The sequence below is a fragment of the Tubulanus polymorphus genome, chromosome 5 (assembly GCF_964204645.1).
Source record: "Tubulanus polymorphus chromosome 5, tnTubPoly1.2, whole genome shotgun sequence".
NCBI classification, from domain to species: Eukaryota; Metazoa; Nemertea; class Palaeonemertea; order Tubulaniformes; family Tubulanidae; genus Tubulanus; species Tubulanus polymorphus.
In genome coordinates this window covers 2,630,794-2,748,280 of record NC_134029.1, presented here as the reverse complement: position 1 = coordinate 2,748,280, position 117,487 = coordinate 2,630,794, and the positions used below count along the sequence as shown (strand labels likewise).

The window sequence follows — 117,487 nt, the reverse complement described above, 5'->3', positions numbered from 1 at the left end:
AACTATTTTGACTAGACGCAGTAGCGAATGCGAACCGACTTCAATGGGTAAACTAATGCCAACATCCCTGAGGCAGAAAACATCTACGACAATCGTATGTATAATAGATAGACATGATAGACAAGGCACTTTAAAAAGTGATAAATACATAAGGATTGATCTAATAATACCAATACTCAGGGGGAGAAAAGCGCCATGTTTGTTTGAATAATAGTTCTAATGGTCTGGCTAAATTCCATTCACACATTTCAGGCTATGTTTAATTGATCGCTGAAAAAATATCTTAATTCAATAAAGTTTGCACCCAACTGCGCTATCATCGCGCGGTTGGAAGTTTCCCAAACGGAGAATATTTAATTAGACCGAACTACGAGTTGTAGTGTTTCATGGTGTGCGGAAACAGCCTGTGGCTTTTCTTGATTTCCACGAACCCATCGAAAAAGCCCAGAAAGCTACTAAAACGTGTACTCTTCGCTGAGAAGTAACCACATTTGGTTTAAAGTACTTTGATAGTGGCAGGCATCGTCTCGGTATTACGATAGCGATCATTGTTTTAGATGCTGACCAGGACCACCACAACACATAAATCTTTCCGAAATAGTTGCATTAAGTAGCCGGGCGACTGATGCGATATCCGTGGGTGAAATGTGAATTAAGCCAACACTGAAACAGAGGGGAAGAGACGAGTTGTGTAGGGGGTGGCGAGTGAGACTATTTGCGCTCGAGCTTAAATTGACAGATTTATTGTAACTGATTACATCCTATCGGAAATGAAGCCATTCACAAGTTCAAACCGTACGCAATGCAACCCACACCACCCCTACTAAATTAGCACCGACAAGAACCGATTTATTATACATCCTAAACTACACCGATTGAGTCATTCCGATCGCCCAAACTCGGCAGCTTTTCTTTCACATGTTTATATGATGAAATCGACAAAAGTCGGCCTAATTCAGCCTTCCGTCTGCGGAGTCATTCCACGTTGAAAGACTTTCTTCTCATGGTTTTTCAATCAGTGACGATAGGAATCAACTTTCATCCGATGATGAGACGCTTTTAACCCGGCGCTTCTTACATTCAGTTATACGCATATCCCGAGGTTAATCGTCATTGATATCGCATTCATTAAAGCGACCCCCGGGTTGAGTAGGGTTCTAACCTCAGGGGTGAATGCAGTGTACGGATAGCAGTCAACGTCTGGACACTTCGCTTCCGATCGATTTGTCTCCTGTGTGAGTTATGCGTGTGGTGTATAATAAAAGCAAAATGAAATCAACGCCTGAAAGACATGTCTATATACATATATATATAAATCGAAACGGACGCACGTCACCGAGGTCTCGTGATTGCCTATCGATTCATTAAGCGTTCGGGATGTTTCGAGCGTTTATCGAAAATCTCTTAACAGCTTAAGAACCGGGAGAGAGGAGTTACGGGAGTTTGCCGGATTCAGTGTGGGAATATCGGCTGTTCGACTTGAGAACGAGTAGCGATTGATTGTCGTCAATGTGAAGTGTTTCGGCTTGATTTACCGCCGGATTAGAATCAATGACTATCACTTTCATACTGATTATACTTTGTTCTGTGATTCACACGGTGATGAAACCACTTTTCAACGATTTGATGTTGGCGTTCACGCCTCGATGGCTAAATAGCTGCTGTATCTTATTGTAATATCAATATAACCACAATCATCCATATAATCTCCAAGCCCCGATGCCTTTCTCAACAAATGGCCAACCTGTCAGGATTCCTCGGCTTGCTTCGATGATGTTTCTTCTTAAAGACAAGAACTTGAATAGTTGAGTCTCGAAACCGGGTGCTTGGACATGATAATGACATTGAAGCGGATGTTTCTAATTCTATTATCAAGAGGATATTCACGACTATTAAAGTTGTTGCTCTGCTCAAAATTGCACATTACACCATTCCAATATGTCAGACATCGAACCTATTCAATTCGACCAAAATCATTGCTCTCGTCCGAAACCGCGATTCTGAAGTGGCCGACAAGTTCTCGCATCGTCTCGTCACTTGAACTGGCATAACTGGTCGCCGAACTCGGGATCCATTAGAATAAAAAACCGACGCAACAAAGCTACAGTTTTCCGATATGTCAACTGAGAGAACGTTATTAGCGCGTTGTTGAGGTGTGGTATTTTTTTCACATATACACATGAGAGACTCGCAGACGATCTGATTTATAACCTGGGTGGATCTTGTGACTTGTTGCTGCTAGCTTTTTTATTTTCGGATGCATTATTTAGATTGATGTTGATTGATGTTGTATTCAGGATAGAGATGCTGCGGTGGGTAAACGATTCCTCCTTCTCATTCTCATCATCAACTACTGCTGCTGCTGCTGCTGCGGCTGCAGTTTATTCGCTTTCCTTTATTCAATGCGGGACACACAATCACTGGTTCCAGTTCACCCGATATTTGATCCTGCGAAGCAACATAACCGGTACAATGAACGCGACCGAGGCAAAAGAAGTAATTAGTCCCCGTTAGACGAGACTCCTATAGAAATATTTTTATCAATCTGGATTAATTATTAACCATCGAATGAATGGATAGGTTATCATTTTTTCATCAACGAAATAAGATTGAATACGCGCCTTTCTTTAATCTAATGAACGCGTCATATCAGATATCTTCTAAAAATACACCTTACAGCAACATGATGTTATCAACAAGTCGACGACCTGTACTTTAAGACAGACCAGACAATGATAAAAGAAAAGTCATTGGGATTATCATCGTGGATACGATTACGTATTGTTATCAACATTAATATTTCCTGATATGAAACATTTTGCGTAGGTTGATCTATGAATACAATTGATCACAAATGATAATTTTCAGTGTGATGTTAATATGAACATCAGTCAGGGTTTGGCTTTGCACCTAGCCCATCCGGGATGGCCGTTAGAAATCTTTGTTACACAATTGTCATAAAGTAACGATAGCTACTTTCAATAATCTGGTTCCTTTGTAGAAAAATTTCTTATTTGCTTATCATGCTTATTTTTGAAAAAAAAGGTAAAATACCCATTAGCGATATTACGTATTTCAAGGCCGCACCAGTCACGTGCTTTAGACATGATACAACGCCGTGTTTGCGGTCGATTTCAACACAGATGCAAAAATGATTTGCAGAACGGTTCCGCAAACTTTCAAAATCTACATTTATATGCTTTGTTCCTGGGTTTAGACAAGTCACAACAGCTCTGGACCCAGTTCCACAGTTGTGAGTTAGAGTTAACTCTGAGTTAAAATTAGTTCATTTTCAATGAGTTAACTCAGGGTCAAATCTTAACCCCGAACTGTGGAACTGGACCCTGGTGGTCAAATGAACGATGACGTCACATGTACGACCTCTGAAGACCTGACGATTGTTTTTCATGTTATGATGCAATAAACGAAAGAACCTGGGATGTGGTATTCCTCTCGCCTGACCGCTCTCTGTGTTATCCCTTCGCATTACTAATAATTACTGTGATATGTCATTAGTAGTCGGACTCGGTAATCAGATATAATAATCATTATAGTTTATGACACTAGATGTTCATTTGATTACAGCGCGTCTGTGCCGAACCTGTGTATATACGTACCGTGATAATATTGGCAACTACGGTATCTATAGCAGGGTTTAGATGAAAATAATTTTTTGACGCCGTGAAAACCGTCATAAAAACAGTTGTATATATTGATAGATACTTTGAGTTATTTAAGGGATGTGTGTGAGCACTACGTCATCAATATTTGCGTTTCAACATAACAATTATAATCATGAAAACTGGCGTTTGTTTTGTTATTGTTTCGTAACTCATTATTTTCTAATCTAATCTATTATCTAATGATTTTTAATTTCTTTTTAAATGATTTAATGAATTTTAATTGTATTTAGGATACTTTGTGAGTGGATGTGCAGTGCGTCATCAATATTGCTGGTTGGTGATCAATTCAAATCTTCAATTGTCGATATATTTGCACAGTTGTGAGCAAAGGGATAGAGCTAGATTATTTGCGAATATTCAACTCCTCAAAGTCAAATACGACTTTTAAACTCGATCTGTCGAAGAAGATCCAGTTGTTTTTATCAGACTTGTTAAAAGCGTTTGATATCTAACTGTAGATAATGTGAATGAAGATAGATCGAATATATGAATCTGATAGCTGTGAATCGATTAGCTGATGAGGAGATTTTTCAAAACATCTCCGGCGCGACAACGACAGTAGCAGCAGCAGCAGCAGCAGCAGCAGCAACGACAGCAGCAGCCAGAGGCCAATTATATGTACGCTAATTAATTTCCGGTTTTACTCGATGGTTTTGGCCTCTAGTCAGCGGCATGTTAAACGCTAATCTCTTCAATTCTATTTATACCTTCCAAACGGATCTCGCATAATTGAAAGATGGTCCGTAAAAGTGCTTATGGTTTTCTAAACCAATTTTCGTTCAGGTCAGTGTGTTTTGGTGCGTTTGGTGCGAAGCGAAAATTATGGTACAAGTAGTTCGCAATGTGGAGACTGTACCAAAATGAAAATATGATTTGGTCACAGTAAGTAATGATATACTTTAAGGGCTGCTTTTCAGCCAGTCTACAGCCAGTGATTTCCTAGCTCTTGACGCTGCAGGAAACTACTCGTATAAAAACCAGCGGAATTAAGTGACATTCACGCGAAAATCATGGCCCAATGGATTCGGGTTGCATTTCCTCGATATAGAACGCCGTCGTTGGTTTTACTTACCGCCCAGGCGCGGAATGCTCCACCAGAAATTTATACTTTCCAAAATCTTTGATACAAGTCCGATTATAAAGATGAAACACTTTGTAACAAGCTTCCACTTGTTCTACGCACGGTCTCTCGTGAATATGATAGGTTAAAATGTTTTTGTTTACTAGAACTGTCGTCTGTTCCTTCCAGTAATCGCCGCTGTTTATGTAGTATTCTCTTTTTGTCACCCACCGGTCATCTTTACGTTTATTCTGAGCAAATTGTGGAAATGCGCATTGGCCATCGCTACCTAAAATAAAGTGAAAAACGAATTCAGTTCATATATTTGTAGATGCCAAACTCTAAAGCATGGAAATACGTGTTTCCCTGCGTCGAGGGAAATACATGTTTCCCTGCGTCGCGGTCGCTGGGCTTAGTAAAAACAAACCCGACGAGGAGTCAGATTATATCAACGTAAAAACATCGCGATTATATTAGCTGTTTCATATCGGGTATATATCCGATCTAAAGATTGTAACCCCATTATCTTGTTGAGAAATATTCAAGCTTCAAATTTGTTCAGAACTAATATTATCTAAATAGTTTTCTGGTTTGCTAGAAACCACTTCATCATAGATTCCTGATCTCAAAATTACATTTCAATGAATGCCTCCCTGGGCAAATTTGCTTTATAGTTTTAACATTGTCGAGGGTCCAGTTCCACAGTTGCGAGTTAAGATTTGACCCTGAGTTAACTCATTGAAAATGAACTAACTTTAACTCAGAGTTAACTCTTACTCAGAACTGTGGAACTGGGTCCAGCATTTCCGCTTTTGAAATAGTCGAAGCTATGGCTCCGTGGTGAAAATTATTTCATCGAATTCTAATATAACAAAGATAAAAACGTGAAATGCATTCACAAATAATGATTATATTTGAAAACCCCAACTCTTTCTAGACAATTCTTTCCGATACAGAAATAAAAATAATCAGTCGATAGAAATGAAAGATTATTCTAATTCTAATTATAGAATGTCCAGTAGATATTCTGAATTACACAATACTAATCGATATTACTCCACCGACCTTGTCTGTAATCAAAATTTCTCTCGAAATTTCTCAACCGTATTTCGCCTGCGTGTATTCAGTAATTTACATGATACGAGGCTTTGAAGATACGTTTGTAACTGATGGTGGTTTTAGATACCCAGAGGGTTTATTACTCAAAGCTTAGATTTACTTTCTGAAATTGTTCCCTTCACCTCAAAAGCTACATAGGTTTCGTGTATCTGTAACTGATGATAATTTCAGATACCGTAGTTTTGGCAGCGGAACAGATTCGAATTCGTATCATATGTTCAGTGTTTGTGACAGTTACACAATAAGTGGTCCACTATGTACATAGATTTTTGGTCAATATATTCAGCACACACGACCGGGTTCGACTTGAAAAGCTACCAGTTTTACTGCCAGTAACTCAATAACCACAGGAATACCAAATGAGTAATCGTTTACAAACAAACACATCGAAATGACTTCTGAAATACGGTCAGTGTCTACTATATATTATGATATAGGTTCTTAGAAGATATAACACCGAATTTGAATGATCGGACAAAATTACGACCTTTATCAGCCTGAGAGGGTGTGTTAATGAAGAGTTGTCTGTCATTGAGATGCTCGGAGATCTGTGTCTAACGCTAGTGGCTAAAACACTCGCCGTTAATGGTCTGTCGTGAAAGTAGGTATCACAGGAAATAACGTGTGATTATCTCTCAATTCTGTCTCTGATTTCATTGTCAATCTGCAGACAAACCAGACACCGTCGAATCTGATAATACCCTCTGTACTTCACTGATAGAAATCGTTCTAAATATCACGGCCGCAACCCGGTGTCGTGTTACTGGTGCACACTTTTTCGTGTCTTTCCAGTAATGTAAAAATACGTGCTGTATATCGTTTCAGAGTCGCAGCGAAAAAGAACGGCAAAGGGAAGGCTGCACATTCACTTACTCAAAACATCATGCAACTTCGGGTTGTTATTTCAGGTTTTACGTTGTTGCGGTTAAACAAAATATCCTCAAGTTGTGTTAAAAATGAGCGGCAGAATTACGTAAAGACACGGAAATCATAGGAAATCTATGAAGAGATTTTTGTAAGCTCAGTCGGGTCTGACTGAGTGTAAACAATATTACAACATTCGTACTGAGATCGATCTGCCAACAGCCAATTTTTGTCATTCTTACATATATAACCGCAAACACGAAACGACGACGACGACAGAGACAAGAATTCATTTAATTTACATGTTACGCCGTCGGCAGCGAGCAACTTCATCAGGTTCCAAATTCGATTGTGATTAACCGTTCGTGGGGGGTGAAGGTCACGAGAATTCAAACAGAATTCTAACGAAGAACCGATGAGGTCTACCCGCTAATAAAAACAATCATTCTATTAGCGATGATTGAATAACTTGATTCTCTTACACTTTTTTCTCGTTGGATCTATAACTGGAAAGTTACTGTAATTCGGTAATTATAGTTCACCTCTGGTACTACTGACTAGTTCGATCGGACCAACATGCCACACCTATATGTTTCGAAATTGTCTTCACACCTGACGTACGAATCTTTTTGTATTCAAATCGTACGAGGTGAATTTTATAGACATGAAATATTACTTAAAGAACGATAGCAAAAAATAGAAAATTAAAAAGAGTAGTTGAATAATGATAAACGAAAATGGAAATTTTGATAAAATCATTGATACATGCGTTGAACCTATCGATAACATATTCAACCGACATCTGATATTTTTCTGGCGTTGCTAGCCACACCTAAATTGATCGAACCCTTCCCCCATAAAGACTCAATCATAGATCAATTATTGTTCATTTAATTCGATTTCGTGCGGTTTCGCTCAAGGGGCACTTCACCCATCAGGGCCATGCCAGAACTTTTTGAATTATAGAAATTTTGAAAAAAAAACCAACAAAAAGAGCTTCAAAAGATAATTTTAAAAAAAGTAATATCGAATGATGATTTGCAATGTCTCAACAATAAGGGCTAGAGTGTGAAACTCACAATGAAAAAGCCCGAAATTTGAAGCACGAGAAATGAAAAGATAGTTTCAAATGTTAAAAATTTTTTATTAAGATCTCCAAATTTTCGGTAATATATTACGTCACCAATATATCTAGTAAAGTTCAAGGTCACGGGTGAATGTAACGAAACCGTAAACCAATAAATGATTGGATCTTGTTTTAGATTGATTTAAATGTGAATAAACGCAGGCACCAGTGAAATGTTGTTTGTATTTATTGCCAGGTTTCATTGATTGCTGAATCCTTAGAATAACGAAAAATCCATTTATGATTCAACATTACAGGTAATTTCGAAGAGAGAACATCGAACGAAATTATGACTGATTCAAAACAGTCGTCGTTTTAACTCGAGAGATACGAGTGATTTACGATCAGTCAGTCAGTAAAAAGCGGTTTTTATGAGTTGACGAGTGCCAGGGGTGCACGTGACTCCATTCTACTGGAGCCAGTCAACCGACCGGGGTCCATCCCCTCTTCCGGAATGACTACTTTCAATCTATGATTCCCTCTTTAAAATTGATTTCGATGATATACGCCTTGCATTTTTGACCCCGTAAAAACCGTCACAATAACGTTTATATACATCGATACACAGTAGGCGTTATTTAAGGGGCGCTGTACGAGTCGATGTGCATTACGTCATCAATATTGGCGTTTCAAAATGACGATCACAATTATGATTTTAAGCGTTTATTTTGTAACTAAATATCTTATATAAATAACTCTTATATCACTTTTGATAAATTTCAATAATTATAATTATATTCAAATCCAAAATCTGATCCCTTATATTGCATGATTTATGTTATCCATTGTCGATGATATTAACCAATATATACGTTATTTTCCAAGGCGCCAAGTTAGTTTTATCTGCTTATTGTTGAATTGATGAGTAATTTACCTTTACAGATCATTTCTTTCACATTGTCCAAGTTTTTTTGCCTCCGATTTATCTTGTATCTTAATGACGTGTTTTGTATCTGATATAATTCTATTTAGAAATAAGATTACGTCTTAATGATGATGATGCCGTATGACGTATCTTTGCAGATTTGTGACTGTTCTCGTCTGGATTGTCGTGATTCGACTTTAACCCATCTAGCACCGAAACCAAACAGTAACAACCGCTGCAACGGGTTAACTATCGAAAACCGAGAAAAAAGGGGTCGATCAGTAAAAAAAATATCACCCGGGGCTTCTGTAAAAAATATACTGACGTATATGTATATCATTTGAGACAGAAAATGGCCACGATGTCACGATCAAGATTCGATTTCCTATAACCCCGATGACGTGGCGAGTTATACTAGTAAGAATATAACATAATAGCTAAATACCTCGCCTTTAGTAGTAAATTGATACACGTAGTTTCTATTTGCCCCCTGCACGCGCTCCATCGGATGCTCCTCGGAATCAAATTTCTTTTGATACTTCGAAATGAACCACCAAACAATATCGTAACGATTCTTCTATAGTGAAAGCGGATACAAAAAGTGTGCACATCGATCAGTAAAAATGTTAGCAATTTAAAAAAAAGGCTGAAATAAACTCAATATTTCAGAAAATTCAGCTTTATTTTTCGCTAGTGTTTACATCGACAGTAAATGTTGTGTATACCCATCATCACGACTGCCAAGCGACGTCTTAGGCATGACCAATCACTAGGTTTTTTGTCGTTAATAATAGTCCATATTTATTGTTAAGAGGCAAAATCATCCCTGAATATTTTCTGTATTACACCCGCAATTTCTATACCTTAATACGAATCATCAAAACCATTTCTGTTAATGCCTGATTCGTCCTTCTATCTATTATTCATGAATACATCCGACCAGATATTTGGAAACGACGTGCAACTATTTTTATGATACGATTGTGTTATCTGTTCGCGCATATATAATATATATAACTATAGTTTGATACAAAGACTACCGGAAAAAACCGTACCAATTCTGATACTTTTCGCTCCAATTCCACAGTCATCTCTTCTTCGTTATGCTGCATTTAAAAACGACATTACGTCTCAGTGAGTAAAACTAGCGAACGAGAAGAACTCATCGAGCTGTGATTCGCGTCCCGAGTTAAATCTGATTTTCTACGGCGGCAGACCAGCGACACACTGTGTTTAGATGCGCCGGCATAAATTGCAATCGAAACCAAATTAAGTTTACGTTTTGTCGTGTGAAGATGTTTCTATTGGTTTGCTATAACACAGGCGAAATGAACTCGTGGTAATTTTGACATTGGCACAAAAAAGCGTCCACATCCGTAGCAACAACACTGCCGTTAACGCGACGGAACAGCGGGACATTATTCCCCGCCCCTGCTCATCGAAATAATTCGGACCAAATTCCGAGAATCACCCTGTATGGGCCAATATCATACAACATACACAGTTTCCATTCACAAATACAGAGTGAGATTTCATTCTGATTTCACCGTTATCAGCGCCCACACCGCTATCAACAAGTGATTGGTCATCATCCCCCCTTCTCTCTTCCTTACCGAGCACAATCGACAAACATTGCCCTTAGCGTGAACTGAACCAATATACCAGGTTTATCCATCCCACAACTTGTGTGTGAATATATATGTAAGCGTATTGTTTTTGTGAGTAGATTTAATGGAAGAAGACGGTTAGAGTTAGATGACTAGAAGGATGGCCGATGGTTTATTCATGTTCGCGTTCACCTTGTGCGCGCATTTTACCTGCCGTTGAATAAGTTACCGTTGATTTCCTCTGGGTCTAGTGCACCGGCAGCTAAACCGTGAACACAGAAATGCCAGTGATTTTTGCGATAGAATTGATGAGCTCGATCATCAGCAAAGAAAACTGGATTATGCCCGGACGGCTCCGAGTGACGCTGCTCTCCCCTGCGACATCTTCTTAAAAACAGGTGTTCATGTTTCCCTGCTTGTTTAGAGCCGTTGTCTTTCGAATTTATCTTTGATATAAACAAGCAGAAATAGAGTAAAGTTCGCGTCGCCTGTAGCTTGGGTTGAATTGTTATTGAAATAAGAATCGTTTACACTTTGTCCAGGAACGTTTTAGAAATGAAAACGCCGACGGCTTTATTGAAAATTTGCCTTCGATTTACGAGGCCTGGATGATTTTCTTTAAGTGATATATCGCTTGAAATCGCGTACGCACCCATCAACATTTTGCAGCATATGCCTATGAAAGCATATGCGTAAAGATTTTTTAATATGGCGCATCCGTGAATATTTTGGAGGAGAATGCGAAAGACTTGAATTGATGTAAATACGATAACTCAGTTCCACAGTCGACTATGAATCTAAAAGTTAACATTAATTCATATTCAATGTTTGCATCTAGAGTCAAATACTAACCGACAACTATGTACCTGGATGCCATCTGTAAATACACACACGAAAAAGAGAATTCAAAAAAGCTAGTCCAACCTAAAAGGTGCCGTGTACATCATCTCCCATTTTAGCGTGACCCAAGCTAGACATATCCACTCATCGTGAGGAGACTACCCTACTTTCTCAAAGGTATATATTCTAAACGGTAACATCACAAATAGTATAAGATTATTATGACTGCCACGAGACAAGACTATTTCATCTGATTATCGGAAAATTCTAGTAGCTCCTCCGAGGTACGAACCGAACAAAATCAGATTACACACATCGGGTTTGAACGAGACGTCGGCTCCGGGGAACTCTGGCTAGTGTGTATTTTTGAAAGAGATCCACGCTCTAGGGGAACTCTGGTTTACATAGTCTGACCAAAGAATGATAAGCGACTGTAAAAGGCAATATCAGTACAGTAAGCAACCACGACGATATTCACTTATTCCCAGTCGGTTGGCGTTATTTTAACGAAAATGAAAACGTCCCAGTTTATTCTCAGAGGAAAATAAGCAATTAGTTCAATTTGTTTAGAATGAATCTCGATAAATATAGATTTTCTGCGCGTGTGTATTTAATGTAACAACCGCGCTAGCGCCAAAATGAGGCAATTGGATGTTTTCTTTCGGGGTTGCACAGACCCAAGTTTCAATCATAAAAAAAACCTCTATTCCTAGCTTCGAGAAACTGGTTCACGTATATATTTACGCGAATGCTGATCGTTTTACGTGTTATCTAAACATGACACGTCCTTTCCACTCGCATGTCTCCCGGTCCGCGATAATTGACTTATATGGTCTTTCTCTAATGACACTGACTATGCACTCTCAGTAACGTATGTTTAAATGCTCGATTACGGGTCATAACTTCTCATTCACCACACGTCTCAGTAATGGCGATATCATATTTATTTCATAAAGGTACAACTCGATTTAAGAGTTACTTTATGGTTTCTGTTGATGCGCATTTTCAATTTCGTCGGCCCTGGTAAACCTAGTTTTACGAGGCGCTCTTCGCCACTTTAGATGCAGTTTTAATGGTTTATTGTGCTGAAACTAAGGGGACGCGGTAATAACACGATATCTCCGATGAAGTTGAGATTGCGTTACTCGCAAATGATTTCTGACAGCTTTATATCGTTATAAAGTGACAAATATAATTTTATTTGAAAAAAAAACAACCATCATAAAGCTGTCAGGTGAAACCATTGTGGAAGTTTCGAAAATACTTTTAGCGATATTTTTAGTTCAAGTTGACTGTAAAAAATCGATGAGATTTTTAAAACGCTTGAGAGTCGAAGCAGAACCAGAGCATTGTGAAACTAAATCCAGATGTTTATATATCACTTTTCGTTGACTACATTAATGCGATATTCCTCACAAGCTCTGCCGCCAGGCATAACAAAATATTCGAATACTGGATCCAGTTCAACAATTGTCGGTTTAAACGAGACTCTTGCGTTAAATCATTGGAAATAAACTAATTTAGACTTTGGAACCAAAACCTTTTAGAACCGGGTCTGGGAAATATGTTCGCTGTAATATCACCCTATTGATATTCATAAAAGTTTCACATCTTGTCGAATCGATCGCTTTCTTAATTTGCGTCCAGAAATCTGATATAGAAAATGTCGTTTTTCGTTTCAGAAACTGAACAGCTGTGGTTATTGAGGAAGGTAAACACACAGTCACACATCAAAAGCTATCTGGAGATCAACGTATGAAAAATCCTATTTGAAATTGAAACCTCAGAAGATGTTAAAAAAACATCAAACGCCCTTCTACTTCTGTCCTATTCCCAAACTATAAATAATTCGCTTTAGCTGGAAAATTCCTGGCCGGAGGGAAATGTTTCCTTGAGCAAAACCTGAATATATCAACTATGAGCTTGAAATAGAAACCCATCACGGTCAGTTTCCATACTGAAAGAGAGGTCAGATCGGTACAGTTTTGCTGTTATTTTCGTCGATTCTATACGGCGAAAGAGACCTCGTGTGCTATCTGCAGTAATTTGGCCTGTATACACAACGTCCATTATTGTTCATTAATACCTCACTGGCCAGAACAAATACTTGTTAATTTGGGCTTGACGGTAATTTTCTGACAGCAAATCGACCGTCGATGATGCACTTACTGTCTTATTAGAGACCATTTAATTATAGATCTGTCGATGGTAATGATTTGCACATTATATAAACCAGTATATCATATATGCCGGTTATATAAGGTTATATCAGGTAATAGCTTTAGGCTTGTAGCCTAGGAAAAATCTTCAATGGTAGTTCTCCGAAAAAGAGAAACCAGACAGGCATCTTTGATAGGCAAAAATATTAGCAGTTGAAAACCCCGGCCCTCAAACCCTGAGCCGCAGCACGCTAGACCAGTCAGATGTGGTGACTGGTTGAAATGCACTTTTTACGTCATTGTTTTCTTATCACTGGGTCCATTACAAGCAAGATCTTTATACGAAATTCATTAATTTTATACCAACAAGGAATCTTTAAGGGTTAACTGAGAACATTTTCTGAGAAGAGATGGTTTCTATCATTATTTGAAAATCATTAAACATCAGCGTTATTCGGATTTTTCTTAAAACGATTGTGTTTGGAATCTAATTAGCCTCCCTGCGGACCATCCATCAAGTTAGTCTCGTGAAGTTTCTTTACTCGAGATCTGCGTTCATAATCTATTTGAAATTTAGTAACTTCGATAAAATGGCAATTCGCGACCGTATTCACTTTCGACCACTCGAAAGCCATTAACTGCACGAACACACTTCAGAAAGAAGCGTTTTAATCCCTGCAGCGAATTTTAGTTGAATGAATCCAACTCCAGTTTGCTGCGAAATGTCATCGATTTCAAGTACCTTTAAGTGCAGAATAGATACAATTTTCACTAAGAAGTTAAATTGAATAAGGATTACATACAGAATACTAATGTATCAAAACTCAGAAATCTCAAAATCAGATCAATTCTAATAATTTGATAAAGTCTGATAATCATAAACACTCAGAGATAATATTAACTGTTTATTTGATTGAGACGTTGAAATAGCAAATCTTACCTTGAAAATGTATGAGCAAAATAAAAGCCGAAATCAACGTAGCAAGAATCGTTGGATTTCTCGTTAAATTCATTGTCTTCGGGTGACGATCCCAAGTTTCAACCAGCAGCAATCAACAGACGTGAAGAATTCGACTCTCGTGAACGCGTAACATGTTCATCGCTGTTTTTTCTGTAAATTTCAAAATAGGAATTCAATAAGATGATGTGGCGGGACACCCGAGGCTACGTGTTGAGTCGTTTTGCAGCTAATCGGCATTTATTTTATGAATATGAATTTGATCACTAGATCAGTTCATTCATGTATGCGATTCCGCCGCGAAAAATACCGTTTTTCTTCGCGTACAAATATTAACGGCCGAACATAATCAATACTAACAGAGAGTAAAGAAACATTGATCCAGTTTTTCAATATAGATTTGAATCAATGAAATTGAAGTCCTTTTTTGTTATTTTTCCGATGCAATATCAATAACTGATCGAATAAGCTTCAAAAAGCTTTCGTTCCTTTTTCTCTATGAACAAAACAGCTCGTATCTCTTCATTTATCAGCGTGAAACCAACGAAGGGTTGGAGGGAAATATCATTTACAAAATGCATAAGCTGGAAATTTATAACGATATAAACGGTGATATTGAAATTTATATATAAAAGAATGGCTTTTGATAATTCTAAGTTAAGCATTCATTCATTTTTCCAATCATGAGTTTGTCAGGTAAGAAGGACAACGACTGAAAAACAATATATTCTACCTGGTTTATGAATATTGATATTTTGGGTTCGCGCTGATTGATCAACCATGAAAAGCTACTCATTAATAATAATAATGTTCTCTTTATTACTGACAATCTTTCCAGAAAATAGAATCTTTTCATATCGCTGCCAATCGCCGTTAGATTCTACGTCAATTTCTTATCGGTTTGGTGAAAATCGTTTTCCCAATAAAACTATAGCGCGGTATGTTTCGACCGATGTTACACTCATAATTACCGTCGTTCTTACTTTGACTATGTTCTACACACGTTCGCTATCCTGTTACTCGTACTTATAACAGACTTCGATTAGAAAACCTGCTTGTATATTTTTCGAGTCGGTCTATTATTCTGGGTGTGTCTTGGCTGAAGTTTCGACTATTTGCGTACTCATTCAACTTCAGTCGTTGCATATTTCCCTCCTTGTCTCGGAGAGGAATATATATATATATATATATATATATATATATATATATATATATATATATATATATATATATATATATATATATATATATATATATATATATATATATATATATATATATATATATATATATATATATATATATATATATATATATATATATATATATATATATATATATATATATATATATATTTATATATATATTTATATATATATATATATATATATATATTATATATATATATATATATATATATATATATATATATATATATATATATATTTATATATACATATATATATTTTTTTCGACTTAATTAATTCGACTTTTTTCGAGTTAATTCGGAATAAACCTCGGATCTTCTTTTAAAAGATGCATATTACATTTATTTTAAAGGTAAAAAATTCGAAAAGAATAGCAAAAAATCTCCACGAAGAAACACTGGAAAAGCTTTGCTACTGGCAGTTTAGCTTCTTCACAAGAGCGTTTGGTCGGTGTGACATTGAAGTGAAACTCAACAATCATAATATCAATCTGAATGACAATGCGGTAAATAAAAGGATCTTTTAACGTGGGAACAACACGTACAATGTAAGTTTAAACCACTGAAGTTAATTTCCTCCTGAAAAGAAATATAAGAACAGCAGAAATACGATAGGAATTTTGGTATTAAATTCCAGTGTAGATGTTTTGATGTTCAGATGTTGTTTGTTTAAAATTTTATTGAACAGCCTTGGGTCGTATAGAGTCGTATAGAGTGTTAAGAAGATGCCACAGCAAACAGAAGATAAGAGTGGAAAATGTTGCGAAAGATATCATTTTACTTGTCAAATCAACGCTTCGGTTGCAAACAAGACATGCCCGTCATCAGTGATTCAATTCATTTTGTTTATATATAAATATTTCAAACTCAGCGTCGAAATCTACCGAGGGTGAAATCCATTAATTAGTTGCCCGCAGCACGAGTCAAGCGAAATATCGAAAAACAGAAATTCATCGAACTGCATAAAGTCTATAATTATTATTACATGAAGTGTTCAATTATCTTTTTACGATAGAGAATCTTTAAGACGTTGTCAAACTGCATCAGCAGCAGCAGCAGCAGCAGCAGCAGCAGCAGCAGCAGCAGCAGCAGCAGCAGCAGCAGCAGCAGCAGCAGCAGCAGCAGCAGCAGCAGCAGCAGCAGCAGCAGCAGCAGCAGCAGCAGCAGCAGCAGCAGCAGCAGCAGCAGCAGCAGCAGCAGCAGCAGCAGCCGCGGAAAAGGAGAAACAATAATTTCACTGAAGAAAAAGCTATCGATTTTCCTTGCATTATCGATCTCTTCATTGCTTGAACAAATCATTTTCCGATACCAGATGAAAACCTCATTAAGATCAGTTGAATACGTACGAGAATTGATTTAATCACTTAATAACAGCGGCTGAATAAACTCTTAACCTCAACTGTTCACGATCACCAAGTGTTTGAATTGAATTCATTTTAAAATCTGCCCGCAGTTTCTTCACCGGATACAATAATTAGATAATGATGATAATTCTCTCTGACCTTTCGATTGGAAGTTGTGATTTGAAGTGACGTAACACTCTGAGTCCGTGTTGCAGAGATGATTTTAAATCCCAAACAAGGATGAAAAAGTCCGAAAAGCTCTTTGAGCTACGTGGTAGTTTGTTCAATATTTCGATGACTAAATTGAAGAGGATTGCACGAGTGTATCTGGATATATGGTCGAACTACTAGCTCAATGACACTTTTTCATTCTTAGTGTGAGGTTTCTATAGTGATTTGAATGTTCATGATACTTATCAATACAATCGAACGCAACAATCGTCTTCCTGTGGACAACTGGATTTTGTGGAGATTTATTCTATTGTCAGAACCCGAGAAGCGCCGTCGCTTTCAGATCAATACCACTTTGTTGAGCCTATCATCCTGCTGTGTTAGATACCTTGTTCGTCATCACTTTTAGCGTTCATTTTCTACCTATTTTTGTCCAGTATTTGTCTGTGGTATTCTCGTTATCGATACGCTATTTTTAGATGCCGAGTTACGGCCGCAAAATACAATGAATATAAAACGAGACGCCACGAGATCAAAAACTCATCATTCAACTCGCTGTATATGAAGATTTCAGGTTACAAATATTCAGTGACTAGTTGTCGATTCCATCCTACTGCATATCCTTCTCTATGGCAACTTTCCTCAGAAAAAAAAACGCAGCAACGAAGCCAAGTCTCAGGAAAGGTAAATTATACATATTTTGCAAGGATTACAAATTTCTACTCGATTTACGACTCTTGCCCGCACATACCGTGGTGATTGAACGTAGAAATTAAATCATAAATCGAATTTCCTTTTATCATGTATTATTTATTATCATATTTTAGGTGAATATCGTGCGCGCGAGTCGTTAAAATCGTGTGAATACAAAACACGAAAGAAATATCTAGAAAGTGAAGAAAGTAGCGCATTAATTGCGTGATCGAGGTGTAGTTTGAGCAGGCGGGAGAAGGGTATTCATATTAGATGTTTTTAACGAGACTAATTGGTAGTGGATAGATCAGTATAAGCCCAGGTTAAAGAAGTATTGAATTATAGGTTCGCTTTCGGCAAATAGTGAATATTGATCAGCCGTTAGCTAGCAGTATTTACACGCTAATTCTCTTTTCTAAGCTCCACTTAGATGACAATCTCAATGTTTTTCGTCGCCAGTGGGAAAATTCTTTACGCAAACCATCGATTTAAAGATTTTTTTCACGACCTCAAGTAAAACGATTTCTAAATATCTAATGTCAAATAGTTACCGGCATCGTGACAATTCCGAGCCTCGTCTATATAGGTAACGAATATGTAGATTATTTTCGTCACGAAGCCGTTTCGATACATTTTCACTAAAAGCCTAACTGTTTTAGGGGAAATTGTTAGCATTTCGAGAGATTGTAGAAAATACAATAACGGGCTCTTCTCTATTACTGATACTAGAAAGACTATACACATATAGAACCTTGAAAATCATTTTTTGCTGTTCTCGCGGATGACAATAGAAGCTACTCTAACATCAGGCAATTAAATACTCTTCCGTTTCCGTTTTCTATATTACGCGTATCTATTGAAACTGACAGTTTTCAATAAAAGCCTTCACCGTCGATTCTGGTCGCACCCGTCGCCGCCGCCGCCGCCGCCGCCGCCGCCGCCGCCGCCGCCGCCGCCGCCGCCGCCGCCGCCGCCGCCGCCGCCGCCGCCGCGTATAAGCGTCTTTAGCACGGTTCTTGCTGTTTATTACATGTTATAAAGGTTGACAGGTGCTGTCGAGTAGGATATCGTCACGATGGTACCTACCTCATTTATCATTGTTACGGCACTGACCGAGCATGAATGAATGATGATGGTCGACCCTTTACTGCCAATACTGCCCAATACACCAGCAGTAATTATAAATCACTGATAGATTTTTTGGTTCTCTATGACGCGGCTGTATTAATGGCACTGAATTGTATTATATCCCGTGGATAGACCGTAAAGCGAATCTTGATATTGGTCTCTCTCGGCTTCTTGAATCTCTCGTATTGTCATCAACGGAACTCGTACAAACAGCGATAGTATTATTGTAAAATCCGAAAGTTTTATTGAGCTAGTAGTTCTTCACCGTCTCGCCGATCCGAATAGTTATCTTCAGAATTACTAATAGGAATACTTTATCAAATCGTCGTTAAAACACAGTGTTTCGTCAACGGATCGAGGAACTATAAGTTTTAGTAATGGGTCAACTGGATTGCTCGGCCAGATAGTAAAACATGCGTATTTCTCAATTCATAGGAGACACTAAAGCAAATAAACGCCATCGCAATAAGCATTTCGTAAGACACAATTAAACATTATTGTATAGAAGATTGTAATAGTTTTAATTATATTCATATCTCACAGTTTAGTCACAGGTCGGCGACGCCCGTAAGATGAGGTGCGCGGACCTTTGAATCTAAGGCGAAGTTAGAGCTGCAGTATTGGATCAGCATACTGATGTGATGATGTAATGATGAAGAAAAGCTGATTTTAGAATCATCGGTTTATTTCAATAAATCAACATAATTACAACAAACTGTTATGCGTTAGATTGTGTATAAGTTTTTGCAATGAACAATTCATCGGTGCCTAATTCGGTGAAGACACGTAGCGAACAGAGATGATTTATTTCTATGTGTGGACTTTCATTGTTATAAGAGCTGATCACTTTTATACCGCACTGTTAATCAGTAATACATCAAGTTAAGCACTACACATGTAAATTAACGCCAGTCGTGCAACATTTTATTACGGGTATTTTTCATTACAGCGACGACAATGATTATATGAAAGTGGATCATTGGTAACTCGTAAGAGTTATAGTGACAATTTGCTACTCTGCGACTCAGAGATATGTTTTCCATTTTACAGCTATAGTGACAATTCAGTGAGTGATGCAGTTCCATAGCTTTAAAGCCTAACTCACAATTGTTGAACTGGGTGCTGTTGTTTTGCGGTGTTAGCTAGAACTTTTTAAGTGAATTACGGATTGATCTGCTATGTTTTACTAATATTTCCATGATAACCTTCTTCATTCTAGATTTCGTTGACATTCAGACAATGTGTAATTATAAGGATAAAGCGATGCCGCATTCTCAAACAAATCTGGTTCGAATTTTTCTCTCAGATTTTCTTCTTGTAGCCGGGTGATCATCAAGTGAGCAGCGCAGCGCAATTTTCTTGCTAAACGCGACACGCAAACACTTCAGAACCGACGCAGGAAGGAGCTGGGTATTTCTATTCGTTAAACATCGTCGGGTCTGAACGATCGAAGCCGTGGTAACTTCGTGACTACCGTATAAAAATCGAATGAGGAAAATATCACCTCGACACGCGATAGTAAAACCAATTCGATTTACGGCCACCGCGAGAAAGACAAAATATTACGCTTTAGGGACGCGATATTGAGAGTTGTATATATTTTCATTAGATATAAATCGACGACCTATCCCTGGTAATCAGTGACCGGTTATCATATAGAAACCGGGAATTTGAAAGTAATCGATTCTGTATCGGTATATTTCATATGACGCCGGATATGACGTATTGGTTCAATTAATTTTCTGACGGTATCCATTATGTTCGTCGGCGTACCTGGTTGATGAAGTTTTCGTTGCTAATTAATCATATTTAATTAGTCGGGACATGGAAACGAAGGCATGAATTGCATAACGCGACTCTCGCTTCTGAAGTGATCGAAAAGGTTACGTTTCCGATGACACGTGACACAGAATGAATTACAATAGCGCTCATTCGTTTAGATTCGTTTACTACAAGAATTCCGTTGACTATACAGCCACTGTGGCTTTGGTAGATATTTGTAAAATCATGGCCACGGGTTCGAATCCAATCCACGGTAACTTTTCTGAAACTTCATTAATAATCAATTCTGACTGTGAATTATATCTAATTTTGAAATTGATTTTCGTGACGATATTTCTAAAAAAGGGAATCTTGCTACTGCGGTGGTTTTTAGAATACACGATAATACGTACTTAAAATTCAACACGTTTCTAACTTTGAATTATTTTCAACTCTGATTCGATATCAAAATTCATCGATTCGTCATCTTCGATTCAGCGTGTCGCTTCGTCTACTGCAGACAATCAAAGATGAACTGTAAAATTGTCAGCTGTCAGTCGAGACCGGTTGTCGCGATCACGTGACCAGAATAACGAACGCCCGTTGCGTCTCGGGAAAGTGTGATTTGATTACGGTTTACCTCAATTGCCGCCGTAATTCGTTCAAATAGAGCGCTTCCTACGGGCCAAAATCACCGAAGAATAAACAGACAAAAACGCTTGATTTCTCTACGTACAGTTAGAACTAACTTCACCGATAGATTGAGAACTGAAAAGTCCAAGAAAATTACATTAAGAGTCGCCGACTGAATAAACGTAACTTCAGTGTTTTCTGACGTCAAATTTTTTTTAAAACGTTAAAAAGTTAAAAGTGTTTCTTTACACTCGTCAAGAGATGTTTTCCGAGATTTTTCACTGAATTGGTTTTCGGGAAGAGAATTCTACGCGTGTCCTCATAGAAAAAGAACTAAGGTTGATTTACGGAAAAGTTTCTTAGTTGCCGAACAATAATGAGCTTTCTCTGACGAATCAAGACACCGCTAATCGAAAAATCCATACAGCGCTGTCTCGATGTCCTAAAGAGAGTGGGGCGGGGAGAGAAGAGGAGAGGGAGAGGGAGGAGAATAAGGGGGGAAGCGATAGAGAGGGGAGCGGAACCGTAGTCCTAATGGACGCGTGATGTTACGCCGATAAATGTCGTTCGGGAGAGAAAGAAGTGAAGATAGTTAGCCGACTTATTATCTGAAGTTGTTAGTAGATTTCTAAAGCGAGCACCAAATGCCGTATTCTCATGAGAGGAAGCATTATTCCAGAAACAGCGGCATCAAAGCTTTCGGCCACTTTAAGAGTAATTCAGTTTTCTGTTTATTTACACCAAGCCTCGACCGACGACAGCCGCCGAATACACGTAATAAATCGCCGATGTTTTTGCGCGAACCAAAAAATCTCATTAACACAAAAATTATCGCGTTTCTCGCTCGTCATAAGAAAAAAACGAAAGCGTCGGAATTAGCATCGTTTTTCGTTTGTGTCACAAGTGAATCGAAATAATATCCGATATTCCTGATTCGCTCATTAGCACAAAAGTCATCAAATTTCGTTTTCTCCCAGAAAAAAATGAAATAGACGACAAAAATAACTTACAACAGTCAGGGACACGCTCCTCGATATTAACATCGTTTTTCCAGAAGTGAAAAAAATTCTCCGGTAACGATTTTCGTGCTTCGCTGTCTGACATTTCATTATTTTGTGAGGAAAAAAAAAACGAAAATACATACATTCATTTATACGCGATCTCGTGTAAACGGAGCGTGAAAACTTGCACGAATTAAGATTCGATCGAAGTCGTTAGAATTCTGTAATATAAACACCAATAACTAGTAGAAATTCTGACGCATCCAACGGAGATCAAAGTCCACACGATACCTGGTATAATGATTTAATAATGACTAGGTTGTGGCGAACAGACTGTAAAATCGAAGCGATTATAGTTTGAAATATATATCATCATCAGCATCAGAAAGAAGCCTAATTACCTTCATATTACAGACATCGAAAGGTTAAAAGACGCATGCGAACAGTGATATTAGATATCAACAGAAACTGATGCGGTTAAGATAATACAGGAGTAACCTAATACACGCAATTACACCCTTATATAAACCAGACGGATTATAGATACCCTACCATATTTGGTCATACTTTACACAGAATCATATATGAATTCGATTCTAAATCTGGTGATTGGAAAGAAATGATTTTGGAGCTAATGAATTAAAAACTATATCTTTGATGATGCTGCTTTAATTAAGTATACCTCGGGGCTGTATTCTAATGAAGCACGAGTGGTTCCCGATACGGTTTCGATGTCCATGGGTGGAGTCATTAAATGCATAACAGTTCAACCGACCGAACTAAGCTTTACACACCGCGTGAGTCACCGGTCCAGTGGGTTTATCTCATCGGGATGAGTCCGGGATTTTGTACCCACTGAACGCTCCGATTTTGTTGCTGTAATTTCTATAATTCCTTACAGTTTGAATGTGTATGATGATACTAGGCAGAACACACGTTATCGCTGCTTTGCGGCTATATTTCCTAATTTTCTTCCATCACCAGAATATTGATCTCTCTTGGTGAAGAACAAGAATTTTCCTGCCGGTTCTTTTTTCGTGTCCGGAGCTAGTCGCACGTGAGGCCTTAGATTCTCCCAAATAATTAATCGAAGGCTTTGTGTATATCGGATGAATTGCTCGGATGGATTTGATTTGATAATCAAAAGCTTTCAACTGATCTGTCGCATCTGTAGCGGGCGACAGTCAAATAACAATCCTATCAGACTTACCAAAGACTCCGTCATCAGAAAATCACTTTTATCTATAATTTAACGTTCACTCTGTGTAAAGAAAGTATAAGGGAATTGTGATGGATTTTGTCTTAGATATCTCTGATATGCTGAGGGATATTTCCGCATGCACACAATGACAAAGACACGTGTCGCATTAATTTTTCAATCGCTTACTATATCAATGAAATATTTCAAATATTGTCCACTTGCCTGTATTCACAGTTGCAATACAAACCATAAGATTACTGGAGGCAGATGATAGAAATCACATTAAAAATATTTTTCAACTTCCTGGGTCTTACTTTCTGAATCATTAACGGGCGACGGATTAGAAATTTCTGTTTAATAGAACGGGTTTAATTGGTGGAATGAAGACCGTCAATTATTGATGTGTCTGACTCGTTAAAAGGGATACCATATAAAACCGTTTGACGGGAATCTGTGAATTGCGCTCGACGCGAGTTATCGGTATTCAACATTTTACGATGCGTTACTATTTCATTAAATCTTCCCGAGACCCAGTGAACCACAGAAACTACAAGGAAAAAGGCTGTCAGAACCATCAGCGAATTTCAGGGGAAAAAACGTCATATCGTTTTGAATGGGTTTTTTCGCGATGCATCGATGCATTAAAGAAGTCGCTTCGGTCTCAAAAACATTAACATGTTTACTTTTTGTTTTAAAGGGATATATACCGGATGGATCTTCAGTGATGAATCATCTCGTGACGTGGTTCTGGCTAGACGATGGGTAACAACACAGCTGATGTCGTGCTATCATAAAAAGTTTAATGGAACTAAGTGACGGGAATACTGGTTGTCAGGTGATCCTGAGAGACGAGGAAGAGAGGCTGACCTGTAGAATCTGATTTCGATACGAAGAATCATCGATTAGTTGTGACGTTATTTGATTCCTGCTCAAACACACGCGACTATTTGTCGAATCACCACGTGCTTGAACAGTAAATTCAGAATCACGAGATACTTATATCATATCTTCACGAACACCTCACCGCACATATATATAATCAAAAATATTCAAAGACATTATTTCAATATCTAATGTATGCATTAGTTAGATTGGCTACAAACATTATGCTAAACCTATTAAAACACTATTGTGACCAGTAGCTAAATGTTTTGATTAATTTACTTGCTTACAATTTTGCACGGGCATTAATTTACTTGCTTACAATTTTGCACGGGCATGATCCGACATTTTGGTCGAGCCAACTTTGGCTCTTTTCAAACAGGCACGGACCCATTTGGCACCGCCGGTGTGAACGGTTAACACGGGCCATATTTTCCCCGGGTTAAAAAAACGCTCGTATGATTGTGGCTTAAGTTTCGCGATAACAAACTTTTAAAATCTAGAATTCAAAACTTACCTTCTTATCGTGAACGAATATATAGATAGTTATCCTGGATATTCACAAAAACTACAACGCAGGTGCGTATCTGCGTGAAGCTCTTATCCGACAGTCTGTGATAAAGTTTTCACGAAGCAGTAGGTTTGTTTAGCGTTTCACCGCGGTGACTGGGGGTGACTGTGTACTGTGTCGCAACGCGTGTAGCTGATGGTCGCGAGAACCAGTGAGTAACTATACATACAACCAGTGGATCTAGAGAAACTGTGTCTCTTATTGGCGCTCCGTGTGACGTTATAGATGATTACACGGCACTCGGGGCTTGCCAAGCTTTAGCTTCTTAACATCGGATAAAAATGGAGAGAAGTCACACACACACGCACGGAAACAACAGCCAGAAGCATTTTATTCTCGAATATAAGTTACACATTTCTTTAATTGCTCGAACGAACATTTGACATAAAGCGAAACGGCAAAATTTTTCAGACGACAAAAATAAAACAAGATTCAAAATAAATCGAAGGTAGAAAGTTCGGGTAAACCTCTAATGAGTAAAAACCGTTTGATTGACGCTAACGTTTTCGGGATCGTATCTCTCTCCCTCATCAGGTGAAATACATGAGCATCAAATGAATAAAACTACTGCAAAAATAAAACTACTGCACATAAATCTGTATAGTTTTTATTCGTTTGATTCACTTGTTTTTCACCAAACTGAGGAGAATAGGACCCTGAAATCGTTCGTATCAATACATTATTTTCATTCTTAATCGAAAAATTTGGTTTATATTTATCATCGCTTCCATAGATTTTCGATTCGCAATATCTCCGGAGTTTACGCGTGGTTTATATTTCATTTGAAAAAATCTAACTTTTGTCGAACGAATGGATACAAATACGATTTGATAGAGAAATTGATTTTGTACGATTGTTTTGAGCGATAGCGTGTATTTACGTGTTCGCTGGAAGATTCTACGTGTGATAAAAATACAACAAAAATTAGGGAAAACGACAGGCCAGAATTCTGATTTTAGTCTGTCACTGACAAACCAGTGATGACAAAAGAACAAGTAATCAAGAGATATTCGCGAGGGGGGGATAATATGTGTGTTGTGTGTCAATTGTAAAATCGCTGACTCATCAAGACGAAGAAATAGCAATTTTCCGAGTCAACCAAGGACATGATTTAATTGGCCAGAACATCACCGTTACCAGATTATCAGCGGAAAATCGGGTTGAGTAAAACTGGATGGGATTAGCCTTCCTCTTTCTTACGCGTGTATCCCCTATCCTCTCTATATCCTTATGAATCATCAAAACATGTTTCTGGTAGAGTGCAGTACAAGAGCAGGGGGGGGGCTGTTGTTAACTACCCCCGAATACATTTCACTCAACTTAGTCGACCTTCACTTTACTTGTCGCATGTAGACGTGTTACGACTCATTGTCTTATTTTACAAATTTTGGTATCTTAGCTTATTGCGAGTTTTGATGTATATACGTGTGTAGAACTGTGGGATCTCGTCTCGTGGATGTCACCGGGTTCAAAAGGAGTTCACCGTGGTAATAACATCGCATATCAAATCAGGAAAAAACCCGGAGGGCGAATCGATTTAGACGGTTACCTAGCCGGGTGTTCGATCAGTTTAATTTCCATTTGATCTGAAAATCAAAAGAATGAAACTCTTTTAAGAAGTTCGATTTTTTGTCTGAACTCGGGATCTGGATCGGTGCTAATGGGGGTACTGTGTTACTGAGCCCGACTGTATAGAGACAATGCCGTGCACTGTCGCATTGGTGACACATCAAACATATTAGCAAATCTCATTACAGTTAATCCGCTTAGGCGGAGATAATCCGGCGTATAATCCCCGTCTCCATTGACACTGTAATACCATGTTACAATGTCACACGAATATAGCGAGATATGAACTATACACACAAACCACACATTTAGAACATCGCGCGGATCGATCGAAAACTGTCTGCAGATCAAACTTCACCTTCTTGATTAGTCAGTTGTAGTATATCATAGAAGTATAAGCGAATATTTAGCTTGCTTGTTCAAAAAGTCGAAATTCAAACACCGAAATCACGTTTGTGACAGTCGAGCATTCCTAACGTTAAACGTTGTTTGGTTCTCATTCAATTTGGGAGATTGTCGTCACATCAGCGGACATGGATACCGCGTTAATGAAAATTCAAGTTTTATATGAAAGTATTGATAATTCTAGGCAGTTTCGGTGACCTTCGTTCCCACGTTCATAAAGAGAATAACCATCATACGTATATAGATGCAGAGAAAGCATGTGATATTTGATACGTGTAACAGTAGCCGCTATTGTCTTATCGAGGTATAGCGTTAATTAGTACGACCACACTGTATATAGAACAGATGCGACTCTATTATCTTACAGTTGACGCGCGATACGTGCCGGTAATTAGTATTAGGGGTTACCCGAACCACCAGTCACGTGCGACCAGGAGTCATATCGTGTTACTATCGATTGGTCGATGGTTTACACGTGACAAACGGTCAAGTCTTATGGATGTTGCGCAGACATCTTTTTTTTCAGAAATTCATTCTTAGATGGAATATTCTGTTGTATAATTGGTAACTCAATACGATCTTATTCAATTATTTTTTATCTGTATCTGCGTTTTTATCATTCCTTACGGCCCATTCAATAACACGGATATGCGCAAAAAGGTCTTGAAATTGCTTTTGCTCTGGTCCGAAGCATTTTCCTGATGAATGGAACCAGTTTTGTATCTCATACGGCGGATTATTTTGCCAATATTCCCTTCAGCAAATTACTGGCTGTTCTGTGATTATATCATTGTAGATGGGTCGTGATTTATACTCACAAGTAATTATTATCGATCCCCGGTTTTCGGTAGGAAGTCTTGAACGTTTTAGGGAGAGGGAGAGGGAGAGGGAGAGGGAGAGGGTTAGGGAGAGGGAGAGGGAGAGGGAGAGGGAGAGGGAGAGGGAGAGGGAGAGGGAGAGGGAGAGGGAGAGGGAGAGGGAGAGGGAGAGGGAGAGGGAGAGGGAGAGGGAGAGGGAGAGGGAGAGGGAGAGGGAGAGGGAGAGGGAGAGGGAGAGGGAGAGGGAGAGGGAGAGGGAGAGGGAGAGGGAGAGGGAGAGGGAGAGGGAGAGGGAGAGGGAGAGGGAGAGGGAGAGGGAGAGGGAGAGGGAGAGGGAGAGGGAGAGGGAGAGGGAGAGGGAGAGGGAGAGGGAGAGGGAGAGGGAGAGGGAGAGGGAGAGGGAGAGGGAGAGGGAGAGGGAGAGGGAGAGGGAGAGGCATCACCTTATCACCAATTACAAAAGGTTATCATTAATTCGCCTTGATCTATCATGTTTATGCCATCAATAGAAATGTCAAAAGCTAGTGAGATCGTTTATCAGTCATATATTTTCCAGTGGATCAGTTATCAATTCAACTCTCAATTTTTTTCTCATTCAATTCAAAGTTTATTCAAAAAATATCTTTTCATCTTTGATGTATATACATATGCGTATTTCTTTAGAAAAAATTTGTTGTGGAAAAGATTCTTTTGTAAAAACTTTTGTAATAAACCGAATCTATGAAAAGCCATTTATAACATGTACATATATCAAATAAGAGCAGGACAATTCTCCGTAACGTTGGGCGGAATATTGGCAACCTCTCAAAATTTTTTTTATCACAGTCTTAACATATATAAATAGTGCATGTATTGTACTTAATCCATAGAGTGAAATTCTATAGTGAATATCTCTATTTCTGGTTCAAAAACGTTATCCAAACGAAGAGAGCGATAAAAACGGTCCAAGTCAGTTTTGATCTGTTCAGGTCGGCTCCACATTTCTGAAGAGTCTTATAGATTTCAGTTTCCTCTTCTGTTGACCAATCAGCCTTGTAGGAGCACGAGTGAACCTGGGCTTGGGACTTGTAAAAACCTCCTGAAACGGAAAGAAAACGAATTATCGGGCTCGATTTTATTAGTATAGATACGACTTTATGTTAAGAACATAAGATGTTTACCCATTAATATTTTGCCGGAACCCAATGGCAATCTTACTCCACATGCGGCACTTGAACTGGGTGTTGAAATGGTGTTAACCGTTCTTGGGTGGTCGCTGTGCCACTGAAAAAAGTTATAATCGGGTATGAATATCGGGCACTGTAGGTCAAATCAACAGGGACTGTTTAACTTTGCTCCGAGGATTAACTCAATGCATTTTCAGTTAATTCCGGATTCAAGATAATACGTAGCAATCGATAAAACCAGCCCCAGAAGAGCACTAAATGTTTTTTTCTTTTTAGTCTGGAAATGGTCTTAGAATGGTTGTTGTTTAATCAAAATTGGCTTTGGAGACCTTGATTCAAAAACTGTTTTCGGAATGTCTAACCATGGATTCTAAAACGTTTTAGAATCCAGGGTCCAACTCAGTGTTTAGATATATACCGTTTGCATATTTTATCAAATGCGTCTGAAGAATACATTAAAGGTGAACTTTTACATACCCTATATACACTAATAAGGTTGACATTATATACGATATTACCACTTGATGGTGGGTTCGAATCGACCGTTCCATTTGAGGATATAATTTTCACTCGAATCGCTGCAAAGATAATGGTATTAATGTGAATATACAGGGAGAGATATATTAGATTATGATTTAGAAATTCAAATCTTTTTCTATAAACTCAATAGTAAATGGCAAAAAAACACACACAATCTTATACCCTAGAGTTATCCGTTATCATACGATAACAACAGATATTTACTTACTGAAATTCGCAGTACACATATCACTCAACGACGAACAACTATCGATAGATTTAACCATCGTCATTGCCAAAATAACGACCACGATCGCTAAGGATTTTGTAGACATCATCGTTTCAGTTTGGAACACAAAGCACTTATGGCTCAAGTAGGGTATTGCATAGTATAGTTCCTTCGCGTATGCTTACTGAGTTCTTCGGTTTATGTGTATCCCAAAGAAAGTTGTCATGTCGACACATTCAAATCGCCAGTCATTAACATTCCATGTGCCAACGTGTCGACGTATCTACCAACCAACAAATTAACTATTAACGATCTATTAACCTTAAACACCAAACACACCACGTGACCAAACACATGATAAACCCCATACTTAAAATAGAAATTGCATTTCTATTTTTCTTTAGTCAATTCCAGTTCTCTGATATTAGTTTCAACACGGTCGAGCCTTCAAAATCACAGGAGATTCATTATTTATTTTCAGCACTGTCAACGTGAGATGCGCCTCCAAAAAACCAACTGTGGGGACGGTGAAATATGGCATTGTTCACATTGCTACAGAACGACGTCGATACGTGACGGCTCTTTTTTCAAAATCAAAAATGAAACTTTCGTAGCTGATTCTTATAGTTTACTGTTTCGGTTTAGATTTACTTCTCTTGTTTGTTTGTGTTGTGTGGTCACCCGTCAACCAGTCAACCCACGATCCTTGTACATACATTGGCGACAACATTGCGACGTGTCATCCGTCGACCGTCAACCAGCGGATGATATAGGTCTATACACTCTATCGTCTCTGTCGCCACGATCCTTGTACATACATTGGCGACAACATTGCATCGTGTCATCCGTCGGCCGTCAACCAGCGGGTGAAATATGCACTCTATCACCTCTCCACTGGGCCAACCAACAAACAACCAACAGTAGTCAACTGTCACTAGTCGTCGGTCAACGTGTAAATGAACTGTTCCTTTGCCGCGGTTAATACCCAATTATCAATGTATTCATGCGCCAATGTATTAATGCGCTGATACGTTAACCGCACAACTTATTAACTCTACGCCAAGGCACTATACTATGCTATATCCGACTTTGGCCGCACTTATTAAAAGCGTAACGTATATAACACTGTATTCCAAGTACGAGTTCAGGTATATATATATATATACGTATAAAACCTGTCATACGTATTGACAGAGTGTAAGAGAGTGTAAGGTTAATTTATTGATAGTATACAATATACAATTCAATTCAATATTTCAGGAGTGTTTCGAAAACTAGTTTTAGAACGAATTTGTTTAGCAGAACCAGCTTTTAAAAGTAGTTGGTATTACAGTGAAAAGTAAACTTATAGATATATTAACAGAAAACCTGTGAAAAAAGGGACGTTTTTGTAACAACCACGATACAATTCTACTCGATCAACATTTTCACACTAAATCTATCTGGTACTCTTTCTATTCTAATTAGATACTTACTGAAATTCGAAGTGCAAGCCTGTTCTATAGCTGGTGGTACACATTTACAAGCTGAAGTCGAATGGAAATAAACGACGAAGCTGAGAAGGATAAGATTACGAGAATACATGTTCGTGTTGTAAACGTTACTGTTTCACTGAGTCGCAGCGAGTGTACTGCCACCACACAACATGGCATATTTCCAGAAGCTTTGTATTATTACATTTTGTGGAGTCGAACAAGTCGAATCAGTAGCAACATTTACTTATAGAATTCCGCTTTTTAGTTTAAATCATGAAAGTAATGCGAACAATAACGATAAGGGACATGTCATATATATCTAATAAATTCCACTTGAGTTGCTGAGTCCTGTAACTTCCATCACCCTGTTAAAGTATTCAAGAGTTTAGAAAGAACTTCATGGACAACTGATTGATAATCTGATTACGGGATTCCTCGACAGAATGAGGGGGTGGAATCATCAGCCTCAGTCATAAACACTTCCAGTGGCAGCAGAAGTGTGCTTTATTTTTGGTCAATGGTGTAAGATTTACTAATCTTTACAAATGATCTTGTCGCCGAGTTAATGGATCTAATAACACGAGTAACAATAATCCGAGTCCATCCCGGATCATCTGAAACCCGTGCGCTCGGAGACTCCCGCAGGATTAGTATTCAGATTACTGTTGAAGTTGATATGGCAGTAGCCAAAACATAATAGGAGGCCGGCCACCGTAAAATAGATCTTGTTACGTCTGGAAAGGTTTTTGGTTGAGTGTTCTTTTCTTCCCGTTTTGTTTCTCTCTTTCCCCCGATGGTTCCTCGGCGCCATTCTCCCTTCACTCACCGACGATATTTATTACTCTGACCGCGTGTAATATGATCATAATGACCGGCAAATTTCACGTCTAAATGAACTCGACGGTTAATTGACTTTTATTTTTATTCAATCCAACCAACCTCACCACCTAGATATAATCTATACGGCACAAAAACTGCTCTGTCTAATCAGACCAACCGGAAAAGAAAGAATGTATGCTTTGACTAATTAAAAGAAGTCCCAAAGACCTCAAGACCTCAGTCTGTATCAGAGACCACTGCAGTGGTTCTATTATGTTCAATCAGCCCATCCTCTCGCTTCATTAAGCCTCCCGTACGCGCATTCTATCCGACCACTATCCACCAGAAATTGCTTTTTTCCAATATATATTTCCCGTCTTTTGTAGTTGTAATGGCGGGGGATCGGCGGCCGGTCGTACGCTGGGTTTTTTCGTTGATACTGATAACAGCTCTGACTTATGACCTTTAAGTCATCATAACAATACGCGTATCAAGCCAAACGAGTAATTCTTCAATAAAAACTGAAATATGTCTCAGCAGACGCCTTCGCGATAGCTTTGGTATAGGATACGTACCAATTTCCAGCGCAGCACATCGATTTAATTCATAAAAAAATAACAGATCACCGCAGGAATATGAGAACTAACCCGTGGTAAGAACTGTGAGAACTATTAACTGATAGACAGGTGAATGTGCATCTAATTTGTCACAGATTTATCTGAGAATCTCTGACTCTGACCGAACGGTGATATTGACCAGTTCTATCATTAGCTAAAACCACATTGACTTATATATCATTATTCAGCGAGATATCCATTCCCTCAACTCAGCCCCCGGTCTCTCCTCCTCTTGTTGACCCCCTTCCTTCTCCGTCCGTCTTCTCGTCCTATCTATCCCCCCCCATATCCTCCCTCTGTCATCTCTTTATACTTAAACTCGCCGTGCTTCCAATTTTTTATATATTAATCATAGCCAATGCTACGACGCTTCACCAGCTACTCATTTGCGCTCGGATTTCTTATTTTCCAAATAACGACTTGACAAGATGTCCCCTCACTCGTTCGATACGATACAGTACCTTACTCACGTTGTTGTCCGTCTAATTAGCGAATATGTCGTCAGTACGTGTTAGAGACAGCGTGTATTTTACACAAACCCGTGTATGATAGCCTCCGCGATCACTGAAACAACATGTCGTCATCTCTCCTCCATCCTCCGGCTATTATACCCGGCCACTAGTACACTTCAAAGACATGTTGCAGTAATAACGATATGTTAAACGTGTTCCTGCAAAGGGTCGTACAGAGTCTCACTAATGAAGCGTTGCATAATAGTGAAATAATTAGAATTTATAAAAAAAACATTTCACAACTTTTGAATACAGAATGATTTATCGATAACTCCGTTGACCCCTTTCTGCCCAACCAACCCACGAGAAAGCCAACAGAATCTCACGACACAGTAAGTGAAGATGTTGTTCTCTACTGTGCAGTAAGAAACTGAAAGGTTATCAGACTGAAGAGGTGTGGATCCTGTCTTAAACTGTCACAGTAATTTCCTGTTCATCAAACAAATTGTTTGTTGTTTTCTATGTTTATTCGCTGAACATGCACTCACCCGTGTAATCACACTCTCAATACCGGGCACTCGCGTCTCCGTACAAATACCTATAACACAGTTGAAAGCATTTTGTTTAGATTTCTTTGTCAAATGAGATCGAAATAAGATTAGATTCTAACGATCAAAAATTACTTGCATCGCAATCATAGAATCTCTGTTTATTTACAGCAATCTCAAAGGCTGAGTGTAGAATATAGCGTCGTCAGGATTCCCAGATTTTGGTTCATTTTTTCGACAAAAGGTTTTCCATATTTTCTATAAATCTGCCATCGTACTCGAGTACCCTTCCATCATTTTACGGGTCAATTTCGTGCGTATGTTTTTTTCAAGCCATAAACCTTCTATCAATAATGGAAAGGGAATTGAATAGAAACGAACTGCTGCTGCTGCTGCTGCTGCTGCTGCTGCTGCTGCTGCTGCTGCTGCTGCTGCTGCTGCTGCTGCTGCTGCTGCTGCTGCTGCTGCTGCTGCTGCTGCTGCTGCTGCTGCTGCTGCTGCTGCTGCTGCTGCTGCTGCTGCTGCTGCTGCTGCTGCTGCTGCTGCTGCTGCTGCTGCTGCTGCTGCTGCTGCTGCTGCTGCTGCTGCTGCTGCTGCTGCTGCTGCTGCTGCTGCTGCTGCTGCTGCTGCTGCTGCTGCTGCTGCTGCTGCTGCTGCTGCTGCTGCTGCTGCTGCTGCTGCTGCTGCTGCTGCTGCTGCTGCTGCTGTTATTGCAATCTATTTGCTACATTATTGATAGTTATTGCATTATACTCTTCATATCGCTTTGGGAACGATGCGCAGTTTAAAACCAACCGATACAGGTGTCCTTCAGTATGCCGTATAAAACTCTCCCAGGGTCCTGGTTGTAAAACAAGTAAAACTTCTTATACCGTGTCATTATCCTCGTAAAACCAGGGATATGCGTATGATGTTTCGAAATTACGAAATGTAAATAAAACAATGAACATGTTAGATTGAAGGGATTGGTGCAACACCATATTAAGTCACCTTATGGCAAAATAGACCCACGCGAGGGTATGTAAAGTCGTTCTTGGTTGTCTGTTGGCTAACAGAGCATTTAGGGCCCGGTTCCGTGAGTTAAAGTTATCTAGGAGTTAAAGTAAGTTCATTTTCGATGTTTTTACTCAATAGAGTCAAAGAACTGGGGAATGGAACAAGTGCACTAATATGTAGAAGTGAGTTAAAGGGTCCTTTCATACAATGCTATGTTGAGTCTACGTACCTTAAATTACTAAGAAACGTATTTGTTAATCAAAATAAGTAAAAGACAGATTTGCCTTAAAATTTCTCTACTTAAAAAGAAAATGATTTAACTGTTGCAGCAATCCCTTCAAAATAAGAACAATATGAAATCGATCTTCGTTCATCCAAGTCAAGGAAGGTATTTATGCTTTTAAGCCTGAATATTCCAGGCATGTCTTGTACTGAAGGTTTAACTATTGGAAGGCGAGTAAATCCCCGGATTAATCCACGTTAATCGGCTTGTCTGTGCCGCTAAATACATAATTAAAACTACGTCGTTCGCGGAATTATTCATCACTGTTCGCGTAGAGCGTCAGAGCAACCATCGGGCCACCGCGTAGGACAAAAATATCTCTGTCGTCACCAGCGAAAAACCAGCGACATCAATCTTAAATTCACACTATGAATATTAACGAGTTGGCTACGCAATGTTTGCCACTTTTCATTTAGCTTTCTTTCACTTAAATCGACTTCCAGATGCTTGTATTTACTCGTGTTGTTTGAATTGTCTCGAAATCCATAAACCCTGAATTAATAAAAAGAAAACAGATCTCGCCGTCTAGTTAATTAAAACTATAGGGGCGCAGCCGTGTTTATAAGAGATTACAAAAACGGCGAAGCTTAAGATGAAAATCCGCATTAAAAAGTCTAAAATCATTCGACTTATATCCCAGTAATATACATTTATGTCATCGTTCAGCAATAGAGACAGTGTTTCATCAATGGTTATAATAGGCCTAGATTGGAGCGCGTTTCATGTTCGTGTTAATGTCTTGCTGTGCTTTTATAGTCTTCATTCAATCTGAAATAGTTTTAAAAGGATTGCTGTTAAGTTATGTAAGTCAAGTTTATTTGATATTAATAAATCAATGGAAAGTGTAACTTTTATGCAGAACGACTTATATACCGATATATGCGAGTATAAATGTCACATGTACCACCACATTATGAATGCGCGTAATGACTGAAGTGTTTCATTGAACCGTCATCAAAACGAAGTTAGGATTAAATCAATCGGTAATTTTCACATTTCTCTCCTATCCCCCAAGCCGCAGTTGTCAAATTTGCAAATTCGTCGATTTTCTCAGTTGTGCTAATCGCATTTTACCGCCACAACAAAGTGTTTGACTTGAAAATAGATTTAACTTAACGCCGCTTGATTTAATACACTGCGACGACAGCAAAAACAACCCCCGAGATCAAAAAGATTGATAGTATAACTGGATTATTCATAACAGAATAAAGATTTATAATCGTTTCTTGGAAATTTCCAGAATTAGAATTAAAATCTAATCACCGACTCCTGCGAAATTCCTGCATTTTCTTCAATAGATACTGCGATTTTTCTAAAACTAATGTTTTTCCGAATCATCTTATCCGCAAATGATCGGCAGCCATTCTAGTAATCTGCATGCCCGCTACATCGTTAATGATTCGTGAGTTTGACCGAGTAGCATGCGCGACAATATTGGATTATCTAGAGATAACGACTCCCTGTTGATGTCTTATTAGCACCATCCCTCGAGTGTCGAGTGTCCATGTGAGCAGATTATGAGGGTTTTTGGAACTGATCGCTCCTGTAATTATAGTTCAGCGCAACAAATGATTTATAAGATGTATGTATATACTCTGACCTTCACCCGGCTAGTTTGTTATTCGTGCGGTCCGTGACGTCATCAGCTCAAATAAGTTCGGCAAAATAAAGTAGAAAATACGCATAAAATGAAATATCAAATTAATGAAAACAATACAAAGAAAATGAATGGTTCAGAAATACGTATACGATATCATGATTCAGTAAACGTTGTCGTTTTTCTTTCTAGTCTTGTCCTGATTCTCATCAACTAAAAAGTTACAAGGTTCCTTACAGCAATCATAAAGTTTTGATATATACAGACACTGAGGGTCAACCGTCATCGTCGCAGTGTTGTCTGATTAAGTGAAGTCTAATTTATCTCAGCCTCGCTGTCTGAGGACATCCAGGGTTTTACCTTTAATTCGTGTTGTGAACTTCCGATTTTTCCACTCCAAGGAGAAACGCGAAGGAGGCTCCACGAGTTTACCTGAATATTAATTAGCCATATTGATTAAGGTGTAGAGGCTTCCAGAAAACGTTCGCTCAAAAATGCTCACAATCATACGACATTATAGACACCGCAGAAATAAGACACGCATATTTTTTCTTTGAACTATACCATTTATTTCGTTTGTACTGCTCAACACAGATATCGTCTAATACGGAAATTAATGTTTTAACCCGTTACTTTTTATAGATTCAGGGAAATGATTCGCGGTCGATGCACGCGAGAGCTGAGTGAAGACTGTCAGACAAAGGAAATCAAACTCACTTATCAAATATTTGTGAAGAGAATTAATGGCTTTTCGACGCAGCCTCTGTCACTTAAAGACACCGAAAGAAATACAGATGAAAATGATTTTGAGATTAACAAACTGCTCTGAATACACGGGTATCGGTTACAATACCAACGTTATAAGTAATGCGTTATCCAATCAAATTCTATAATTGAAATCTATGCAAATTGGATTGAAAGCGCCATCTGCCAGGTACTAGAAGCTATGCAAAAAGGTTTATGAAGATTTTATTTTAGACGATAGTTAATTACGAGAAGTAGTTGACCAGGCGCAGGACACGTAAAACGACGCATCATTAGTCACACTATACCGTCAAGTGCTGCCGCAATGCTCATCGTTAGCGGATTTTCTTACACTAAAAATAAGACTTCCTCTGGCAATCAAGGTTTCCAGCTTTCAAACAAGGAAGATCCTCAAAACATGTTCCAACCAAAGATAATGATTTAAAAAAACACTTAAGAACATTTTCATTTAATATAAACAGATTTTTATTATCACATGATTACACCATCAACAATTAATGCATTTTAATTCATTTCAATCAGATCAGAGTAGAAAAAAAACATGAACACGATGATGGTTGCATTATCATCATATAAACATTCAACAACTAGTTTTTTATGGATTATTTTTGCCGAGTGACCGCTTACATGTTGTGATCGTACAAAATTATATATCGTTAAGTTCCGTATAATTGCTTCATTCTATATACCAACAATCTCCTAATTTCAACAACAATAAATACAGCTACCACACAGAGCTACCCACACCCCAAAAATCTGCCTTAGGCTTAATCTGGTAAAATTCTTCAAATATCATGTATAAAGATTTACAAATGCTGAACATATCTTCACTCAAAGAATCTAATGGAGACAAGTGGTTTGTGGTTAAGTTTGATTGTGATATTCTATAAACCCAAGCAAGTGTGCAGATTCCCAAAGCGTGAAACCCTCTGTTCACAAGGGTTCGACTAAAATAAGGTTTCATTCTAACTCAAAGGCCGGTTGCAGTCATGGCTCAGATTCAAGACCAGGTCTAAGACCCTGCCCTGAGTTAACTAGTGAATCTATAATAACTTAAGACGAATTTTAAGATTCAAGCCCACTGTTAGAAGCCAGGAGTGCAACTGGGCCATGTTCACATGAGACAACTCTAGGCTTCTTCAAATCGAGCCAATCCTCTCCTCCCTGCGTTCATTCAGAGTTTACTACTTATAAATCGTGTGAAGGAACTATTAAAACGTTTGTATAAGTGAAAACATCGATTCCTTTATGCAGAATACACACTTTACTATAACCGAGTCGAACTAATTCATTCGCAAACTGAAAATCGAAAAACAACCTCATGAATTAACAATAATCTATCAATACTTGAAATTCGAAGAGATTTCATTCATTTTCAAACTTACGAAGACGGCATTCTTTCCTCGGTTTCCGATGATCACTTTAACCTGTGCTTTCATCGAGTTGAGCAAATGTACGGCGGCGCACGGGTTCAAATCTTTATCGGAATTAAATGCCGTTGAATACGGTAGGTTTATACTGTTAGGTATACAACCTCGCTGATAACTGAAATATAAAACAACTCATTCACATCAGGTGAATAACAAAGAAAATGACAATTTGCACTACTTTCAAATCCACTGATAAAAAAGATGGGTTCACTCCACTTTTAAGGGGGGGAAAAAGTATCTACCCTCCCTTGCTGAGCTACAGGCCATGATCTTAATTCAGATCAGTTTTATCTGGATTTTGATCTAAATGGGATATCATTAAATGGTCCACCTATACATAGATGCCCAGTAAAACTAGCATTTTTTATTACATTTGGGAAGATCATTATGTCGAATACTTATGACGACTTACGATTTGTTAATTTAATCGGAAATACAAATTGGGACTCAAATAGTGATAAATGATGAGGTGACTTTTACGGTGACAACCTTTTTAATGGGTTTGATCGTAAAATATGTTTAATCCAGATATTATCAGTCCTTAAAGACCCTACATTAGTCTAGTACATGAGTTTAGTAAACTGTAGACTCTACATTACTCAGAGTTTAGTAGACTGTAGACTCGACATTGCTCAGAGTTTAGTAGACTGTAGACTCTACATTACTCAGAGTTTAGTAGACTGTAGACTCTACATTACTCAGAGTTTAGTAGACTGTAGACTCTACATTACTCAGAGTTTAGTAGACTGTAGACTCTACATTACTCAGAGTTTAGTAACTACTCAATAAAACTTTTTACTTACTCATCGTGACTTCGAACATCGATCATTAATATTTTCGGACGACTAGATTTGGATTTTTTTGTGGGACTCTTCGACGCGACTGGTCCGATCAGTTCACCCAACTCGACCAGATCTTCAGCCGATATTCGAGGACATTTCTCTTCGCGTAGTTCCTCTAGAGGAACCGGTTCCATCGACTGCGAAAATAAATTCAGAAAAGAGTGAGAATTTCTAGATGAGTTAAGCCTTGATGTATTCGCATTAACTCGTGGTACTCACCAATTCATTAACCGGCAAATCGTGATAGTCCTGTGAATAGTAAGAATGACGATCTGTAGCTCCCCCTGGTGATCGTTTAGCGGGACGCGCGTACTGTCGATACGTTGAACTTTTCGGCGTGTTACAAAATATCTTAATAGAATCCTGAACGCATCTCTCGATTACGATTTCTGTAAGAATGAGAAATGCTGATAGAACACGAGACTCCTGGCATTAATCACTGACTAATAACGAAACTGAACGAATAAACGGCATTGACTTACGAGGCATATCAGAGAATAGTAAAATACATTCGTTAAACCCGTGAGACAGGAGGTTGTGCTGCAGTTTCAACTGTTCTAATATCGCTACTCCGATACACAACGGGAACGATGAATTACCCAGTAATAACGTGTCCCACAGGTGAAATATCTTGTGTAGAGGAAAAACGTCTGAAATCAAATATCAAAACAGTTGATTCACTAGGGAAAATACATAACAATCAACTCCCAATACAGAGCCCGCCTGATAACCCCACTACACTCGTCTAAAGCCAGGTTTTTGTTTAGAAGATATTTATTACTCTATTTACAGCCAAAATCATCAATCACTAATTTGGGGTTGACTAGTTTTCAGCTGAGTTGAAAGCGGAGAGAGGATACTTACGAGCATACATCGTCAGAAACCACGGTATAGCATACAGCTGTAAAACATTACAACAATATTGCCGTATTTAACAGAAACTGAATGAATTTCAGTTCATTTCATGAAAAATCTAGAGTCTGACTTACATCAGGAATGAATCCAATACCATCAAGATGTGTACTCAACTCAGGATCATGGAATGCAATCAAATGACTAAATACCGTTAAATACTCTACAAATAGAACAAAATATAGATTACATTTAATATTTCACCTTGTTGTATACGAAAAACTACGGAGTTTTTGTCGCACCTTTTATAACCAGTGAATTATCCTTCAAGAAGAATTTATTCAGGTATTTTGGAATGAACTTCGTCAGACTGGTATAGGCGAGTGCTGAAATATAAAGCCCGAGGCACCCATTTACACTTCAATAAGACAAAGACATCCACTTCTTTACACAATAATCTCACCTAACTCAGACAAACTGGAACCAATGGCAAAATTGATCTGAGAAGATTATTTCATTTTTTGAATTAGTCAGAAGTCTTAGTTTTAGCAGCACATGTCCGAGTATAAGAGGTACTACTGTAATGAATCGACTGGTTTTTTACCTTCGTTGTTGAAGTTAAGGTAAAGGAATGGCGCGCAAAGAGAATCTAATCCTTGCCAGTAAACGTATTGCGGATGACTGACGACCCACGCTTTTAGAATACGTTTGAATTTTGCGTGAGCGACCGGTGAAGATAACATTTCGTCGTACTGATGACAACGCGGAATATCAACCTCTATCTGTCTGTCTGTTGCTGTAGGTGTTTCTTTATCAATTGCGTCGTATTTTTCTTGGTAGTCGCCCTGTGTGAAAAAACAGCGATATACCACATTCATAAAACTCAAGGGTTAGTGATGGGTCATCCTCAAGTAAATTGGAGGTCAATTTCAAATATTTTGTCCTGGGAGCACAATAATCAGAGGCAATCAAAGTCCGGGGCACATGATAATTAGAGGCAATCAGCAGTGGTGAGCGCAGTATCTCCAAGAATTACTGAGATAAAACTCTTACATCTAAGGGATAAATTCTTAGGCGTAAGAAGTTTGTCTAGTAACCTATATACCTCAACTTCAAGAAGAGCAGCCCAGACAAGATTACGGACGAGTGGAGGTACATCAACTCGAGCTTCCTTCCAGATCTGTGGGCGTTTATGAGGGTAGCCGATTAACAAACGATCGTACAATATTATACGATGAAACTACAACAGAATAAAATAAACAACTCTTAATCGTTGAATTGAAATAAGTTCATCCGTGTATCAAAATGAAGTTAGATTTCAACGTTTGAAAGTACACAATGTGTTTAGATGAGTGTCGTTTTAACTGATTGAGTACCTGATATTCAATATCTTTTTCTTTGATATTAGTCGGTAGTGAAGCCGTCTCGTTAAGACTAGCTATACTCGGTGAAGTGGGCAGTCCTCCTGCGCTGTGATTACCATTATTGTGAGGTAAAAATGAACTGAAAAACAATAAAGTGGGTAAAATTCCTAAATAACATAATAATTCAACAGGGCGTTTGAATCTGTACTTACTCTTCTCCCTCTAACAGTGGGTAATACGCCGTTTCATCCAGATTTTCCAATCTCTACAGAAAAAGGCATTAAGTTCTAATCAAAGTTATTGAATTTTTCACTACAATAACACTATATACATAAATGATGATGTACAGTCAGATAAAATGTATCGGTACGAATATATAATGTAACTGTTTTTAGGATATCTCAGGTGTTTAGATTCAGAAGTAAAATGTGCGTTACCTGTCGGAGCTGTTCGAATGATAAAACCACCACTGTTTTATTATACAACGATGACTGATCTTTCACTTGTCCGAACATTTCTCCTTGTTCAACGACAAACTGAGGCATCATCGTAACCGGCGGATTCGTTTTAGTTAAACCGGCTTTCTTCAACACTGAGTTTATGTATCCACCGGATAACGTCCATAGGTAATAAACCTCGCTCATACTTCTCTCAGCTAAATGATCCACATCTGTTTCTGCAAATACACCCACTATGTACTAATGAACACTATTCCTCGCAACGAAAATTTCATTTTCAAGTAAGAGAAGCTCTCTACAATGAACACCTCTCAAGAGCATACAGTGTCCATGTACCAGTATGTCTGGGGGTCAATTGACGAGTGTAAGGATTAATTCCTGACATTCTACGTATTGTATTCTGCATATTGTATTGATATCTTTTTTATTTTTGGTCACTTGCCATATGGATTTCAACCTGTAAGGTTGTGTTGCTGTGTTGATTATGTGTGGAGATTTAAATTGTTAAAAATTAGATAGCCAAATGATACGTGAATCGTGCATCTGTGTAGGATACGATTTCTATTGATCTTCGCAATGAGTGACCACAAGATTGTGTGATGTCAAAATTCAAACTTCTCCATAGCTAACACCTTTCCACAGCGAACGTTTTGCCCAGACCCAAAGGTGTTCATTATAGAGGTTTTACTGTACAGTAACTTGTGCATTTTGATATGGAACATCACAGGTTTGCTAGAATGTTTATACCTTTCCCAAGGCTTTCCTCATCCAATACAGGCATTTCTAGGTCCAAACTGCGAGCTTGTGCGCTTAACGGTAAATAACCATTCTTATGTGGAACCTACGAAAATAAAACCGATAAAAACATCAAATTTCAAACATCTTCAAAGCGTAGTTTCTTCCAAATTGTAATCTTTACTTACATATGTTTTGCGATTTTCATTGAATATTTTTGAACAAATCAAAGTCTGAACTGTAGGTCTGAAATATATGAATTTCAGTCAGAATATAAGAATGCTAATGAAGTTTTAGCATTTCGGCTACGTCTTACCTCGTAGAAGTTGATGTTGTCAGACAAAGTGTGAAAAATTCTCTGAGATTCTTTGGCATATCCTGAAAATATCAGTCAAAATAGCACATGAAATCTTACAAACCATTGAGATTTCATCAGGAAACTAAACACTGATCATACCTTCAATTTCAATGTTAAACCATTGTCATGAAGCACTTGTTCCAATGGCTCTGAATCTACGAGTTAAAATTTGTAAAAAATGACGACTAATTTAAAGAATCAAATAGATGAGAAATAGTATCCATACTTACTCGATGTAAGGAATGAAAGCACCTTTCTTAATTTCTGTTTGACCGTTAAACTTGAATAAAGTTTTATTCCCTATGAGACATGAAAAAATTGAGACATCAGTGCGCGACAGTTATCAGACTCTTCAAAAATTCTTTAGCCATCTACTTACCAAATATGTCTCCAAAAGCACCATACCGAGAGACCAGACATCTGATTTAGGACCGATACGAGGTATTGGTTCCTCTGTATCGTGAGCCGTAGGTCGACCCATAGCTATTGTTTCAGGCGACATATATTCACATTCACTAAAATGTCAGGACAAAATAACGATATCACCGTTGATATTCAAGGGCTAGTTGCTCCAAATTCATGAGTTGTAGGAACGTAGAATGGGCAGATGGATAACTGACTTGTTGACATTGTTACTACGGTATCTATCTGAAGGGCAACTTCAACAAACTTTTGAGCAACTGTCCCTTGATCAACATTCCTAACACGTCCCAAAAACTTCATGATGTAGTATTCAAACCTACCCGATAGGAAACGCTACATCAGTCCCATGTCCTGTCATATGATATAATCCATAATTCGATAATTTCACACGACCCGTTGGATCTAATAGAATATTTTCAGGTGATAGATTACAATGTGTCAGTCCTTTTTGATGAATATAACTTAGAGCTTGTAGAACATTAAACGCAAGACCAGTCAACATTGATTCACTGAAATAATTTTAAAAAAACCACATTCAGTAAACATTTACGCTTTAAGAATAAATACTTTGAGACAGAGTCTAATGTCTTTTTCAAACTCTTTCTTAGTATATGATCCCAACTCAGGGTAAAAACTACACGTAGTTTCAACTTGACCACAGTAAGATACAAGAATGTACTGTATTTCACATAGTCTTACTCAGTATTGGTGCGTAGAATTTTACGAGGGTTTAGACCGCAATCGTACAGTGATCAAGGAGATGGTTGATCAAGTATTAGTGAAGTAGAATCCAGTATAACTTACTTGCTGTATAAACCAGATTTCATTTCAATTGCCAGATTATTATCATAATATTCGGAGACGATACTGATTCTCTCTGCAATATAATCGTACATACAACAATTAAACATAAACATATCCATCATTTGTACTAAAGTACGTACATCCTCCCTCAGCAGAGATTAGAACCTGATGGCATCGACATTAGGCAATGGCAAAAAACCTGCTTCATAAGCCCAAATGTGCAGGTTTTCAGTGCAGCTTGGATGATGTCATTAGTAGCCAATAAGAAATCATATTTTAGCCTGGGTTATTTCATTTATAGTTATCTGTGAAATTAGATTATACAACAGGTCATCAGATTGGTGCCGCAACCTGCAACTGTATCTGTGCACTGGGGCTCATTAGGTAGGGTTTCACATAGTCTGAATACCAGTCGTTGTTACCAGTTCCCTACGGTTGTTTGAGGAACGACGGCTAGGTACTAGACTAGGTTTCACACCATGGCAATGGTCAGAATCTGCCATGGTTCGTATCCCTGTCGAGGATGGTGGCAGAGTTGGAGGATAATCACAATCACACTCACCGTGTTTAGAGCGAATCAGATCCAGATAAACGCAGCAGTTCGGATGTTCGAATGTTTTTAAGTATTGAAATCTACCGAGTATTTTGATGGAATTAGGAGTCAGAGGTAAACCATTTGCTCCACATTTATCATTAGGTAAACTAGCCGCGTAGAACGTAGACACCCCGAATAGCGAATTACCAAACTTAGGCATCTTCGATTATTACATCAACTGCCTCTGAAATAGTCACATTTCATTGCAGTAATATTTAGTGGAGAAATCAAAGAAATTAGGGTAAGTTTCACGGTGCAATATGTACACGTTATGCAATATGAAAGACGTTTCACAAATCGATAGTGTCTCACGGAATAAAAGGATATATAACTTTAATCTAATATCACAAGTAAGCATCATATAAAATAGAAGTTTTAATTTTAGATTGGAAAGACGAAGTTTGTTAGTAGCTAGTGATGTCGTAGTCTGAATACCAGTCGTTGTTACGGTTCCGAACAACGGCTAGCTACTACTAGACTAGTGATGTCGTTGTGTGTATGCAGCTAGCGGCGGCCATTATCTTCTTAAACGTATCAGTAGCGAGATGTTTTTTCTCGGATTTATTGCAGATTAACCACTCAAAACACAGATAGATACAGTCATCAGTATCAATAACCTCCCCCACCCCGGCCAGAGACTGTGTGTATACCCTCGTCGGCGAGTGCCTGTGGTTTAATCACTAAACTCTAAAGTGTACCTGTTTAATCACGAATATGCACCCAATATGCGATCATTCTACTGTAATCTGGGAATTGTAAACCACTAATTAATCAACAAATGGGCAACTTTAAATTTTGACAGTTCGGAAGTGTAAAACCGATGACATTAGGACGGTAATGGATATTTCGAAAACCCGAAAACCCCTAATCGGTCCGGAATTGGACTAAGGTGCGGACTATGACTCGATGCGATCCGCGGGCGAACCCCAGCGCCGGTCGGGCAGTGATCAGATCATAGAACCGTCCGATTTGACAGTTCAGGGCGTGAGATTTTTGTACGCAGGGGTGTGTGGAGTTCCAACCCAGTCAGGCTAAAAATATTGATATTTGTTTCCCAAGTTTGCTGGGACACCAGTAGTCGGAAGTTGGCCCTTTACACATTCTACCCAGGAATTTAGTGTTTACTCTTCCGAGTCCGCCAGCCGCTTATTAGTGACGCTCAAGAAATCCAAGATGGTGGGTTTAGATTGAAATTTGCCGGCAGCAAAATTTTATACAAATCTTATCACACAGTTAATCGTTTTCCCGGTTGTAATCGATTATTCTAGCTTGAATCTGTGATGTATTGTTTATTTATAAATAATTAGAATTGATGAATTAATTTCCTGATTCGCGGTCTGAATCCGAAATCAAACATTAAAAATGCTGAATCACAAAAAAAATCAATCAAACTTATTTTATTGTGATGAATTTTTTTCCAGTCTCGCAGATATGACTCGCGTACGACTATCTTCTCTCCTGAAGGTAAGCCATCGAAATCAAAATTATTTTAGATAGTCAGAATCTAAAGTAGAGATTAAAGCCTTGCATTTTGTTCTGGGTAGAATGTATATTCGCCACACATCGTACAAAAAGGTGCGGGACCTAGAAAATTCAAGGAAAGTGTAGAGAAGAGAGTAAGAGAAAAATAGAATGAGACTCGATGCCGGGCCAGTAAACCAGTAAATTACTAGCACAGCATCGTACCACTAGACCACCAAGCTCGCTGACAGTCGGCCGAATGTTTTAACTAGATATAGCCTCACCTTACCCTAACCCTATCCCTTCCTTTACGAATAACCTCCGGAATTATTCGTACGTGTCCGTGCGAATAGCCACTTCATTTCAATTAACTTTCACCGACAATCAGATGCGTTGTTTTTCACTGGCAGATTCGCTTTATCAATGCAACGCATCTAATTGGCTAGATCACAGGGACTTGACACACAAAGTTTTTGACCCCAGTATCCTAGGTACTATATATAAAAAGTCTTCTCATATGTAGTACCTAGGATACTGGGGTCAAAAACTTTTTGTGCCAAGTCCCTGTGGGCTAGATACTTGTGGCCGCCTAGTGATCACTAGTCAGTAACCTGTCTGATTTAGTTTCACGATCGGATATTTTCACAAACCACATTGATCCGTTGGTATAAGCCCATTCGATTATAAAAAGCTTACCACCAACAATTAGGTAACTAACTAGACCAATTTCAATGTAGGATCTGCGGCCAGGGTCTGTGTTGGCATGCATCTCAGATTTTAATTCTTGAGGGTTCATACAATATTTATTTGTCATCTGTAGAATTTGACGAATTATTGATTGATTTTAATTGAATAGATCGGTCAGTGAATAGTCCTCATTTTGTTTTGTTTTTAGGTCGATTGTACCAGGTTGAATATGCGATGGAAGCTATCGGCCACGCTGGTACGTGTCTCGGTATTCTAGCTAAAGATGGCGTCGTTTTAGCTGCGGAAAGACGTAACACGAATAAACTCCTCGACGAGGTTTCCTACTCAGAAAAAATCTACAAACTTCACGAGTAAGTTTAACAATCATTCGCAATTTCCTGCGATTTATGAATTTCGAATGAAAATAATGAACTGCAAGTTTCGATTTATTTCTAGGGATATGGCTTGTAGCGTTGCAGGAATCACCTCCGACGCAAATTTCTTGATTAATGAATTGCGTTATTCTGCTCAGAGGTATGAACTTTGCGTCCGGTTTTGGGTCTCCCTTTTACAGGTCAGAAAAAATCATCAAGGAATATCAGATTCATTTTTCCCTGTGGGGAAAATTAGAGAATTCTGACTCCTCTTGAAAATCACGGATAAGTCGGAGAATTCAAATTTGTTTATATCTCATTGGCACAAGGCTCCTCTTGAAAAGAAACCGCCCTCATCGGATATTTTGCCACAATGAACACAGCTCTACAATTTTTGCTTGATCTGATCTGATATTTATGCGATGATTGTTTTGTAGGTATTTATTCTATTATGGTGAACCTCAACCCTGTGAACAGTTAGTCAGTTCTATCTGTGATTATAAACAGTTATATACACAAATCGGAGGTAATATTGCTAGGTCCTAACTGACAGAAGTTATTCGATTGGCTCATTGTTAATTGATTTATGTTTGTTTTTGTATCAGGTAAACGACCGTTCGGTGTTTCATTGTTATATATGGGTTGGGATAAACACCACGGATATCAGTTGTATCAGAGTGATCCTAGTGGAAACTACGGAGGATGGAAAGCTACTTGTATCGGTAACAATAGTGCAGTAAGTGTACATCTCTACCACTATTACCTAATTCCTCAGATCTGTGAGAAGGCCGTCAAACTCGGGGGTTCAAATTGTGGCAGCGGCAAGGTATTCTCTGTTTTCCATCAATTGGGAAAAAAGACACCTTTGACTTGCTAGTAATGTCCTGAATGGCACTGATTAGGTTAAGGGGAAAAGAAACTTCCAACCTGCTAAAAATTCCCTGAATTGTGCTCATTTGAGTACCAAAGAACTCCACCTAGCCACTATCTGCCCTGGCTACAGGTCTGAGAAAACTTGTGCTTTGTCGTTGCGATTGAGTGTGTTTATTTATTTCTATTTGTATAGGCTGCTATTTCGATGTTGAAACAGGACTATAAAGAGACAATAGAATTGAAAGATGCTTTGTTGTTGAGTTTGAAAGTTCTCAATAAAACTCTAGATATCAATAAATTATCATCAGAGAAAATGGAATTAGCGACATTGACAAGAGAAAATGGGAAAACTGTTATAAAGGTAATTGTATTTCCAGTCCCCTCTTCCTGCACCACCATCCCCACTCCACCCGTCCTATGTGCACGATTCTAAGCCTTATACAAATAGAAGAAGCGGCCAATCTAAACATCACAGCCAATCATTTATTTTGAATGACTAGACCGCTAATAGAATTCGAGTGGTTCCCGGGGCAAAAAAATGATATTCGATCAAAAATTTTTGATTTTGTTAGAACCGGTTTTCCACTGATACCTAAATTGTTATTGAAGGTTTTACCAACGAGCGAAGTTGATGAGTTATTGAAGAAGCACGAAGCAGCCGAGGCCAAGTCGGATGCTGAGAAAAAAGAAAAGAAAGATAAATCATAAAAAACCGGTAACAAAAATCACATCACTCGATTTCGTGCGCGCATGTTTTGTTTTAGATTTTGGTATCATGAAATATTTCCTTTAAGTATAAAAGTTTTATTACTTTAACTATAGTCTAATAATGAATATTGAATTTGATTTTGTCATTGTAGATAAATAGACTCTCTGAGGATTGTCTAAAGTTTGAAGATTATGAATACCAGTGACTGAAAGCTCACAGTTAGTTCACGCTGTGCTGTATTTTCTCTCTCACTTATTACATGTATATTAATTATTGTATGTATAAAAAATGTGTAAAACAAATAAAAAAACAGATCTTTCTTTCTAAATCTGATTATTAGTTATTGTGTGTCTCATTGATTATGGAAGTCTGAGTGGTGGTTTCGTGTCGTCGTATCCATCAGATAAAATGTCAACATGGTTGTCATAGATATCGATTCAAACTTCAAGAATATCAATTGATTTATAATACCGGGGATTACTTAATTCAGTTCGAAGAGACATTTTCTCGGAATCCGCCCACAAATCGGTGGACGTTTTTATGAGCACCGAGTATCATACCCGGACGTGTGTCGAGTAGGGTACCTGCTAGCCTAGTCAGTAACATGTCTGGTTTAGTTTCACGATCGGATATTTTCACAAACCACATCCGATTGGTATAAGCTCATCCGAGTGTAAATGTGTATAGTAGTGTAAATGGTGGTAAGCTATTTACCACCAATGATTAGGTAACTAAAAACTGCTTGCCGAGCAAGTACATCCGAATACGTACTCGAAAAAGATGGCGACGTTTGGGGAAACAGACTCGGAAAATGTCGCAATTCATTCGAAATCGCATCTGAAAATCTACGCCTGAGACGTACACCATCGATTGAATGAAGTCAAACTACTTTTAACTGTATATTCTTCAAACCGATCAAAGTTTCCTTCATGAAAAACGCTTTCGGTTGAATTATCAAAATATTCGCTGCCACATTAACAGCGTGATGTTCACGGTCTTGTTCAATGTGCCGCCATTTTGAAACGCCGGGTAAATAAGTTACTACGGCCGTTCAAAGTCTCTGGCAAGCAAGTATTCTGTTAGTTCTCGTTTTCTCCGCTGTGGTTATACAAATGGGCAGCACTAGACGGTCAATATCTGACTCGATATTTTCACTGCGGCGAATCCCGTCATACCATCGCATATCAGATACCTTTCATTTTCCTTATCCCGGCGGTTCAATAAGAATGACGTTCGGCTGTAAGCCATGAAAACATGAATGAACTTCTCTCCGTATCAAGACCGTAAACAAAGAAAACTCTATTGAAGTAAATAAATTACATGTTTTGTTTTTTTTTAAGTCACATATTTTCACAACACATCGGTATAATATAAGATTATGAATCGGAGGAATAGTTGAAAAAAAACTTTATTTACAGCGAGAATGGTTGATAAATTGCGCTAAAACAAGTTAAATCTGCTGATTATTCTTAGTTTATAACGCGACTGGTAGCCAAAGCACTGCGCTATAATACAGATCCAATATATATTTGTGTATATGTATATATGTATATTCATAATGCTAACACTAATGAATAAATGAATCTCAGCAGTAAAAAGTGTTTTCTATCTTTAAAGTATGTAAAAGTATTTCTTACTTAGCCTTCCAGTAACACTATTTGGAAAGGCGACGTCGTTGTTTATTTGTTACGTTGTTAAAAAGTGAATGCTAATATCGCGGCTTCGATCCTTAATTCATTCACAACCCTTTCAATTTATCCTACTAAATACGAACAGATAAGTTAGAATTCGAATGAATAGATGTGTACTGTTTTAATATCACCACACTCGGGCAACATTCCTCATCAGCTTTCCCGTTTCTGGTATCCTCGAAATCCCATGGATTTTCTTTTCTTTGGCCAGGGTCGGTTTCACAGAGTTCATCTCGCACGATTTGATGTTACAAGTGAGCACTTTCAGAATTAAAGTAGTCACTATGGCTTTAGTGAAACTGGGCCCTGAGATTTTTAGATTTGAATATTCAGCCAAGTGGAAGATACACGTGTATAAACAATGTCTAGTGATGTTTGTGGTGATGATGACGTTTGTGCAGAGTACACGATCGACAACACAAATTCTTGTAATATCCGTATCTGCAAAGTCTCGCCTGAACGACTGTTTTACACTGCTGCATTTTGTCTCGGCACGATGGATCTAAAATGTAATTTACCAGCACGATCTTTCAACATTTTAAGTGGCGTCATTGACTTGAATAAAACCTATAATGAGCTTATAGTCCAAAGCGCGGTTTTAGACATCGCGATTTTACCATCGACGTCAACAGAAGGTCGACTCAAAATGGCCGTTTTTGTTTTGTTTCGATTGGTAGTATATTTAGTTATACTTTTCAATTATTGCTCTGAATCCACAGTAGAACTGGATTGAAACTTGTCTGCCATATGTTACTTACCCAGTGGGGCCTCGGTTGGACATTCGCCGTTATTGCAGTCTCTAGAATCAACTGGTTTATTTCCATCCGGACAACTGGTACTCGGAGTAAGACCACCGACCATGCACATGACCTTTCTTGTTTGATGCCCGGATCCGCAATTCTTTGAACACTGAATAAATCAAGTGGAAGAATGAATTCTGCAGAACATTCAAAATTCAGGATATGTCAGACAAATCTGGTCCAACCCGTTGAAACGGTTAGCTTACGTACCTCAGACCAGGCGGACATGAACCAATCAGCGCCACATCTCGTCCTGTCACATGGCTGTTCATTGCTAGGTTTCAGTTCTCTGATGCAGTTAGAATCGGTCGTGGACTGCAGGACCGAATTCACTCCTCTTATCATACACACCACGGGTCGAACCTGCACCTGACTTTCACACGAATCTGAACACTGAATGCCAATTAGAAAATTGCATCAGTTAATTACCTAAGAGGCGTCGTGGTGCTGAGAGTTTTGATATAATCGGGGAGGGGGACCTCCCTGATATTACTAACCTTGCTCCACGGTCCACTATACCAGGCCGCTCCACACTGTCGACCACCAGTATTACACGGTCTTTGAGATGCGGGTTTGAATTGCGAATCGCACCTGTTGGAAATAGCGCTACAGATGACTTTTCGAGTGTAAACACCTTCTCCACAGTCAGACGAACACTACACAAAATACATAACAAAATTGTTCACAATGAATTCCATAATTTCTGTCAATGTTTCAAATGTTTCGATTCGGTATTCCTACCTTTTTCGACCATTCAGTATGAATCCAGTCTCTATCGCAGGAACCCTTGTGACATCTCTGTTCGTTGTGCGGTTTGTCACCTTCGCAGTAATTATCTTGAACTTGTTTACCGTATGAATCCACACAGGCGATATCACGCCTCTGTTTACCTCGGCCACACGATACTGAACACTAAAGATTTAAAAAAACAACCCAATAAGTTCTTTGATTTTCTATTTCTGATTTTTGATTTGGGATATTCAATTCACAGTACGTTTACACTATGTGGGATACCAGTTGCGCAGGAAATGCTTAGATTTAAGACCAGTCTATAAGATCAATTAAGTTCTATATCCAATCTAACACCTTCGGTCATTAGGGTTACGACTAAAGTTTCGATTATGCAACTTGGCCCCGGCATCCGGTATTAAGACGTTGAATAACATTTTTTAAACCCGTTATCTTTTCGTCATCAAAATAATGTCTTTGATCTTGTTTTACCCAGTTCTTTAGATATAACGATATGGCGTACGTCATTGAACGATAGGTTCGTGATTAATGAATCGTTTTATATGCGAACTGAATTGTATGAAACTAAAAGTGAATAGCGTCGAATGGTCTCTTGACTAGTGGTTGCTACCCTGGCGACATAAACATTTACGAGCACAGCAATATCGATAAAATACAACGTATGCACAATCATTCTTTTCATACGGAGGAACTGTAACTGTCTCGTGGAAATATGACTGAATCTACGGCTGATTTGTGTCACAAATACCCAGGATTGTCGGCACAGGTTCTGGAATTTGGAAGTGGACCCTGTCAACTAAACGATCCCTGGTTCATCGATGTGGATGACTGTGGTGATTTATCCGTTGCGGACACGTACAATCACAGAGTCCAGATTATCAATACAACAGCTTACGAAGCTACGTGCTCTATCGAAGGAGGGTTTCATAGGCCGAGAAGCGCTAAATTCACGCGAACCGCCGGTCTGGGATTTCTGATTGTGGCTGATACTGGAAACAGACGAGTGTTGATACTATCTCGTCCGAGTGAGGCCGAATCAGCGCAAATTGATTGCGAATTTAAAGGCGATCATCTGAGAGAGCCAACAGACACATTGATCGACCATCTCACAGGGCACATATACGTCACAGATACCAGCAACAATGCCGTGTTTATGATCGGTGAACGCGTGACTCCATTTCAATATTTAAACCAACCAATGGGAATCGCGATGGACGATAAAGGCCGGATGTTCGTCACGGAGACGGGTGACGCATGCGTGAAGGTGTTTGATCGTAGCGGAGTTCAGATCGGTCGTCTCGACGGTGGACCGTGTCATCTAAACCGACCGAAAGGAATCTGCATCGATCGTCGAGGATTCGTTTGCGTCGCCGACGAACTGAACGATCGAATCGTGAAATTCTCGCCCGATCTCAGAATGACGAGTGTCGTAGTACGAGAATTATCCCGACCGAAAGGTGTCGCTGTTAACCGGGAAAACCAGCTTTTTGCAACGAGCGCGGATCGCAGTAATGTCATCAAATTGTTTAATATTTGAAAATGACTGAAATAAAATTCGACCGAATGACTGATACCGATTTTCCTATAAATATCATTTCAAATTTGCACCTTGCTGTAGAAAGACCAATGACATCGAGGAACTAAGAGAAATATGCTGTAAAAAACAGTACTCTTTGCTCCCTGAGTTTTGTAGTTTCTCTATATTTGCGGCTGTTGTCAGTTGTTAGGTAAACTCTAGTTACTGTAATGATGGATTATATACTAAAACGATACAGGTGCAACTGATCTCTGGCAGCTGTGCCAAAAACGTTCGTTCGTTTTTTGTTGGCAAAATTTCTCATAGCATTCTTTTTTACACATATCTCAGTCTATGTATAGTTTTTCTCGATACAAAAAAAGAAATATTCGTCGATATAAAAGGTCTCCTTATTTTGTACATTTTTGGTGCGAAAATTGGAAGTGTTGGTGAAATATTTCGGGACTCAATCGAGCACAAGACAAACTTTTTATTTCGGATCTAGTTGTTGCACTCAATTATTCACATTTGATTTAAGTGATTGATGAGAAAAAGAAACGAACGGAACATCTGGAAGAAATTATAGTTCGATTACGTAAAAAATCTATATTCGTTCACGTTTGAACGCGCGTTAGTTTTCCATTATGGGGAACATTTCTCTCTCAATAGCGGGGGCTCTATTTGTTTCAATTCGCTTCCTGCCGACTGTTAGCACCTAAAACAACCGACTGAAATTCCTGGCCTTCAAAACAAATATTCAAACTTTTCGTATTTGTTAAAGTTTTCTCAGAATGAAATCGAGATTAATTTTGAGTTGGCAGAAACGCAGGTGAAAGAAAACATCGGTAGTAAAATGATTATCGCATTCGGTGATGTGAAAGAAGTTAATTGAAGAAATAACGTAAGACTATTATTTTCCACTGGCAGAAATTGAATAGATTGAATGATTAGGACTGGGTTTCGTTGTAAATGTAAATGTTTTTCCAATCGGGAAACTAATTCAGGTGTAGCGTAAATAAACGAATACAGATTCTGCTGTTTTGTAAATGCATGCTGTATTCCTGTATTTGTTAATCCAGTGTCCACTTACCTTCCCCCATTGTCCGGCTCTCCATTTGAAACACGCGGTTAGTGTACAATATTCAGTGGACGACGGTCGTTGTTTGTGGAGACATTGATTCGCCGATACCATGAAAGTAATTTTCGGTGAAACCCTCTGTTTACATTCGACCAGTCGTTTTTTCTGACCTTTACCACAGGATACACTACACGGAGACCAGTTACCAGTCGTCCAGCTTTCAAATAGTAAACATAAACATATATATATATATACACATTGACGTGTTCAGAAAGAAAACATCGCAGTATAAAATAAACCCACTAGCAGTTGACCACATCACACTGTTCAGCCGAAATTGTGGATTGTTACTAGATACAACGATAAGACCTTTTCAAGTTTTATATATTTTGAAACGATCTTTACGGTGGTATCTTTATGATGGTATCCCTAGGCTTTACTTACTCTGGTGGACAATGTTCATTCGCACACGGTACTGTTTGACTCGTCGGTTTCTTGTGTCTATCACAATTCACATTCGTTACGACGGCCATTGAAGTTATATCAACGCACAAAACATTAGATCTTTGGTATCCTTTATCACAAACAAAGTGGGAAATTATTCGTAATATTTTTGTTTTCGTTTAACAATTTCCTATCAAAAAGAATACATACGAACCTCCTCCACAAGATGCTGAACATTTTGTAAATCCGTGGACCTTCCATTGGAACACCTTACTCAAATCGACCGGTTGATCGGGTGGTAGCTCTCCGGTGACTTGCGGCCGCTGTGGCGAAGAGTTGCCAGGTCTGCGCCTGTTCCCGCGTCCGGTTCCTCGTGCAGTCCCGCGTCCGATACCTCGTGCTGTACCGCGTCCGGTACCTCGCCCAGTCCCGCGTCCAGTCCCATGTCCGATCCCCTGTCCAGTCCCTCGTGCAGGGACACGATTTTGATTCCTATCTCGATTTCCATGTGTTGGTCTTTCCACCGTGTCAGTCGATAGATAATTATTATTTGCAGGCGCTACCCTAACAACAATACACAGAGCACATTAGAAACACGTCAAATATGTAAGAAATTGAGATGCCGAGATATGAGAAACGATACCTGTGCTGAGAACTACTGACACGTCCTCGACCCGCTCCTACAACCGGTATCGAATATTGATACTCAATTCCAGAATTCTTCTCTTGATAAAGAACCTGCGTTGAACAATTGACATATGTGGTTGGATTGACATATTCTAGGTGTAGAAAATAATGTATAATCCCACAATTACTGATGATATCTAAGGTTTATAGTTTCGAGAATTATCTATTCCATTTCAGAGAAACCGTAATGAATGTATTTTCATACACATTACGTAGGATGTTACCAGATAAGATGAGGCATTGTTCATTAACCGTGGAATATCTTTGTGACGCTCCTAATGGTAATGCATCTGTTAACTAATTTACCATTTGGATTTTATATCGAGGTATTGAAGATGTAATGTGTTGTATACACACCTCTAATACGATGGGTTCAGTGAGTGGACCGTTTGCTGTTATGTGTTCATTTTTATCCGAGTTTTTCGTGACCGGTCTGACGTATTTAAACACGGTACCGGCAGCCTTATAATCACCACTCCAATCAATACCGTAATTACCATTCAGAATGTAGTGTCCGGAATTCTTCTTTTTCAGTACTGAAATAACGACATCGATGTTGACATCAGGACCCAATTACAAAGAGAGTTCTGAGTTAGGATTTGACTCGGAGTAAACTCATTGAAAAAGAACGGATTTTAACTCTGGTTAACTCTATCCTGGACATGATTTCGCCGTTGTGAGAAAGAGTTGAGTTAGAATAAGTCAATTCCTAATGATTTAACTCGATAGCCAAATGCTCACTTACAACTGTATTCAGAGTGATGTGCATTTTCAATCGGAATAGTTCTTTTTAAAATCACTCGCAAAAACTTGCATATGGCTTTGTAATGTAATTACACGTTCCATTGAGACATTTTTGTCAACTAAGTGTCGCTTTAATAGTTACATAATTGGTTGAAATGAACCCCCACGAAGCTCTCCGCAATCCGTATTATATATGCATTATTTATGAAATAACTCGGTCGGAAAGAATGCCACCCCCGGTAGAGTTTGGATTTTCAACAATCGCATTCTTCGTCTTGTCAGCGATATCTCCTGGTGAGAACAGGTGAAGCGCAATGAAATAAACCATGGAAAATAAAAACAGGGAAAAATGATACGAAAGACCAGAGGAAATAACCTGAGGCAGTTTGTAATATTCACTCAGTTCCTGTCGCGGTGGTTCGTTTGTATATATTGAAATCCACTATCATTGTGTGACGTCATAACCCCACCAAAAAAAATATATATACACCGGATTTCACGTTTATTCCTGCTTACAATACGAGCTACGTTTTTCTTATCCTTCATAGTCGTCGTTGGAACTGTCCACTCTTAGCCAGGACAGTTACCCGAAAGTTTCAAATCTCGAACTTGGAGTGTTTGTTTTTAATTACTCACCCAGATAGTTACGACTGTTTTTGGTCTCTTTGATGACGAGTTTACAAGCGCCGGCCGGTATAGTAGCGATCTCGTTGTAACCGTAAGGTAAAGGTGTGCGGATGAATATACCAGATACTACTTTACACGTGCTACTATCACCGCCGCAAACACCGCACTTATCATACGTCAGGCTCGAACCCAACACTCCGTCGCAACCTATTTTCTAAATAGAAAAAGAAGCCACATTTGAAACAAATCCGCGACGAGGCAAGCAATGAGGTGGTCAAAAGGACGGCTTATCTCATATTGCCAGATTCCATTGTAATCATTATATCGTTGACTGAAGCAAGTATCATAATATAGTTATGTACTATGAGAAATTGGGCTCGTTGAGTATAACTTCGATATGAATTTGACCAACGATATTCACGATTACATCTGACCTTTTGGCCACTTCGATACACGGGCTTGTTTCGTTTTTCAGGGTCTCCAATTATTGAACTCTTAAGTACATCGTAGTAAAAGTAGTTTACAGTGAAGCAAGTTCACTAGATATTTGTATCAAACGATCAGAATACAAGAAAAAATCACACGTCGAAATTACGACTTACGATTGATTGATATGCATATAAGTATTCACCGTAATTATAAAAATCATTATATCGTCTCTAATCAGGGATAATCATGTATAGTTATAACTATTTTTCTACCGAGAACCAGTCAGTTCGTATCCGCGTGTTCTTTTACTGCCAAATAATCTCATTACAGCTGGAATTTATCATTCACACAGAAAAAGCGATTTCTGAATTGTTCGTCATTACCATAAACAAAGTCTTTAATGTCAGCCGATTTGTATTCGGGAGTCTTTTTTTGTAGTTTTACACGGAATTCAATTTAAACTCGTTTTGATAACCTCCATGAAATAATATCTCGAATTTCTTAAACGATTAAGATGTATTCATATACATTTCATCAACATGGTATTGCGCGTACTTAGATTTCACAGTTTTTTCTAACTTAAAAAGGTTCAGGTTTAAGTAAGTAACCTAATCGTTAGCGTTGAGCTTTCGGTTGTGTGATGAAAACGATTATCAGCATAAGTTCATCCCGATGTTCGTCGAGTAAAAGAATAAGAACCACAAATCAACTGCAGAAGAATTACGAATTTCTTATTTCATGGGAAAATCTTTTTTCGATTAGATAACATGAAGGTATCTCAATGTTATATAGTGATTGTTTTATTAGGGTCATACAGATCTATTACGTAACAAGTAAATACAAAAAGTCAATATTATTATTTCTAGCTGTGTCGCATGTGAAGTTGGAAGAAATGGATCTATTAGCTAAAACATGATACGTTGTCTAAACACAGTCACTTATGATCACTTTGAAAAGCTATTATTCGAAGAAAATTGTAACTTAATTTTGAATACGTAACACGTAGTTAAATGGAAGAGAAAAAGTCTGAAATGCCGCACCAATCTCGAATTTAATTCATATTTCTAGGAATTTGCATGAAGTTGGTTTTTGTTAATTTCAGATTGACAGGTGCCCCTATAACCAGATAATAGACTGTTTTAACGCTATGATAATTTGTATACGTATTTTTTCACTCTCGAGCTTAACTAAAGATACTTTGTTCACGTAAATGTTATGGTTTGATAACAAAACTTTTCAACTCCGATACCATATGTGTTTATTGATAGTGTCTTATTGTATAGTCTGCACGGAAGACACGAAATGCTATGTAAAAAAATGTAAACAACAAAACAATGATTAATTTTTGGAACTAGTCAAGTGTTAACTGTCTAATTTTGAATTGACTGAAGTTGTTTCAAGTTGACGTTTTGTTTCGCTTTCCTGTCATAAACGGGCGCACTTACCAGAATCGCGAAAACAAATAGAATCCGGTTAATCCACATTGTTTTAAGTTCGATATAAGTTTTTCCGATTGAAGAAGTTTTAATTCCCTCGAAGTAGAATTTTTCGTAAAATTCACCAAGCTAGTTTACGCGCTGAACTGCGCATGTTACCAGAGCTCGAACGTCTATGACGCGCAATCCAACGAAATAGCTTTCGTGTCGATTGTGTGGGTTTTTAGAAGAAAAAAAGACCACGGAGTGTTTTTCTCTTTTTTTCTCGTTTGACAGCTATTGACTAATACATTATACATTACAGACGATTAATGATCGAATAGAGGGACAATTCGAACAGGGAAGGCGATAGCGAGTACGTGACGTGACGACTGTTGAAGACAAACTGCTCGTTCGGTTCGATCTGGAATGATTATATAATTTACTGGAAAAAAAATCGCATAACTTTAAACAGCTGTAACAATTCAACCGAGCTACAAAATTCATTTATACAAACAGGCATATTACCAGAGGTAATACACGTTACGTCATAGCGCGCCATAAACGGAAATAAAAAGTCACATTTGACGGCCAATGGCATACGTGAACAATGATATAAAATCCAGAAACAGTCTAAAATGTTTCCTCGAGTTGATATTTCATTCGAATTTTTCGGCAATGTTCTAATAGCTATCTTGCAGTATTTAATATTCCTGAATTTTTTCTACATTACATGTTCCAACTGTACTACAATGTTGATTAGTATGCCTGAAGTTAACTATTAGGTTAATGTCGAAACTTCTAATCAACCAGCAGCTAAAGGAAATATTTCGGATTCGTTTTTCTGTCTTACTGTGGGATTTTATACTATCGTTAGACTATCGTCAGTGACTTCATCGTTCATCAGAGATCATAAACCGTACACCTTTGCAGATGTTAAAACTATTTAGTTTTCGTTACTCAAACGGTGACAGGTTAGGTGTATGTATCGCTGTCTGTCATTCAATACCGAGAGCACTTTGCTTTTTTGCTTCGGGGGTATGCCGTGGCCACTGCGCAAATGAATACACAAAATTCATCGCTAAAAGTGGCTGTCAGATTGTTAGAAAAAAAAAGAAAAACAATTTCTTCAAAAACAAGTGACAGACAGATTGAAGTTAGGAACGATGTATGAAATGCCTATCAAAAACTCAGTTCTTTTCGCGTTCAATTGTGCAGGAGTGCTCCGTCAATAATGCAGGAGTGCTCCGTAAGTGTTAAGAGAGTTCTACCTGCAACGAAAATAATATCGCGAAGAATGCTTGAAATTTTGTATTTGAAATAGCGTCGAATGAATAATAGCAATCTGTTTTGAATATTTCGTATGACACGCTGACTATCAGCTGGTCTGAGAAAACTTCGTCTTTCTTGTCTTCGTCTTTCGTTTTCTTCTTGTGAAAATATTATTTGTATGAATACAGAACTGTTCGTTGTGTCAACAGATCTTTGATTCAAAGAAACATTTAAATAGTGCATTCAAAACGTATTTTCGTAAGCATTCCTGGCATTATCAAATTCGAATATATCTCATTCGATTCGCTTCATTAATTTGCAATTTTCATTACAATAATCGAAAGCTATGAAAGCCCTGTCAACCTTGAATGAAGCTAGTCACGGCTTCTTTAGTGACCTTGACCTCCGAATGATAATATTTGCCGTGACATATGTATATTTATTTTACGTGTCTTTTCCACAAATATCAGTCCGCACTATCAGGTGACTTTACGATTTAAGGACGATGTTCTCAGATTAACTACGGCCCCGGAATTATTTATGTTTAATCTGAATAGCTCGAACACGATATAAATTACATTTAACGATTTGAGCATATATTTACAGTCAGTCTTACACAGAGAACTATTTCTTCAAAACTATTCTGGTTTTTATTGTCATTATTCAATTTGAGTATTTGAATTGAACAATAGTTCGGCGCAGGTTTTCAGTGCCAAGTATTTCAAGTGAATCAGGTCACTTCATATAATGAAAAACAGAAGAAAAATAGTCTATATTTGTTTGTACTTAAGTGAAAAAATAGTGCCCTCGAGGGACGTGTATTTTATAGTCAATTGAATAAAGTTCAAATGGATCGGAATCAAAAAATGATATACGGGTTAGAACGGGGGGCATGTTTCTACTGGAGCCAGTCGGTTCCATAGCCAATTCACGACTGAAAACCAGTCATGATTTTAGAACCGCTTCTGGACTGAATTCATGACTGTGTTACTGGATCCCTGCATGAGCGACGTGTCGCACAGTCATGGCTTAGGTTTTAGACCAGTCTGGGACGATCTTAATTCAATAGCCAATATGACTAAAAAATAAGGCCAGGCTTGAGAGATTTAAAACCACTTTTGGACCTAAGTCACGACTGTGCGACTTTGCCCTGAATTCTAATATACAACTACATTATCTTGAAAAAAATGAAATGCAATATTTAAGAAAAACAAAAATTATTCGCGTTCTTCTAAATAGACGTTGTTGAGGTGGCGGTGATACATTCGGAATATTTCCAGTTAAGTTCATTAACATCATGAGAGCCGCCGTGTATAGAATACGTGATGATTATTTGGTAATAACGGCGTAAAAAACGCTATTATACGTCACCGGTTCGTTACGGTATAAAACGTGAGGCCCTCGTAGTCTAGGAATTCCTGCAGCCGGAAATAAGCAATTTGTTAATACACGGAGGGTAATTTTTAACGCTAGTTTATTTGCCGTGATAACACGATAATTGTCATAATATATCGGAAAAATACAGTAGTCTCTCAAATGATCTACGGAGGAAAGAGTTTGATATATTCGTTAACTGAATTGATATATCAGGACTGATAAAATTCAAATAGACCACCCTGCCGCCATCTATTTTACATTTAAATCATTAACTCACGAACTAGCAACGGCAGCCGATCTTTGATCTTCGATCGAATTTTATAGCTTTCGAATTAGGGACACCATCTTAAATGTAACTGATAGCAATATTTTGCCGTTGGAAGATTCAATTCCCATGGCCTGAGGTATTTATAATGACCATCGAGTTTATCGGATTATGATTGTTTGTAACGGGGTTTTTAAGTATAATGCGGCCCACGTTCCAATTCCTTAACGATGGAATGTAAATCGCTCTCGGTCAATTTCCTCGCGTTAGAAATATTTCTATTTAAAAATTCATCATTCATAAACACAGACAGCGTATCATAACCGATGATCACACTGCGCATATTTGTCTATTGTGGTATTTTCAAGATAAACCCGTTCAGTTTCATATTACTTGCGAGACTGCAATTTATTTGGGCAGAAATTACTGCGACGTGCGCCTTAAAAAGCAGGAGCAGATCTAAGAGGAACTCCACCTGCTGCCTCGGCGTGTCTGCTTCATCTGAGGAATTCCCTTCTTTCTGTTTTGGACCCTGCATTTCAATTCTGACCCTGACCCCTGAAAAAGTCTATCACTGATGCGAAGATTTGGGGCTCAATCCGTGGTCAAATTGTGATCTACATAATATGTGATGACCAATGTTTGCTTAACTGTTCTAGTAATATTCAACTGGCATTTACCGCTGGCATAAGTTTCTGGTGGGAAAATCACGTTTTAAAGCGTTTTATGCCCAAGGTAAATCATTTCGCACGGAACTAACCCGCATCGTACAATTCCGTATTGCATAAAAAGTGTGTGAGGGTTAACCTGGCTTACCACGTGTGTAACAGTGGTAGTCGACCCCAACAATTCAATTTGACCACTTATTGGTTATTACCACAAATTAGATGTGATCTGTTCGGTTCTGGTTGAAGCAAATAACGGACACAATTTTTTTGGAACATTGAGACTCATTTATTGCCAATTAGTTAATCTAGTGTATAGTGTATAATGGTTTATGGGGATAAATAATCGATGAAATGCGTATGTCTGGGTTTTAAATGTTACCTTGCATTCTCTGTTTACACAAATACTTGTGCCATCTGTTCTGCATTCAGTTCCATCTACAACTTTCGGAGCGAGTCGGGCGTAGAATTCATGACCAGTAGCTTTACACGCCAATTCACAAGGGTTCCGAGCTGAAGTAAAGATGTTACATAGAATCCATCTGAACCTTGTAAATAAACCTTCATGTCGCTCAAACGAGAAAGGTAAAATCGTAGTTGAATAACAACATTGCAATACAAAGAAATAGTATGATTTCTGCTAAAGATTTTTAAAAAGTTCTATTCATAATAAGCTATCAAATTCCATTGTTTCGCATTGGAGAATTACCTTTTAGATATGGTTCCCATCGATAACGCCTATTTTTGAATACTTTATGATTGAATTTTTCACATTGCTCGGTTCGAAAATCTTTGCTGCCTGCGGGACAATTCTAGAATCAAAATCATATACAAATACGATTAATTTAGAGATATCAATTATCTTCACTTTTTTCTACCAGACAATCAAAAGAAACATAGGTTTCGCCTTTGCTAATTTCCTGGCTTAGCTTAGTAACAATAGCTCGAAAAGTTGCGTTAGGAAGAATGCAGCTGTGGCGAATGATAACAGGTAGGGATTACCTGAGTGCATTGCTTGCCTTTGGGGTTCACATAACTTATACATAACTTCCTGATTATCAAATAACTTTTTACTTATACTACTACCGCACACATATTTAACGGTTTATCAAAATGGCTCAACTATGGCCATATTACGAATAGTCAATGCCTGTCGCATTTGATGTATGCATATTATGTACAGCCTTTAGCTTATAATATGTAAAAATGATTGCACATTCTCTACTGCAACCAGCAGCAGCAGCAGCAGCAGCAGCAGCAGCAGCAGCGGTAGCGAAATAAATCGCCCTATTATATATACGATATATACAAGTTGTTTATAAAATATTGTTCCACATAAACAACGATTATTCGTGTTGTCTGAATAACTTTTATTACGTGATAATAGACGCTATTGCGTAATGTAAACAGAGCTAATAACCGGGCGATATAGAACAACAACTACGACACCTATCGGCCAGACAACTAGACAAAACAAATATATTCTTCGTATGTCACCAATTACACCAATACCTCGTTTCCTCGGCGAAAACTTTTTCTGTTTTTCCTCTTAAAGTAAAGATTTGGTTTGGCAAAGAAGTATAATGAATTTTTGTGGTAAGATTGACGGGTGTCTGTAGGGGGTATTTTTTATGCAGTTTTAGCACTGAATTGCTCAGAAAACCACGATAGATACAGATTTCTCAGTCGGGGATTAAATCTATACAAACTGCATGGATTATCATCTAACGCTAATCGATAATCTCATATTAGCCGATAAGGCACGCGCACTATCCACTAATCAACTCAACCTGCGACTGTCTGAGTTTATATTTGGATAGATACATTATTCACCACCCGTAACGTTACCTTTAAACGGACATTATTTTCCAGAAACGAGTAAAAATACTAAATGCCAACCAACTCGGGGTTGAAATTTATGTTAAGTGTTATGTAATTTACTCATTCAGAAAGACTTAATTATTTATTTTGGGTTAATATCATCTACGTACCCTAGTATTGCATGTTTCATATTGCGCACTTTTTCCAATACATTTTGACTGGCTTCGTCCTCCGTAGACTCTGAAACAATAATTTTTAAATATAAAACTTGTGGCGGCAAAACTTAGAGCCCTAATGGTTTCCAAGAACCTGATTTAAATAGAGAAACATCCTACAATATCGAAGAACAACGTTTCGACTCAATTGCGACAAAAACTAAAAAAATGATTCCCGAAACGTCACTACTCTCCTAGCTTTTTTAAATATTGTGGGTATTCTTTCTTCAATTCGAGAGCCCTCTTCTACTGTTATTCGTCCATAAATCATAAAATTCAAATGGTAGAAAACTCTAAAACTGCATCGTTCGATTCCCATAACATTTTCCAAATAAAACCTTATGGGTAGAAAAATATACTTGAAAAGAGTTCATAATGTTCGTGATGAATCCCATTCCTATTTTAAAGTGTTTCATCGCTTACAAGTGAGTAATACCTACGTGTAAAACTGCGTGTTCAAGATATGAAATTTGTTTTTTCATAAAAATGAATTGTGTAAACTACGCGATAGTGTGAAGGGTTTATTTGACGTAATTTACGGCTGCTGATGTCGCCCTGAGAGCTACCGAACCTTGTTAATCTCCCCGCCGTAAACAAACCCGTTTATAAAGACGTTTCAAGTAACTTAGTTCAACTCGAGATGATTTTGAACAATTTTGTTTGCGTAAAATTCAGTTTAGTGCAAAATGCAGACACTTATCATACTTGAGATCAGAAAGGGAAATCGATTCAATTTTGTGTGTTACGAATAAAGAATCAGTAGGATTAACATATATATCATTGATTGAGAAATTTTGATTCAATTCGTTTACAAATACGGATTGGACTGCAAGGTTTTCGGCGTATAGTGTGGCTTTATAAGCCACCACCACGAAACAGAATGATAATCGTTTTAAAATGTTATTTTTTACAGTGGTTACAATAAGTATTTACTGATAGTCGGCGAGTCAATGAAGTCTTAAAAGCCGTATTGACAAATTGTTATGTGAATATTTATAGAATATTGAAGTCGAATGACAATTAACTGTAGTAACACAGACCCTATATCTCTCGTACCCGGGACATAATTCATCGCAAGAATAAAGAAGCGTTATTCTAATCTGAAACACAGCTGTTATACTTGTAAACCTTCTTAGCGTTATTTATCAACACTGAAAATGTTTTAATGTACGTAATGTTTCTTTAAAAAAAAGTTTCGAACACATCGGAAAAATGAAACAGTTTGCGCACAGTACAGGGCGTGAAGACACAGCAGGACAGTGAAATATGGCCCGGTGTTGTTTACTGCTAATAGATATTAGATAAGCTGTTGTTATCATTATTGATATGAATCGAAGTGGAGATATCTCTATTCGTCTGGGTGGCGATAGTGACGCGATTCCTCTCTCCTCGCAGGAGCGTAGCCACACGGGATCTTGTTCAGATCAGATATATATCATCTTGTAGACTAGAGATATGTCATTTTTAATTTATTTGGTTCTGTAAGACATATTGTATAAAAGCGATTATCTACGGTAATTAGGTGCTGGGTACGCGGTACCTTTCCTTGTCGTTACACTCTCGCATTCTCATTCGGACACCGAGTCCACACGACCTTGAACATTTACTCCATTCCTTCCATTCAGACCATCGTCCATCTGATTGTCCATAGATGCCCTACGTATAGAAATTGATATCTACATTCTTTAGAGTAGACGAATTTGTTGTTTAGCGCAAACAGAGTTCCGTTCTACGCCATATAAATGATTCATAATTTGTAAGTTAGATAACACGATGATATGATTAGTTGATCACGGTTAACCCTAACGGAACTTACCTTTAATGCTGTTACTAATATGTAAATACAACACACTACCGCAAACTGGGTGTGTTTCCTGGAAATAAAAATGTTTTTTTCTTTAATGACGGACTTACGATTTATTTATCGTGATATCGCGATTGATGGCCCTCGTAATATCGATGCATGATGAGTCAAACTAACTTCTCATATTTAATCGATTTTCATCTGATTCTTTTTTTCATCAAGTTTTGCTTGATTATGGTTCATGTTATTGCCGCTGCAACTGTCCCGAATAAGTGCAAAATCTACGAAATTGCTCCCGTGTAATAAAAATTCATGACCAAAATGTGAAGGTCGCAATAAATGCCCGTCGAATCAAGACGAGTAGTTTATTTTCTATCAGATTTATCCTTGTAAGAAACGATTTCGCTTCCCCAGTTGCAAAGTTCGATTGATACATCGATAAATTTGTCAGAAATATAGATAATATCGATCTTCAGACTATCGTTTTCCAATACGTCAAACTAACGCACCGGAAATTGGCCGCTTCTCTTCTCACTCGCTCTATAAATACGGCGGGGGCTAAGACACGATCCTCTTTAAAAGACTAAACAAATTTTTCCCTAAAACTATTTCGCATCCATCTGGAAAGTGGGGGGTACAATTTGCACTGAGGAATTCAGTAAGTGATATGAATCGAATTGATATCATTAAGTCTACCACGCGGATATATACAGGATGAGTTGTGTATACATATTTTTCCTAATCCATTTCACATAAATTACAAAATTATTAGTGGTTAAATTTGAAATAGCAGCTCAAACTCTGACAACAAGGCGTAATCGTTATCGAGTATTATTTTCATTATAGAGAGCAGTTCAAAGTGGACTCGGTTTGCTTACGGATGAAATACTTTGCCTAAGCCCGACTGTGAAATTGGGCCTTACAACTTTCAAAGTAAGGTTTTCTTATTTTTTTTTTCTCAGAAATATATTGACGAAGCGGCAGACAAGGCAAACACTCACTGGTACATGGAATCTGATATATCTATTAAAGTTCTCTCGACACTGTAAACAAACATTTTATATATTAGATAACTCCTCTCCTACAGCGGAGGGCAAAACATCCTCATTGTTCTTTATCAAACTGACTTTTTGTTGCAATACAAGACAAGTATCTCGTGCTTGTATGTATTATACGATTTCCACGTATAACATGATATAGCTCTAAATGTCTTTTGTCTGCACCTTTTTGAAAATATAAAAAAGGAGATCTTTATCTCGTGTTCAGCGAGTACAAGGCAATCTGAAGTCTAGAAGGATGGGGTAAAAAGCTCGCTAATGGCGGTAAGGGGAAATTTTTCATTTTAAATTTGTTTCGCATTTTTTTCCAACGACTGACTGATGTTTTGATGATTGTTTGTAGCAACGCAAACGAATCAGACTTTCAGCACGAAATAGAAATAAAAACATCGGAGAATAGGAAAGCCTTGTGAATACACGTTTAGATATGTTATTTGGATATGTGGCTCTGAATTCATCGTATCGAATTTACGATGAATATATAGATGCTATACAAGGACGCCAACTGTAAATCTCAGGTTGAAGAAGATAATGAACAATTTCACAATATTGGTAGCCGACCTACGCCCAGCTTAGGATATCATCAAATGTGGGGTCGTCATGTACATAATCTATTCATATAATAATGAATAGCATTCCATTGTAATTGTTCCATTTGTATTGGATTTTACATTATCGTTACACAGTGTTTCATCAATGTTGATCTACGGCCACGGTTCGGTTTGCTAAGTTACACATTTCGATTTACTCAGTGTTTGAGGGACTTCAGTGATTCTCAGCACGACGTAATGATGTGGTCTAGAAATGTCTCTAATATGACAACTATATAGTAATATATCACAGATCTTCATCATCAAATAAATAAACTGTTAATGCGTCCAATTCATCGTATAATAGCTGAATCATTATGCAAGTTAGTCCCACGTCAGAATTATCATTAATGGTCTCTCATTATTACTGCCAGTCGAGGACGAACGTATTTGGTACTTTAAAAATAAAGGATGAACAATTTGTTTGCTCTGTCTCCTGACTCTTAAATAAGAGAAAAACATTTTGAACCAATGTCATCTTTCTATTCGTTCACCATCCACCGAATGATTTTTTATTTCGTCGATTATGTGGAATTCTTACGAGCAACTGAAAAATGTCGACCTTGAAATCTTCAGTTCGCACAAAATTCCGACCCTCGCATTCTTTTAATAAGAAAGTTTAGGGCCAATGATCATTTACGGGAAAATAGATGATATGATAATCGATACGAAATTTGATATGAAGATGAACGGAAATTATGGAACAAATATCAATGATTATTCTATTATGAGTCAATCACGTGTTGATGATGTGTAAATAGTAAATATGCCTCCGTATTCTCAAAATTAGCTTCATTATCATTCCTATTGTCTGATATACGTGAACCATCCCTTTGTACAAAGGGTTCATTCAGCACGCACGGGTTTACTTAGAACATATCGAGACCCAAAACATCGACCCACGCATTCTCCGCACGACCTTGTAAACGTTCTTTCGCCTTGCTCTTATTTCAGGTCACCACACTATATCGTGTCTGTGTGGTCCAGTGCCCGGTCTTTCTTTAATTGCCGATGTTTCGAATGTGCAAAATCTACCCGGTTAACTATTTTCTGAAAGTATTTTCAGGAAATGTTTTTTTCTTTTTTATGAAATCGACTTCGGGATAAAAGAAACTCATACTCGTCTGATTGACTTTTGTTTACATGTACAAAGCATTAAGAATTATTCAAGACGAAAATTTGTTTGTATTCGCGTCATCGGATCTCTGATAACAAAACTAATTTTCTGTATTTTGACTGACAGCAGTTGTCATTCAGATTGGGTCACTACATCGTTTTGTAATATCATATAGCTATAGCTATTGCACACGTAAACCCGATTTAATAAGTACGTATTTTTTATCCCGATAGACTAAATATTTTCATCCACCCACAACACTCTTGTTTTACTTCCAAAGTAGATTTGTTTTAGCTTTTTCTTATGGCTTTAGATTAATGAACCATTTCCGCAGTCACGAGGGGTGCACACTGCCCCGGAATTGTCCAAGTGTCTTTTTTCAAAGATCTGTCCATACTTCAGAAATAGATAGATTTTTTAAAGATGCGTCAATTTTCTTGTTTAAAAGGGCTAAAGTGCGAGATATCTTTGAGAAAAATAGGGTTACACAGTCTTTGAAATTAACCGTGAAATGGCATCTTTGGTCTCAACCACAAGCGAAATTGCCCTTTTGGCTATGTCTGAACCCGCCCTTGAAAAATCCTGCCTACGGGCCTTGACTTCATCAACATTTGGCATCGATGAGTTTCAACGCACAAGCCTAGGTTCAGTTTGCTTCGGTGAACTCGTGAGAAGTACTAAGATGAAAAAACTGCTTTACTTTCATCTTGTCACTGATTAACGTAAAAATTCGCCGAGTTATACATTTACCGGTAAGACCCGAGTAAACAAATCGTAGCCGAAATTAATTCACAGCAGACTGTTAAATAAAGCTGGCGGCTTGTTGAGTGCTTAATTACCCCATGAAGCTACAAGCCAGGAGGAAACCAAATATTACCACATCAGGTTCCAGTTTTTAGATACCGGTTCCCGGAATCAGACTTTCCCAAACATCGCAAAAAAGTATATTCAAAGAATAATGATTATTCGGTATGGTGGGGGTCTGTTCATAGTCAAATCTCGTGCTCGAATTTTTTTCTGAAATCTATTTGGGACAATTTCTATCGTAACCACTCCGATTTCAGAATTAACATAAAATCTACATTTAAAAGTTAGATAAGGGGAAATATACACATTAACGACTATAGTATTGCAATAGTATCAGTGGAACGTGTTGTTAGGTTTGAAAGATGAATTAGGACCGAAATGAAATAACGGGTTGCCAGCTTTAGCAATCTACGAATGAACCAGGACGGAGCTTAGTTTTAGGACTTATGACTAGTGCAAGAGCTCAGCCTGAGATCATTCATAATATTCAGCAAGATTTTAAACTTATGTATCGACAGTGCGACCATAGAATTCGAATAGTCTATGGTGTAATTGATCCATCAGTGGTAGGTCCTGGGCTAGGCTTGGGAGTTCATTACAAGTTGAGTGAGATATTTTCCAAGAGATTTGATTTAAAATGTCCCCAGAATGCATAAAAACGCATCTTTCTTTTTCATTTTTCTCCTAGCGCCAATGAACCCACTCCATTCTAAAATCCTGAATCCATCCCCTGGCTCTTGTTTTCATATAACGTCGAGTGAAGGAGGCGATGCGGTGGTGGTTGATATTGTAGAAGTGCGCAATAAACGGTATAAAATGATACCGGAAAACAGTATGACACAACAGGAACAAACAACTATTTATTATTACAAGTGTGTGTTCTGCCCATTAAACAAGACCCACATAGTATTATATTCAGATAGTCAGAGCAAGAGAGCATTTTTAACTAAGTGAAACTATGCAGCATGAGTGTAGTGGATCCATGGAATGTTTGATACGGGTATATGTCACGTATAGAAACAATCGACCCCCGCAAAATCGACTTAAAAACGCATACTGAGACCGGGTCCTATTTTATCGATGGCATTTTACGGACTACGCATGATTTATTACTATTTACGATATGAAGTACTTTACGTTGTCAATCGAATGTGTTTTATGCCCGATTGATCAATACACTGTCTCTTATTCGACGGTAAACAATGAATTCTAAATTACCGTCTTGTCTTTGATAATGATGTGTGTATAGACGTTATAGACAGACTTACTCGTTATCAGGCGGCGTTCTCGAAAGCTCTATTGAAGTTTGGTTATTTCGGTGTTTAATGACTTTGAACTTTTCAGTAAAGTAAACAGTAGTGAATGATATCCGTGTTCTATCGATACTTTATTAGTACCCTCAGTTATATATTTGACAGAAAAGACAAAGATTCGTAAACTCCGTTTTCTTTTGCTACAATTAGTATTAGAACAGTCATAAAATCTTCGCACTCAGCAGGTTTAGATACATATGTCTGGCCCCGGAGTCTTTGTAGTATAACGCTTCATTCAGATTGATTTTGAAGCTGCAGCACCATACCATTTTAATAATAGTCGCAACAAAAATGTCCGTTTTGTTTGGTGTCTACATCTTGGTGGGTCGATTTTTATGTTAGGCCTACATGCAGTTGATCGGGTATAAGAGAAGTCTGAAAGGATTTTAAGTAGCGCCGTCAACGGCATCGTCAGAATTCCACCTACCTCATGCTGGGTTCAGATACTTCACAACTCCTTCTTTTAAAGATTTGATCTTCTGTATATTTGAAGGAAATGTCAAAACGTCTACGAAACTTCTGGTGTTAGTTGTTGAAGATGATTTACTCGTGTTTTGGCATCTCTTCTTATATTTCTGTGGTTTATTCCTTTGGAGCGTGTCGAGACAGTGCCTTACGTATTATCTCGTTGTTTAAGCAATATCCGTCGGTATACGGCTATATCGTACCGAGTCTCACCGGAGATTAGAAGATAAATTAAAAATTGAATATTCAAACGCACGCTTATCGAATTACACAATCAATATCCATTTATAGACGCCCTGTAAAGACGTTCCGCTGTGTCGGGGTTGGTTATGCGCGTGTTCCGTTTGTTTTGGAATTAATTTTTGGCTCGATCACACACGATATGCCGCAGGCCGCTTCGACTTTGAGAACCCGACAAATTCCGCTACCGTCAGTACGCGCTATCTTCATAAAAATCACACGGTAATGCGGGAAAACACGGGGACTCCGGGACTCCGGAATAGACGCGCAAATGTCACAATCCCAACCGCTCCTCGAAAATCAAATTGAAAACACACTAATTCTTCTAAATATGTGACACAAAAAATAGCATTCGTATGAATAGATTCGACAGTTTTCACAGTTTACGATGATACTTGAATCGAGTTGACGTCTTTTTATCGAGTTCGTAGTCTCTGTGATCACGCGCACGCAAAAAGGTTCAGGCGCTGCTAAGCTTTGTGGTGTTAACTACTAACTTCGTTCCCTCTCGCGGAAGATGCGCCACAAATCAAGTAACGATACGAAATTCAGTTGCATCGCGGGATAACAACTTCTCTTGAAGGGATGACTTCCGCAATACGCAAATCAAAAACTGCGACTGAATTTTTGCGCAGGATTATTCGCGGGGCTATTAAATATTTTTGGATGTATGTATTTTTCTGTTGGTGGTGGGTTATTATGCGTTTGTGTGCGGTTTGGTTCACACAAAAACCCCGGAGCTGATTACTGTTAACCACAGAGCTATTACCAATCAAAACCTGCGTAATCTATCATACAGACACGCGGAACAAATGCGCTCTTTAAAAAAAAAAATATCTACGGAGAAAAATGTTACAAATGAAAAAATGTAGCGAATGGTTAGCGCTATGTTGCACCAGTGAATTCATTACGATCTCTGTTTAACAGCCATTCGATATATACTTGAAAAGTCGGCAGAAACAGACAGCGAGCGAAAATAAACGGAGAAAATATCAATTTTGAAGAACTGTATCATGAATAGAAATTGGGAAATAAACTCGAAAACTGCGTCAACGTCCTCACTCGAGACGGAGCAAATACTCGAGAAAATACGTTCCCGAGACTCTCATACAGGACATATTGACTGATGAAAAGAAAATGAATTTCATTTCTGTCGCATTGAATAGACATATCACATATACAGCACGCGTGTCTACAGTTGTATAGGTTAAAGCAACTTATATGCTTCTAGAAATCCTCGTTTTATACCACGCCCAAGGGGGTTCTTTGGATACGAACGAATCACCGTCCCACCCCCTCACACCTGTACAAACTGTCCTCCGCAAGGTTCTCCTTAATAAGAAAACTGTTTATTCATAAATATACAATTGAGCAACTGATACGAGACTTTATTTAAAACTTAACATAGTTAATATAGCTCAAACTTTATTTCACATATAATTAAACAGTACGAATACATTAAATAATAACATGCAGCAACATTTCCGCATGAGCTTTATTATAGAAATAGAAAAATATTATCATCATCATTTTTGATTTAAGTGTTTAACTTATTGAATAATGAATATATCAAGAAACCCTTCATCAAGTGGGCAAGTGACAATGGGACCACTGCTTCGGGTAATTCTATGTTTGATTATTTTCTATCATGAGCTAATTAATACATGCGTCTATCTTAACAAATCGTATATTTAAGATCACCAGGTCAGTTGATTAGGGCCGGAGTTTGAGGGACGAAAGTGCAGTTTGGTTATTTTTTTAAAATGCATAGACTGAAAAGCCTTGAGGTGTACAGACTAATTACAGCACATATTCTGAACAAATCAGGTCTCAAGTTGAAAATGTGAATTAAGAGACAATCACGTGTGATTCGACACACAGAAATTGAGAGTTTCTTGTCGCTATTTGGACGGAGACGTGCACATCATAGTTCGTGCAATTTGATTCCAAAGGCATATCATGGTGTTTGAGTGACCTGAAATTTATGTGTGACCGTTTTTTCGTGGAATGGTTCACTGTACATCATACATATAGAAAAAAGAATTCATATTTTAAAATGAATTGAAAATCCACGTATCTTAAATGTAGCAATTTCACAACAGAATTGAGTTTGAACTAATCCAAAAATGTGAGCGTTGTCACAACAGAAGGACGTTTTGTCAATTTCCAAAGTGTAAGCAGATGTGCTGGATTCTACTACACCACGTTTTAGTTTAGTCGCTAAAGAGAAATCCACAATACAAACAAAAAACCTGTGAGAATATTTGTAGTTTCCACTCAATTCTATCAGCCTTTTTAAAACGTGAAGTGAATTATAGCATTGGATCGAAAAGTAGATTTGTCTTCATATTGTGGATTTTTCTTCATTTGAATTAGACAGTCGCTTGCTGTTGAAACCAACATTTCGTCATGGCTGAAATTTGCATTGGATAATATTTTCGTATTGATGATTCACTAGCGTCTGAAATATCAAATCAACGACCCTTCAGAATCACGTGATTCGTCGTCTGAGCCGAGATTCATATCGTAAACATGTCCGTTTAGACGGATATTCATTTTAAGTGGTGTTATCGTCATCCGTTTAAACTCGTGAACGTAAGTCAAAACATAAACTAACATCATCAATACCATTAACCATTGACTTAGAGTACTAGCGTTATGGAGTTTGTAGTTCTGCAATTGAAAAAGAAATGAAAGAAAAGGTTATTAATATTTCATCAGATTAGTGGGCTTCTGAAGGCTAAGACAAACAGTGTAAGTCAAGACCAGTTCCAGAATTATCTGTGAATACATTCGTGTGTAAAAGTAAAGAAGCTGATTTTCTGACACTGAAATTTTCAAGGTCCGAGGTCCCGAATCTTCACGGGTGTGGCCGCCTTAGATATGAAGGTCCACGGTCACCCTACACGCTCAGCGCGCACACATAAACACAGCTAGGTTAGGATAAGAAGATTTTCTTTTTAAATCCAATGAACCAAATGTTCCAATGCTGTGCATTACAATGGGATTTCAACTGGCAACAAAAGAACATATCGACAACGACCACTAAAACAGAGAAGCGAAAGAGACGACTGTTAGACTTTACTAGAATTTCTACTCACTGAATAAGATAAAGTCCAAAACAACACACCCGTCGTGCAAGCTGTAAAGATAATTTGACAAGATCAAAATTAACATGGGTTTAGGAAACTAGAGACTAGTGGATTAGATAGCATGTTTTAAGGCGCCCTGGATCAAGTTCCCACGGTTAGGATCAACTAGTTCATTTCCGATCTAACCGCCACACCGAATCCAAATGTGAAAATAATCGTTGATGTTCTACATAATTTGACAATCAAAAACAAATCGTACTTATCGAAGATAGCAACGTCATTCCAAAAGTAGCTACCAGTCGCGTGCGACAAACGGTACGAGATGTAAAATAATGCATCTTATAAGACAAAGCGGTGTTGATACCAGCGTTCACACATAATCCAAGATACGCGAGCGCTGCTCCGACATAGTGCGTATAACCGAGATTAGTTATCTAGAAAAAAAATAAAGAAAACAGTTCGGTATTTATGAGAGAAAAAATAAAGAATTTTAGAGATTATCAAAGTAACTTTGAATACACTAGAATACAGATGTTTGTGTAAGAAATGTTAGGGAAAACTAAAATCATTAATTGCAATAAGATTCAAACACACTACATACGAATTTAGAATATTGAAAACTAGATTCATTGTCAAGAGTTTAAATCAAAAATGAAGTCGATCTTTTGAATTTGTATGCGGTCGGTTCAATTTAATTATTTCGTCTAAGGTACGGGCTATTCTTTAACCATTAATTATAATTGGTAATCCGATCTACATACAGAGATTTACCAGTTCTGGATAGAAATAGGAATTCTCTATATCCTCTATTCTAATTGATATCAATTATTCTCTACGTAAATGTAGCTATTGTAAATGTACCTGAAAATTAGCGACGACGCTAATTCCAAAAGAGTCTAAAAATCCAAATGCGAGAGCCACGTTATTCATTCGTAATAAACGCCTGGTTCCTCGCGTGGAAACCTCTGAGAAGTATGCGCTTACTTGTTTACTGATAAAATAGTAGAATATTCCTACTAAAAAGAGAAAATAATGAAACGAACAAAAAGAAAAGATAAGAAACGTATCACGAATACGCAAAAACAACGTCAAAAATGAGTAAAATACGGGACATCTAAAAATGAATAGATAGGAAAATAAAGTCAGACTTGGGAATAAGCCTGAGATCAGGTGAGACCGTAAAAACCGGGCACCAAATGCGAAACACATCACATACATGAGGGTCGTTGATATAATTGAAGCAACGATATTCAAATAGTTGTAGGTATAATGAAGACTGTATGGTGTTTATGGTGATATTATTGTATGGTGCTGTATGGTATCTGATACTAGTTGAGTTGGGTATACGCATGATATCTTACATAAAACTGCTATCGTGTTCCATAACTCTCCAAATATACAACTTTCTGGACTCGATGCCCCTGTCTCACTGAAACGATATCTCAATATAAAATCACACAAGTTTTTTCACTTATAGCAGATATATTGCAAATATGTTTACCAAACATATTTGTACTAAGAGCTTTTAAAGTGGCCTTGACCTCGAACAACAATCTGCTCAAATATTGGTTAAGGTCTCTTGGAATATTGTAAGAATGCAAGAATTTGCCGCAAATGGTATATTCTATTTTTCACGGCTTGTGTACTGTTGAATTAAAGCGCTCCTTAAAGATTAGTCAGAGTACGGTCAGTTTAGCCAGATCTACAGTTACATGGGCGGCTTGCTATGAGAATTCAAGAATTGTACAATGTACAATCTTACGAACGCCTTTTTCTTACCTTATGTATGGAAATTGCCTTTTTATGTGTCCTTTTAAGAACGATATCGTGTATCTGAAAATCATCAATTCATTTTAATTCTTCTGTTTAATCCAAATATCGGAAAATCCAATTCTAAAAAGACACTTAGAATTTAAGGAGCACACGACTTACGCTGTGATTAACGATAGCAATGTTAAAATCGCAATGGATATGGGTAATACGTGAGGCCCAGGGCAGCAGCCCATGCCACATCTAACCATTTTAATCCGTGAACTGCACTCTTCGTATATATAGCTAATACTATTTTGTATCCATCGATATGACGTATATATGTGAATATAAGTACAGCATATATATATATACCCTTATGTTTGAATATAACTACATAGGTGAATTGAATAATCCCGGGTGAACAATAGATGATCAAAATGTAAAAAACTGGTTTCACATCCACAAAATATCTATGACCTAAATCGTTTTGTCATGAATAGACTCGAGTAAATTCGTGTTTCCTGCTCTCCTATCTTTCAGTAGAATAGTCTGCATAAATCCTTACAGTACTAACAGTAGTGCTATAGATGTAGTACGATACACACTCACATACACTCAGCACGTATTGTAGGCCTACGCCCTTTCTGATCGCTAGTTATAAACGCTACATACGTTCGATACTTAGTTAAAGCTGCCGCATCGAATCGATTCTGCTTGAGAGAGAAAAAATGAGAAAAAACGACGTAATTGGAAAAATAATACAATACTTTTTAATCGGATGATATCTTATTCTACAAAATAATCGCTCAAATCTATCATGCTTCCTTTAATCTTGTTTGAATTGTTGGTTTCTATTGATGATGCGAAATATGATATTGATAAAATACTCCAGAAATTCCAGCGTAGTCATCAAACTAATACCGAGAAATAATCCCATTTGTCCGCCAATATCACCTGTAAAAAAGCAATATTACATTAATTCAAAGGGATTATATGGGGTTAGAAATATATATCAGACAGATCTAAACCTCACCCAATAAATCTCCAAATGTAACCGCGACTTGTTGTTCAATCTTCTCGTAACTTAATTCCTCGAAAAAGATCCTCAAAGCCGCTACATTCGATCTGAAAGAATACCACTATATCTCGTAGAAAACTCGGGACAGCAAGGGATAGTCCTAACACTATACTGTTTACTTTTTAGTCAATTATGGACTCGATTTGATATCATTATTGTGTTGTATACGTAAAACGATATGGTATCGAATAAATCATTAATAAGAAATACTAGGACTTTCCTTATTTGATGTTCTGCGTCACTTACTTGATATAAGCGGCGTCAAGTTTAGCTTTTTCAGCCAAAGTTTGAGCGTGTTTTTCAGTCGGGTATCTGGCGTATGAAAGTCTGACGTCGTGTTGGTTGTAGTCACATGCTATCGGGCAGTCGCAGAATTGAGGTAGATTAGAATTCACTTCCGCTGTAATATTTGGTGATAGAATTGTTTTAAATGCACATTAAACAGGCCCAGTCTTCGATAAAAAGAATACTGCATGTCTATTGCCCTCACCATGCACGAGTCGAGCGCAAATCATTTCAGTTACATCGCATTTTTTTCCTTTTCCTACAAATGAATTTCTATAATTCAATTCATCTTTAAGCGCAGTTCCTTTCAAGCTAATGCTGAAATTCTCACTATTGTGATAATTATACGATAATGAAACGATAACGCATGATAATACCTGGTAAATACGAAGGATTGCAGCCACATCGTTGGGTCACATATCTCGACTGACATTCCAACACACAAGCTGGAACTGTGTACGAATCAAAGTTTTCGAGTTTAATGTCGTTCCTGCATTCACCCCAGGGTGCTACGAGGTTTGAATGCTGAAAAAGAAACAGCTTAAAAATTAAAGCATCTTGAGCTTTTTTGAAGGTTAACTACATCGCCTTGACCTTCTATAGTCCCATCTTACGTACTTGTCTTCGGCGAACGCTAGTAGATACCTCGAAACCGGAACTGACGTCATCGCCTTCCACCATTACAAATGGCGGTTCTGACGGCGAGTGAATGAGATATTTTAAACCGGTATGCGTGTACTCATCTAATAGATACGTATACTGATCCTTAAATATAGAAAACTCGAGAAATCAAAACGCTGCACAAATACACGGTATAATAAGAGTGGATGAATTATGTGTAACATACACTAGCGACATCTATTTCCAGGTATAAACCACTCGCTGAACCAGGCTGAGTTTGACTAATACTTCCGGCTCCGTTGAAAGTGTAACAATTGCCTAGTCGTGTGCTCACTTGAGTCCAGTCCTAAACAGACAACAGTATTACTGATTAATGATATTACATTATTTCTCAAAGACTGTTCAGATCTCCTGAAATGAACGCCTGCTTTCTACGAACTTTTTGTTTGCACGGTTTTCCCTTAAATGAACACGACAACAGCGTCTTATCGTCCAATTTCCAACCTTTTGCTTTATTAAATTCGTCCAAATCAAAATGACCGTCGTTACATCTGCTTATAACAGTCTGAAAATGATCTGTAAAAATATGCACTTCGTGATATTCAACTCTTTTGACACATTTTTTTCGAATTTATCTTTATTTGTAAAGTTCACTTGCCGGTGGCTTCCGTCGTGTTTTCCCTGTACGCGTGGGCTAAAGCATCAATAATCTCCTGTTCACATGGCGACAAAGTTGATTTAATATATCTAAAAAATGTATCGGAAAATGAATTTATTTCGTTCATAAAATCGAGAATTGATATCGAATTATGAATCTACCTGTTATAATTGCAAATAGTAACGGCGGGAAACGGCATATCAGTTCCATACTTCTTACTAAGTGAGGTATTGGTGGGCCAACTGAGGTAGTTCTGTACAAGTAGACTGACTTGCCAGACGATACAAGCCAGACCAATGGCTACCAGACTTGTCCATACTAGTTTCCGTGTCGGGTGACAACTCTCGTTGATTCTCGCGAGACCGTGACACGAAGTGGAACTTGCGAATGATTTTTCAACCGAATGAACGTGTTCACTGCCTCCCAATCCTAGTATTGAAAAACGATCATGTTACTCTGGCATTCTAACGCTTACTAAATATAAACATGACGGTTGCATTTAAATGAATGTTTCTCTGGAACCGAGACGCTTTCGATGATAATGACAGGGCTCTGGTATACAGCGACATTTTCACCCGAAGTGTCTCTAATCATATATTTTTGGAAAAACGCATTCCTTTATTAAATTCTACAAAACTATCACCTTTCCTGTACCTATATCCTTAATCGATTCTTATCACAAATTTCCTTCTTTTATTTACAAAACGATAGTTAAATGAAATGTGACAGTTTTGTATTTCGGTGCAGCAGTTCGGCCCAACGCAGAGTATCAGATCTAAACCGCTAAGTGCTGTCTCTATACAAATCATTAGCGGTCAACGTGGGAACTAATGAGCCCATAATTTCTACTATGGCATGCAAGTTTAAGTTGGTTCACATATTCGCCGTCAGCGTATATAGGGGCAGCACTTGACGGTTCAGGTTTCACGCATATCGGTAGCTTGCGAGCGAGTCAGAGTTTTTCCGGATTAAAAATGAACACCAAACCACGCCTAAAAACCAATCGTAAAACTAAACAACAATTCGTGAGTAGTTGTTAAGAGGAGATATCATCGTTGTACAATGATAATGCTGTATTGCTACGGTCCTGCCATGGACCCAAAATTCAAATCTTAAGCGCGCTCTTTCCCCGCGACGCCGTGTGCGCTTTTCACGTTTGGTGTGTTTTTAAATCATTATGCCGGAACTCTCCATTCGGCCAGTTTGTACAGGTTTGTGCACTTTATACACAAAGCGGTATTCGTGTTAATATATACGATGATTGTGTTAAAGTAACATATGGCAGAGAGCGCATACAGCGCTAGATATTAATCCCTGCCCGATATATGTATAAACGTTTTATATTCCGACATCATAATTCAGATGCTTCCATAAATGTAACCCTAATTTTACTAATTAAGAGAAAAATATATACATATCATGTATGTAATTAAATGTAAAACGTGCCCCATTTGTTGCGGCTTATATTAGTACTCATTAGCTTTATTTGATATCTTGTTCAGAAATTTTCCCTCGCGCTTCATTCAAACCGATCGTTATCCCAGCCGTTTCCAATGCATACATTGGTATATCATATACATTTTAACTGTACTGCAGTAGTAATAGCCAATTCTATTCCCCGGCGCGCCGGCGTCCGAATGCGGGTCGTCCCAAAATAAAAACTCTCATTGCGTCATTGGATATTGCAGCAGATTGTAATTGCTGTTAGGTAAGCCAACTTCCACGTATGTTCACTGATAAAACCACACTTACCTGAATACCAGCAGATATGTGGTTTGCGTTCACTATCCGCGGAATTAGACGGTGTCCGATCCATGTTGGTATACGGCAGTGCACCTCCCCTGGTAGGCGAGGATTTATTCTCAGCGCGCGATGTGCTCGCTATTACACCGGAACTAGAAGACTGCTGTTTGGTCTGACGAAACGGCAGCATCGTCTAAATCCTTTTTCTTAAACTTGTTTCTTATTTCAGATCTATTTACAATCGTATTTCTGTTCGATTCAGATCTGCATATAGTATATATAAGATTCAAATGACGAATCAATGAGAATGTCGTTACTAGAGATAGCTTTTGGACTCGGGTTCGAAGTTTAAAAACTTTGTACTTTGTACAGTGAAACAGCGAATATTCGTCGATGAATTATTAGCCAACAAAGGCTAAACTAATGCTGTATTAATGACATTTTTTTTTAAATGTTTTGTGTAAATATGGAGTAAGTTAAGTTGAGAGAAAAAGGTTGATCGTTTCTATTATTTCCAATGCGTACGTAGTCAATTTCATGCGTCGATATTCTGCCAGATGTCGCCTGATTGGACAAGATTCTTCACTAGTTCTCACTAATATCGCTCGCTGGCGTTGCTTTGGCCGCAGGTGTATTGTTACTTTTCCGTTTGTAAATCCTGTAAGATCGTCTATGAACCACTGAGCATGGTTAGAGTGAAGTAAATTTCATCGTCGTATCTAATCACACGCTGTATGTAGAATGTAGAATAAAGTTAAGTCGCATAATATAATAATGATGATGATGATGATATTTATGTCATCAGCAATTAAAATGAATACCAAATTACAAAAGGAATACATGGAATGCCGAAATTAGTAGATTGATGATAGGCCTGAACAGAGCCTGTTAAGGCTGTACAATTGCAAGGACGTCCAGGCGCCTTGAAAAATAAAGTTTTATGATAAGTAGTGATGATAATGAGATCGAATGCATCGCATTGTTTCTTATAGCCATACACGTGTGCAGATAAATTCATCTTGGATTTACAAAAATATCTCAAATAAAGTTGATTATTCATGTTAAATTTATTATTTTATAAGATTCTTTCTATTGTAATTTGTAAAAACTGCTTAATTGATTTAGTTCACGAACGTCAAAAAGTCAGACCCATCCACGAAACAACGTGGAACTAGATCTAGCCAAATTGCAAGATTTCGGCATAATGCATATGATTGGATCAGTCATACGGTACACAAAATTGGGCAAATCATTTACCATTTTCAATATAAACCAAACACAGTTTCATAGGAACCATACGTATATACATATTACATTACAGCTCCGTAAACTTGCAAACGCATCTGCCATCATAGAACATACATTATAGTCTGGATAACTCACGCGATCCTACCAGGTGGGTCCGAACGCACCTTCATACCCATTCTAGTACCGATAATTTGACGAGTAGGTAGTTAGGAAAGTGCGACTATGGATGGGCGATCACCTGTCGACATGTGCCGACACTCCGACAGACAATAACGTGTTGTCCTATTTAATGAATTGTTGTCATTGTTCACTGATCTGGAGATGCAGAGATGAAACAGTAAGATTCTACATTAGGAGTAATACAGGTTACTAATTATTGACGTCGATGACAATTAATACGTGCATCGCACACGAGAGTCGGAGGTTGATTCTTTGTTTGTCTGATTTCTTATTGATACGTTATAAGCCGCTAACGATGTATCGTACAATAGAAGCCATTTTAACGTTAATAAGATGCCATCGGTTTTGACCACAATGATATCCACTTTAGCTATTGTCTTGTCGGTAAAATAACGAAGCGACATCGGGAGAAGGATCTGTATAATTAACGATACCCCGACCGAGCCGCGGCTCTTGTTTACCGCCGCATCTTCTGTTTAGTTACATGAATTGTCAGTGATTAGGAATTAAAGGCGTCAATGTTTTTGGTAACGTATAATAACGACCGGGAGCAAATTGGGCCGCGTTCGGATCATCACTTCCGGTATAACTGCATGCTGGCGCGCGATAAAAACGGATATCTCACCGCGATCTGAAGACAGTCGTTACTTCCATTCCAACGAATCTCAATACACAGTCAATTAGCACTACAGAACCTGTAACAAAGTTTCTTGTTAGAAAAGATCACTTAGTATCGACTCAATTCATATCAATGGCTTATTGAGAAAACATTCTTTTCTAATTTATCACGACTCGGTTGATGCGAATAGCGTTAAAGCCCGATCTTTGCATATCGGGCCGTTTTGCAGTCGTTTGAAACATCTTTGTAAATATTTTGCAGTGGAGAGGACGCATTGATCGTTCTTCGTTTCGGATCGATATGGCGGTCTCTGACTTTTAGATGATCTGATTCGATCTTCGACACCCAACAAGAGACATCCGTCTTACTATTGTGAGACGGCGTTACCTACAGGAAATACACATCACAACACATACACACTAGATATTCCGAATTATCCACAAGATCTGATTACAATTTCAAAGATTGCACACAGAAGAAAAAGATTTCTAACCAGCAAAAGGAAATTAATTCACACGTTGGGGTAAATCCCTGGACCACTTGAAGTGCAGCGCAGTGATGAGTTGTCAGAGGTTTGCCGTAAACAGACAAAGTGTTAGTCATAATTTCAGCATTAGAATTCAAAGGAGCCTTTGGTGCAGGTCCACGTATACCAGGCAAAGACGAATCGCAAGTTAAGATCGATGGTGTGTCCAGAGTTTCGTAGTTCAACTTAAAAGTCAGACTTACTCCGGTCTCTAATCTCGTACCTCAAATCTATGCAGGTGCGAATATTCAAAACCTGTGAAATTTCATTTTCGCTTTCTCAGCTTCCTCTGTACTGGTTACAATTAACAACTCCCTGGAAGATGTTAACGAATGATTTAAACAATTAAACCCTCCATAGTTTTAAGAATTCATGTCCGATGATCATTCTATTGCTTTTAAGGTAAAATCAATACTCAATTATTCAAAACCCAACCGCTTTCCGGGTCGTCATTATAGCGTGTGAGTTGAAGAAAACGTTGTTTATAATTCAATACATTCCAATGGTTTATTCTGATGACATGATAACGGTCCGTATTGTTCCGGTAATGTTTATACATACGACTATAGCCACCATCTTTCTGGGCGGTGAATCTTAGTAAGTATCAATCGTCCGTTGCGTGCAAATAGAAAAACATGAATAATCATTTGCCGTCGAAGACGCCATGTTGCTTCGATTAATAATAACCCACTCGGACAAAGCAATTCTAACAAGTGATTATGAATTAGAGATGTTTGCATTGTCACAATCTGTATCTAGCATCTCTAGGCATGTACACTCTTTTGTCTTATCACGACAGACACAAAGTAATATGTCCATACAGGGCTGTAAGCCGGACAAACAATTCCAAGTGTTTATGTATATCTTGGATATTATCAAAAATCAATAAGAAATTATAAGAAATCCTTTTGTAGACCGAATCTCAAATGACCTTTTCGTAATATAGCTGTACGCAGGCAAATTTCTACCTGGAATGAAAAATTCCAAGCCCATTCTGTCCCCCCCCCGCGTTGGCGTGTACCCCATGACGTAGGTAACTAAGAAAGATTCCGACATCCACCGACGCGTAATTTCTTCTCTAAAGAAACATGAAAGTCTCCTTAAAGAGATTATTCAAACATGAGCTGTTTTTACATATAGATCGAAGCCGACTGCGGTAAATACGTCAGGCTCTGTTTGCTGCGGTAGAGCGGATAGACACAGTCTCTGTTTGCGATTTGTTGTACTGCTAATTACGACTCGTGTCTTTAACACACTCCAACGGGTAAACTCCACGACTTGAAAGGCATCTTCAGTTGAGACATGATAACGACGCAATTTACTTGAAGACTTCAAAACCTCTCATTCCTATCACAAACAGAATGAGTAATTAACTTATAAAAGTTTGTAATATGTTTGTTAATGTTCAAACGTTGAGCGCGCAGTCTGAAGTCGCTGAATAATTAACCGTTTATTTCACAAAACTTCAATCATGATAAAAACATTAAGCAAATAGAAAATGCTTCATTCTCATTATTTGCAGTGTAATCGGCGTATTCAAAATTTCTGTTGTTCATTTCATCGCCCCCATCATCGTCTACAGCGCCGTCGTCATCCGAACACGGAGCTGACGCAACCAGGTTCGAATCCCTCCAATGGCGGGGTAAGTCAGGAGCAAAAATGTCAATGGCAGTTCTTTATTTCAAAATTGACATTTTTCACCGAAAGGCACGTATAATATAGTACTTCGGGAAAGCAATACTAGCTCGTAATTCCAAAATTGCAATAGTCAAACCCAGTGCACCAACCACTATGCCGCCGATTAGAGGCGGTTGAATTTGTTTGGTCATAAAGAATTAGTTAATTCGTTATAGATTGTCAGTGAAGTGACCAGTCTGGTGAGGTGACTAGTCTAGTGAGGTGACTGATTGCCAAATACCCTATTATCTCTAATTTTCTGATTACAAGAATTTCAATTCTGTCAGCATTTGTTCAAAGAGCTCGACCAGGATCAAAATATATCCATTAAAAAATATATAACTTTGGCTCGTGCCATTCCCATATTTGGGCATGTCCAATGTTGTATCAATTCCCAACGTGAATTGCTAAAATCCGAATACTTTCTGATGGATACAATTAATATTTTTTTAAATCGAATCATTTATTTTATTTGGACAGCTCGTCATCCGCGGCAGGTGGATCTGTGAGCGTGTTGGCTATTGTTTCCGTTTTAGCTAAGCGATGGCGCACCGCAAAACCGCAACAGCCCCTGTCTATCGGAGAAATCAACGAAATTGTAACATTGCGTGGGGTATAATGGCTTAATGGAATTAAAACTATACCACGGGTCAGAATTAATTAAACTGTAATGAGTTTTACGAGCCACGTTTGTTGAAATTTAAATGCAGCTTTGCATGTGTTTGCCGAAACCGATCTATCTTAAAACAGAATTGATGTCAATTCGGTTCTTCGTCGATGACACGAGCAACTTGACAGCAAACCCCATTAACGAACGGAGACATGCATTTCACGACGGGTTTAGTTTAATGTCTGTGTATGTAAGTCGTTAAGGTTATGAAAGAGAATGATTGAAAATTAATGATGAAGCGTGTTGGATGTGTTTAATACCGATGAAGACGCCGTGTCTTTGTTTATCCGCATTTTCATTTACGATTCGATTTCCTATTTGGATTGTATTTGTCTCACAGATTCCTTTAGAATTTACCACTTTGTCGTATAAATCCTATATCTATTATGGTCGTGTGGTTAACTCTGTATCTTGACCACACGAGGCCGTATAATTATAGCTGGGCCTCAATTTCCTGTCAATATTGATTCGGAACTTAAAATCAATAGATAAATCATAGAGAAAATTCGGAGATATCTAGAAGATAAATGAAAAGAAGAATATATCAGTGGGTTTCTAAATCTTTTAATGGTATGGCATAACTGTACATCCTTTCGATTAGTTGGCATCCTGTAGAATAGCTCTTTGCATTAACACCTTGGATTTCGCCTTCCGAGTGACTGATACCCCACGTAAGAGGCTCTCTCGCATCTCTGGTTACTCAAAATATCATTCAAATGCGTCATTGGCCGTCAAATGGCCACCAACTGCGACTTTTCACTTCAGTTAGTCACTTGCGCTCGACGGCCAGTATGCCCCGTTTTGACGTCACGTCAATATTGATGCCTATAGGACTCGCATTTCTGTGTATGTTCGGTTCCCTCAACTTCACGCCAATCAGTCTTCTTAAATTCTTGACTTCTTGACATTTATCAAACTAAACTGGAAAATTGTCTAGATAATTATGACGAGGCTTCGCGCGACTTTCGAATGGGCAGATGAAAAAGAAGCTATCTAAATCTGTAGATAGCATGAAAAATCTCATTAATCGTTACTATATCGTTCCATTAAACTAAGTGTTCAATAAATCAGAGATGAATTGAAGTTTTCAGATGATTCGAGCCTGTTGTGAAAACAGATTACTCGGTGTCAAGAACACACGAGATATATATCTCTATGAACACACAGTGCTGTCACCGTCGCTGCCGTCGCCATTGCTGGTGTTGTGTCACCTGCTCCTAGTGAACGTTTGTTAACTGATTCATTAACTATAAACATGCAAACACGACCAAAAACAGCGCTCAACTTGATGGATGACAAACTGTCAAAGCAATGTACATCTTACGTGTGAAAATCTACTTAAACCCATGAAAAATTCATGCAAATTGATAAGTTCCTCGGGCTGAGCGGATCAGTCGTTAGATTCAAAACGCACCACGTGGCTATTGTCCGTACCGGAAGTGCGGTATCGTGATGGACCCAATCGAACGCGAACGATAACAGATTTAATGAGTCACAACCGAACGCGAGTTAGCACGCTCGGAAACTGCCGAAGTTACCATCGGCTAGCAGTAATTATCTACCTTATTACTGATGTGTTTGAAAATACTTTGTACACGCAGTATAAACGGAAACCAAGCCAGATTTGATGTCCGTCTGCGATATGTGTCGTAATCAGTTCGTTAATGAAACGGCTTCGAGACAACATCAGTCGATGTAACTCTCAGTGAGTGTGCAGCCCGCCGGAATATATACAACAATTCGGTCTTATAAACGAATCAAGGTGTGGATGATAAACAGACTGTTGATAAGTCTGTGTGACCATCGATAACTAATAATCGAAGCGTTTGTCACGTCCGCTGTCCACCAGATGGCGGGACCTACACGAAACATTCCATATACCATGGAAATGGTTGGAGTGTAAACAAAATCGTAATCGTAATCGTTATCGTAATTTCAAGTTCAACTAACTTTGGTCCTGAGATTTAAAACGTGCGAATAAACTAGAGTTAGAACACTAGTTTATACGTACGTACATGGGTTAACTGGTCCAAATGTCTAGCAAGTCCTTATCTCACTTCCATCGGTGAAGGGGAAGCAGCAATCTAAGTCCTGTAATCAGTGATTGAGGTACATCCTGATATCAAGAGCGATCGGAAACTACAGCTCTGTAAACGACTCCATTCGTCTTCGTAAATATCTACAGTCTCTTCAATATTTAATCTAAATCATGTATAAGCTGTTTCCCGCCTCTGCGAGATGCTGTTAGACAAACAATTGCGGGTTTTATAGATCGCTAGTCTACGTTACCGGAAGTTAAAATGGTTTTTATACGTAGACCGGAAGTGGAGACATTATGGCGACGCGTCATTTGCGTCATGATTAATGGCGGACAGTCACGTGACTACGGCATAAATAAAAGTGTCCCTCCTCTTTTTATCTGTATCGATAAATGAAAGTCGTTGTTTTTAGTCAACAGGACTCACCGGGCCCGGCCACGTATAAAAAGGCCGGAGTAGGTCTTTATTGAGTCCAGAAATAAAAACTGAAATCTCCGGTGCTCGTAACATCTTCTGAGACTTTGTCATCGGTCGCCAACTCTTAAACTAATCAACAAATTCCTTTGACTACCGGATAAAGTCTATTTACAATCAGCATCTGCAAAATATGCCTTGAATCTTAAACAAATGAGAAAACAGTCTACAACACAAATCAAAGCAGTCTATACACAAGTTAATTAGACCACAAGGGACGTTAAACTTACCCCTTGTCCAATTGACATGCGTAAAGGCAAACATCAAAGAAATTGATCTGGGATTTGGAATAGTAGAACATCTTGTTGTCTTTAGCTGCGGATTACACACGTTAAGTTGTTTAGTACAGTGCTGAGTGAATGCCGTTTAATACAATCCCTGGTTCATGTCATCCTCCCTCTGCAGGGACTCGAACCTGATGGCATCGCTACACTCAGCCACGGCACGAACCCCTGCATCAGTAGACCGGGTGCGCAGGTACATGCGCAGCTTTCCGAACGAAAACTGGCGGCACCAATCAGATTGCTCGTTGTATAATCGTTGAGGCAAATTTCAAGGAAGAACTATAAATGGGAAAACCCGGGCTAAAATAAAACGGGATTTCTGATTGGCTAAAAATCACATCATCTGAACTGCGCATGTATCTGCGCACACGGTCGATTATGGCAGGGTTTCGTGCCGTGGCAATCTCGATGCCATCAGGTTCGAATCCCTGCCGGGGGAGGATGGGTTCATGTGAGAATACATTTTTGTACACAGTTGTATCATTTCATATTAAGAAATTTGTAATCTACTTGTTTGCAAGATGTCACTAGAATATAATGATCTGTCTAATCATGGAAATATAAAATGTATTTCCATCAAAATATATCGATCGGTCTTATCATGGAAATATAAAATGTATGCCGTGACCAGGATTCGAACCTGGGTTATTGCGGCCACAACGCAATGTCCTAACCTCTAGACGATCACGGCCAGTTCGCTGTAAGGCGGATTTCAATTTATAAGTTTCTACCTTTAGTCCCCTTCGTCTAACTCCGCAATGACTTGCTCAACGCTGTATTGGCAGTATCTCCACGCGTAGTCGATAGAGACGCGGAAAAAAGTTTCTGGTCAAGAAAAAATGTCAATATATTCGTTGATTGCCGCGTGTAGCGATAACGAGCAGATAGGGAATCATTTACTGACGAATAAAAACTCTCCGAAGATTAAAACTTCGTCTGGTTCCTTCTTTTTCTTCTTTCGTCTTGCAAAATCAAACTTAATCTACCAGGCAAATCAACGATATAGCCTGCAGGTAGAAATCATCATCAGTAGCTGCTGCAGTAGCGCTGTGAAGATCCTCGGCAGCAGATCGATGTCGGTTACGTTGACAAATCGGCCCCAAATCGTCATAGAACAATTGACGTCGGCAATGTTGGATTGATTTCCGGTAGTTTTGTTAGTTTATATAATTGGAGATGTTCCGTTTAATGTAACCCTATTACCCTCGGCGCAGTCAAATATTGAATGCTAAATAAGTCCCAGGAGTTACTTATCATGCAGTCCATCGACTTGACGGCAGATTTGGTTATCTGTAACGGTACGATTCGGTATTATTGCCGAGGAGATGTTAACGAAGCCTGTAAGGGCAGCCCTCTAGCCATCTACGCGTCATAATCTACCAGACTTGTCTTTTTTCGAGATAAATGGCGCCGTCGTATAGTTCGCTGCTGCGAGACGCCTAAAGCGTAGATAATGATAATAACGATGATATAACATCGGCGAACAGTAACAACGAGGCGTCGTTCCTCGTATCGAGTCGATGGCGACATCGAAAATATTTTGTTCGTAATTCAATCAAAAAACACACTTCAAAAACCGCTAACGCATTCCATTAGAAGCAGGCAAGCGACACGCGATGTACTTCCGTTTGCTGTGACGCTTATCTGGGTATGATTGAAACTTAATGAGCTGGGAGATGGGTAGGGGTTGCAGGCCTATTATTCGGGTAACGTTAAGGCGGAAGTGAGACACACGTCTTTGTAAACACGTTTGTACACCACTGGCAAATACTCGTCTCGTCTTGCAACCGGTATGAACAGTATCGCCGTCTCATTAGCGCAATACAAAACGTTGAATGACACGTTTTTACCGCGTTACACGACAGTTAATTAAACGACTCGATCTGAACAACGCTTATATGACGTCACATGTTCTGCGGGATCCGTACAAAAAATAACTGCACGTAACCTACTCGTCACAACGACGAATCGTGCTGTGGGTGTATATGTATATACGGCGTACGCTGTGCTCGGGGCCAGGAAATCGCTTAGACGGCGTTCAAAAACCGACAATACACATTCTGGTCATTAGAAAAACTCATTAGATTTTTCAGATATCAACTGTAAATACGACAGATCGGTTACAGATAGCAGACACGAATCCCTGAACACGCAATCCCATATTAATGATATATCTAGGGTAGCTTCATTTCGATAACTTTAATAAACAATATCCATGTGTACGTGTGTATACATGTTATTGTTTAATATGCAAATTAGATCGATTAAAAATGGCGCGCGTGAACGTATTCTTAAAATCAAATACGTATCTTGTATAGGAGGTTTTCGTCTGAGTGGAAATAAATGTTTAGAGTTAAGTAATAGCGAACATCTTCTCAGTTTCTCTCTCTTAGTTCATTTCATACGATAATTTATCTCGTAAAGAACTGATTTTCGCCTCTTGTTCGATATGCTAATTTCATTTCGCTTACAGCACCTCCGCAAAATTTCGACGACTCTCTTTTTCTCGACCGAATAGACAATTTACAAATGATGGCATCTTCCTGTATTCTGAAGACTTGGTAAATAAACACTTGATTTATAGTCAATCAGTCGACACGACGACGGAGAATTTACTCAGTAATAGCTGCCCCTAGCACCGTACACGACTATCACACCTGATATTGATAGCTCGTCGGAGTTACCGGAGCACTGAGCAAATTGCTAACGTATATTCATTCAGTGATTTAAGCTTGCAACTTTTGACACAAGGATTTGAAGAACTTTTATGAGAATTCAAGTCCACCAAAGTGCTGGTGTCAAAGATTGATTTCCATTTCATAAAGTTCCATCAGTATTATGTAATGTATTATGTCCCTCTTCGCTCCATCCATTCACAGATCCTGAAGCCCTTCACTCCATTTCCTAACTGGTAGATTTGCTAATTGACGTTGTTTCCAGGTGTTCTTATTTTATAAATCGGACAGAATACCCTGTCATCAAGTAATTGCTGTATAAATACTACCCATATACATTATAATACTTATCACAATTGAACGCAAATTAGATCGATCAAGAATAATAACGTGCGTTGACGCATTTTTTAAATGAAATAAATTTAAATTTCGTAAAAGTCTCGTTTCTCAGTAGCAATGTACTTCATAATGTCCATACATTCTGAGAGATGATTAGTCAAGATTACACTTATAACTCTTATACCTGCCACACAATAAGAGTTTCATATCCTCGTAAATACATGAATAGATTATGGTCACCTTCTTCATCCCGTTTCAAGGTAAAGCCAACGGAAGTTCAATTCTGAGCCTCTTTACTTGTCACTACTGAATGTGCACTAGAATTTCAATTAAAAGTACAAAGATTTTGAGGAAATTATAACCCCTTGAATATACACATTGACTTCTTCCGGTATAGTAGGTTTGTATAGATATATCGTAGGATTGTTTGTGTTTGTTCGTGGTTTGATTCGTACCCGGGGAGGTCCCACGTATTGGTGGTTGGAATGTCAACCGTGCCTTCGGGGCAAAAATTGATTCTGTTTTGTACGTGTTTGTTGAACTTATTATAATTACCCACGAAAACCAGCCCACAAACATGCGATAATCCGCCGTGTAAATCTGGTAAAAATACCTCTTCACAAACACTGTGTATCGTATTGGAGAAATCGGTCGAGCCAGCAGTCCCCCGGTATAGGACCCGCGACATCCGCTCAATATTGAAACATACTAATAATCTTGATGAAACGCCGTGAATACACGTCGTGACAATATACGATAAAGAACATCCCCGAGGTCCGAAAGGTTTCATTGAGCTTGTAGTTCATTTCGATGTTTCGACATATATTCTAATTGTCATCTTCAGGAATAAACTACAAACTAACTTTCGGGCTACTTTCCTTCTATAATGCTGTAGGATTTCTATTGTATACTGAACATTACTTGGATTTAACTTTTTAGTCGAGTTCTATAGACTCGATAATGACCTCGCTGATTATTCGAAGGCTGTAAACAAGCGACATAACAATATATAGAATTAATACTTGATAAATATTAATAGAAATTGAAAGACGAAAATCTCCTCGACTTGAATGTCTGTATTCGAACTGCTATTCGTCTCCTTATCTTGCATTTCAAGATTACTATTCTGAATCCAAAAACAATCTGAAATCAGGTCAATTTCCTTACTAAAATGATAGATTTTTGATATAATGACGTCATCGTAAACGACGGAACTATCCTGTCAGATGGAAATAACCGTACATGGGACCTATACAAGAAATAGTTTCTTCGAATTCTTTGGTAATGTAACGTTTTCTACAATTGTGTGAAGACTTTATACATTTCGAGTGGATTTTGTACGTGAGCGCACAACCTAAAACTGCACTTAAAACACCGAAGTGAAGAGTCACATTTAAAGCCAACCAGTTCATTATTTGACTGTCAATCATAGACTCATAAATAGCTTGTCGTTTATTGAGCGCCCCTTGGTTTAACAACATAATGACACTGTGTCCCTTCATTCAATCAAATCTTTATCCAAAGATCGCGTTCTTTACGCACTGACTCGACCTGTCCATCAAAATGCCCAAAACAACATCGATATTAATTCCGTTAGTCGGTTATTTTCAAGGATTTTACGACCGTTCACGCTACCGTATGGTCTAATCGTATATTCATGTCCAAGCGTATGAAAACTGAAGCTGAAAATGAATAGATAACTAAAGGAATCGATCATTTTAGTGGAATGAGATAATCTCGAAAAATACTTCTTTTGTGCGTTAAATCGAAACATTTTTCGCTAGATGACTGTGTGGAAAAATTGAATTTTCTGGCGAGCTCGTTTTCTCCTCTAAACGGCTGATAATCACTGAATCATTGCCTTAGTGATTGGATCTTTTCCTCAAGAAATTATCCCAATTCCATCCGGGATTCCGTTCATTAGCGTTTTAACGGCGAACAATTAACCTTGACATCGCGCGAACAAGGAAAAAACCAACCCTCACCATCTGACGATGGCGCGCAGAACATTACAGCCAATTATTTTGCAATTATTTGTACAAATATAATAACGCTTTCAGGGTATGCTTTGTTTGAGCTTCTGTTGAAAGTGCAGATTAGATCAACGACGAAAGAACATCTCATTTAAGATAATCTTTCGCCGACTACGTGGTACTAGATGTCGCTGCCGTCGCCATGAAATCTAGCTCCCAAAGAATGCGAGGAAAATGCGACGAGTTTATTATGGCTCGTTTTTAATAATCTAATGGATAGCTCCGCGCGTCCTTTCGTGACCTTTTCGCTGCACATTTAGTTTTCTTTTTAACACCGCATAAAAACAAACTTGACACGATATCCCGGCGTTGAAATGCCCCTAGCTTTCTTGTGAAAGCTTCAAGGGGTTATCGAATGTGCTTGGGGCCTGGTTTACGGTGAGTTATGGCTAATTTGCACAAACTGTTGGACGGTAGCGTATACCCTGTAGTCTCACCAGGAGCCTGGCTCCCAGCTTGGAAAATACAGGCTTCAAGCCTGTGGCAAGGTTGTCCGGAATAGATTCGGGGCCATGCCTCTGGCTATGCGCCTCAGGCAAGGCATCTGTCTCGAAGGCTATTCAACGCTGAAATGCTACCGTTATTCGCTGTGGTGCCCGCCGTTATTTTAAGGAACCGTCTTCCCCAATGTTTACGCTTTGTAAGCCGCACAATGAACTACCCCATTACTCGCGAGTTTTTACACACAGAAACTATAGAAAATTGATGTCACAAAATCCGTGCACAGCTGAACCCGGTTTTTAACCTCGTGAAAATAATCATCGATGCAATTAATGACGTGCCGGATTTGGAATAACATTATTCTATATATACATAGTTGTTACTCATAACAGTTTCCTGGGGCCCACATTCGATTGTTACTCATAAGAAAACGACTGAAAGATGGTGAAGATGTAATGTGAAGAGAAAATGAAGACATAGATTTCTTTGCAGTTTTTTTCTCTAACGTCAGTAGCAGATATCATACATAGATTTTATCAATCAATAAAGCCGTACATTTTGAAAAACTCACTTTTTTCTGCTTTTTTGAAAATAAATGGCCCGAGATCCCAGAACCGATACGGTAAACCGACAGGCGTCTGATAGTCTATGGGTAATTTGAAGTTTAGATAGCGGGCATAATGAATGTAGCGATTTAAACACACTCCGAGTCGAGATAGTATTTTAATAATGATCGTGTTTTTTCACCGAGACGTCGCCAGCCGTGAAAAAACGCCCAAACAACAAGTAAACGTATTCAGAACGTTGTGTATAAGCTGTTTTGCTACCGCGGGGAATCGGACTACTTCAGATAATACAAACAAAACCGGGCTTCGAGTTTCTATTATGTCGACTGTGTATTGAAGAAAATGACTGGGCGGGGTAGCGCAGTGCTAATAGACTAGCCCGCCTTAGACTTTATAAATCACCTAATAATAACATATACACACAATATGACCGGTTCTAATACCAACCCATCTACAAAAATACCGTCAAAACACATCCTCAGTCTATAGTCACAATTACCGTAATTATCAACTAATTTGCTATTGTTTGAACAACGCCATTGGTGAAACTAAGTCCGTGTTGTGACGATAGTATTTAGAGAATCCCACACTGATATAACGAGAAATGAAGTCCGAACTCCTGAAGAAGACTATCAGATCGAATCGATAAACTATGAGCTTTAAGAAAACTTTTCGGACTCATCTGCGTTAAATTAGTGCGAGATTCTCTATATATTTGAACAACACTCGGCGAAACCCAACTAGTGTCTCAGCCGAAAGAGGTCGGAGAAAATGTTTGAATTGTTCCTCTTATTGATTCGATTGATTTCGATTTGATTTGATTTTGTGCCCCTTACAATCCCCACTGCACGTTCGGGAACGAAACACGGGATTTTCATTTGAAATAAGCACTGATGTCGCGTACGTTTGTTTTCTATCATGCAGACCTTGATCTAGTTTTCCCGTTTAAGCTCGTTGGTAGTCAAATCAAAGATATACAATTTGTTTACCTTCTAATCTCAATCTATCCCAACATCGAATGGAAACTGAACAATTAATGATTCGTGAATAACTAGTTATTTTGCTCTGAATTCTATACCGGTCTCCACACTACCGCCCCCTGTGACCGAATATTGCGTAAGAATTGTCATCGGACGCCTTATTTTCTCCCGTTGAGATTCATTTAAAAGCAAACATCATCATCTTAAAATCGCGATAAAATGACTACCCGTGAATCGGGAGAGTGAAACCGCCCCCCAAAACCGGTGTTAATAAACTCTATTTAAACCAGAGACACTAAAACCACTATCTGGTAATAACACTAGTGTCGTAATAGTCCGGAACTCGTGTCCTAAACTGATTCGTGACATCGGGTAATCATTGAAATCATTCTCCGTAATCATAATTACTATTTACGGCGCCGGCCACACACACACACATTCGGCGACTATAGGTGATATTCACACGTTTATCTTTATTTATAGGTCCCTTCGAAAACGAAGTCTTGCATAACGATAATTTTTCATTTAAAAACGATTGTAAAGGTTCCGGAGTTTGAGAATGGAATCTGATGGATTTGAAAATTCATCTCAATTTTGTTGCTAATAAGATGCCACACCTGATTATAGAAATATTTGCTAAATTCCTTGTTATCTAATGGTGTTAGTTTGAATTGACGTCATTGCTCATAAATGGAAAGAATATTTTCACAACTTACACAACAAATTATCACCTGCATCTACTCTTCCCACTTTTATTTCCGGCTTCATTTTGTTTGTTTGTCGTAACGCAGCAACTATAGTAATTTTAATCAGAAGAAAAGGTATCATTTTGTGGTGGAACTGTGTCCGGATATTTCTAAAATTCATGCCTCGTTATAAGCTTTATGAAAAAACTTGGCAGCAAAGCGACTGAGTCGGATATTTTCATCCCAAGTACAGTTTTCATCTCGTGTACAAAATCATCGCTTACGTTTAATGTTCGTTTTCTGGTGAAAATTGTAAAATTGAATGTAAGAATTACTAATCTCAACGAGTGCCTGTCTCTTTCTATAGCGGGTATCGAGTGCGTATAGTTCATGCGCCTCATTGAATCCATTACAAAATTAAGAAATTCAAAACTCAATAATATAAATGATTAATCCTCTTTCCGCGGTTCGTCCCACCATTTGGGAACCACTTCACCGAAATATTGCCGACGACAATTGGACCGTACTCGCAGAGTCGAAAGCCAGGTGGTGATTTGAACCTGGCGCGATGAGAGATGAGGAAAGGCGTCTCTACTGAATAGCCACTGTGTACGGATTCTATATAAATATTATTCTCACATTTTAATACAAGTGGCTAATTTCCTTTATTGTATTTGAATGTGATTAGAGAGCTGGATTAACATGTGATAATCCGATAATCCGGTACTCGAAGTTCTCCCCGAGTCTCATCTTTGTGGGGCTCCGCGTGACGTTTAGGCTTATGACACTTTGATATTTCTCGATGGATTTGCGGCCGTGTCCTTTTTGAATTACATAAACCAACTTCTTGAATGAAAAACATTGTGCCGTAATATTTAGAATATTTGCTCATTACTGGGGGATTTAATAACAAGCAAGTCCAATCATAGAATATTTGAGAATTCTTATTTTGCCGTTGACGTGAATGACCAGTAAAACAAAACGGAATTCTAGAAAATCGGTTGCTAAATTGAAGGCCATTGGATTGTCTTTCTGTAATAGGGAGCAGGGGAGAGGCGTCAAAGCGAATAGAGATTATTTTCTGAAATACGCTCCCATCTCAATAGATACACGGTTTCAATTTTTGAAAAAGGCCCTAATGAATTTAGAATTTTTACACTTATACGCGTAGCAACGAACGAATTATCTTAATCCTGCCAAATTAGACCCATCGATGTCCCATCTCCTCTAGAGTCAAGTGCACTTCTCATCAAGTGAAAACTACGAAAAGGTACATTAGTCTGATTTTCGAAAGAGCAGAATGCCTAATTATCTGGTCCATATTTCTGTAGGTAGGTAGAACTTGCGTTAGAGGTGTAAAAATACGTTGAGATGGTCAGTTTTAAGGAGCGCACTCTCAGCGGGGTATCGTATAGACATCACCACGAACATACCAACGGAAGTACTTTATTTACACCTTACACAAAATATATACCTGCCTCTCTTCATTATGCTACTCCCTGGGGGTGTATAGGCATCATTCGACTCTACAACTAGAATTATATTTTCTGAAGATCTTTTCTGTATAAGTTCTTCTTTAAATTGGCCGGCGCGATGGTCAGTTAACGGCTGGGAAACATTCAAACTTGAAAAATACGGTCGAGATTGAAAGGATTATTGAAAAGTTGACGCATTTCAACGATTTCGTTGCTACGCACAGAGAAATTTCCCGAGCCTTGCCAAATCCGAGTTATCGAATTGAATTTGATTCTTAAAACGGATCAGTTTTTTATTATCTAGATTTGTGTCGAAACAAGAATTACCAACAGACTTGATACTGATGACTGTGTGCTATCAGGTCTCGACACTATAGAATATAACCTAATATATATATTCTATAGAATATAACCTTACTAGGCCTTGATGATTCTAATTCTATAACCATTCTAACTAAGAAAGACCTATTCCGTTGGATTTTCAAGTCCATCAAACATGATTAAGGCCCATTGAACTTCCTTAATTTATAGAATTCGAAATTCTTACGAGCACAAACTAATTGAAACGCGCCCGTCATAAATTCGAAACATATTCATAATTCATAAATTGAATTAATTATTTATCAGCGAAAGGTACTTCACAATCGGGTTCTAATTATTGCTATAGTTCACAGATTTGAAACGGGAGTGGCGTGAATTCGAATCCGTTCCGCTTTTTGAATTCGTTTTGAACGACTCATGTTTTGGCCAAATTTTCGACGAAAACAGCTTACCAGCTTGGGGTAGAGGTGAACAGCAGTGGGGGAGCCTATTAGTCTATTGTCTAGTGTATACAAACTCATATCCGAATATAATAACGCCATTGACTAGACAAATATATTTGTGAAATTAGACCGGTCATATGTGTGGCTTAATGGGCGCTTCCCGGGTAGTCTGGTGGTTAGGCCTGGGCGAGAGAGAGAGAGAGAGAGAGAGAGAGAGAGAGAGAGAGAGAGAGAGAGACAGACACAGAGAGGGTAGTTATAGGAAAGTGAACGAACTGAATTTAAAGTGTATCCCGCAGGCCAATATGACATTGCATGACGCTGAGAGAAACCATAATTACTGCCTGGCAGATCTTTCTATTATTCCGCTGTCACAATTCATGTCAATGTTTGTCAACTTTTCCCCACGTTTTCACTGTGTTTTCTAGAAACAATTTCTGACAGAAGCCCACCGATTTTATCGCTATTCTTGCCCCTATCGCCGCTGGGTCCGGAAGGGTCAGATTCCGCACGAGATATGAAGCTTACAGACGCCTTTTGCTCTATCGGCAGATAGCAATCGCGTCATATTTCATGTTCTATTAACGTCCCAGATCGCTGCCGTTCCGGCTGATTTTCCACTGTCTATCGTGACGCAACGTTTTTATCACTAATCGAATTTTACTGTCCCTATTATCCGTAAGTGCCTGAACTGTGAGGTGTTAAGAATACTCGATCTGATCGATTTATGATGCATTTTAAGATAGGGAACTATCAATAAAAGTTCGTTTGAATTGTTCCTAATGTATCGGTATAGATGATACAATAAGGGAGCTAAAAGCCAAACAATCTTCTATGACATAACTTATTTTACAGTTAAGTATAATATTGAACAATTTCGAAAATCAAAATGATGCCTTAAAAGGAGTTTAGAATGAGATTGTTGTTGTATATTCCGTGGGAACTCAATCTGCCAACGATTCCTTTTCAGAAAAACACGAAAAATTCAAGTAAATGTCAACTATTAGTAACTTAACACCTCAAAACACTTAGTTCTTAATTTCTTAAGTTTCTTTGCAGCGTTTTCTTTCTTTACGCGTTATTTCGCTGCCGGAAGCTTTGCCCAGGGGCAAACGTGACCTGAAGGGAAGCCAGACGGGACCTAGACGCCCCCGACATGGGATGAAATTACAGCTAAACTGCCCTACGCGTGCTCCTATACAGTTCTCCGTGGCCCCGGGGATGAAACCCGCGCCCGTGGGCTCAATTAGCCGAGGGTGATATTTGTCATATAACATCTATTGATAATTATCGACTAAGAACAAATGTCGCCATATAATTTAATGAAGCATAAAATGTGACAAGTACATAATTTACTAATGTGATTTCTATAGCCATCCATCCCTGCTGCAGAAACGAGCGAGCGCTGATTTGTTTAAATACATACCAGCATAGAATTCAGACATCCATTGTTTAAAGCGTTCATATGTCAGTGTTTTATGGTTAAACAGACATTCAGTATCAATACCGCGTCACACGCGGCTCGGTATCATCATCATTATCGAATCAACTACGTGACAATCGACTCGAGAAATTAACGGGCGCCGTATGACACATTCAGCTCTTCGGTTCGGGCTCCTACAACAAGACATTTTGATTGAAGATAGAAAAAAACCCACAAACGTATGAGAGGATTGACGTTCTGATTCTATGAGCCATTTTAATTTTTCAAAAATTCGAAGAATTAAGTTGAAATGATAACACTCCCATAAATGTGGTTTTTCTTATCATTGACATGCATTTGTCTATAAAAACCAAAAACTTAGGGAAAGTAATTGAAATGGCCTTACGCAATCAGAGGTGCAATTTTCACCTACTCGAAACTTTTACCAGTGATAATGAAGTAATGAATGTTCGGGTGGCATTTCAGCAAAAGCTTGTCTGTCCGCATCGAACTGTCTATCCTGAGGTAATTATTACGTATACGAAGGAAAGGCATCGTGCTGACAAAACAATCAGGATAATTTATAGAAGAAAAGTCGTGACTTTCAGTCTTATGATTTCAAAATCCCGCTGAGATCGTCGGAGGTCATTGAGTATGGAATTGTGACCATATATGACCATAAATATCATAGCTCCGTGTCTTGTGTATTGAAGTCCTTTTTAAGGATAAAAACGTGTTATAGTCATCACCTGGTGACAAGATTGACGGTTCTGGAGGAAGGCGGTCATCTTTTCAAAAGGTTCCCAACTGCTGCATCCCATTTCACCATCACTTGAAAATTTCAGGTCGCATTTTAAATATTTTTCCTGGATTCGATTGAATACCTTGCAACAAAAAACTGATTTCTCACCAATGAAACGACTGACCTATAGGAACCGCGATAAATTTCTAGAATTTGAATTTTCACGTGATGTTTAGGTTTGGTGCCCTCCTCTTCTTTGCCAGTCAGGATATATCGATTTGCGAGCTTGTATACCCCGCCCAGTCTACTAGAGAATGACTTCAATCCACAAATACGCGGCAATTTGAGTGTCGTGAAGTACCGTGAAGGGTAGAACCGAACTACCAATCTATTCGCGTGCACTGGACGACCCGGAAACAGCCCACACTGTCCGTAGAAATATAGCGCGCTTAAAGTACCACTTTTTACTGTCTTAACGTTGTTTCTCAAAAGCCTGTTGTGCTGTTCCTTCACGGGGCGACAATTTCTCGGTAAAAGCCGTGGCATTAGGAGTTTATTCCGCTATTTAGGATCATAGCCTACCTCTCACCGGTGATGAGGATCCACATTCTATAAAATGTTTTCAAATAAGCGTCTCCTGAAGTTTGATAACAGGGCAGGGGAAAATCCATCGCATATTCTCAAGGTATCAAGGGGGCTATTTCCATGGAAATGTTTTAATGTTTCATCAATAATCGAGTTATCGTAACTAACAAAAGTCGTTCTGTGAAATGAGCCCTGCCTGGTCTTTGGAACTTACCCTGATAGAAAGATCTACTGTTCGGAATATGTTGTTTGCCATTGTGGTGTTTCGATGCTTTTTTACGCTGTATGTTGTATGGAAATGTGTATAGGGCCTAGGTACCGAGTTTTTTTTCGAGCCGCGTTTGAGGGGAGGGACAGGCTACGTGTTATCAACAATAGGACGAAAACTGTAGTTTTTTTAAAGCTAAATAATTCCGAATTATTTCCGAATACAAAACATATTTTCCAAACGTATAGAAGGCACTTGGTTATATTTTATTTATCAATTGTGAAGTTAGTGTTGGGTAGTGTTGTTTTTCTACACACGGTGACACAATGCCTCCATGCCGTTTTCATCGTCAAATCCGCATTCATTTCGTCATTTTCGTTCGGTGTCGAATTACGAGCCTTTTTCCCCGGACGGCGAAACGAGGAATAACCAACGATTTACAACAAACAACCGACTCTTATTTGGGTCAAGTTTTTCTGAGAGGGATAATACTGAAATCTTCGCCCGCACAGAACTATTCAAGTGTCAGTAGTTTGATAAACAAAAGGGAAAACATTCTGTCGCGGTGTCGGATTGTCGGCGTGACGTCACAGCTGATTATGGGGCGCGACAGCCAATAGTCGTCGTGTCACTTGATTGACGTGAAGTCGCATCCCATAAAGGTGTGTTCTGCACAACGGGATATCAAGGTATAAAGCGACAGCAGATCGCGTTACATGCAATAGTTACTTCACACTGTAAACATCGACCGATTAAACTGTGTCAGCAGGGGAAAAAATCAAAACGTTCCGGACTCCGAGATCGACAAATAATCGTCGTCAACGTTGTGGAATTCGGACTAACATTTCGTGTCATCTAAGGGAAAACGAATAGTAAAATGTGTACGAACAATACGGGCACAATGGTACCTTACGGGATCAAAGTTCCAAATCCGGCAGCTGCGGCTTTTACGCAGTTTCACGCGATGAGCGGAATGACTCAGGCGGCTTTCGAGTATCACAGGGCTCAACTTTACGATTACGCTACACGATTTCCGTACGGAATTCGAGGGTATCCACCCGGCGCGTTGACGTATCATCCGCACCCTCAGGACCCGTTGGCTCACGCGTTTCTATACAAGCACGACCCTCGGGCTCGTTTCATACACGAGGAGCCGAAACCGAGTCACAGTTATATCGGACTAATAGCTATGGCGATTCTAAGTCATAAAGAAAATAAACTCGTTCTCAGCGATATCTATCAGTGGATACTAGATAATTACGCGTATTTCAGAGCACGTGGTCCTGGCTGGAGAAACAGTATCAGGCATAATCTGTCGTTGAATGATTGTTTCATAAAGGCGGGACGTAGCGCTAACGGGAAAGGACATTACTGGGCCATACATCCCGCTAATATCGAGGATTTCAAAAAAGGCGATTTCCGAAGACGACGGGCTCAACGACGTGTTCGTAAACACATGGGCCTTTCAGTACCCGATGACGAGGATAGTCCATCACCCCCACCATCATCAACATCTCCTCCGTGGCCGAACCCGATATTCAACGTCAATAGAAACTCTTCCGCCGAATCGAAAGATTCCAACGATTCTAGTGACCATAGTTCGGCATCGTTATCAGTGGTTAGTCTAGTTTCACCACCGCCACCAACAGCAGCAGCAGCTCCAGTTCCCGTTCTACAGCAACCCCCGAGTAGGAAACGACAATTCGACGTGGAAAGTTTACTAGCTCCGGACGATGTGACTATCACTGCAGTGGCGCCAAAACACATTCGACCGACTTCGCCGGCACCACCTCCTCTGATATCTGAGCGTGTCGCTAAAACTGATGAGGATGAATGCGACGTCGTCAATCTCAGCAACCGGGATGACCTGGATCAACGAGATGCAATTTCTTGTGATGGACACAATTCGCCAGATATTCAGGTCAGTAATTCGGACCGATCGTTCGGGTCGCCACGTGGTAGCCCTGTTGATTGTAGTGTTCGTAGATCTCCAAACTCTGAGTCTGAAATACCTGTAGCGGCAGCGGCAGCGGCGAGGTCGTGGCAAATACCTGGACTAGTCTGGCCTAGAGATGGACCCAGTGCGTTTCATAGTACTGCGGCACCGAACACCGCGATCGCGTGGACGACTCTATCGCCACACGGGTACCCGATAATGACGGCTCCGTACCCGGTACATCCGGCCGCTTCATCGCCGTCAAACATATCAGACATTGCAGCCGCTCAGCAATGGCAGGCTACATTCAGCAAAATCATGGCGAAATCGTACGAACAGCAACAAAAAACTAGCGTTAAAATAGAACTGTGAACTTATCATTGATTTTATCACCGTGGACAATACTGTAAGTATTGCATACATAGTGTCTAGTAGAGAGGGGTTAGGGAGGACAGGAATATTGTATTGCCATCCGTTAAACAAACATACTACGTGAAACGATTCTATAAGTGTCATTGGAGTCGTTAGTATAAACGATACATGCGCACGTTATACCCACTCAAAACACATATATCATGTATGAAAACGTATCATACCATATACAACCCCGGCTAAACTCACAGGCTCTATGAGTATATATACCCTACACGTATGAATAGCATATCACATTTTGGAAATTCTAATCACGAATCCATAATATGAAAAGCCGTAGTAATTATTTATGTCAAAACGACCTTGGACCAAAGCAGCCATTCGCGCTGTCATTTTTACGTGTATATATATATATGTTTTTCATTTGAAACATTCTGACTGGTGCATGTTGTCTCCTACGGATAACATATCGATAACGATAGATTTGACAAAATGATGTCATATGAAAATATACTATAGATTAAAGCGGTGAATTTGGCTATTTCTATCATTAAAAGGCAATTTGTAGTTTAATTTTGGCGTCATTCGGGGAGAACTGCTGTAATTCCTGTAATTGAATCAGACATTTTATTGTTTGATGGATTTGTTGTAATGTACTGACAGCTAAACAAACTTCAGAATCTGTGCTATATAATTCATTATCGCATCAATATATGAAAATTTTGTAAGCTTCGCTACTCTCGATTTCGTACTCGATTGACTGAGCAAATTAGGAAGCGAATTCTTACGTCTAGCAAAAATAATTGTATCTTAAAGAGCATTTATTTATTTTGAAAAAAATATGACTTTCTAACGTAAATGAATATTTCAGGGGTGAAAGTGGGGTCGTTTTCTAAAGACTTGGTATCCTAGTTCAATCTTGATTGCGATACGTTTTACATAAATATATTGACTCAATTTTCTATACTAGATCTCTATATGTTTGTGTGTATCCCTCTTCCATGTATAGAATATATGTGCATAATAATAATAATAATGATAATAATGATAATAATAATAATATATCGCTATTTTTCCCGTCTGTGGTATCATAATTCGGGAAGGGATCAAAATTAAATATCTATTAATGAATTAATGATATGTTATATAAATGAATATAAAATGTGTAATAAAATATTGCAATGTGTTGACAAATTTTCGGATTTTTTCACTTTCTTTGTGTAAAAAGGTACCGTTCAGCAGAATAATCAGAATTTAGATTTTCTCCGGCCTTATTCACTTGAATTTAGGTATCAAATATCACCTAATAGAAACCATGAACTTCATTCCAGAGACTCCGGCTGTTGGGGGAGGGGAATTTGAAATGTTTTTGTCTGAACGGATATTGGATTTTACTCTTTCTAACTATGTGATCATACGTGATACTGCGTATCAGGTGGACCCTTGTCGGTTGATTGAAGTATTTTGTTATTTTGTTTTCAACGCGTTGAAATTCCAGAACATTTTTTTCAGCTATATGATCATTCAATGATTGTATGTTTTGGTGCATTTTCAAAGGTTTGGAAAGCCAATTCTGCAGTTTGAATTGTTCGGTCTCTGGTACTCGAGTATAGGGTGAATTGTCGCCTTCTTTTTCATTAGGAATCCTTTAAACATTCATACGGAGTGCATGTATATCACAACGACAACCTTTTTGGGCAAGTACAACAAATCATTAAAAACAATAAACTGAAGAAATAAATGCGTCTGTTTCGGGTGTTTTAGATTTGATTCAACTCGTACTTATAATAGAAAATAAAGATTTCGTACTAAATTAAATTTTCACCTTCTATAAATAGTGAACAAAATACGATTAAATCCATTAATGATTGTTTTTCATTGATTATCGTATAAACATCTAATTATTTTATTTCAAAGATTCAACGCTTACTGAATCTTTAAATCCGTTTTTGTGTTTAAAAAGTATTTCCTAGTAACATATACGATTTACGACACTGCGAAAAGAACCTATCTAAAGATTGTTTCAAATTGCTTTCACTGAAAAACGTTTGAGTGGGTTTTTTCGTATGAAGTTAATTTTCAAAATTTGCCACAGGTTTTCCACACGAATCTACAAACCCATGAGCAATTTTATTTTTGTCTGTAGATTTATGAATAAATTCATTAAAACCCGACCTGTCTACTTCATAATCTTATACATTTATACATCAAATAACAAAACCATGTGACTCCATTGAAAGTTAATTCGAAAATATTTTCCCAAATTGCTAATTCTAAATTCAAATTCTGTGAGATTTAGATTTTTAACCTAAGTAGCTCTTAAACCCGAATGCGAAATTAGCGTCAATTACATATTACACGTAATTAAAAGTACGCAAACGGCCGTAAACTGATTATAAACCGATCGTAATTTGCGTCGATTTCATCAAATTCTACTAACTGCAATATGGCACAAGCTTTATGCGTAAATTATAGCCTAGAACATAATGACGGATTGTCTCAATTAGTTGGTTTTGAATAATAATGATCTGCTGAAATCCATTTTGAAATATTAGATTTTTTGCAAATTTACGAATCAAATTACGAAGTGGAATTCACGCAAATGAGAATGACAACATAGAACGGGTAAAGCGTCTGATTCAATAGATGTTCATGAAAATACGCCACAGATATTTACACAGGCATAGTTACGGGCAAACAGATTAAACGATTGAAAACAGAAAAGCCTAAATAATGCGTTTATAAACAAAAGACAAAGATGAGTTGAGGGTTTCGTGTAGACATAGTATTCTCCAGTTGACAAGCTATATAATTACTGTATTCAAACACTTATTACATAGAGTGAATACATTTCCATTAATGTCTCGTCAATTAGCCAATATTGTCCGCGGACGATGACCGCAGCGAATGAAGGAACACATCGTGACGGTGCTGTACGGGTATTCACTTAACTAATCGTCGCTAATTTCGTTTGTGTTTAAAATCAAGGGCGTGTGGAGACGGCCACGTTTCCGTGAGAATGCAACATGCTCGAATCAAGTATCCAAGGCGAACACAATATTGAGTCATTAATTTATTACTCTCAAGTTGCACAATCGAATTGATTGAATCCTCGCAGAGCGCGTACATATCAACTTAGATCGTTTAAGGTCTCTCGGTCGACACAGGCATTTATGATTCGAATTAGATTTTACGTAGATTTCAAAATTAAAAGTTAGAATATCTATGCAGACGACTCTAAACTATAGGCCTAGTTTTACGAAACAACAATTAACTCAAATTGTCGTTTCAGATGTTATTGGTTTTCATAAAGGGCAAACAATTTTGTGGAACTGAAGCACTGAAGCACCATTCTGACGTAATTTCATTAAAACATTCAACCAGTTCTGTTTCAAATAACGTATGTACTTACTTACAGTTTTGATGACCTGAATTTTACAATGCGATGCATCATTGACACTGACTGGTCGAATTATTTTTGCACCAGATATTCGATAAGTACCATGTGTTCTACGTGTGGTTATATAATATTTTTAAAAAAGTGATCGAATTTCAGAGCCTATTGGTTATCGATATCGACTGATTCCGGCTTTACAGTGGTCAGACTTTTAGCAAGTCACAGACTCGTGGTTAAATCTCAGACTCGATGCTAAGGCTCTGACTCGAGCCCAAGTCGAAACTCATTGACTTCAGCGAACTTGTTCTTTATCATATTACATCATAAACGACTGTTGTTTTTTATGTGTTTATTTTCTTATTCTATTATAGAGCGATCTTTGATACTGTGATACTTGTCACTTCACTATGATTTTGTGCTACTTGTGGAGCAATAAACTAAACTGAAAGCTGAATCGAACTCGAACTCGAAAGGTAGCACCAGATTTATACTGTAAAATAGGGCCCGGGATCTCTTGTGAGAGTTATGCCTTTATGTACTTTTTTCTAATCACATTTCTGACATTTTACTCTTTTACCAGCACACACCCGCCGTATGCATCAGCCTACGCTAGCAGCTGCATTCTTATTCTTTTTTAACAATATTCGATGTACTATCTCCTTATTGACAAATATTTTACCAACTGGTAATTATTATTCAAAAATGAAAAACGATATATCGTATCACGATATCAATCGGGTTTCTAGATATGGAGGTTAGGCCATTACACCGGTGATTTCGAAAAAAGCCCGGGGTTTACTGTTAAGAGTTCATGTGTATTTCCGTATGGTTTTTTCTCTATATTTTGTGTGAATAGACTACGGTGTGATTTTCTATATTATATGATGGCATGACATGTCGGCGTGTCGCCCTGTTTTAGTCAGTGTGAGGTCCTGTTCTTGGTGAGATCCCATTTACATATCGACCGGGTTGTCAACAAGTGCTATCACATGACTGACTAAGGGGTCAGTGAGTACACGATTTGCGATTTCTCAAAGTCTCGTCGTTATAAAGCGATGAGACACACGCGGTGAGATATTTACAGAAATCATAACTGGTAAGAACTGAATGAATTGTGTTTCTAGATACTTTCAATCTCGGTGAAAATCGTAAGAACATCATGTCGTTCAGTTCTTATATGTATCAGCTAGGTTTCATGATTCCTACAGTTCTGGTTTCTGTATCGATGAAGACATTCAAGCATCGAATACAAATAATGTTCACTTGTGTAAAAATAGAATATCAGTTTTACTCGTATTTAGCATGACGAAAATCTCCGATTTTGCTGAAAATAAGATAGAGAGGTTTGTGAAAATATGATAAACTCGGCCGAAATACATATTATGAAATGGACGAATTTGTATGTTGATATTTCTTAAAGAATCTAAAGAGTGAAATCAAGAGTGAAATCATATGCCAGTTTTCTTTCCGTATAGACCTCAGAAAAAAATATGATAAATCAGAATCTTATGAACACACAACAAGCCGTTTGTTTTATGCATCTATTTTATTTCAACAAGAATAAAGAATTGAATCCATGTATAACCAAGTAGTGTCTCATCGGGATGTACGCTGAAATCGTGACAATAAAAGGAAATTGAGTAACAAAATGGAAGTTGTTTCATTGTCTTGTTTTACCCATAAAACAAAGCAACAGCTACCCTACCCCACAACAGGCAACGCATGATCGCGGAATAGACATTCGAAAAAATTGAAATATGATATTGATGTAAACGTATTTTTGAAAAACACAGAGCAGGTGTTAGCAAATTGTTTGATATTTGCTGCTGATCTCTAGTAATTATTTGATCAGCATAGACATAGAAACTGCTGAAACATTCGCAAACATCAAAAACACTGTTACTTGCATCGTTCACATAGCCCGTTGCCATAAACATTCAAAATGCATCACGGAAAATCGACGACTTCCTAATTTGAATGTTTTAACGATCAACGTAAAAAAGGAACATACGATGATGTGTTCTTTTGTACAGTGACGATATGTATTACCGTAACCACTACAATTTGAGGATCGATGTTGTTGAAAGTACACGCGTGAAACAACTACAGGCACAATTTTAACCAGCCGTCACTTATCGAAGTAATCGAATCTGGTTGGAGAGTATTTTTTATTTCATATTTTCATGAATTTCCAAACTCGCTGGTAAATAGAATTGTTTGAACATACACTGGACAACTGTTGTTTTTTCCCGATTTCGACGAGCGACTCATTTGGAGCTGAAAGAGTTGTCTTTTGTTGTATAAAGTTACACTTTTAAAAATGCACATGAAGTCAATGAAATTTCACATGTTTATTCCTTGCCATTGCTTGTTATGATCGCGCAGAAAATTCGTAAAATTTAGTTTCTGTGAACACTACTTCATATTTGACTTGGGTTTAGTTCCACCGTGGACTCTAAAACGAAGGAAACCTTTTAGAGTCCATGGTTCCGCCAGCTGTGGGTATTTATTTCTCTCTGGATTGTGTTCAATTTAATTTCTTATCATCAACAATTCTTAAAACCAGTTGATTTTCTAGTTCAACCTCCGCAGTATTGAGTGTAAATTTGACTCTGGATCTAGATTTACACGAGCGAATTTTACTTTTGATTCTTATACCACTCTAAAATGTCGAGTCAGATCGAACTAGATCCAGAATCGATGCAAGGTCTTTGACCGTTCGAACGAAGTCAAAGAAATCATGATTCGAAGGAGCTACGGTGAATAACTCAACGCTTTCGATTATTTAGAATCGCCTCGCACCATAAACTAAAGAGCTTGAGAATGGTCATAGAAATTGGGCCTTCTATGAATGATTTTATTGTGCTAATGCCACAGCTGGTCGAAACATTGATAATATGTGAGGCGGAGAACTTTTTATCTGATGGAATCTGGGCTGCCAAGAATCTAATCATGTTAAGTGGATTTATTGTGAATCTCCATCTCCTTAGAGCACAACACTGAATCACCGGTGAAAAGCTGATTCATAAGTTGAAGACTTCGCCCGGCCCATGTTTTGTTAAGGTAAGAAAAGGTTGAATTATTGGGGTGATGAAGATGATGGTTGGCAGCAGACAGACCGAAACATCGCAGCTGCTCTCGACGGTTCATCTCGAGATACCATTTTTACAATTAGCCACCTTTCAGACCTCGGTTCCATGTGCGTTCACAATGAAAACCAGAAAAAAATAGCAATTTCAAATTTCGCTCTTGGTGCATCGCAAACATTCTGTTCTAAAAAGACTAATTGCCCGGGTGGAATTCATTCTTGTGTTGTTTCATTTTGTGTCAAATGTATTTTCGTGATGTTGCAAAAACACACTGCGCCCTGACCTAGAACTGGCGGTCAAGAACCTCAGTGACACGAAAATAATGCGAAGAGGTTTTACAAAACGTCTACGAGTTTGGGAGAAAATATTTTTCACCAAATCGATCGTTTGTAAAGAAGCAATAAAATCATTGGAAGAAAGTTTGAAATTAATTGGTCTCAATTTTCAAAAGTAGATGACCTAAAATGATACAAAACTAATGTCATTTTCCTTACAGAGTTTTTAGGGCGCACTGTAAACTAAAGCATTCGTTTATAAAACTGTAGAATTAAGGACTTATCAACACTATTGACCATTTACTAACTTACATTTGGGATGAAATGATTGATTTTAAGTTCAGATTTACGAATTATTGTCGAATCGTATGAAATACATATTTCATCGATTTAAATGTATGTATGTATGTATAACAATGGAGGTGATGTGCATTATTTCTTATAAAGTTGGTAATTCGAACTGATATTTAATCTGATCATGACAACGACTTTCTTTATGTTCATTTCGTATTTGAGTCTATTCATTATCATCGAATGACTTCATTACTCATTATTATTATCCCCGTCACGTGTAAGTCTTAAGCCCGAAGGCGATGGAATATTTTGCTTCTGTCAAATAACTCGTGCCAACTCGTAAATACCCGGTATTTAATGATTTCCCATAATCTGTATTCATCGGATTCAATGTCCGGGATAAATATTTCACAGGTGTCGGCTATTTGAGGTTACTTTCATTGACTCATTTCATTCCGATAATCCTCGCTGTGCGTCACAAGCGTCCAACTCTTCTCTTTGATGTTCTTTCAGATTTTGAGATGTTTCAATGAAAAATGAATAAAATTACTGAAACTGATTAGTTAAGTTAAGTCACTCACAGGTAAAATAGAGTCTGTGTAGTCAAGTTAACCATTGGTGATTCTAGAAATTCTATGCCTCTCTCATGTAAGAAAAATTAGTCCGAAAAAGTTTCCTAATGATCTATTTTCGACGTTTCGACTATATCCTCATAGTCATATTAGGAATTCTAAGGTAAGAAACAAAATTATGAAATATGAATACATGCTAGAACAAAAGTGACTAAATAAGCAATCAGAACTCAACAAGACATAGCTTCCCCTGCCCCATCCCCGTGACTGTCATTCCTCAGCCTGTCCTCTTTCTGTCCGCCTTATATTCTCTCTTCCCATATCTGTACTCTCCCTGTGCTCTTTCCGTTCTCTTCACTGATCCATCCCTGCGCGGACTTAATACAACATGAATGACACTAGCGAGAATTAATCGACGAGATGACATCTCAATATCGTATCATCATATCATAATATCATATCAGATTGCACAATTATTGGTGATCGACTCATATTAATACCTACCTCTTATTATCCCTGATTTAAAGGTAATCAGGCATCGTACGCGTTGTTGTTCTCAGTTTTACAACGTGTCGTACCGCTGAAGCATGTCAAAGTGTAAATATAAATACACACACTTTTTGAAATTGTATACATGTATCTTATCGTTCATTTCTGTGTATATATTTCTTACTATACTTTATTTTAACCTGACGAGGAGAATTATCAATTTCCTTTGGTTTTGTACTCGTCTCCTTGTGAAGGTGATCACATGACGTTTGAGAATCGATGCACGAAGCCACTTACTAAACTACCGGTCCATAAAATGCCATTGATTCGGCCAATATCTAAATGGTGCTGCTGAAAACCTGGATAATGCGTGTCGATATGAGCACGTGTGTTTGAGTACATACACCGTGACAAACAATATACTTATACCTGCAACTTCTCCACAGCGAATTCATCGTTTCTGATTATGTTTGTCAATATTCTACTGAAAGTGTTCACACTCAAGTAAAAGGACCCGATAGACGAAGTGCTCCTATGTGCAGATGTTATAGCGTAAAATGGTCTTTGGATTTTAGTGTATGATTACTGGACGAAGTTGTTCGTATTGATCAAATGTGTCGAAGCGGCATCGTATGAACAATCCAACTAAATTGAAAAGTGCATTTCGTTGAAGTCTGAAGGGTTGTACCATATGAAAGTGTATGCATAAAAATATTCGTCCATAATTCCAGTAGCTGTCAATCATCATACAAATAAAACTCTGAACACTCTTAAATACAATAAAAAATACATTTTATTTTGTAATAGTCTTTGTCAGCGCCGTTCATATATAAATGATTCTATATTTTCCTGTCACCTCAAGCTGTATCTTAAAGCCTTGTGAAACATGCATGCAAAATAATAGTTAGGTTTGATAATACAGTTAACATTAATCTAACATTAGCTGACGGTATTGCGCTCTTATTGGGCTTGTTTTTAATGGACTAATTTTATATACTGACCATCGATGTTATATATCTCCAGGTACCGGTATAATGAATTATAAAACCTAAACCCATTTATAGCAATGAGAAAGTCAAGTAATTAACAATTTTTGAAATCATAACCCCAGTCTAAAATACTATCCACCGCAAACTATATACATGTGTGTGTATATTGACTTCCACTCGTTTCCCTGCGGTTGATGGCAATTATAAAACTCTTCTTACCGAGAATCATCAAATGCTTTTTGATACGTCCTTCATATCATATTATTCCATTATTATAGTTACTCATATGATAATTATGATAAATAGCCCTCGACGATAGTTTTAACTAAGTCAATTCAACACAAAAGCGGCAATATTTTCATTGCGGATCGATTTTGAAATATAAGATAAGTGGACTTGTACTGAGTAACCTTTTCACATTTTGATTAGTCGTTTTTTATGTAAATTAGTTCACAGTGCGTTTTCGATATCGTTTTGTATATGTCTATACAAGGACGAAACACTAAACTTGTTTAACCTTGATGAAACACTCTTTCGATGTATGATGTTGTAATATAAGATGTAAAATGCCACAATGCTAAAGAAAAATGATTCCGAAATGTATATTGACCTAATATATTATATTCGACGTGTCTAATAGTTACGTAATTCAAGAATACTAAAGTTGCTTCAGATTGTCGTTTTTTCTATATTTTGAGATTTTTTCTTAGCCTATGATATTTACATCATATGAAATTTCCGTGGCAAAATTACGGCAAGCACTTTTTCAGTCCATTTTGATGGAGCCATTTGAACGTTTTATGGGTGATCTAATTTAATTATACACTGATAAATCTAGTGCCATGTCATCATAGTCAATCCGATTCAAGAAACCAATGGGAAGAAGTTAGCGAGAAAGTTTTTCAAACCGAACTATTGTGAAATCACTGTCTTTTCATAATACTGCTTAGAATTTTGTATTCCAGTTCCAGAGTGCTTGGGTAAAATTTAATTCCGCAGGGGTCAAAACATTGGAAATGAACTAAATGAACTATAATAGTCAAACTAAACTGACACTTTGGAACTGGGTTCTGAATCCTGTTCTACGGTTATGGTTGATTGTGACTACGGCACGACCTCTGGATCCAGTTACGCGGTTGCGAGAGTTGTTGAACAGTTCATTTTCAAATAGTTACTCTAGAGTCTAAATTTTCACTAGAACCGTGAAATCGAATCTTGGAACCAGTTCCATTGTTCCCGATTAAGTTTGAGTTGAAAGGAGTTCATTTTCAATGTTTGAATTTTATAGTTTAATTCTAAGCAACAGACTGTGGAACTGTGTTCAGTGGATTTTACTAAAATGTTAAATTTTCCTTTATGTTATCACGAGATATCAAACCAATCTCATACACAACTAGAAAATGAACTATTTTCCAATATTTTAGATATATATATATCACATAAACGACAGGAACACTTTACTGTTCGCGTTTATTCTGTGGCCTGTTTTTTCACATCATTATTACAATAACACGACGAGCATAAAATGTCATTCAACAAAGTTTAATTGGCTATCGAATTTATTTTACATCAGCTGTATATACAAGTTGATACACTTGATCTCATAACTAAAGCCAACGCAGGGAAAGTGTTTCTCTATCGACGACAACGGTTATACTGTTTGAGTTTTTTTTTACGCGCCTAATATAGTAGCGCCCTCTATGTGGATCTTCAAACCGTTAAAAATCATGATATATATTACATACGTGCGTATATCCATATGGATATACACTTATAAGGAATATCGAATATTTATTTTTTCAATATGATATCTCGCCAGTTAGAGCATATATACCAATTTGGAATCAGTTACAGCCATCCGAACGGTACATGAATATAGATAGGGTGCAATGGTTTCCTAATAAAATGGTATCAGCTATCAGAAACGGGGTTCAGTTCGGTGCAATGGAATATCAGATGAGACTTCGGGGTCAATTGCTTCTCAATTCCTGCTTAATATACACAACCGGGCGACTGAAGGAGCTCTCAAAAAGCTTTAAGTAAACGATCGAGTCGTTGTTTGTACACGAAAAGAAGAACTATTATGGCCAGGCCTCTCATAGCGCCGCGCAAGCATACAATCATATAGTCGCTATACATCGCAGACTCAGAAAATAAGGATGGGTAAAAAAATCAGAAAACTATTTTGAGAAAGTCGAAATGCGTTCGTCATAGGTCTGTTTCTCGGTCAATGGTCACGTGATATTGTGACGTCATCGATCGATTTGCATGTTTGTTTGTTGTGCGGATTGATTCGTATATAAAATGGAAATTAGAAATCAAAAATTCCGCGGGGTTCCTCGTTTTATTATATTGTCCCGCCCATGTTTTTCGAATTTTCACTATCGAAAGACAGCGCGATGAATTGTTATTACCCCATGGTGCCCATGTCGTGTCGAAGCGCATATAGAAAGCATTGTTAACAGGGCGCTGCTTTCCCAAGGGCCACACGCACTCGCCATTCAGACAAATACTGCTGACACTGGTGCATTCAATACCAGGTGACTTCTATCTGACTGTCTGCAGTATGTATCACAGCGTTCTTCGAAACGAATGGTATGGACTGGGTTCGAACCTTCCGCAGACACCACTAGGTTTACCGTAATGGAACTTTCCTGTAGCCGGAGCGAAATAAGAAATGTTACAGTCTTTCTTCGTTTAAATATCCGAACATCACAATTGACTTTTCAAATGGCCACGAGGAAAACCTTATCCTTGAAGCTGCTATTCTAATATATATGTGGAGCCATTCGCAGTATTCAATGTCTTGTATAATTCAATACCTGAAAACATTTAAACATAGCGAATACATACATAGCGGTACCTGGTATATCTCTAGTGAAAGTATAAATCATTTAACACAAAATGGTGGCAGGTGAATTTGTTGAAGGTCTGGGTTTAACCAGTTACGTATTCAATACTTCGGCGTCGATCTTGAAAAGCGCCAGGATCATACCCCAACTTTAATTCAAATCTATAGAAAAAGGTTTCTGTCGCACTTGGTAAATATGTGAATTTTAACAGAACGTTCTGTAAAATGCTAGTGATGAAAATATCGATATCTGGTCGGCGATAAAAGAATAGTTATATAAACTAGCGTTAAAAACGTTTCGAATGAAGACACGGTGTAATTAGTGATGATTTTCAAACTGGCAAACACGACGTAGTTTGTAAACATTTGAAAGTCTTGTCGCTCTCGGTCGTGACAAGTTAGAAAAACAGCTTTTATCGACTTTCAACTCGAAAAGTTTCCGGGAGTTACGGGTTGACAATTTCAAGAGGTGTTAAAGTCGCCCTGGTGGCAGGTTCGGGCTCTTACTCTGTATAGATTCGCCCAGGTGAAGTAGTTTTTATGGATAAGAGAGTCGGGCAACGAGGAGCGATAGGTGCGAAATTCTCCTACTAAAGTCACGCCGACAAGCAGCAGCGAGCGCGCTATGTGTGCATAATAAACGTCTACGGCACAAATTCGTGTCAAAAGAATTGCTGTGACAAAATAACACAATTTATGCACACAGGCACTTGTGTCAAGTTAGCGACGAATACCAAATAAAACGCCGTCACTTGATGTTGAATTTAAAATGCAAACGGAGTAAAATATCGCAATGCATCATGAACGTACGTATCAATTATGGTTTGATTGTGAAGTTCACTACATACATTACCATAGAGAGCGCGGCCGAAATCATCTATCATCTAATAACAACTTACGACCATTCTTAAACTTTAACTTTTTGAATACCGAATGGGTCCGAAAACACACTATCGTGCTAGAGGTAATTTAGCGAATTAAGGTTCGAATCCTTGTTCTGGATGCGCCGTCGCTAATTCGGCAAAAATGGGTTCGAATCCTAGAATAGCGAAACTGAGAATCTCGCAGAGTATCA

The 117,487-nt window shown here is 38.2% G+C and overlaps 8 protein-coding genes, 1 long non-coding RNA gene and 1 other non-coding gene across 13 annotated transcripts; 3 read left to right on the top strand and 7 right to left on the bottom strand.

The window, feature by feature from the left end:
* Nucleotides 1-4,935: 4,935 nt before the first annotated feature.
* On the bottom strand, nucleotides 4,936-24,947 carry LOC141906484 (uncharacterized). Its single transcript, XR_012619345.1, has 3 exons — nucleotides 24,819-24,947; nucleotides 14,264-14,434; nucleotides 4,936-5,032 (listed from the first exon to the last, which is right to left on the bottom strand). It is a non-coding gene; the product is annotated as an uncharacterized LOC141906484 (long non-coding RNA).
* Nucleotides 24,948-28,260: 3,313 nt separating this feature from the next.
* Nucleotides 28,261-31,185, bottom strand: LOC141905910 (uncharacterized). 2 transcript variants are annotated; one of them, XM_074795010.1, is made up of 4 exons: nucleotides 31,054-31,185; nucleotides 29,308-29,408; nucleotides 28,825-28,927; nucleotides 28,261-28,742 (listed from the first exon to the last, which is right to left on the bottom strand). In XM_074795010.1, the coding sequence occupies exons 1-4, from the start codon at nucleotides 31,160-31,162 to the stop codon at nucleotides 28,558-28,560; spliced, it is 498 nt and encodes a 165-aa protein (XP_074651111.1). In that variant the 5' UTR covers nucleotides 31,163-31,185; the 3' UTR covers nucleotides 28,261-28,557. The 2 variants fall into 2 exon arrangements, with proteins under 2 accessions (XP_074651111.1, XP_074651112.1); XM_074795011.1 differs by lacking the exon at nucleotides 31,054-31,185 and adding an exon at nucleotides 29,579-29,605.
* Nucleotides 31,186-37,609: 6,424 nt separating this feature from the next.
* On the bottom strand, nucleotides 37,610-45,820 carry LOC141905724 (TBC domain-containing protein kinase-like protein). Of its 2 annotated transcripts, none has more exons than XM_074794713.1 (23): nucleotides 45,690-45,820; nucleotides 44,959-45,175; nucleotides 44,397-44,469; nucleotides 43,913-44,101; nucleotides 43,549-43,684; nucleotides 43,400-43,469; nucleotides 43,269-43,324; nucleotides 43,128-43,189; nucleotides 43,000-43,057; nucleotides 42,824-42,917; nucleotides 42,056-42,294; nucleotides 41,831-41,883; nucleotides 41,631-41,757; nucleotides 41,360-41,494; nucleotides 40,859-41,099; nucleotides 40,557-40,640; nucleotides 40,392-40,477; nucleotides 40,267-40,303; nucleotides 39,885-40,052; nucleotides 39,622-39,791; nucleotides 39,364-39,539; nucleotides 38,516-38,675; nucleotides 37,610-38,429 (listed from the first exon to the last, which is right to left on the bottom strand). In XM_074794713.1, the coding sequence occupies exons 2-23, from the start codon at nucleotides 45,149-45,151 to the stop codon at nucleotides 38,319-38,321; spliced, it is 2,718 nt and encodes a 905-aa protein (XP_074650814.1). In that variant the 5' UTR covers nucleotides 45,152-45,175; nucleotides 45,690-45,820; the 3' UTR covers nucleotides 37,610-38,318. The 2 variants fall into 2 exon arrangements, with proteins under 2 accessions (XP_074650814.1, XP_074650815.1); XM_074794714.1 differs by having other exon boundaries at nucleotides 42,056-42,288.
* A 331-nt stretch (nucleotides 45,821-46,151) lies between these two features.
* On the top strand, nucleotides 46,152-49,406 carry LOC141905727 (proteasome subunit alpha type-4-like). The gene is made up of 9 exons (XM_074794718.1): nucleotides 46,152-46,167; nucleotides 46,413-46,455; nucleotides 47,348-47,510; nucleotides 47,596-47,673; nucleotides 47,951-48,039; nucleotides 48,119-48,249; nucleotides 48,580-48,747; nucleotides 48,996-49,101; nucleotides 49,247-49,406. Exons 1-8 carry the CDS (start codon nucleotides 46,165-46,167, stop codon nucleotides 49,092-49,094), a joined length of 774 nt encoding a protein of 257 aa, XP_074650819.1. The 5' UTR covers nucleotides 46,152-46,164; the 3' UTR covers nucleotides 49,095-49,101; nucleotides 49,247-49,406.
* A 1,013-nt stretch (nucleotides 49,407-50,419) lies between these two features.
* Nucleotides 50,420-72,871, bottom strand: LOC141905725 (thrombospondin type-1 domain-containing protein 4-like). Of its 2 annotated transcripts, XM_074794715.1 has the most exons (17): nucleotides 72,008-72,871; nucleotides 66,708-66,765; nucleotides 66,432-66,547; nucleotides 64,847-64,916; nucleotides 63,565-63,667; nucleotides 63,238-63,368; nucleotides 57,442-57,646; nucleotides 56,419-56,597; nucleotides 56,018-56,112; nucleotides 55,589-55,938; nucleotides 55,375-55,504; nucleotides 54,943-55,147; nucleotides 52,328-52,498; nucleotides 52,084-52,242; nucleotides 51,797-51,979; nucleotides 51,545-51,695; nucleotides 50,420-51,288 (listed from the first exon to the last, which is right to left on the bottom strand). In XM_074794715.1, the coding sequence occupies exons 1-17, from the start codon at nucleotides 72,010-72,012 to the stop codon at nucleotides 51,152-51,154; spliced, it is 2,448 nt and encodes an 815-aa protein (XP_074650816.1). In that variant the 5' UTR covers nucleotides 72,013-72,871; the 3' UTR covers nucleotides 50,420-51,151. The 2 variants fall into 2 exon arrangements, with proteins under 2 accessions (XP_074650816.1, XP_074650817.1); XM_074794716.1 differs by lacking the exons at nucleotides 63,238-63,368; nucleotides 63,565-63,667; nucleotides 64,847-64,916; ... (1 more) ...; nucleotides 66,708-66,765; nucleotides 72,008-72,871 and adding an exon at nucleotides 59,307-59,477.
* LOC141905726 (uncharacterized) lies at nucleotides 52,844-54,771 on the top strand. The gene has a single exon (XM_074794717.1). The coding sequence runs from the start codon at nucleotides 53,049-53,051 to the stop codon at nucleotides 53,871-53,873; it is 825 nt and encodes a 274-aa protein (XP_074650818.1). The 5' UTR covers nucleotides 52,844-53,048; the 3' UTR covers nucleotides 53,874-54,771.
* An 800-nt stretch (nucleotides 72,872-73,671) lies between the features above and the next one.
* Nucleotides 73,672-77,549, bottom strand: LOC141905808 (DNA damage-regulated autophagy modulator protein 2-like). The gene is made up of 7 exons (XM_074794849.1): nucleotides 77,310-77,549; nucleotides 77,157-77,210; nucleotides 76,739-76,806; nucleotides 76,239-76,393; nucleotides 75,637-75,811; nucleotides 75,387-75,427; nucleotides 73,672-74,958 (listed from the first exon to the last, which is right to left on the bottom strand). Exons 1-7 carry the CDS (start codon nucleotides 77,396-77,398, stop codon nucleotides 74,755-74,757), a joined length of 786 nt encoding a protein of 261 aa, XP_074650950.1. The 5' UTR covers nucleotides 77,399-77,549; the 3' UTR covers nucleotides 73,672-74,754.
* A 360-nt stretch (nucleotides 77,550-77,909) lies between these two features.
* LOC141905794 (bile acid-sensitive ion channel-like) lies at nucleotides 77,910-81,803 on the bottom strand. Its single transcript, XM_074794827.1, has 11 exons — nucleotides 81,524-81,803; nucleotides 79,933-80,200; nucleotides 79,772-79,860; nucleotides 79,553-79,689; nucleotides 79,340-79,459; nucleotides 79,111-79,257; nucleotides 78,870-79,017; nucleotides 78,698-78,751; nucleotides 78,454-78,607; nucleotides 78,163-78,254; nucleotides 77,910-78,083 (listed from the first exon to the last, which is right to left on the bottom strand). Exons 1-11 carry the CDS (start codon nucleotides 81,702-81,704, stop codon nucleotides 77,956-77,958), a joined length of 1,518 nt encoding a protein of 505 aa, XP_074650928.1. The 5' UTR covers nucleotides 81,705-81,803; the 3' UTR covers nucleotides 77,910-77,955.
* An 8,047-nt stretch (nucleotides 81,804-89,850) lies between these two features.
* On the bottom strand, nucleotides 89,851-89,922 carry Trnah-gug (transfer RNA histidin (anticodon GUG)). Its single transcript has one exon. It is a non-coding gene; the product is annotated as a tRNA-His (tRNA).
* A 13,096-nt stretch (nucleotides 89,923-103,018) lies between these two features.
* On the top strand, nucleotides 103,019-104,518 carry LOC141905326 (uncharacterized). The gene has a single exon (XM_074794166.1). It carries the CDS (start codon nucleotides 103,026-103,028, stop codon nucleotides 104,454-104,456), a length of 1,431 nt encoding a protein of 476 aa, XP_074650267.1. The 5' UTR covers nucleotides 103,019-103,025; the 3' UTR covers nucleotides 104,457-104,518.
* The last annotated feature ends 12,969 nt before the right edge of the window (nucleotides 104,519-117,487 follow it).

What these genes read in the sequence shown, in the direction of transcription:
- LOC141905910 (XM_074795010.1), bottom strand. Translation starts at nt 31,162, where the DNA reads ATGTATTCTCGTAATCTTATCCTTCTCAGCTTCGTCGTTTATTTCCAT. An exon ending in ACCTTATTAGTGTATATAGG is followed by an intron (nt 28,928 to 29,307) that starts GTATGTAAAAGT and finishes AACTTTTTTCAG; the next exon opens with TGGCACAGCGACCACCCAAG. An exon ending in TTCCGGCAAAATATTAATGG is followed by an intron (nt 28,743 to 28,824) that starts GTAAACATCTTA and finishes TTTCCGTTTCAG; the next exon opens with GAGGTTTTTACAAGTCCCAA.
- LOC141905724 (XM_074794713.1), bottom strand. Translation starts at nt 45,151, where the DNA reads ATGCCTAAGTTTGGTAATTCGCTATTCGGGGTGTCTACGTTCTACGCG. An exon ending in GATGTAGCGTTTCCTATCGG is followed by an intron (nt 43,685 to 43,912) that starts GTAGGTTTGAAT and finishes CTGACATTTTAG; the next exon opens with TGAATGTGAATATATGTCGC. An exon ending in ATGAAAATCGCAAAACATAT is followed by an intron (nt 42,918 to 42,999) that starts GTAAGTAAAGAT and finishes TTATTTTCGTAG; the next exon opens with GTTCCACATAAGAATGGTTA.
- LOC141905727 (XM_074794718.1), top strand. An exon ending in GTATCGGTAACAATAGTGCA is followed by an intron (nt 48,250 to 48,579) that starts GTAAGTGTACAT and finishes CTATTTGTATAG; the next exon opens with GCTGCTATTTCGATGTTGAA. An exon ending in ATGGGAAAACTGTTATAAAG is followed by an intron (nt 48,748 to 48,995) that starts GTAATTGTATTT and finishes TTGTTATTGAAG; the next exon opens with GTTTTACCAACGAGCGAAGT.
- LOC141905726 (XM_074794717.1), top strand. Translation starts at nt 53,049, where the DNA reads ATGACTGAATCTACGGCTGATTTGTGTCACAAATACCCAGGATTGTCG.
- LOC141905725 (XM_074794715.1), bottom strand. An exon ending in AAACAGTCGTAACTATCTGG is followed by an intron (nt 56,598 to 57,441) that starts GTGAGTAATTAA and finishes TCGTTATTTCAG; the next exon opens with TACTGAAAAAGAAGAATTCC. An exon ending in GAGCCGGACAATGGGGGAAG is followed by an intron (nt 52,499 to 54,942) that starts GTAAGTGGACAC and finishes TTAAATCTTTAG; the next exon opens with TGTTCAGTATCGTGTGGCCG.
- LOC141905808 (XM_074794849.1), bottom strand. Translation starts at nt 77,398, where the DNA reads ATGGTTAGATGTGGCATGGGCTGCTGCCCTGGGCCTCACGTATTACCC. An exon ending in GAACACGATAGCAGTTTTAT is followed by an intron (nt 76,394 to 76,738) that starts GTAAGATATCAT and finishes TTCTCTTTTTAG; the next exon opens with TAGGAATATTCTACTATTTT. An exon ending in GCGTCGTCGCTAATTTTCAG is followed by an intron (nt 75,812 to 76,238) that starts GTACATTTACAA and finishes TTTTTTTTCTAG; the next exon opens with ATAACTAATCTCGGTTATAC.
- LOC141905794 (XM_074794827.1), bottom strand. Translation starts at nt 81,704, where the DNA reads ATGCTGCCGTTTCGTCAGACCAAACAGCAGTCTTCTAGTTCCGGTGTA. An exon ending in CAATCCTTCGTATTTACCAG is followed by an intron (nt 78,752 to 78,869) that starts GTATTATCATGC and finishes ATTCATTTGTAG; the next exon opens with GAAAAGGAAAAAAATGCGAT. An exon ending in TTGCGCTCGACTCGTGCATG is followed by an intron (nt 78,608 to 78,697) that starts GTGAGGGCAATA and finishes CAAATATTACAG; the next exon opens with CGGAAGTGAATTCTAATCTA.
- LOC141905326 (XM_074794166.1), top strand. Translation starts at nt 103,026, where the DNA reads ATGTGTACGAACAATACGGGCACAATGGTACCTTACGGGATCAAAGTT.